This window comes from Bos indicus x Bos taurus, chromosome X, assembly GCF_003369695.1.
Source record: "Bos indicus x Bos taurus breed Angus x Brahman F1 hybrid chromosome X, Bos_hybrid_MaternalHap_v2.0, whole genome shotgun sequence".
Lineage (NCBI taxonomy): Eukaryota > Metazoa > Chordata > Mammalia > Artiodactyla > Bovidae > Bos > Bos indicus x Bos taurus.
In genome coordinates this window covers 22,197,552-22,341,730 of record NC_040105.1, presented here as the reverse complement: position 1 = coordinate 22,341,730, position 144,179 = coordinate 22,197,552, and the positions used below count along the sequence as shown (strand labels likewise).

Genomic DNA, 144,179 nt, shown 5'->3' with positions numbered 1-144,179 from the left:
CATCCCCAAGAAAAAGAAATGCAAAAAGGCAGAATGGTTGTCTGAGGAGGCCTTACAAATAGCTGAGAAAAGAAGAGAAGTGAAAGGTAAAGGAGAAAAGGAACTATATACCCATCTGAATGCAGAGTTCCAAAGAATAGCAAGGAGAGATAAGAAAGCCTTCCTAAGTCATCAGTGCAAAGAAACAGAGGAAAACAATAGAATGGGAAAGACTAGAGATCTCTTCAAGAAAATTAGAGATACAAGGGAACATTTCATGCAAAGATAGGCTCAATAAAGGATGGAAATGGTATGGACCTAACAGAAGCAGAAGGTATTACGAATAGGTGGCAAGAATACACAGAAGAACTATACAAAAAAGATCTTAAAAAAAAAAAAAGATCTTCAGGACCCAGATAACCACGATGGTGTGATCACTCACCTAGAGCGAGATATCCTGGAGTCTGAAGTCAAGTGAGCCTTAGGAAGCATCACTATGAACAAAGCTAGTGGAGGTGATGCAATTCCAGCTGAGCTATTTCAAGTCCTAAAAGATGATGCTGTGAAAGTGCTGCACTCAATATGTCAGCAAATTTGGAAACCTCAGCAGTGGCCACAGGCCTGGAAAAGGTCAGTTTTCATTCCAATCCCAAATAAAGGCAATGCCAAAGAATGCTCAAACTACTGCACAATTGCACTCATCTAACATGCTAGCAAAGTAATGTTCAAAATTCTCCAAGTGAGGTTTCAACAATACATAAACTGGTAACTTGCAGATGTTCAAGCTGGATTTAGAAAAGGCAGAGGAACCAGAGATCAAATTGCCAACATCTGCTGGATCATCAAAAAAGCAAGAGAGTTCCAGAAAAACATATACCTCTGCTTTATTGACTACGCCAAAGCCTTTGACTGTGTGGATCACAGCAAAGTATGGAAAATTCTTCAAGAGATGGGAATACCAGATCACCTGACCTGCCTCCTGAGAAATCTGTATGCAGGTCAAGAAGCAACAGTTGAAACCAGACATGGAACAATGGACTGGTTCCAAATTGGGAAAGGAGTATGTCAAGGCTGTATATTATCACCTTGCTTATTTAACTTATATGCAGAGCACATCATGCAAAATGCTGGGCTGGATGAAGCACAAGCTGGAATCAAGATTGCTGGGAGAAATATCAATAACCTAAGATATGCACGTGATACCACCCTTATGGCAGAAAGCAAAGAGGAACTAAAGAGCCTCTTGGTGAAAGTGAAAGAGGAGAGTGAAAAAGCTGGCTTAAAACTCAACATTCAAAAAACGAAGATCATGGCATCCAGTCCCATCACTTCATGGCAAATAGATGGGGAAACAATGGAAACAGTGACAGACTTTATTTTCTTGGCCTCCAAAATCACTGCAGATGGTAACTGCAGCCATGAAATTAAAAGACACTTGCTCCTTGGCAGAAAAGCTATGACCAACCTAGACAGCATATTAAAAAGCAGAGACATTACTTTGCCGCCAAAAGTCTGTCTAGTCGAAGCTATGGTTTTTCCAGTGGTCATGTGTGGATGTGAGAGTTGGACCATAAAGAAAGCTGAGTGCTGAAGAATTGATGCTTTTGAACTGTGGTGTTGGAGAAGACTCCTAAGAATCCCTTGGACTACAAGGAGATCAAACCAGTCCATCCTAAAGGAGATCAGCCCTGAATATTCATTGGAAGGACTGATGCTGAAGCTGAAACTCCAATACTTTGGCCACCTGATGCAAAGAACTGACTCCTTGGAAAAGACCTTGATGTTGGGAAAAATTGAAGACAAGAGGAGGAGGAGATGACAGAGGATGAGATGGCTGGATGGCATCACCAACTCAATGGACATGAGTTGGTGATGGACAGGGAAGCCTGGCATGCTGTAGTCCATGGATTCACAGAGAGTCGGACATGACTGAGCAACTGAACTGAACTGAAGGAGAGCTAGGGAGACTTCCTTATCAGGACCTATACTGTTCTAAGAGCTAAGGAGAGGTAAAGGGACCAGATATAGGCAAGTTGGTTTCCAGTACTTTTTATTTCACCTCCAATCTCCAATTCAGTTGTACCCTCCAATAAATTAACTAATAGTTTATTTTCTTAACAACACTTTATCTGTAGTTTTTCAGGAACCTCCATGGTAAGTACATTCTTACCAACAGTACTCTTTGTACATTTTTTGATGGTGGCCATTCTTACCACTTTGGCATGATATCTCATTGTGGTTTTGATTTGCATTTCTTTTCCTGTGATGTAACATACTTTGCAGAATCAGAAATGAAAGTTAAAATCATAACTAGGAGCTGCCAGCTTCAAAATCAGGAACTAGAAACATCTGTACACACTGCAGATAACCAATACACCCTACCATATTTGATTTAATAGCCTGTATAAGAAATGAAGCCCAATCAAATCCTTAACATTTTTTAAGTAACAGATGAAACCACACTACTGTGGAAAACTTTGTAGTGGAAAGATTTTAGAAATACAGGATAGCATTCAACTCATTTTACTGTACCTTTTGGAATATAAGAGTAGCAAAGTTATAAACATTTGGAAGCTCCTGCTGCTGCTGCTGCTAAGTCACTTTAGCCGTGTCCCACTCTGTGCGACCCCACAGATGGCAAGCCATCAGGCTCCCCCGTCCCTGGGTTTCTCCAGGCAAGAACACTGGAGTGGGTTGCCATTTCCTTCTCCAATGCGTGAAAGTGAAGTCGCTCAGTCGTATCCGACTCTTTGCGACCCCATGGACTGCAGCCCACCAGGCTCCTCCGTCCCTGGGATTCTCCAGGCAAGAACACTGGAGTGGGTTGCCATTTCCTTCTCCAATGCGTGAAAGTGAAGTCGCTCAGTCGTATCCGACTCTTTGCGACCCCATGAACTGCAGCCTACCAGGCTCCTCCGTCCATGGGATTTTCCAGGCAAGAGTACTGGAGTGGGGTGCCATTGCCTTCTCCGTTGGAAGCTCCATCAGAGTGCAAAAAGAATTTCAACTTCCCTGATTTCCAAGGCAAGTCAACTCTGTATTCTTTGAAAGATCTAAGGAAAATACTTGGCCTAAAATTAATATCTCACATCCCCAAATTTCTTGGAATTTATAGATTGGGATGCTGATGGTTGGCGATATTAGCTCTCTCAAAATATATTTAGCTCAACAAAGTAGATTTAAGTTCACTTCTTTCGTAAAACAAACCTTTTCATCATAAATACTAAACAGCAATAATTTGGATTAAATTGAACCCCATGTTATGATGGCAACTGAGAAAATTTTCCTACCATAGAGTAACCCAAATTGCAATGATTTTGAGAGTGAAATACATCCCAAACTGTATCATAGTCTCATAACAAAACAGCTTAATCCTCAAACCATACATAGTGTGCTGTCAGTAAATGTTTGCTGAAGCAACGCATCATTGGTCAGCCTTCCAATCCTCCATGCCAGGAAAACCTTCCATAATATTTTGTAACAGACAAAATGTTTCTTTTCAACACCATCAGAGCCATACTTTACCCCATAATAGCTAAAAAAAAAAATCCATCATAAGTATGTGCATACACATATATACGGACATATACATTTATTTATACACACCTCATTTTGTTTATCCATTTATCCATCAATGGAGATTTAAATTGTTTCTGCTTTATGGCTGTGAACATTAGCTATACAAATATCTGTTTCAGTCTCTACTTTCAAGTCTTTTGCGTGCACACCCAGGAGCAGAATTGCTGAAGCATATGAAGATTCTTTTAATTGTTTTGAGGAACTGCCATACTGTTTTCCACAGTGTCTGCACCATTTTACATTCCCTCCACAATGTACAAGGGTTCTGATTTCTCCACATCTTCTTCAGCGCTTGTTGTTTTCTGTTTCTTATAATAGCCATTCTTATGCATTGCTAAGTATTAAGACGTTTGATTTTGAGAAATATAAAAGTCAGTTTGTGGATCTGAATTAAATTTCCCACTCGTCTTTTAGACAGTTTGAAACCTTTGTCTGCCAACAAATACTCAAGTAAAACACAAGTAAACAGGAAAAGCTTCTAAGCATGAAAGTTACGGAGAGCTAGTCACGAGCAGGGCTTCAATTCATAGCCGGAGAGCTGTGGGCAAATTCACTTACCTCTCAGCCACTTCCTTGGGTTGGTGGGAGGATTAAATTGTCACATACTTTAAAGTCCGTTTTAACAGTGCCTGGCACCAGGGATGTGCCAGGCACTGTTTCAGGGCGAGTTGTTGTTTGTTGATTGGAACTCAGGATTCGAACTCTTCTTGAGTTCCATCTTGATTACCAGAGGTCCAAACCATATGTAGCTAGAATATTTTTATTTCCTTTTTGGTGGATTTGCTAGAATATATCTGAAACCCTGAAACCTATAAAGGCACTTGTCAAGTCATTTACTGCCTCACCAGATATTAAGAACTTCTTAAAAGGGAAAACATTGTAGGAGAGGAAACAGAAAATTACCGTCATGTGGACAGGACTAGAAATGGGATTATTTTCTTGGGAGAAAACTTTATAAATGAAAACCTCTTAATACAGCAAAAAACTGAATATAAATACCATTTCTCTTTGAAAATGCTATGCCATGGTCTTCATTGTTTGTTATAGTTCTAAGTGCTTTTCTTCCCAGGAAGCTTCTTACAAACTGTCTCCTGACCAGATTCAATTCAGCTCCTTTGCAGGGGAACCACCCTTCAAAATGCACCAGAAACAACAGATCAGAGAGTTTGCAAATCAAGATCCAGACTTGCTTTGCATGGATATTGCCTTGTATGAAGTGTGACTCCACAGTTTATCATTAAGGATTCAAATCATTTCATCCCCTTAGGCAGAATATTCAGTTAGGAGCTAGAGTCAAACTATAGTGACAAGGTGTAGATTCTTTGAAAGTGGGCTTCTAATGGAAATGCTGACAATCCATTAACAGCAGGAGGGCTAATGGCTGCCTCTAAAAATATACCTAAAGATTACAGTAATAAAAACACATATTTTAAAGTGCCTGCTCGAATTTCAAGGATTTTTTTTTTTTTTTATGTCACTCTTAATAATAGGCCACCCTGTCCTTTTGGCATTTGATTTTGTCTCATAAATGGGCTTAATCTAAGTTAATGCTGTTGTACTACAGCATTTTTTTCTGTCTGATTTTGAGGGGTTTGGATGTCATTTGACAGAATTATCGGTGCCTTTAATGGAAGGTGAATACTTGGTATATTTGTAGCATTATGGAATTTTAAATCTGCAAAGAATCTCCGTGATTAGCAAGGCATCTCTGTTGTGTCTGCTGGAGGATATCTGAGCTCCTAAAAAGTTTATGGGCTAGAACTTAAAAAGGGAAAATAAGGGGAATTGTTGTGCCTGAGGTCTTTCTCACGAGACCCACTCTGGTCTTACCCCAGGAGGATTGCAGAAGAATCTAAAGGGCTTGATTACTGAGAATCTCATCATGATAGAGATGTGGGGAGAGGCCAGCGCTGTGATCTTGGCAGACCAGGTTCCTACTTGCAGAGCCCAAGCAGTAGCCCCAGCCAGCCACCATGCTTCATCTGCAGGGGCAAGTCGTTGGTGTGGCCTGACCTGGGAACTCAGTGGGGCCCAAGTCAGTCCTATGTGGGTCCTCAAACCAAAACTTTGGGCCCTGAAGCCTCTGTCCCCACTCATGATGAGGAGCTGAGTTATAGCCCCCAGTCATTGCTGGGTGAAGCTCCCAGCCCCACCCAACGAGAAAGCCTGGCCAGAACACCTGGGAAGCTGCCTGGTCCAGCAATGCTTGAGCAGAGCCCAGAAGACAGCTGACGGACTGCACAGCAGAGCCAGAGGCACTGCTGAGCCAGGGAACTGAGGGTGCAGATCAGCTTGAATAAGGGCCACAAAAACAAAGCGCCTCTCCAGCCTTCAGGTTGATTCTCCCGCCATGCCTGGGAAAGTGAAAGTTAAGTCGCTCAGTCGTGTCCGACTCTTTGCGACCCCGTGGACTGTAGCCTATCAGGCTCCTCCGTCCATGGGATTTTCCAGGCAAGAGTGCTGGAGTGGGGTGCCATTTGAAGGGAAGCTAATTCACAGCCCCACTCATTGCTGAATACAGTGTGCAGCCCACCTGACCACGGAACTGAAGCACACAGGAAGCTGCCTAGCCCATCCAACAGCACTTGAGCAGAAAGCAAAATTGGTGGCCCTGTCTGGCCAGGGAATTTAGTACACAGTCTTGCCTTACTCAGGTCTCCAAAAACAAACTGTACAAGCCCTGGGGCCTATTCTGCTGCCCTGCCAAGAAAGAGAAGCTAATTCATAGCCCCACCAACTGCTGAGTGTACTACCAGTCCTGAGCATCTAGTAATCCTGACCAGAAAACCCAGCAAACTGTGGAGCCCAACCTATAGCCTCACTTGGGGAGGAGGTAAAATATCTGTGCACTGAAAACAAGACACTGATGAAAGAAATCCAAGAAGACACCAATAAATGGAAAGATAACTCACGTTAATAGATTGAAAGAACTGTTAACATGTCTGTACTACCCAAAGCCATCTATAGATTCAATGCAATTCCTATCAAGATTCCAATGGCATTTTTTTCACAGAAATATAAAAAAAAGTCCTAAAATGTATATGAAACCACAAAAGACACCACCCAGCCAAAGCAATCTTGAGAAAGAAAAACTGGGAAGGCATCATACTTCTTGCTTTCAAGCTGTACTGTAAAGCTATATTAATCAAAATAGTATGGTAGCGGCATAGAAACAGACACATAGGCCAATAAAACAGAATTGAGAGCCCAGAAGTAAACCCATGCAAGGGAGCCAAAAATACAATAGGGAAAAGACAATTATCTTCAATAAACAGTGCTAGAAAATTGGATAGTCACAGGTAAAAGAATGAAAGTAGACTTCTATCTTACAGCTCCACAAGAATTAACTTGAAATAGATTATAAAGATTTTAATGTAAGATCATAATCCATAAAATTCCCTGTAGAAAATATCAGAGAAAAACTCCTTGACATGAGTCTTAGCAATGATTTTTTGGTTGGACACCTAAAGCACAAGCAACAAAATAAATGAGACTACATCAAACTAAAAAGCTTCTGCATGGCCAAAGAAACTGTCTACAAATTTAAAAGACAGCCTACAGAAAGGGAAAAAAGTTTGCAAACCATATATCCGATAAGGTGTTAACATATAAAATATATAAAGAACTCATACAACTGAGTAGCAAAAAACCAAGTAATCCAGTTTAAAAATGGGCAAAGGACCCGAATAGACATTTTTCCAAAAAAAGATATACAAACCGTGAACAAGTACATGAAAACATGTTCAACATCACTAAATAAATCAATAGGGAAATGCAAATTGAAACCACAATGAGATATTACCTCATGCCTGTTAGAGTTGTTGTTCAGTTCCTAAGTTGTGTCCGACTCTTTGCAACCCCCTGGACTGCAGCACACCAGGCTTCCTTGTCCTTCAACATCTCCCAGAGTTTGCAAACTCATGTCCATTGAGTCGGTGATGCTGCTGCTGCTGCTAAGTCGCTTCAGTCGTGTCTGACTCTGTGTGACCCCATAGACGGCAGCCCATCAGGCTCCACCATCCCTGGGATTCTCCAGGCAAGAACACTGGAGTGGGTTGCCATTTCCTTCTCCAATGCATGAAAGTGAAAAGTGAAAGTGAAGTCACTCAGTCGTCTGACCCTCAGTGACCCCATGGACTGCAGCCTACCGGGCTCCTCCGTCCATGGGATTCTCCAGGCAAGAGGACTGGAGTGGGGTGCCATTGCCTTCTCCGAGGTAATGCTAGTGGTTGGCATTAAAAAGACAAAAGGTAACAAATGCTCTGAAGTATGTATAGAAAAGGGATCCCTTGTGCACTGTTGGTGGGACTGTCAACTGGTACAGCCACTATGGAAACATTATGAAGGTTTCTCAAAAAATTCAAAATATGATCCAGAAATTCCACTTGTGGGAATACAGTTGGGGTCCACTTACACTTGGATTTCTTTTTCAGTATTAAATGCTAAAGTACTACATGATCCACAGTTGGTTGAATCCACAAATGTAGAACCACAAATACAGAGGGCCAACTATAATGTTATACGTGGATTTTTTTTTTTTTACTTCACAGAGGTTCAGCACCCCTAACCCCTCATATTGTTCAAGAGTCAGCTGTTTTATCTGAAGGAAATGAAAACTCAGGTTCATAGCAGCAATATTTACAATAGCCAAGACATGGAAACAGCCTCAGTGTCCATTGATGGATGGATGGATGAAGTTGTGGTGTGTGTCTGTATGTAGTATAATGGATTATTACTCATCTATAGAAAAGAAATCCTGCCATTTGTGATAACATGGATGGACCCTGAGGGCATTATGCCAAGTGAAATAAGTCAGAGAATGACGAATACTGTATGATCTCATTGACTGATTTGTGTTTACCAGAGGTAGGGAGTATGGGGAGGGGAAATTGCAGAAAAGGGGTCAAAAGGTACAAAGTTCCAATTACGAGGTAAGGAAGTACTGGGGATGTAATGTATAATGATCACTATGGTTAACAGTGCTGTGTGCTGTATATGCAGGTTTTGAGAGGACATCCTAAGAGTTCATCACATGGGAAAAAAATTTGTATCCATGAGATGATGGATGTTAACTAAGCTTACTGTAGCAATCACTTCACAATTTAAGTGAAATTATTATGTTGTACACCTCAAATGTATATAGTGCTGTATGTCAATTATATTTCAAAACTGGAAAAAGTTTTAAAAGGTTGGGAAGGTGAAAAATGTTTTTAGCAATCCAGTATAGAAAAAAAGGTTTCTCACATCAGTCACTTTGCGTTTGTTTATTAGTAATGCCAAACATTTTTTATAGTTCATTTATAAGTCTTTTGTGAATTACCTATATGTGCCAAATGCTCATTATTTTCTTTTGGATTTGTAAACTCTGTTATATACTAAGCTGCTTAGTTTGTATTTAAATATTGCAAAAATTTTTCCCTTTTCTTCATTTGCCTTTTAGCCTTTTACCTTATTTCATAATGATAGTGGTTTTTTTTTTTTTTTTTTTTTTGAGGTATCAGTTCAGTTCAGTTCAGTCACTCAATCGTGTCCGACTCTTTGAGACCCCATGGACTGCAGTACACCAGGCCTCCATGTCCATCACCAACTCCCGGAGTTTACCCAAACTCATGTCCATTGAGTCAGTAATGTCATCCAACCATCTCATCCTCTGTCGTCCCCTTTTCCTTCTACCTTCAATCTTTCCCAGCATCAGGGTCTTTTCCAATGAGTCAGTTCTTCACATCAGGTGGCCACAGCATTGGAGTTTCAGCTTCAACATCAGTCCTTCCAATGAATATTCAGGACTGATTTCCTTTAGGATGGACTGGTTGGATCTCCTTGCTGTCCGAGGGACTCTCAAGAGTCTTCTCCAACACCACAGTTCAAAAGCATCAATTCTTCGGTGCTCAGCTTTCTTTACAGTCTAACTCTTACATCCATACATGACCACTGGAAAAAACCATAGCCTTGATGAGACGGACCTTTGTTGACAAAGTAATGTCTCTGCTTTTTAATATGCTGTCTAGGTTGGTCATAACTTTCCTTCCAAGGAGTAAGCATCTTTTAATTTCATGGCTGCAATCACCATTTGCAGTGATTTTGGAGCCCAGAAAAATAAAGTCAGCCACTGTTTCCACTTTTTCCTCATCTATTTGCCATGAAGTGATGGGACTGGATGCCATGATCTTCGTTTTCTGAATGTTGAGCTTTAAAGCCAACCTTTCACTCTCCTCTTTCACTTTCATCAAGAGGCTCTTTAGTTCTTCACTTTCTGCCATAAGGGTGGTGTCGTCTGCATATCTGAGGTTATTGATATTTCCCCTGGCAATCTTGATTCCAGCTTGTGCTTCCTCCAGCCCAGCATTGCTCATGATGTATTCTGCATATAAGTTAAATAAGCAGGGTGATAATAATAACTTGACGTACTCCTTTTCCTATTTGGAACCAGTCTGTTGTTCGATGTCCAGTTCTAGCTGTTGCTTCCTGACCTGCATACAGATTTCTCAGGAGGCAGGTCAGGTGGTCTGTTATTCCCATCTCTTTCAGAATTTTCCACAGTTTGTTTTGATCCACAGAGTCAAAGGCTTTGGCATAGTCAATAAAGCAGAAATAGATATATAGAAGTTTTCAATTTTTATATAGCCAAACACTAATCTTTTTTTTAATGGTTTCTTTCTTTGCTTTTATGCTCCCACACCCAAAGGTATTTCTACATCATGAATCTTACCATACCCCTCTATTGATTACAATCTTCCAGGGGCTCTTCCGGAGAAATCCATCCTCCTCCTGGTGCTCTAGCTTCAACTACTGTACCCTATAGGCACTGGGAGGTCCAGTCGAGCCAAGCAGTTATGCTTAGCACTGCCTGCTTAGCACTGCCTTCTTAGCACCCTCTGCTTGGAAAGCCAGTCCCACAGGCTCAATGCCCCTTTCCACCCCTTCTTCCCCATGTCACTGAAGCCCCAGTTTGGATATGACCACCAAATTACCCTTTTCTTCCCCTTCTTGTAACAGCACCAAGTTCCCAGGGTCTCAGTAGTAGTGTGTAAAATTAAAAGCTCAAACGATAATAAGCAAAGTCTAAGAGGGCTAACAGGAGAATTGGCTGTCAGGGCCAGTTTAGAGCAGAGGCTTGGAGCAAGCAGTGGGGGGCTGAGGCTCTACAAGGAGCGGTGATGACAAACTAGAGCACAGAGCCCAGGCAGCCTGGGGAGGACGCTCAGGCATGGGGAACAGAGTGCTCGAGGGCTGAGGCAGGAGGGCAGATGGGCAGGGGCTCGGTGCCAGGACTAGGTTCCCCAGAGGCTAGTGGACAGTGTTGCCGAAGAGCTTGGCTCTGAAGACACTAGGCGGCAGTCACCAGAGGTCCCAAACTGGGAAAGCCATCTTAACTGCCCAGCCTCCTCCAGCCCCATGGTTTCCTACACTGGGAAAGCCATCTTAACTCCCCAGCCTCCTCCAGCCCCATGGTTTCCTACACCAGCCAGTGGCATCAGCTTTCTTGTTTCACGGGCCAGAAACTAGTCACTTGATTCTGCTTCCTCTCACACCCCTCATCCCATCTGTCACGAGTCCTGTTGGCTCCACTTTCAAAATGGAGCCAGACCATATACCCGGCTTCCCTGGTGGCTCAGTCGGTAAAGAATCTGCCTGAAATGCAGAAGACCACCTGCTAATGCAGGAGACTGGGTTCAATCCCTGGGTCGGGAAGATTCCCTGGAGAAGGGAATGGCAACCCACTCCAGTTTTCTTGCTGGGAAATCCCATGGACAGAGGAGTTTGGCAGGCTACAGTCCATGGGATTGCAAAGAATCAGACATGAACGAGCGACTAAACCACCACCACCAAATACTGCTTGATTTCATTTAGATGACATTCTGCAAAAGGCAAAACTCTAGGGACAGAAAACACTTCTGCGGCCCAAGGCTGGGAAGTGGGGGGGTAACTACAAATGATCTCAGTAACTCGAGGGTAGTGGTAGTCACAAAACTGAAGGTGTTTATCAAAACTCTCAGAACTGTACATTATTAAGTAACTGAAAATTGTTAAGTAAACCTTAATAAAACAACAGGAAAAAAAACATACCATAATTCTAGCCATTTCTCACCATGCTCACAGCCGTCATCTCAGTCCAGGGCGCCATCATCCTCTTGGGTTCTTACTGAGGGCTCTTCACTGTCCCCTGCTCCTGCCTTCGCTTCACTATCATCTGTTCCCAGCACAGCAGCCACAGGGGTCTCCTTTAAACCATAAGTCCATGTTTTTCTTTTGCTCAGAACTCCAGAGCTAAAGGAACTCTCCAGAGCTTTCTCTACTCTCAAAGGCTAAGTTTACAGCGGGCCACCAAGACCCACAGGCCACAGCCCTCTGTTACTCTGTAGAGACCTCCTCCTAGCCGCATGCATGCCCCCATTCACCCCCCTGGCTTGTCCCGCGACATGTACCGTGTGCTCCCTTCTAAGGGTTCTGTCTGGAATGTGCTTCTCCCTGATTTCCATCCCCCTGGTCCCCTCCCCATCACCTCTTTCAGGCCTCTGCTCGACTCACAGTTGCCGCCCATCCACCTCCCCAGGCCCCACCCCAATCTGCTAACCTCTCTTGCTTTTTCTCCCAGACCATAGTTTCGTCTGACATACTCATATTTTGTTTACTGTGCGATTCCTCTCTCCTCCCCATGAGGAGAGGGGTTTTTGCTGTGTTTCCCTTGGCCCTTCCACCGGGCACATCACAGACAGCAGTCAGATTGGGAGAGGGGGAACAGGCGGTGAGATGGGGTGACTTCCAAGAACCAGCCATGATAATAATCGGATGTGGCAGCATCCTCCTGCCCCGGAACCTCACTCAGCACCGCCCGCCCCCACCCTGGCCCCGAGACAGTCTGGGGGACACTGGCTGTCACACTAGCCTGTGTCTGTGTGTGCTCCGCCCTTCCTGCCTTGTTTGTTTCCCTGCCCCGCACATGGCTCCTTTAACACATGCCTTCTCTCCCTTCTCTCTCTAGAAGCAGATGTTCCAGGAGAGGAGCAACCGGATGCTGCACGCCTTGTCCCCAAAGCAGAGCCCTGTGAGCAGCCCCACAAGGAGCCGGTCTCCTTCCCGCTCCCCGTCGCCCACCTTCTTGTGGCTCCCGCACAAACCCTCGCCCCCCTTCTCACCTAAAGCCGCCTCAGCCTCCATGAGCAGCATGAGTGAGGGGGATGAGGATGAGAAGTAAAGGCGGCTGGCTGACAACCAGAGCCCCCGCCACACGAGAGCCCCCACCACATGGGGTGGGCGGGCAGGGCGGGGGCACGGGGGACACCCTGGGGGGGGAGGGCAACAGTCGCTGGCGCTGCAGCTCAGCCCACGACATAGCTCCCCTCAGGACCAGCTCCCCACTCAGTCTCCACTCTGCCCCAAACCCAGGCTCTGCATGGAGGTTTCCAGGCGGGCAACCTATACAGACCTTCTTAGCATCATCTAGAAGCACCCTATTTTAACCTTGCTAAAGAAAGAGGCAGAGCACCCCTGGGAGACTCGCACTGAGTGGGGTGTCTTCTGCTTTGGCCCTTACTCCCACCCCCACCAGGTACACCACCCACGGAAGTGGCTGTACCCGAAGTCTGCTTCTTTCAGCTCCTAAGGGCCATGCACGTTGCCTCCCACCGCCCAAGCGCTGCCAGAATAAAGTTATTTCCAGTAGAGGTGGCACAGTGCTTCTGAAATAGTCGAGCTACAGACAAACGCCAGCCTTCTCAGTTTAGCCAGAGACCAGAGGTTGCCACGCATCAGTCCTTTGCAGTCTAGACCAAGCCTTGCTTTAGGCCAGATATATCCCAGGTCACCTAGTGTGAACCGCAACTTCTCATGCCAAGGACAGTTCTTTCCAGGAGAATGCCCCCTAAGGCCTAGTGTCTTCTCCTGGCTGTACTCTTTCATCATTGGTTTGACTTCCTTGTTTTCTAGAAATTACCTTAGTCTGTGGGAAATGCAAGAGAACATCCTATAGACATATACACACAAGGAGCCGCTCTGCTTTGGCTCCGAGTTTAGCAGATGGTTGCTGTTTCCTGAAGCTTCTCCTTCAAGGATGCTGTCATGGAATGGCTTTCCCCATTTCTGACCAGTGAACAGTTCTGCAGACCTCAAGCAGCAGTTTGACGTCCCAAGCCACAAAGTATACCAATAGGGGGTGCTACCTGCACATATCTGTTCTATGTATGCTCCCAAGACGCCATCCAGGGTGTGTACCATATGCAACAAGTCAGTGGTGGCGGCATTTTATACTGTCCCCCTCTCCAGCTCCCACCCTAATACCCCACTGAAATCCTCAGTCTTCAGAACTACCTGGTTTCCTTGGGACTTGGGCACCTTGTCAAAAGCTTATCCTGCATTCCTGCAGAAATGTCATCCCAGCCAAGAAATCGGCGGGTGGTGCTCATGGCCTCCCATCATCATTGCAGGTGGAGGCAGGCTCTGAGAGTTTCACTGAGCACGGTGGGAGCCTCAGCCTCTGAACGGGCCAGGCAGTCCTGTAATTACTTCCCGCCTTAGGCTTCAAGTGGGTTGAAGACGCTAAGCTTTCCCACTGAGGTGTCTGATGTTGCTATCTGCTAAGCACGGGTAGACGCGAGCAGGTAGAGGCGAGGGGTGGGAGCACACGCCTGGGTAGAAGTGGCATTGTCTGGCTGTGCCTTTGGAGCCAGGGGCCCAGAACAGTGACATGGGCAGAGCCCAGCATCCCTCGGGACAGAAACACTCCCTTTCAGAGGCCTTGTGAACCAGCCTTCTGGGAGACACATGGGGCAACCAAGGAAGGAAGGTGGCATGTCTTTCCCCTCGCATTGGGGTTGAACTACCTCCCTGCCCACCTGGAGAGAGTAGGCTTTGTTGGGAAGCAGAACCATGAGGCTCAGCTGGCTTGGGCACTCCCCTGTTCCTGGCAGTTTTTCCAGAGCTCTGTCGAGCATTCATGTGGGACAGAGAGCTGGTGGGAAGATGGCACATGAGAAGGAAATTTCTTGCTGCCATCAAGGCCCAGAGCATTGCCCCGTGTTTCCACTGTGCCCCCCGGGCACACTGGCGTGTATGCCCCCATCTCCAAGCACTGACAGGAGGCAGCAGCCAGCTGCACCAGGCAGTGGGAACGAGGGAAGAGAAAAGGAGAACGAGGTACCTGGAGGGAGGAGAGAAGCTTCAAGAAAATCTGCATGCTTGACTCATGTGAGGGCCTCCCTCTGCAGGAGAAAACTCTCTTGGGAATGCCTTTTCTGGTTCTAGGCTCCAGCCCAGAGCAGATAAACCCATGTTTACCTGATTCCTGCTCCGGAGCAAACAGCTTGGCATTGACATACCAGGCGGCCTCTAACTTTGCAGGCCTTACACACCACACTGACATGTGCCGCCACTACGACTCAACATTCAGTGCCAGGGACAGGCCATCACAACCCACAAGCAGGTTCTAAGTCTCACCCCAGGCCCCTCTTCTGACCGTTAACAATACCTCCCCTCCCAAGGCTGCAAGATTAATGAGAAGGAATGGAGGAGTCTGCAACCCAGTCTTTGATGCATCCTGGCCACCAGCTTCTCCCTGCCTCTCCTCCCCTGCTTGGGAGGAGATGCGGTGGCTGGCTGTCCACAGTCATGGCCCTGAGGGAGTTAAGGCTGGAATGGGAGTGGTACCAAGTGTTACTCAAGCTCGGAGAGGTAAGCAGAAATGCCAGAAAGCAAGGAAATGTTCTTTTGCCCTAGACAGGGAAGGAAGCTTCAGACTGAGGGCTGAAGGACAGCAATTTAGGTTGTGGAAGAAGGCAGGATACGTGAAGAAGGGCAAGCGTGGGAGCGCAGTGCCTATCCACTCCCTTACAGGGGTTGCTCACTCCCTAACAGGTGAAGAAGGCAGGCCTCCTTTCACTGACAGCCAAGGTTAGTGGGTACCCATGCAGGTTGTGGGTTCCCCCTGCCCAGCTTTCCCATTTCAGCCCTTCTCCATCAGCTGTCTCATCTTCCTCCTGGGGACCCCAAAATCCAATGTTCACCAGCTAAAAACCCAGGGCAATTGTAATGTCAGAGTCACACTGAATGGCCCGTTTCTGGCAAGCCAGCTCCCATGGGCCAGGACTTGGCAAAGGCAAAGGAAACCAACCTTAAGACGAGTGATCCTGAGACCCAAGTCTGCCTTCTGACCTGCTCTGTGGGAAAGACACACAGCTGCAGGACGGCCTGAGGTTGGAGTTACTGACCATCCTTGACGGAAGGGACGGGAAGAGCGTGGATTCCTCCTCTCCATCTTGGGACTTATCAGCCAGGCACGCCCCGGGGAGAGAGATGCAAGATGGCGATATAGACTCAGCTGAATCTGATGAGCCCGAAGGGAACAGAGATGTCCCTGTTCCCCAGGCATCCGGTCAGCACTAGTCTTGGCCATCAGATTTTTCTTCTTTTAACAAAAGAGCTCATGAGGCATTCTGCAACTTCTACTTCTCTCTAGACTTGAGTTTTTTTTCTGTGTGTCACTGCGATGTGTCCCGGGACAAAGCCATAAGAAAAGCATACATACTTCAGACTGTGCTATACATATAAGACAAGACGACGACAACTCTTCTGGGTTAAAGCACGACCTTACGCCCAAGCGTTTGCTCTGGTGCTGAATCATGCGAACTTCCGGAATCAGCCCCTGCCCCCTGGCACCCCTGCACCTCCCTCTCCGCGCTCCAAACCCACTCTTGCTTCCCAACAGGACATGGCATTCTCAACTTGTTTATAAATAAAGGGATGCAGAATTGCACTTTTCACCTATTGTGTTTCTTAAAAGCGTGCTGCTGTGTGTTCCTACTTACGAGCTCTGGTGCAACGTGGAAAAGCAGAGGCGTAGCCACGGTCCTGCCTCCGCCCAGCTGGGCCCAGCCCTGAATGATGGGTCTGTTGTCAGGCAGCACGGGCCAAGCCTGGAGCTGCCAGCCAGTTCATGCCTGACAAGGGAACAACCTAAAGGTCCATTAACAGATGAGCAGATAAAGAAGATGTGGCATATATACACAGTGGAATAGTACTCAGCTGTAAAAAGAACAAAATAATGCCATTTGCAGCAACATGGATGCAACTAGACTGTCATACGAAGTAAATAAGAAAGACAAATAGCATGTGCTATCACTTGTATAAGGAATCTAAAATATGGCACAAGTAAACCTATCCACGAAACAGACAGACTCATGGACATAGAGAACAGGCTTGTGGTTGCCAAAGATGGGGGGTATGGGAGGGATGGATTGGGATTTGGGGGTTAGTATATGGATAAACAAGGTCCTACTTTACAGCACAGGGAACTATATCCAATCTCCTGGGATAAACCTTAATGGAAAAGAATATAAAAAAATGTATGTGTGTAACTGTGTCACTTTTTGTACAGCTGAGATTAGCACAATATTGTAAACCAATGATAATTCAATAAGAAAATAGCTGGCTAGGATCACTTACCTGGAGGGGAGGTCATGCCTGGGACCCAGCCAGGACCCTGAGTTGTAGGCTCCGCTGCCAACTTGCTTTCTGACCTCTGTCAAAGCCCTTCACTTTTCTGACCTCAGTGTCTGCTTTTGTAAAATGAGGGGATTAGAGGAAATGGTTTCTGAGGTCTCCTTTGCCCATAGAAGTCTCTGAATTCAGGAGCCAGGCTCCATGGTCCCCAAACTTCTCCAACTATGATGCTGTCACTGAAGCACCATGACAAAGGGCTCACTCCTCGCTAGGAGACTGGGGAGCTGGGCTGGGGCCTCCACACCCAGCCGCACAGGGGGCCACTTTCACACTGCAGCCTCTGTAGGTTCTTGGGTTCTACCCGCCATCCTTACCTTGCCACCTACAGCTTTTCACCTGGGCCTGAACACTGGAGTGTGGCCATTTTGGCCTCTTCTCCATCTTTGGGGCAAAGCTGCTTTCATGGGCTGCTAGCAGAGATCGGAGAAGGCAATGGCACCCCACTCCAGTACTCTCGCCTGGAAAATCCCATGGACGGAAGAGCCTGGTAGGCTGCAATCCATGGGGTCTCGAAGAGTCGGACACGACTGACCGACTTCACTTTCACTTTTCACTTCCATGCATTGGAGAAGGAAATGGCAACCCACTCCAGTGTTCTTGCCTGGAGAATCCCAGGGATGGGGGAGCCTGGTGGGTTGCCGTCTATGGGTCGCACAGAGTTGGACACGACTGAAGTGAATTAGCAGCAGCAGAGAGATGGGAGTAGTACTAAATCAGGATTCGAAAGGCCAGCAAATTAAGGCAGACTTGCTCTCAGCATTGTGGTGGTGCCCTCCACTAGTGAAATCCCAGAGCTTCTATTACCTTCAGTGGGCTTCCCTGATGGTTCAGTGGTAAAGAATCCACCTACCAATGCAGGAGATGCGGGTTCAATCCCTGGGTCAGGAAGATCCCCTGGAGATGGAAATGGCACCCCACTCCAGGATTCTTACCTGGAGAATCCCATGGACAGAGAAGCCTGGTGGGCTACAGTCCATAGGGTCACAAAAGAGTCAGACACTACTGAGTGACTAAACAACAATTAACTCCACTGGCATGGTCTAGCTCTTTGAAACAACAACAGTTCAAACATTAGCCTAGACTCTAGAAGAAATAGAACCGAGCCTGCAGGCAGCAAGGGAACTCATTTAAAGACAGAATACCTATCCTTCACACAGTACCTGGCTTTTCCCACATAGAACAACTATGTCCTTGGCAGGCTGGATTTAGAGTAACTCGACTCTGACATTGCTGTCCCTCTCCGCCCCACACACATGGAACCACCAAAGATCTTTCTCTTTTTGTCCTTTGGACAAAGTGCTGAGGAAGCTGATCTTCAGTTCTTAGTCCTCAGCCAGTCCTTATCCTCCAGTGTCTGGCTATCCTCCCAGTCTGGCCCCCAGCCCTCCAGGACCTCACCTCCCACCCTCCTCACACACCTGCCTCTTCCCTTCCTTTCTTCCCTCCCACCCACAGATACACACATCTTTTTCCAACTAGCTGATTTTATTGTATTCAACATCCATATACCATGACGGTCTCAGATGTGTTCCTTCATCTTTGACCATTTCTTCATTGCTGCTTCCAAAGACACAGCTCGTTCTAGTGCTCTGGCCCAGGCTCTGCATTTACTGTCTGCACAGGAAGTTACTTTGAATGGTTGCATTTTCCATTGCTTCTTATTCCTGCTCAGCGTGTGCTTATATGATTTTTCAGTTTGTGGTAACAGATGAATGTCATAGGCCTTATGCTTCTGTTAGATATTCTTGGATAAGAGGGGGATGATTGAGATTTTTTTCTTGACTTCTTTTGAGGGGTCCTTTTTACTCTGTTTTCCTGCACCTGAAAAGGCATCAGGCTGAGTCAGCAGGACTTGGGTTTGGGAGAGGAAGATGGGAATGTTACAAGAAAGGGGGCCTCATGGGTAGAGATGGGACTTGAGGCAGGCATTTGTGCCTGGCAAGGGTAGGATAGGAGTCTTGGGGAGATCTGTGGGGAGAAGAGGAACATGGGCAGGGTCATCTGACCTTGGAACAGTCTCTGGTCTTCAACTGACGAGAAGTCCGTTGTTCCCTCTTCTTTTTGATTCCTGGAGCTAGCTGTTCTGTTTGTGTTTTCTCCATTTATGTTAACCTCCTCAGGTATACAGATCTCATCAGCCATAGTTACGCCTCTCACAGTGCATCCCAGGGCTCCTGACCTCTCTCTATATACACCCTCCCGCAGGCAAAGGGGAGCCACACCCTTCAACTTTGTTCGCTCATCAAGGAGCTCCCCTAGCCAATAGTAGCCTTGCACCTTACAAAGCCCCACTCCTGACACCTCTGGCGGGGGGGGGGGGGGGGCGGTGGGCTGGGGGGAGGACAAGATCCTGTGGTTGGGGAAAAAAAAAAAAAGGGTTATTTCCTCAGTACCCCTAAAGATCCATGCCTGTGTGCCCTCCTCATTTCCCCATCTTCAATTATGGTGGGTCTCACAGCAGGGAGAGAATGTTTTCTACAAGACATTCTCCACAGCCACTCCCATTCACTGGTTCATTCTGTTCTCTGCCATCCTTCACTATAACCTGCCATTGTGGATGTCTTATCTAAAATCCCTCCAACATAATGTGGCCTTATTTAATTATCTGGGGATATGGGAATCATTCCACTTTCCTCCAGCAAAGTTCCCTCTTGTGCCCGTTTTTGTATGGCCCATGAACGAAGAAAGTTTTTGTTGTTCTTGTTTGATTCTACATCTTTATTTATAAATACTGATTTGGCTGCACTGGGTCTTAGTTGCAGCACACGGGATCTTTAGTTGTGGCATGTGGGCAAACGGCATAACAAAACTCATGCTTAAAAGTAATTAGCCTCCAATTAAAATAAATAATATAAAAAAAGAACTCAAGTAAAAACTTGAAAATAAAGAACCAATAAAATCTGAATATATCATTAAGAGCATAAACATCAGCAGGTGCTAATGGATCTTTATGTTAGGCCCTTTACTGCCATAACTTATCCTTTCAGTTCAGTCGCTCAGTTGTGTCCGACTCTTTGAGACCCCAGAGACTACAGCACACCAGGCCTCCCTGTCTATCACCAACTCCCGGAGCTTGCTCAAACTCATGTCCATCGAGTTGGTGATGCCATCCAACCACCTCATCCTCTGTCATCACCTTCTCCTTCTGCCTTCAATCTTTCCCAGCATCAGGGTCTTTTCCAAGGAGTCAGTTCTTTGCATCAGGTGGCCAAAGTATTGGAGTTTCAGCTTCAACATCAGTCCTTCCAATGAATATTCAGGACTGATTTCCTTTAGGATTGACTGGTTTGATCTCCTTGTAGTCCAAGGGATTCTTAAGAGTCTTATCCAACACCACAATTCAAAAGCATCAATTCTTTGGCGCTCAGCTTTCTTTATGGTCCAACTCTCACATCCACACAGGACTACTGGAAAAACCATAGCTTTGACTAGATGGACCTTTGTTAGCAAAGTAATATCTCTGCTTTTTTAATATGCTGTCTAGGTTGGTCATAGCTTTTCTTCCAAGGAGCAAGTGCCTTTTAATTTCATGGCTGCAGTCACTGTCTGCAGTGATTTTGGAGCCCAAGAAAATAAAGTCTGTCACTGCTTCCATTGTTTCCCCATCTATTTGCTACGAAGTGATGGGACCGGATGCCATGATCTGCGTTTTCTGAATGTTGAGTTTTAAGCCAGCTTTTTCACTCTCTTCACTTTCACCAAGAGGTTCTTTAGCTCCTCTTCACTTTCTGCCATAAGGGTGGTGTCATCTGCGTATCTGAGGTTATTGATATTTGTCCCGGCAATCTTGATTCCAGCTTGTGCTTCATCCAGCCCAGCATTTCACATGATATACTCTGCATATAAGTTAAATAAGCAGGGTGACAATATACAGCCTTGACATACTCCTTTCCCAATTTGGAAGCAGTCTGTTGTTTCATGTCCAGTTCTAACTGTTGCTTCTTGACCTGCATACAGATTTCTTAGGAGACAGGTAAGCTGGTCTGGTATTCCCATCTCCTGAAGAATTTTCCAGTTTGTTTTTATCTACATAGTCAAAGGCTTTGGCATAATCAATATAGCAGAAGTAGATGTTTTTCTGGAATTCTCTTGCTTTTTCAATGATCCAACAGATGCTGGCAATTTGATCTCTGGTTCCTCTGCCTTTTCTAAATCCAGCTTGAACATCTGGAAGTTCACAGTTCATGTACTGTTGAAGCCTGGCTTGGAGAATTTTGAGCATTACTTTGCCAGTGTGTGAGATGAGTGCAACTGTGTGGTAGTTTGAACATTCTTTGGCATTGCCTTTCTTTGGGATTGGAATGAAAACTGACCTTTTCCAGGCCTGTGGCCACTGCTGAGGTTTCCAAATTTGCTGGCCTATTGAGTGCAGCACTTTCACAGCACTTAACAGAGTGCCTGAAGAACTATGGATGGAGGTGCCATAACTTATATTCTAGAACAAAAACACCATATTGGTTGAATGTCAGCTGCAGTTGACCAGATGTGGGAAATTTAAGAAATGTTCAAAGTAGGGTTGACTTGTTTCCTGTGAGCAATTTTTATTCTCCTCACCTTCATAGTCTTTCTTGCGAGGCAGCGAAAGGCATTAATTTGGAAGGTTACTGTACTCTCTTCACAGAAGCAGAGTTCTGATGGAAGGAATAGACAGAGCTAAGATACTTGATATGTAACCTTCTATTTTAAAAGAATGAATCCATACCTGAAAGAGGGGATACTTTACCTTTTCCACAGGGACCTTTTCAACTTCTTAGACTTGCAAATAACCTTGTCACTCTAGAATTTCCAAGTTCAAAGAAAACCTGTCATCGTCTGCTATACACATACATGGATGTGACTCATTAGCAGGACATGACTCATTACATAGCTTGAGGTGATAACCAGACTTTGTCTGATAATCCTGTTCCACTGGACAGATGTTGACAAGATGCCATTCACTGGCCTGACCATATCAGTACATTGACACAACTGAGTCATCTTTTCCCCATATCTGGTACCCAGGGATTAAGGATGGAGGAAAGAAGTTGAAGAGGAGTGTGTGTTAGTTTCTTATTGCTGTAACAACTTCAATGACCTAAAACAACACAGGGGTATTATTTTACAGTTCTGGAGGTCAGAGGTCAAAAGTGTCTCTTCCTAGACTAAAATGAAGGTGTTTGCAGGGCTGCATTCCTATCTAGAAGCTCTAGGGGAGAATTCATTGTCCTTGCCTTTTCTAGCCTGCATTCCTTGGCTTGTGGCCCCCTTCCATCCTCAAAGCCAGCAATGACCAGGCCAGTCCTTCTCACATCGTATCACTTTGACACTCCTTCTGTCTCTCCCGTCTACAAAGAGCCCTTATGATTATACAGGCCCACTTGGATTATCCAGGACACTCCCCCTATTTTAAGGTCACCAACAACTTTAATTCCTTCTTGCTAGAAAACAGAATACACTCCCAGGTTCTGAGAATTGGGATGTGAACTACTGCATCCATCACTGTTGTTGAAATTATTAACATGTTTATTTTGTTTGAGCACTAGCAAATTCTGTTTGGACAAGAATGCCAGGAAAACAATAAGAGTAGCATTAGCTTAGAGTTTCTTGCACAGCAAAGCTGCTCAGTTGCCCCAAATCCAAACTGACTTTTCTTTTTAAGTATTTTCCAATTACCTGTTAAATAGAACATCCATGACCCTAGGCCTGCTCTGTGCCAGGGAAACAGGATTTGCTGCTGCCAGAATTTGAGCTATTCTCAGAGGCTGGTCTGTGGTTGGCACCTGATCAGTGGTTTTCAATCCTGTCACACCTTAGAATCTCTTAGGGAATTCAAAAGACTTCTCAGACACCCTCTGATGAATTCAAGATGGTGCACAGGACTTGGAGATTCTGATGTGGTCAGGTTGAGACCCTCTGGCCTCTGGTTAATACTTCACCTCAAGGAACAAAGTGAGTCTCGGAGATAACTGGATTCAAAGAGGTTTAAGACCAATGCCTTTTGTAGCAAAGATGAGAAGTGATGCACTGAGCAGCTGTAACAGGAAAAAGTCTAAGATATCCTTCTGTTATTTTTTTTTAATCCAAAGAGAGACAATTATGTTGATGAAAGTATCATCAGTAGGCAGGGGGCAAAGGATTCATTTTAAGACCTACATTTAAAAAGGACAAGGGCACCACCAAGCACCCAGCCCAATGACTGGTGAAAAAGGGTACTCGATGTTAATTTTAAAAACTCAACAGCGAGTAATGGCTGCATATAGCTACACTGTCCAATATGGTCACCACAAACCCCAAGTGGCTACTAAAATTTAAACAAATACCAATTAAAAATTCAGTTCAACTACCCACATTTCAAGCGTACAGGTGGCTGCTGCTGCTAAGTCGCTTTGGTTGTGTCCGACTCTGTGTGACCCCGTAGATGGCAGCCCACCAGGCTCCCCCGTCCCTGGGATTCTCCAGGCAAGAACACTGGAGTGGGTTGCCATTTCCTTCTCCAATGCATGAAAGTGAAATGTGAAAGTGAAGTCACTCAGTCGAGTCTGACTCTTCAGGACCCCATGGACTGCAGCCCACCAGGCTCCTCCATCCATGGGATTTGCCAGGCAAGAGTACTGGAGTGGGGAGCCATTGCGGCCATATTGGACAGCAAAGATAGAGAACACTCTCAATCTCACAGAGTTCTAGTGGTGGGCAGGGGTCTACAGCAACCCTTCCCAGAGGCAACCCCTCCTACGCGATGCCTTATGATTTATTCATGTCATCAAAGAGTACATCTCTGTGTTAATATGACGTGAACATCCGAAAATACCAGCAGATAATCATTTGTTAACATTCACTGTTGGAAAGAATTTTGAAATGAAGGACAGGTAAGTAGAAATGGACACTACAGTACAATGCTCTGCAGCAGTTTCATGAACCACAGACTCTTGAGTGGGGGGTCTCTTTGTAAGTTTTAAACCATACTTACCTCCTGAATTCAAAACAGGGCAGGAGTGGCTGCTACAAAAATGCTCTTCCCCAGTTGTGAATGATGTCTTAGCACAGTGACTGACTGTTGGTAAAATACAGATGGACAATTTAAAAATTCTGACTAAACTGTCACTTCCAAGAGGCATTGGTTTGGGCAAGATACAGCACAACATGAAGCATGTGAGCAGGAAGTGCTTCCCATTTTAGGTTTTAAAGAGAGCCCTATAACATCAGACCCAGCAAGAATCTTAGAAGCAGGCAGTCCAACTCCCTAACAGATAAGAAACTAAAGCACAGTTAACAGCTGGCTGGTAGTGGAACCAAGGCAAACACACTGATTTCCTGACGTTAACGCTCCCCAAGAATCATTCATACCCAAGTTTCTCACCTTAAACTTTCCAGAAGTTTTGGTTTTTAGTGATGAATGCACAGGACAGCAGTTATACGGCTCTCAAATTTTAAAAAGACACCCGTTCACCAGTGAATGCATAATAAAATAGTGACACATTGGTAAAGCCCACGGAGACTGTCTCTTAGTCATTCAGTAAGGACCTAATTTCAGCCAAGTGCCCTTGGAGGCTCTGGGTTCTCTGGTGTCAATGCTGCACCAGCTGCTCAGAAGAGACCATGGAACCCACAGCTCTTTCATTGAAAATCTCAAGTTTTCTATCTTCTGCATGTTCTGTATGGCAAAAGTTTCCAACTTACCTTTTAAAAAGAATTCCCCTGGGGGATCTGTTAAAACCAAGATTTCAAGGCCTCCACCCCAGAGAATCTGGATCAGTAGAGCTGACCCAGAGCCCAGGAATCTGCATTTAACCAGCATCTCAGGTAATTCTAGCATAGGTGGTCCATGGCCAGTCAAGCCCAATTTCCCCAGGACAGCCCTGGTTTACACCTGTTGACATGGCTTTTATAGCATAATTAGTAACCGTGCTTTCTCAGTCAAAAGTGTCCTGGGTTGTGAAGGAGTCCTTGGGCCTAGAAAACAACGGTCTCAAATGCCCTTTTGCTGAATCATCTAACTTCGGGGAAAACAAAACCGAACTTTAAGTCCCGCCCTGATGTTCCAGGCCGGTTGCATCTACCTGGGACTTATCACCCTCTGCTCAGAAACCTCCCACCCACTACATCTGCCTGGGACTTATCGCCCCCTGCCCAAAACCCCCCACCCCCTGTTCAACTACAAATGCCATCTCAACTAAAGATTAGCCAAAACCTCCGGCCTGACTAACATTTCCCTTATCCCTTCCACAAACCTCCCTTTAAATATGAAGCCTCCCTGATTTCTCGCACTCAGCCTGGTCGTTAGACAGTCTCCCCTCCTTGCCTGAATAAAGGTAACCTACCTCGGTTGAGGTCATCTCTCCTTTTCTGCCTCAGCCCAAACTATACCTTACAGCTTGGCCAGTATCTTACATTGGTCCCTTTCCTCCAATCCTTGGATAGTATGAAAAATACCACTATAACATATGGTATCTTTCATAATAACATAAGATTTACTGTTAAAACTGTTAAGCAGTTTCTTTGCCAACAGGATGCCCCCGCACCCCCCCCCCACCCACCACCACAAAGGTCAGTTCCATGATCCCTGCCACAGAGAATCCGAAGGACCTGTTTTCCCTTTGAGTGATGGTAAGAATTTTAAGAAGGCCTCTTGTCCATTCCAGCAACTTGCCAAGCTGCTTGGTGCTGTTCACGTACTGAGTTTCTGACACTTGAAAGAGCAGAAAGTGGCGCTTACCGAGGGGAGTGATGAGACTTCAGACAAGAGCTCAGGAAAGGACCACACTGACACTCAGGGAGACACAACCACCACTTTATTGTTCAATGACTGTGTACAGGACTGCCCACATGCTCCAGGACTCGTCTGGCTATGACACACACCACAGATGGCTCCCCGACTGATGGGGGCCATTATCTGAGCCACACACTTCCCCAGTCATGTTTTTCCAACCATCACAAAAACAAAACCTCAAACCAAAGTCATTCTTCACTCGTGACAGTGTGTACCAGCCAGGCCACAGAACAGCACAGAACACAGGGGGCCGGGCTTCCCTCTACAAACCACGAGGCAGCTTGTGAACCCTAGAAACACACGTACATTTCTCTGCAACTAAACTGACCGCTGCTCAAAGCCAAGCAGGTCAGATTTGGACTTAGGGGCACAAACATGGTAATGAACTTTCATTTTATATATACATTATTCTTCTCTTGTTAAATCAGCTCACGTTCTCAGTTTAGACATTGTTCATGAGTTAAGCAGTGATGATTAAAAAAAAAATCAGCCAAGTGACTTTACATTTCAATGCAACATTAAATTTGTTCACAATAGTATATTCTACTTCACATTGACTTTTCTTTTTCGGTTCAAGCACTTCGTGAGTATTCATAACTTGTATTCTAAATCTGGGAAATATTGACATTACAAGCACTCATCTACTTTTGTAAGGATGTGAACTTAGAGCAACAGATGGCATGATGAGTATATAAACCCGAAGCAGGAATCACAACCTCAGATGACTTTAACACCAAGGAACCCTGCAGAGATTGGGGTCAGCCAGGATGCTAATGGGGTAGGGTTCACTCTCCTAAAACGTGTGTCATGCTGTCCGGTACTGACTTGAGCAGCCTAGGCGTTTCAGCAGAGTGGGGCCTTTGATTCCAGTGCCACGCGGGGAGGACAGAGTAACAACAGTGACAACAGAAACAGAGGCCACCGAACTGGATTCCTCCGACCCTGAATACAGCCAACTTGCATTTTTAAAGTGCTTAAACCTTTACACCTTCTAGGTAAACCTTGCCTTGGCTGTTTACTCAGAGCCAAGTACTTAGTTTGGTCTAGTTTAAAAAAGAATCTTAAAAAAATAAAAAAAAGAATCTTAAGCACATGCACAACTTATTGGTCAAATTCACATGCCAGCACGAACAGGAATTTAAAAGAGCAAGGCATCAAAGGACTTGACATACATTTTCCCCAAGAGTTACAAAGGCAGGTAGAGAAGAAGGGAGCAGATACGGGATCGTGGCTAGCATCTATTTTAGGTTTTATACTGGTTGTGACAGCCGTCGGCACACACCAGGCTGCAAAGCCTGCCACCCAGCCTGGTTCCTTGGCAGTGGCAGGTGGTCCCGTGTTTTCAGATCCCTACAGGCTTCAGTTGTAATGACTCTAAAACATTTGTCCTAATTAAACATGGCAGACAGTGACCTCAGCAGTGTTTTAGGTAAAAGTGAAAGTGAAGTCACTCAGTTGTGTCCAACTCTTTGGGACCCCACGGACTGTAGCCTACCACGTTCCTCTGTCCATGGACTGTAGCCTACCAGGTTCCTCTGTCCATGGGATTTTCCAGGCAAGAATACTGGAGTGGGTTGCCACTTCCTTCTCCAGATCATCTTCCTGACCCAGGGATTGAACCCGGGTTTCCTGCATTGTAGGCAGACACTTTACCGTCTGAGCCACCAGGGAAGTCCTAGGTAAAGGAAGTTTTAGGTAAAGGCACAGGCCAATTCTTAATGTAAATATAATGTCTTTAAAAATACTGACTGAGGTTTCTCATGGATATAAAAGTTCAAAGGGCAAAAGAAAATGGAATTTAGAAGAAAGCGGTGCCATGATGCATTCTCAGCAGCAATGTAACATTTTATACCCATTCTGCCTGTTTTTGCCAACTCTTCATCACTGTCCTTGTACATTAAGCATGGCTAAACGGCAAATGTCTGTGACTTCCGATCATGGCATGTATGAAGAGCCAAAACAGAACTGAATGTTAAGAGTCATTTTTTTCTCAAAAAGAATCTCAAGGTAAGACTATTTTAAAACATTAAGTAGTTCTGTTATTAATAAGCATTCCATTCTGAATGTGCCATTTTCAACCAATTTGGAATGCAGAGATAAACCGAAAGCCATTAAGCCACTTCTAAGTGCTAGGATTAGACATTTCTTTACTTGGCTAACTACAAGGCAAACACAGAGCTTATATCTTTGACATTTGTGCTGCTTTGGCCCATTTGCAAAAATTAGCAGGCCACTTGGAGGTTGTCAAAAGTTAGAATTATCTAATAGAATGTGCTTTTAAGTGAAATTTTGTTATCCCAAAAGGATTCAATTCCAGTGGGAAACAGAATCTTCAGTGAAAAGTCAAGAAGCAAAATGATCAAACAAAATCAAAATGCAGGGTTCTTCTATGAAAATCTCAGAGAAGAGTGATAAGGAGGTCTTTATACCTATTACACAAAGGACTTTTAGGTGTCCTTTTATTATGAAAAAGCACATCGAATCTGAGTGCCGATAAGGATGGAGTTCAAGTTTCTTGGGTAACCTTGTGTTCCTGAGATGACAACACGTTTCAAACTTTAGAAGTTTAGACGAGAATGATCAAATCTGAGCACACCAGGATAGACTTCCAGAGATATCCATGAGGAATCTTATCAAAGGCTATTCCCTGAGACAGGCAAGGGTAGTGAAAATGTAATTCTGAGCACACACACACACACAAAAAAACCTTCTAAAATCAATTGGATCTCTCTCTCTCCCCCTTTAAAGCAATTGTTAAAATTAGTTGGCATATTAAAGAATGCAACTATAATTCATCACTTTTGGAAACTATAACATGAAAAAGTTAAGCAGACTTAATGGAATCCTCAAATGATGAGAACTTTTAAAGAATGCAATCGCAATTTTGTACTTTTGAAAAATGTGATGTGAAAAACAAATCCAAAATACTTCTCTATGTAAATTAAAGCTTCAGCCATGGTATTCAAAATTAAAATGATTTATATAATCTACTATACTTTTTTTTTTGGTAATTAACCTTCCTGAGGCTGATTTTGTTCTTAGTGTTTGCTTAACTAAAGTGCCTAATAAAATTTCTACAGAATATATTACCCTCTTCATAGATGAATATTATTTTGAACTACAATCTGACAAAAATCTAACTACATTTAATTATGCTTGATTAATCCAAATGTCACTGAGAGATTTATAGAATAGAGAAATATTTTACAGGTTAAACTCATCCTCTTTTTCACTGCAAGCTTCCTGGATCCACTATTACCACAAACCTGCGACTCAGTTCTCTAACATTTTTTTAAAAATCCCACCCCAAAAAAAAAAAAAAAAATCCCACCAAAAATAACTAGACCACAGGACTCCAGACATCAAACTCTACTGCTTATCCTTTTCCAGAGATGTGCAGACTCCACCAAAGACTTAAGGCACCACTTCAAATTGGGAAGCGAGCCACCCCTGTGGAGACAGCAGTGCTGGAGGGAAAAGAATAGAGACGAGGAGTTGTCAAACACTAATATGCGTTTATTAAATGCTGCAGAGTCTTAATGTGAGATAAGAGCTGGGCTTTCTTTTAATACAGGCACTTAACTGTATCCCACTTTCGAAGGCTTTCAGTAGTGATGCCCTAAGGTGCTTTCATTTATATGCAAACGCACGCCTAGCTACCCTCCCTAGAAACCAGCCGGGTAGGTTGTCAGAAGACCTCCTGAGTGTCCTCCTCAGCTCTGAGGGAGCAGGATCTCTACCGAGAGCCCCCACTCCCGCCCCAAGTAGCTACTTGCGCCCCAGCTCCACTGACCCATCACCGGCATCCTGGGCAATTCAAGTCCAGGTTTTAGAGATACATGAAAAGGCATAAACAAAGGTTTCTCAAGGATTCCAGGACCTCGATATTGCTGTCCTTTTATTTTCTTCATTTGGGGGGTGGGTGGGGGGCACGGGTTGAACACCACGGAGGCCAATTTGCAGACTTGAGAGGAAAGCCTCCTCGGCTAACCCTCTCCCCCACCTCTCAGACCAGTTTGCCAGTGTTCTAGACAGTCTTTCCTCTTGACAAGCGGCATCACCCTCCAGAGGCTTAGAAGTGGGAGGATCTGGTTTCGGTCATGAGTTCTGAAGTTCTGCAAAAACCCATATGGGGTGTGGCTTGGCCTGCATTTCCGTTGTGAGAAGACAGCGGCCCACACCATCAGTGCAATGTGATGATCGAACCTGGCTCATGCGCCCACCATTCCCCAATGGCCAGCGAGACAAGGAAACGCCAACGGGCTCAGCCTGGACGCAAGGCAGCAGAGCCAGGCTGGGAACACGGCCTCTCCAGATGCAGAGGAACACACACAGGAGACAGGGTGTCAGGGCCCACCGATGCCACCTCGTTGAACAAACACAACCATACCATCCGTGAGGATGGAAATGCTTGCAGGGTTTTGTGTCCTCCCCCCTCACCTGGCCCTTGCCGGCCCCTTCCCGCCCTTTTCTCCCAACTCTACTAGAAACTCTCCCTGGTGAGGGTCTCGTCTGACTCGCCCACCTGAATGTGGACTTGAGAGGCTGGGACTCAGCCTGCTGTCGCCACAGTGTGTGCCCAGCACTGGGCATTTCAAGTGCATGGGAGACACTAGCTATTTAAAGGGAGGAAGGAACACAGCTTTCCTTTCCATGAATCCTCTTTCCACTCCCTTCACTTCCTTCGTCCCTCACATGTGGACACATGATCCATGCCGCGCTTCACACCAAGAGGGAACCAGAGCTGAGTCCCTGAATTGAGGGGAAGGCGGTGGCCAGGGCAGAGTCAGACACACTGAGCAAGACTGTTAACCCCTGCTTGTGGATCGTCTGCTTGGCTGAAGGAGGAAAGTGTGCCTAGTGGGATACGCAGTCCGCTGAGGGAAGGCGGCTTCAATTCTACAAACAGGCCAAATAAAACACTCCACCTGTGATCACCCTGTAAATGCACTTTCGAAACACCAATTTGTGTGACAGTAGGTCCCAGGCCTACGAACCATCTCACTGTACACTTGTGAATATCAGCAACCATCCTGATGAGGACTTAATGCCTTTCTATTTCTTAATGAATCACATTTTGAGATGGGTTGCTGAAAAGACAAGACAACCTGTGTCACAGTAAAAGCTCTCATAGGAACACCTCTCTCAGTCACGCAGTTTGACTAGCAACCTGTTAGTAAAAAAAACAAAAACAGTTTAAACTTCTCTTGATAACAACTGATTATCTGCTAGTTTGAAATATTCTATCATATTTAATGAACTAATACATCTGTCAATGGCTAGTCACTTTTGAAGTTCATTAAAACGTCATCTGCCCTCTTGTTTTCAAGCCAGAAGGTACTGATCTCTCTAAATGATGGACCAGGAACTCAAGGTAAAAGCTATCTTTTTACAAAGAATAAACAAACATCCGGTATTGATGAAGTTATTAATGGTCCCTTCCTAGCTAGCAGCATGGCTTCCATCTGCTGACTAACATATAGCTTATGGTTGGGAAGGACATTATCGTCAAAGTCAATGTTTAAGCACCTGGACTGCTGGGAAGATGGCAGAGTAAGTCCATGTTTATATACGTGCTCCTGCCCTTCAACACACACATCCAAAAGCTGAAAAGGAAGCTGTCTACGGGGAAACTAATAAAAGCCACCACGCCATACCAAGGACTCCAGGGAAGCATCTGATAACTAAGCTAGGACTCATCAGAGAAGGCTTCTTCAATCTGTCAAGCAGTCCACAGTTGCTGGGCAGTCGCTGAGAGGGTTTCAAGGGACTTGACCAATTATCCCTCAACTTGGAGAAACAAAGCCTGGTGGTGGTCAGGACAAGCTGAGGGCGCATTTCCCCCAAGCAAACCTAGGAGGGGAGGTTGACATCTCATGTGCCCCATCTGTGTGAAGAGCAGACCAACAGTAACGCAGGAGCTAAACACACAAACGCTGACTACAGGCGCAGACCCTCTGAACTCGAGGGGGCGACCTCTAGTGGAGACAGGGAGACTCGAGGGGAATGTTGAATGCTCAGCCCAAGGGCAGAGCATTCAACAGTGTCCATGAAGGCACTCCGGGAGGCTTTGCTTCCCCGCTCCTTCCCCCGCGTCCAGAGAGCAGAATGGAAAACAAAGACCGCCTCTGCCCCCACACACCATCAGCATCCAGCCTGCCAATTTCAGGGCTCAGGTGATCAAACGTGTTTCACTTGAAAAAGGAGGAGTTCAAGGACAACTTACTCATACTCTTTTTGGCAGACAGAATTGGTCCCATGCAAAGACCAAAATAATAAGCAGAAAAAGCTATTGCGATACTTGTGCAACAATAAAAAAGCAAAACGACACAGAAGAAAAGGAATGAAAGAAGCAAAAGATAGATACACACACTCTGGAAAAAAGAATGATCTCAGAAACCACAAAAATGGTAGACCACATAGGTCAGCTTTCCAAGAAATGAAATTAAGGGTCAAAGAGGACAACACAATGAGAGAAAAAGCTGGCAGAGCTAAGCAAAAGACACAGAGAAAAAAGATAAAACTGTAGCCAAAGTGAAAGCCACACGGAGGCCAAATCGAGGCCTAGAATCAACATCACAGGAAATGGAGTCAGTGAAATGGGAGGTTAAGATTGGAGGAAAAACATCACACAGCAGGAAGAAAAGACAAGGAGACCAAAATGATCAAAGGCAAGATAAACGTGGAGGACAGAGAACAGAGAGCCAATATAGGGGCAAACTGCTGAACAAAGAGAACCAACAAAGGGTAAGAAGTGAGGGAAGGCACGAGTGTCAATGTCTGATGCTCACTGCATACCAGAAAAAGCCAACAGATAACTTGGCTCCAAGATACACTCGACTGAAGTTACTGCATGTCAAGGACAAACATGAAATCACAAGTACTAGGGCCAATGAGCAGATCATCTACAAAAAAGGAACAAAAATCCGTTTGGACTCAGCTCTCTCTGAACCACCAGACACTAGAAGACAATAGAGTGATGTCTCTAAAGAACCGAGGGAAAAAAAGACGTGATCCAAGAATCTGATAGCCAGCCAAGTTACTGTTCATAAAAGACGCCATCTGAAATGATGTGAGAACACTCAACGGAAGCTGTAATCCCGTCCACTGAAAGATAAAAGCAACGACTCTCAAGTGTGGAGTCTTTGTATGAGAGGGCTGGCAATAAGCACTGACTTCATTCAAACACAGAATTAAGCCTAAATAACTCCAGTAATTACCTACAGTTAGACACTTTCAAGTTGCCTATCTTTCTAGGTAAAAGCTGCCAAATCCATTCGATGATCTCTAACTCTGCAAAATGACAATGCACCAAAGAGAACCTCTCCCAAATGAAATTCTCTGACACTAAAGAAAATTTTTGGTTTCTGTCTTACCCTTGAGGGTTAATATACTCAGGAAATTTCTCAAAAGAGATCATGCTAATTACCTGGGGCAGTGCTGAGAGCACAGGCCGAGGGCCAAGAAGACCCAGCTGCTAGCTTTTGTTCTTCCCTGCCACTGTGACGATCCACTGAACTGCTTTGGAACTTATATGAAAAACTGAGATAATACCTGCATGGTTCAGCACACAGCAGCGAAAGGATCAAACGGGATGATGTACGTGAAAGTTCTTTGGAATGTGTAAGCAAGGGTATAAAACCATGTTACCTGATTGGATGGAAAGTGAAGTCGCTCAGTCGTGTCCGACTCTTTGCGACCCAATGGACTGTAGCCTACCAGGTTCCTCTGTCCATGGGATTTTCCAGGTAATAGTACTGGAGTGGATTGCCATTTCCTTCTCCAGGGGGTCTTCCCGACCCAGGGATCAAACCCAGGTCTCCCGCATTGTAGACAGACGCTTAACCATCTGAGCCACCAGGGAAGTCCGACTGGATGGAAAGAACTTACTATATTAAGGAGTCAAAATCAGTCATTCAGAGACAAAGAAAGGATCAGATGGCTCCCGTGAATCCATCCCTAAGTCCATCCTTTCATGTCTCTCCATTTTCAAGTCATCTCTTAACACTTTTATAAAAAGGAAGTTCTGTACTTTCACAGCTCCTGAACAGAATTATTTTTAATTTGAAAACAAAGATAGTTTAAGAAGAAAGATGCTGCCCACCATCCGAGGTAAATGTCTGTCCACTTCCATTCACTGACTCAGCTAATATTCATTAAGCACCTACTATGTGCCAGGCCCTGCTTCAAAAAGTAGATGCTTGAAATTGAGGAAATGACAGGGAAGTACAGGGGAATTGGGAGAACTAAACAAATTTAGCTGAAAAACGGTTAATGTCTATGTATATTATAACATGTAGAAAGATGATAAGATACCTAGAGACAAAGCACAGCAAACAGAAAGGAGAAATGAATACTTGGGGTGGCCGAACTGTGTGAATGAAAGATGTTCCTGAAACTCTTCTTATGATTGCTTTGGAAGCAAAGTTAATTTCTTAATTCAGAAAACAAAGACACAATTTAAAAAAGAAAAAGAAAACAAAGACAGGAGAGGCAAGACTGTCCTGGAGTCAGACAGTTAAGCCAGAACGTACATCAGCAAAGGACTATCAATGAAGTCATTAAAACACTGAAAGACATCTTCAGTTTCAAGAAAGACCTAAAAAGAGAGGAATGTGATCCCCTCCAGTGTATCATGCATAGACGTGTAAAGGGCTGTGGCTGGAAAGGGAGGCCAAGGAAGAGGCTGAGAGACGAGCTGACATTTATAGGAAAGCTGGGGTCTTTAAACTCGAAGGCCATTTTTTTTACGTCTTTATATCACATGGAAATAATCACATGGAACAGCCCCATTCCCAAGACACTGACTCGACCTTCAAAAAACAGGCCTTTATGCAGACCATCTCATTACTTGTATCTTGGAAGTAATGTTGGTCTTTTTCTTACCAGACTAGATTATGAGTTCCCTGATGAGAGTCTTCTAAGGATGGAAGAGATGAGGTCTTCCGAAAGACAAAGGAATCACCATGAGCTCAGGTAATGTAATGAAAGAGTATTAGCTTTGGTGGAACAAAGAGAAACAGAGTCGTCCTCCATGCGAGTGCAGTGGGTCAGAATACGGCTCCATCCAGGGAAAAGCCCATTGAGATGGCAGCGGCGAAAAGAGGGTTAGTACTGTCATATGTCTAGAGGAGGAGGAATACTTTACCAGTGACAGCTTTTAAATCAGTGGACTCAACACTTCAACACTAGATGGAGAAACATTTATATGGATGTTAAAAGAGGGCAGAAGTCAAAGTAGATGATAAATATATGAAAAATATTAGTGAAGAGAAACACACCCTGCAGAGCTGTTTAAGTTGAGGGTTTTAAATCCAGACTCTCAGATGGCTTGTGTTTCTAAGGGTAAACATGACACGACGATTCTAAAGCAGGCTGAATGTTATGAAAATATAAACGATGACGACCTGGGGCATGTTCCAAATAAACCAGAAAGAACTCTTCCCTTTGATGGCCTATTTCACACCTAGTAGAGTGCATCACCACAGGGACTTAGAAAACTGCAAAGGAATATGACGTGACAAAAGGACCATATTCACTGGTAAATTGTTACATGAGCATAAAAACTTCACTTCCCACTCTTCACAAACTTGATAATGACTTGAAGGTAGTTTTTCACTTAAGATTTTTGAAACCAAGCAGCTAAGTGAAAAATCCCAAGACAACTTTTGGAACACTTTAATCAACAGAATGGAAGTATACAAATGAATTTCAAAATGAAATCAATGCACCCAAGAGGGAGATCTAACATGAGAGTATCTACAGCTCACAATGAGAATCTGGTCAGATGGAAGAAGGCCAGAGTCCAAAGCAGAGAGTGAAGAGGGATGCATAAGAGAGAGGAAGGGCTCTGGGACCGAAATATCAAGACGTGCTCATCTGATGTCTTCAAATTCCAGACTCCCCAAGGCCACAGTTGGTGGTTTGGGACAAACATGGTATTTGGTCACAAAGAGCAGCAGTAGAGATCAGCTGTATCTGGAATGGGGAGGGAGGCAAGACATCTGGGGAGACTGTAGATAGTCTATGATAAAGAAGACGGAGGTATGAGGGCACGGGCACTAATAAGGCTCTGTGTCCCCTTACGACAGGCGCCAACCAAACCACAGCAATGTACTATGAAAAATGACTCAAGTTACTGCTTTAGTGGAAGATATGAAGTAGCTACAGGAAACTTCTGTGGAAAAGGTCCAGCTTATATGGAGAAAAATACACATTCAAGCACTGGATTATCTATAGCGCCACATTCAGAGTTGGTGGAGGAAAGGAGCTCTTTCTGGGTGACTTGCAGAAGGCCATCTTTTCTTCACGGAGAGGACTGAAGCATTCAGTTCTTTACAAAGTTCTGTTAGTCTTCATCTTGTCCCTACAAAGAAAATAATGGGGACAGCTCCAGTGAGTTTATGAGGACAACCTTCTCTATTGTAACTGAAATGTATTCAGAGCATTTAGTTACAGTGACAATTCAAAAACCCACGTCTTATCTCAGAATTATTCTCTATAGTTACTACAGAAAAAGAATTAGCATTTAATGACATATATACTCTAAAGCTGTTCTTTCCTCTCAGTGAAAAACCTGCTTAGAAATGAGGAACCACTGCCAATGGGCATGGGGTTTCTTTGGGGGCTGGTGAATATGGTCTAAAATCAGACAGTGGTGAGGAGCACACCACCCTGGGAATTTACTAAAAACCACTGAGTTGTATGCTTTCAAAGGGTGACTTTTATGATATGTGAATTATATCTCAATAAAGTTGTAATTCAAAATCTGCTTAGACCTCAACATAATAAAAGCTATATATGACAAACCCACAGCAAACATTATCCTCAATGGTGAAAAATTGAAAGCATTTCCTCTAAAGTCAGGAACAAGACAAGGGTGCCCACTTTCACCATTACTATTCAACATAGTTTTGGAAGTTTTGGCCACAGCAATCAGAGCAGAAAAAGAAATAAAAGGAATCCAAATTGGAAAAGAAGAAGTAAAACTCTCACTATTTGCAGATGACATGATCCTCTACATAGAAAACCCTAAAGATTCCACCAGAAAATTACTAGAAATAATCAATGACTATAGTAAAGTTGCAGGATATAAAATCAACACACAGAAATCCCTTGCATTCCTATACACTAATAATGAGAAAACAGAAAGAGAAATTAAGGAAACAATTCCATTCACCATTGCAACGGAAAGAATAAAATACTTAGGAATATATCTACCTAAAGAAACTAAAGACCCATATATATAAAACTATAAAACACTGGTGAAAGAAATCAAAGAGGACACTAATAGATGGAGAAATATACCATGTTCATGGATTGGAAGAATCAATATAGTGAAAATGAGTATACTACCCAAAGCAATTTATAGATTCAATGCAATCCCTATCAAGCTACCAACAGTATTCTTCACAGAGCTAGAACAAATAATTTCACAATTTGTATGGAAATAAAAAAACCTCAAATAGCCAAAGCGATCTTGAGAAAGAAGAATGGAACTGGAGGAATCAACCTACCTGACTTCAGGCTCTACTACAAAGCCACAGTTATCAAGACAGTATGGTACTGGCACAAAGACAGAAATATAGATCAATGGAATAAAATAGAAAGCCCAGAGATAAATCCACGCACATATGGACACTTTATCTTTGACAAAGGAGGCAAGAATATACAATGGATTAAAGACAATCTCTTTAACAAGTGGTGCTGGGAAATCTGGTCAACCACTTGTAAAAGAATGAAACTAGACCACTTTCTAACACCATACACAAAAATAAACTCAAAATGGATTAAAGATCTAAACGTAAGACCAGAAACTATAAAACTCCTAGAGAAGAACATAGGCAAAACACTCTCTGACATACTTCACAGCAGGATCCTCTATGACCCACCTCCCAGAATATTGGAAATAAAAGCAAAAATAAACAAATGGGACCTAATTAACCTTAAAAGCTTCTGCACATCAAAGGAAACTATTAGCAAGGTGAAAAGACAGCCTTCAGAATGGGAGAAAATAATAGCAAATGAAGCAACCGACAAACAACTAATCTCAAAAATATACAAGCAACTCCTACAGCTCAACTCCAGAAAAATAAACGACCCAATCAAAAAATGGGCCAAAGAACTAAACAGACATTTCTCCAAAGAAGACATACAGATGGCTAACAAACACATGAAAAGATGCTCAACATCACTCATTATCAGAGAAATGCAAATCAAAACCACTATGAGGTACCATTTCACACCAGTCAGAATGGCTGCGATCCAAAAGTCTACAAATAATAAATGCTGGAGAGGGTGTGGAGAAAAGGGAACCCTCTTACACTGTTGGTGGGAATGCAAACTAGTACAGCCACTATGGAGAACAGTGTGGAGATTCCTTAAAAAACTGGAAATAGAACTGCCTTATGATCCAGCAATCCCACTGCTGGGCATACACACTGAGGAAACCAGAAGGGAAAGAGACACGTGTACCCCAATGTTCATCGCAGCACTGTTTATAATAGCCAGGACATGGAAACAACCTAGATGTCCATCAGCAGATGAATGGATAAGAAAGCTATGGTACATATACACAATGGAGTATTACTCAGCCATTACAAAGAATACATTTGAATCAGTTCTAATGAGGTGGATGAAACTGGAGCCTATTATACAGAGTGAAGTAAGCCAGAAGGAAAAACATAAATACAGTATACTAACGCATATATATGGAATTTAGAAAGATGGTAACAATAACCCGGTGTACGAGACAGCAAAAGAGACACTGATGTATAGAACAGTCTTATGGACTCTGTGGGAGAGGGAGAGGGTGGGAAGATTTGGGAGAATGACATTGAAACATGTAAAATATCATGTAAGAAACGAGTTGCCAGTCCAGGTTTGATACACGATACTGGATGCTTGGGGCTAGTGCACTGGGACGACCCAGAGGGATGGTATGGGGAGGGAGGAGGGAGGAGGGTTCAGGATGGGGAACACATGTATACCTGTGGCAGATTCATTTTGATATTTGGCAAAACTAATACAATTATGTAAAGTTTAAAAATAAAATAAAATTTAAAAAAAAGAAATTAAATTTTCTTAGCATTTCTCGTTCACCTAATGAATTTAATATAACTACTAAATACTTCCCCAGGTTGCCACCAATTATCCTATTTCTGTTAAGTGAAAAACTTTCAGCGTCAGGGTAGCCATTTTAGAATCTTAAAAACTGCTTTCTGATAACATTTGTTTGCCTAATAAGATATCAGAAATGAAGACTCAGGGACTTCCTTGATGGTCTCAATGCAGGGGGCATGGGTTTGATCCCTAGTCAGGGAACTAAGATGATGCATGCTGCCCAGCATGATCAATAAATAAATAAATAAAATTTCCCCTAAATAATAATGTATCATCCTTTAGAAAAAAGAAATTAAGACTCATACTTAATTACAGTATACAACCCGCTAAACTATTTAAATAGGCTTTAAAACAATATTCAACTAAAACCATCTTTTTACAATCCAAATGGACCTTAATGTTCATAAAGACCATTTTCTGTGCTACCCAAATAATTCCCCCTACCAGAGCCATCACTGGAATTAACTGCTCATACTGATAACCCAATATACTACCTGACTTCTACGAACTGAAAATGGAATCAAGGGAAATTGAGCCAGGTGTTTCAAGCTCATTTAGCTTGACCTTGGCCAGGGATGGTGTGTATATGTGTATACACACACCTGTGTGCACGCTCACACTTACGTGCATAAAACAAACTCCTCTAAATTTCATCATTTGAGGTGAGTGACCAATGCAACAACACTGCACAGAGGCCCATCACAATACTTCCAGAGGAAAAAAAGTAGCAATATAAATAACCTTTTACATCCTTCATCGGAAAAGATCAATGCTACTATAATGGTACAAAGTCACAAAGCTATATAAACTCTGCTGCTGCTAAGTTGCTTCAGTCGTATCCGACTCTGTGCGACCCCATAGACGGCAGCCCACCAGGCTCCCCCGTCCCTGGGATTCTCCAGGCAAGAACACTGGAGTGGGTTGCCATTTCCTTCTCCAATGCATGAAAGTGAAAGGTGAAAGTGAAGTCACTCAGTCGTGTATGACTCTTAGCGACCCCATGGACTGCAGCCTACCAGGCTCCTCCGTCCATGGGATTTTCCAAGCAAGAGTACTGGAGTGGGGTGCCATTGCCTACAAATACCTGTCTGTTGCACTGTGTTAGGAATCAAGGTTTTCAGGGTAAGAGGAAATATATACAATTAAAATAGATTAGGGAGAAATATTACAATGTTAAAAGAGAATTAAAAATCAACGTGAACTTATATATCTTAAACCATGTTTTATAGGTCTGTCCAGAAAACAAGACTAGAAAAGATGTCATGTACACCTCCAGCTCCCAGATTAGGGTCTCTAATACCCATTAAAAGTAAACAGGAGTCTTAGTATGAGATGAACTTAGGACATCCTCTTGGGCCAGAAAGTAAGGAAGCTTTCAAAGACCAACAGGATTTCACCAATGGAACATAAAGGATATGGCTAGAAATAGCTTCCAATGGCCAAAGGTGTGCCAATTTTAGCATCAAAAAGATGGCCACTACATGCAGTGACAGGGTAACCTCACAGAGAAGAGAGCCAGACACAAAAACAGCATGCACTGTATATTCCATTTATTTTAAATTCAAGAAGAGAAGAGAGTCAGATATAGTGATAGGTGATAGAGTTGGAGTAATGGTTACATGGTGGGGAGGGAAAAAGGAGAAAACTGTGACTAGGAAGTGGCCTTTTCGGGTCCTGGAGATACAGATGTAAAAATTCATCATGTTTCAAACTTTGTATCTGTACACTTTATATATATATATATGTTAAATACTGACCAAAATACACCAACAAAGCAATAAAAATCTACCACATCCATAATACTACTTAAAAAAAAAGGAAGCCTGAAACCCACCCGTCACCATTTAAAGTGGTTTCTAACTCAGCATCCGCCTGGAAAATTTGCAATTGAAAAGAAAGATTTAAATGCCTATCCTGCCTTGCCAGGAGGAACTGTACTTCAGAAGGTACCTAAATGACCTTAGTTGATGAGGAAAAACTTGATAGGAGAATGTCAGCTAATTGTCAAAGGAAGGACACTAACAAAAAACTCATCATTTTATACACATTAACAAAATTACTGATTCAGGCCAAGTTTTTCAACTGGTCTTAATAACCCCTAAGTGATGGTTGTATGGTGGCAAAGTAACACTACGCAGATCATTTTCTGATTAAGAAGGGAAAATTAACCACACTGTGGAGGGACCAGGCAGTCACCATCTGAATTATGGGCAGTCTTAACATTACTAACACTGGATCAACCGAACTGCATGGGTCTCAGAGTGTAATTCTGCATCCATATTTATGAAATATTCTAGAAAAAAAAAAATGCTCCACTGAGCCTTTAGATGAACTTCCAGTTTACGGGACAGCCAGGGTTTCAAAGGAAAAAAATCAAACAAATCAAGGTGGGACATTTTGCAGGACAACTGGTATGGTCTTTCAATAACAAAAAATTGTTCTACATTAAAATCTAGAGACCTATTCAGATGTGTTATGTGGTCCTGGAATCGATTTGTCTTTGGGACAAATCAGGGGAATTTTCATGATGAAAATATAATGACACAGAAAGATGGAGACGGTTAAATGAAATAAAACTAGGCTGCGTGACAGTATGAAAAGTCTGATCTCATTTGGGAAAAGATACATATACAAATAGAAAACACCTGGAAGGACACAGATACAGCTCTAAGAATGGTAATCTCTGGATTATCAGAATACAATAGTTTCTATTTTTTTGCTTATTTATATCTTTTAACAGTGTACATATACTGCTTTTTGATTATTAAAAGATTACTTTAAATTAAACAAATAATCAGAACCCTTACTGTTGCCAGTAGAGTTGGAGCTTAAAGGTTGTCAGAAGAAAGAAAACTGGAAACCAAAGACTGGATTATTTATTGTCGTTATTACCACCAAGTAGTAAAACTCGTTATTCTGTGATTGATCATTTTCTTCATTTCTTTTATTGTGGTAAACTATATGTAAAGTTTACCCTTTGGTTAAGATGGAAAAAAATGTTTTATTAAGTGTACAGCTCAGCAGCGTTCAGTACATTCACAGTGTTGTACCACCATCCATCTCCAGAACTTTTTCATCTTTCTCCAATGAAACTTGTCCTCATTAAACGCTAAATTTGCTTTTCCCCTACTCCCCAGCCATGGCAACCACCATTCTACTTTCTTCAGGTGCCTTACATAAGTTGAAGCATACAGTATCTGTCCTTCAGGGTCTGGATTATTTCACTTACCATAAGGACTTCAAGGTTTATCTATACTGTAGCATGTCACAACTTTATTCCCTTTAAGGGCTGAATAATAATAATTGGATATGGATAAACCCACTGTTTACCTTGATTGATAATTTTAACTTTTTTATTTTTCTGGTTTCAATCCATCTACAGACTTTCTCTAAACATTCTTCTGTCAATTCTATGGATGATGACAAACGGAATTACTTCTTAAATAAGATTCGTGGCAGGATACACACCCGGCTTACTGCTTTTAATACCTCCATAGGGCAAGGACTCCCAGAATATCAGGTCCTCTACTGAAATGGCTACTCTGGTGACCCAGTTCTTGCTATACTTCCTGTCTGGGGTGAAAAAATACTCCCATCTTTCTTTAGGGATCACTTTGCCTTTCCAGTGGCAAAACCACAAAGATGTGGCTGAAAATATCAATCATCTGAGGAAAAATCAGATATTTTGTAATAGAAAGAAAAGTAGTCAATTACTGTTTTGCCTTGTATTTGGAAGCGTCCCTGGGCTCACTGCTGGGATTGCTCCAATCGTCAGCTTCAGCTGTGCTCTTGTAATGGCGCCATGCGGACTTGTTAAAAACCGGAAGTCTCTCAAATGATTCACTTGAAAGGGCCTAAGGAGAGAAACAAAAATGTATACTAAAGGTCTACAGTGTCATCTTGCTCATGTGAAATACTAATTCAAATTTTACTATTCAAAGCATCAGAAACCTTAATGTGGAGGTACACTAAAATTACATTTTAGCATTTTACTTAGACTGGACAGGATGAAATTAAAGCATTTTTTAAAGGAATAAAAACATTCACTCATGAAAAACCAGTAAACATGACGAGAACAAAAACCATTTTCGTTCAGTTAATACTAATAAAGATATCCAATCGTCTTAAACCAAACACTATTGTCCACTGGGTAAATGCTCTCCCAGAGGGCCCAGAAGAAATAAAGTTTCACAGTAGATTTATAAATATAAACTCATAAAGTGATATCAAATAGCATATCATTTCTGTGTACTGGCATCTAAGATAAACACCCCAAATAAAGGGTTATTTTATGATACAGCATATAAAACACTACACAGCTGTTAAAAGGATGAGCCAGTTCTATGTGAATTGATATGGAAGTATCTCCAAGAGATATTGGAAAGTAAAAAAGAGCAAAGTGCTAAAATAATCACTGGTGTGAAAACAATTAGATTCTCTCTCCATATGTTTATCAATACAGAATCAACTTCTAAGAGGATTCACATGAAACTGGTACCCATGGTCACCCCAGAAAAGAGAACCCAGTGGCTCTGGGCCAGTAATGGAAGACAGTTTTCCCTTTCACAGCTTTAAAATTTCATACCATGTGCCCCTATTAGATAATGAAAAAGTACTCCAAATATTCTAGAGTTTCAGTTCAGTTCAGTTGCTCAGTCATGTCCAACTCTTTGCGACCCCATGAACCGCAGCACGCCAGGCCTCCCTGTCCATCACCAACTCCCAAAGCTTGCTCAAACTCATGCCCATTGAGTCGGTGATGCTATCCAACCATCTCATCCTCTGTCATCCCCTTCTCCTCCTGCCTTTAATCTTTCCCAGCATCAGGGTCTTTTCAAATGAGTCAGTTCTTCACATCAGGTGGCCAAAGTATTGGAGTTTCAGCTTCAGCATCAGTCCTTCCACTGAATATTCAGGACTGGTCTCCTTTAGGATGGACTGGTTGGATCTCCTTGCAGTCCAAGGGACTCTCAAGAGTCTTCTCCAACACCACAGTTCAAAAGCATCACTTCTTTGGCACTCAGCTTTCTTTACAGTCCAACTCTCACATCCATACATGACTAATGGAAAAACCATAGCCTTGACTAGACGGACCTTTGTTGGTAAAGTAACGTCTCTGCTTTTTAATATGCTGTCTAGGTTGGTCATAACTTTCCTTCCAAGGAGTAAGCATCTTTTAATTTCATGGCTGCAATCATAATCTGCAGTGATTTTGGAGCCCCAAAAAATAAAGTCTGACACTGTTTCCATTGTTTCCCCATCTATTTGCCATGAAGTGATGAGACTGGATGCCACGATCTTCATTTTCTGAATGTTGAGCTTTAAGCCAACTTTTTCACTCTCCTCTTTCATTTTCATCAAGAGGCTCTTTACTTCTTCTTCACCTTCTGCCATAATGGTGGTATCATCTGCATATCTGAGGTTATTGATATTTCTCCCAGCAATCTTGATTCCAGCTTGTGCTTCCTCCAGCTCGGCATTTCTCATGATATACTCTGCATATAAGTTAAATAAGCAGGGTGACAATATACAGCCTTGATGTACTCCTTTCCCTATTTGGAACCAGTCTGTTATTCCATGTCCAATTCTAACTGTCGCTTCCTGACCTGCATACAGATTTCTCAAGAAATTTCTCAAACAGATCAGGTGGTCTGGTACTCCCATCTCTTTCAGAATTTTCCACAGTTTGTTGTGATATTCTAGAGTTTAGAAGTAAATAAAAGTTTGGTATCACCACTGAATGAGAAAACTTGTATTACAGAGAACTTTGTTATCTGATCAGACTTTTAGGTAAACATATTATAAGCACTGAAATCTTGCAACTTTAAGTCAGCAAGTCTCTAAAATAAAAGACTTCAGTTTATGAAAATCTGTCTTTTAAATGAGTCCTTTTAATGGATATGCAAATTTTTAAAAAATCACAACTTAGAATTAAGGTTTTTAAAAATCAGTATTAAATTTTCATATCTCCATATTTCCTATTTGCTCTGAGCATAAAATCAAGGGTCATAACTTGGTTTTCACATAAAAGTGAAGTAAATCCTAGTTGAATATAAGAATTCATATATATATATTAAATCATATATATGATTATTCATATATTCATATATAATATGAGATGATGATACAGTGCTAATCTGCTTTAGTTATTAGAACTTACAGCTTTAAAAAGTAAAGATGCTTTCCTGTAACAGAAATGAAATGCAGTACCTTTAAATAAATGACAGCATCAGTACCCACGCCTTCCATAGAATAGAGCTTTAGATCTCCTTGAAAATATCTAGCATACAGACGAGAAATTGGCAAGCCATAACCAAATCCAGCCTATTGAGAAAAGAAAATTAATATACTGAGAAAGGCACAAAATGCTAACACGTTGAGTCTGAGAACCATCTGAAAGATTAGAATTAATTCTTGATTCATATTTAAAGCAAATACATTGACCCAACCCATACTATGATGTACATACATGGCATCTATGGCAAATAATCTATTTTCATCCTCCAAAAATATTTCTCAAGTGTTTGGAAAAGAATAGAAACACTCCTATTTTGACTAATGCTTTTTTTAAATATCACAAATAATGCTTTTAATTATTTAGCTTCTTATAGTACTCACATAACAGAAACTGACAAACCCATGTTGTTGTTATTTAGTCACTAAGTCACATGTAACTCTCTTGCAATCCCATGGACTATAGCCCATCAGGCTCCTCTGTCCATGGGATTTCCCAGGTAAGAATACTGGAGTGAATGGGTTGCAATTCCTTCTCCCAGGAGACTAATGCTTTTTGAATGTTTTAAGGCAACTGTTTTGCATTGTTTAAAAACAAATCCCAAATCATGTGGAATTTGAACTGGAAACTCAACTAAACGACATCATTCCAGAGTTCTATTAACTGATTTCTTTGCTCTTTATAGTGAACATTCAATTGAGTAGCACAGGAATTGAAACCTACCAGTACCAAGGCTAACACAATGAAAAGAAAGTGATCTCCTAAGGGCTACTTCCTAAAGCTGTGGGAACACTACAGTATTTTGACATGTGGTCATCCATGTATTTTTAGAGACAAGAAAGCAAAGCCAGTACCCTCCTGTACCTCTGTGTCATAGAACCCTGACTGTAACAGGTTGTTGGTGGGGGGGCGGAGATCTCCAATACTGACAAGAATAAGAACAATTGAGACTAATTTCAAAACCTCTGGGTTGGAGAGGAAAGGGCTGTTCCTCAAGCTTCGGCCCCTCTGATTAAGTCCACCGACAGGTTAGTGAAGGAGGCAGTGGGCAAACACACAGCAGTGGCTGGTGGGCTTTAGGCTCAGACAGGTGAAGCCCACTTTTTGTGCAACGAGCAGTTTGCTCAACCTAAGACTGTTTTCTTATCTGAAAAATGTAATAAAAAGCTTACATAAGAGCTGCTGTAAGAATGAAATGATATAAGGAGTGTAAAGTCTTGGGACAGTGTCTAAGACACAGCAGAATGAAAGAAATGGAAGCTGCTATGATGGCTACCACCCAGCAGTAATTTTACTAAGTTCTGCAGCTTTCAACTGTTTTCTAACAGCTTTCCTAGATTCCCTCCGTGGGGTTAGGGCCTAAACAAGGGTTGGGTGTGATAAGAGTCCACCATCATGGAAGGGCTGCAGGACAGGCAAAACACGGCCAGGAGCAAAGACGAGACAGCCGAAATGGTGACTGAGGTCACCACAGCAAAGAAATCAGTGGACTCTGGAGGAGGCTGAGGAAACCTGCCTCCTCCAGTCAAGCAAGGCCCGGAGCCGGCTCCCAGGGAACAGCTGAGACCATCTGAGCCCGATGCAGTCACGAGTGTGAGGAGACAGGTGACCCCAGGGTCCCACGGAATGCAAAGGAGGGGCCTCTACCTCAGATTTGGACAGGTTCTGGAAAGTCTTCCCAGGGTGTCAAAGGATCAATAGGAGTTGGCTGGGATGACATTTCCAAAAAAGAAATGCATGTGTCACAGCACAGGGCTGTAACACAGTAAGGTGCTTGATGATGAAATTACATTTCCTAGTAGTACATACCCACATGCCTGCTTACAGGCTGAGGAGAGCTAACGGGGAGACATGCTAGTGGAAGCATTTCTTCAAAAGTAGAGCCACACAGCACACTGGGAAGAATGTAGACAGACATGGCCAGCGCTGGCTTGACCATCACGAGCTCAAGGACCTTAGGCGAGCAGGTAACCCCTCATCTATAACGTGTGAGGTTGGATGCACACTTTTTACAACTCTTACTTCAACTGCTCAGTTTCATTCAAAAAAAATGACATCACAGCTGTCCTCAAGATGCTATTTTGAGACCTGGAAGAGATGATCCATATCCCTTTTAAACAACTGGTGAAGGCTCTAGATTTGCTTGTGGCATTTTGTTTTCCTTTTGACATGTGTTTAAGTAGGTACCAGAAACTAGTCAAGGTGATCAGTTTCAAAACTGATCTCTCAAATATTTTCTTGAATCCTATATAAACGACTTCCTCTCTGCTTTCAATATGCTGTGTTAACAAACTCTGTCTTGAATAAATGATGTTAAGTGTTGGATTTTATTCATACAAGTAAAACATAATCTCATGTGCTTATCAGGCAGGTAAGACTTGAAAATGAAAATGTACACCCTGAACTATTTCGCAGAATCATAGCTATGTTGCTGTGTTTAATGACAAAGGGTTCAACTGTTGTTTGTCAATTAGAAACACTCAGCGGGGGAAGAAAGTGTGGCCCTACCAGGATCTAAATGCTGCCATGGTAACCAGAGGCTTTCCTCACTGCCTTAATAGAGCTGAAGATTTTTTCCACATTGAGACAGAAAAGGCTCTGAAAATGCATACACAACCTATATGTTTCCTGCTTATGTTATTTCATGTAAAAAATGTAATGTGTTCATAATTTAACATTTAATTATATAAACAAATTTAGCAGGGGAAGTTCTAAGGCCCTGGCTGATCCAAGCCATGGAGGTGTGCAGCGCCCAGGGCCTGCTGCAGCCAGACACACGGTGCTGTTCCCCGTTCACCTGCTATTAAACTCCCACCCCCGCCAAGGGGAACGCCAGGTGGTAAATGGTGCTCTGGCAGCCGCCTTAACCATGACGTTTTTCTCTCTATTGGGAAGGTAGGCACTCAGCTCTGAGTGTTGTTTACACACAAATTAGAGAAGAAATCTGAGGCCAAAGAGTCATAAAGAAAGTGGCAGTAGCATAAAGCTCCCCCTCCTTCAAACCAGGTGGAAAACATGCAAATTCAACAAGGCTAATGCAACACCCTGGGGAGACAGCCTGCCCTGCCCGTCTCCTGTTAATGGTCCTTCCTCCAACAAAAGCTTGAGAGGCTTACCAATGGGGCAGCTCGGGTAGGCTCCAGGCTAGGTCTCGGAGCAGTTGAATACATGTAGTTAAAAAGGCGATCTATTTTTCGGAGTGGAACCCCACCACCTAGGTCACTTATCTGTAACATACAAAAACATTAAAAGCAGAAAAAGTCATCATCAATATACTTAGCAGGTGGCAAGGAGTTCATTACATAAAGTATATGACAGATTACTCTAAACTGTGCAAGGGCTTCAACTCCCAAAGAAATGTGGTCCCTTTGTGAATGGTATAAAACAAAGGAGGTGGGCAACTGGGGTCAGCATCCAATAGGCTTGGGTTTCAGATCTTGATCAGCTCCCTAAAAATGGGGTTCTAATGAAGTTTAAACAAGGAAACTTAAGCCAAGGATCTAATGTAGTACTTAGAAATAAAAACTCCCAAACTCATTCTATGAGGCGACCATCATCCTGATACCAAAACCACAGGCCAATATCAATGATGAACATAGATGCAAAAATTCTCAACTAAATTCTGGCAAACAGAATCCAATAACACATTAAAAGGATCATATATCATGATCACATGGGCTTTATCCCAGGGATGCAACGATTCTTCAACATTCGTGAATCAATCAGTGTGATATACAATATTAATAAACTGAAATATAAAAACCATATGATCATCTCAATAAATGCAGAGAAAGTCTTTGATAAAATTCAATACTCATTTATGATAAAAACTCTCCAGAAAGGAGGCATAGAAGGAACCTATCTCAACATAATGGGCTTCCATGGTAGCTCAGATGGTGAAGAATCTGCCTGTAATGCAGGAAACCTAGGTTCAATCCCTGGGTTGAGAAGATTACTAGAGCTAATCAATTAATATAGTAAACTCACAGGATATAAAATATACAGAGATCATTTGCATTCCTATCAGCTAACAATGAAAAATTGGAAAGAGAAATTAAGGAAACAATTCCATTCACCAATGCAGCAAAAAGAATAAAGTACTTAGGAGTAAACCTAAAGAGATAAAAGACCTGTATGCAGAAAACCATAAGACACAGATGAAAGAAATCAAAGAAGACACAAACAGATGGAGAGATATACCATGTTCTTAGATTGGAAGAAACAATATTGTGAAAATGACTATACTACCCAAAGCAATCTACAGATTCAATGCAACTCCTATGAAACTACCAATGGTATTTTTCAAAGAACTAGAACAAAAATATTTCACAATTCATATGGAAACACAAAAGACCCTGAATAGCCAAAGCAATCTTGAACAAAGAAAAATGGTGCTGAAGGAATCAACTTTCCAGACTATACCACAAAGATAGTCATCAAGACAGTATGGTACTGGCACAGAAACAGAAATATAAAGCAATGGAACAAGACAGTCTAGAGATAAACCCACACACCTATGGGCACCTTATCTTTGACAAAGGAGGCAAGAATACACAGTGGAGAAAAGACAGTCTCTTCAATAACTGCTGCTGGGAAAACTGGACCCCTACATGTAAAAGAATGAAACTAGAACACTTCCTAACACCATACAAAAAATGAACTCGAAATGGATTAAAGACTTAAATATAAGGCTAGAAACTATAAAGCTCTTAGAGGAAAACACAGGCAGTACACTTTTGACATAAATCACAGCAGGATCCTCTTTGACCCAGATCCAAGAATAAAAATAAACAAATGGGACTTAATGAAACTTAGAACCTTTTGCCCAACAAAGAAAACAATAAACAAGATTAAAAGACAACTCTCAGAGTGGGAGAAAATAATTTCAAACAAAACAACCAACAAAGGATTAATCTCCAAAATATATAAGCAGCTCGTATAGCTCAATACCTGAAAAATAAAGAGCTTAATCAAAAAATTGGCAGAAACAGCAAAGGAAACTACAAATAAGGTGAAAGGACAACACTCAGAATGGGAGAAAATAATAGCAAATGAAACAACTGACAAAGAATTAATTCCAAAATATACAAGCAGCTCATATAACTCAATACCAGAAAAACAGCCCAATCAAAAAGTGGGGAAAAGACCTAAAAAGACATTTCTCCAAAGAAGACATACAGATGGCTAGCAAACACATGAAAAGATGCTCAATATCACTTATTATTCAGTTCAGTTACTCAGTCATGTCCAACTCTTTGCGACCCCATGAATCGCAGCACGCCAGGCCTCCCTGTCCATCACCAACTCCCGGAGTTCACTCAGACTCACGTCCATCGAGTCAGTGATGCCATCCAGCCATCTCATCCTCTGTCGTCTCCTTCTCCTCTTGCCCCCAATCCCTCCCAGCATGAGAATTCTTTTCCAATGAGTCAACTCTTCGCATGAGGTGGCCAAAGTACAGTCAGAATAGCCATCATCAAAAAGTCTACGATGAATGCTGGAGAGGGTGTGGAGAAAAGGGAACCCTCTTGCATTGCTGGTGGGAATGTAAACTGATACAGTCACTATGGAAGACAGTATAGAGCTTCCTTAAAAAGCTAGGAATAAATTTAAAGAGGAGAATGAAAAAGCTGGCTTAAAACTCAACATTCAGAAAACCAAGATCATGGTGGCAAACAGACGGAGAAACAACGGAAGCAGTCAGAGACTTTAATTTTGGGGGCTCCAAAATCACTGCAGATGGTGACTGTAGCCATGAAGTCAAAAGATGCTTGCTCCTTAGAAGAAAAGCTATGACCAACCTAGACGGCATATTAAAAAGCAAAGACATTACTTTGCCGACAAAGGTCCATCTAGTCAAAGCTATGGTTTTTCCAGTAGGCATGTATGGACATGAGAGTTGGACTATAAAGAAAGCTGAGTGCTGAATAACTGACGCTTTTGAACTGTGGTGTTGGAGAAGACTCTTGCGAGTCCCTTGGACTGCAAGGAGATCCAACCAGTCCATTCTAAAGGAAATCAGTCCTGAATATTCATTGGAAGGACTGATGCTGAAGCTGAAACCCCAATACTTTGGCCACCTGATGCCAAAACCTAGAGCCTACTATACAGAGTGAAGTAAGTCAGAAAAAGAAATATAAATATCAAATACTGACACACATATATGGAATCTAAAAAAAATGGTACTGATGAATTTATTTTCAGGGCAGCAATGGAGAAACAGACATAGAGAACAGACCTATGGACATGGGGGAGGGGAGGAGGGAGAGGATGAGATGTATGCACAGAGGAACAAGAAAACTTACAATACCATATGTAAAATAGATAGCCAATGGGAATTTGCTGTATGACTCGGGGAACTCAAACAGGAGCTCTGTGACAATTTAGAAGGGTAGGATGTGGAGGCAGATGGGAGGGAACTTCAGGAGGAAGGGGACATTGGTGTACCTATGGCTGATTCTTGATGATGTATGACAGAAAACCACAAAATTCTGTAAAGCAATTATCCTTCAATTAAAAAAAACAGGCAGAAGACCTAAACAGATTTCTCCAAAGAGGACATATAAAAGGCCAACAGACACATGAAAAGATGCTCAATATCACTAATTATTAGAGAAATGCAAATCAAAACTACAATGAGGGAGGTGGTCCTAAGATGGTGGAGGAACAGGACGGGGAGACCACTTTCTCCCCCACAAATTCATCGAAAGAACATTTGAACGTTGAGCAAACTCCACAAAACAACTTCTGAATGCTGGCAGAGGACATCAGGCACCCAGAAAAGCAGCCCATTGTCTTCAAAAGGAGGTAGGACAAAAATATAAAAGACAAAAAGAGAGACAAAAGAGTTAGGTACAGAGATCCATCCCAGGAAGGGAGTCTAGAGGAGAAGTTTCCAAACACCAGGAAACCCTCTCACTGGTGGGTCTGGGGGAATTTTTCAAATCTCAGAGGGCAACATAACTGGGAGGAAAAATAAATAAATAAAACCCATAGATTACATGCATAAAGGCAACTCCCAGCAGAGAAGTACCCCAGATGCTCGCATCCGCCACCAGCAAGTGGGGGCTGAACGGACAGGAGGAAGAAATAGAAAATATTAACAGATCCATCACAAGCACGGAAATCAAAACTATAATCAGAAATCTTCCAGCAAACAAAAGCCCAGGACCAGATGGCTTCACAGGTGAATTCTACCAAAAATTTAGAGAGGAGCTAACACCTATCTTACTTAAACTCTTCCAGAAAATTGCAGAAGGTAAACTTCCAAACTCATTCTATGAGGCCACCATCACCCTAATCCCAAAACCAGACAAAGATGCCACAAAAAAAGAAAACTACAGGCCAATATCACTGATGAACACAGATGCAAAAATCCTTAACAAAATTCTAGCAAACAGAATCCAACAACACATCAAAAAGACCATACATCATGACCAAGTGGGCTTTATCCTAGGAATGCAAGGATTCTTTAATATCCACAAATCATTCAATGTAATACACATTAACAAATTGAAAGATAAAAACCATATGATTATCTCAATAGATGCAGAGAAAGCCTCTGACAAAATTCAACATCCATTTATGATAAAAACTCTCCAGAAAGCAGGAATAGAAGGAACATACCCTCAACATAATAAAAGCTATATATGACAAACCCACAGCAAACATTATCCTCAATGGTGAAAAATCGAAAGCATTTCCTCTAAAGTCAGGAATAAGACAAGGGTGCCCACTCTCACCACTACTATTCAACATAGTTTTAGAAGTTTTAGCCACAGCCATCAGAGCAGAAAAAGAAATAAAAGGAATCCAGATTGGAAAAGAAGAAGTAAAGTTCCCACTGTTTGCAGATGACATGATCCTCTACATAGAAAACCCTAAAGAGTCTACCAGAAAATTACTAAAGCTAATCAATGAATATAGTAAAGTTGCAGGATATAAAATTAGCACACAGAAATCCCTTGCATTCCTATACACTAACAATGAGAAAACAAAAAGAGAAATTAAGGAAACAATTACCATTCACCATTGCAATGAAAAGAATAAAATACTTAGGAATATATCTACCTAAAGAAACAAAAGAGCTATATATAGAAAACTATAAAACACTGATGAAAGACATCAAAGAGGACACAAATAGATGGAGAAATATACCATCTTCATGGATTGGAAGAATCAATATAGTGAAAATGAGTATACTACCCAAAGCAATCTATAGATTCAATGCAATCCCTATCAAACTACCAACAGTATTTTTCACAGAACTAGAACAAATAATTCCACAATTTGTATGGAAATACAAAAAACATCGAATAGCCAAAGCAATCTTGAGAAAGAAGAATGGAACTAGAGGAATCAACCTGCCTGACTTCAGGCTCTACTACAAAGCCACAGTCATCAAGACAGTATGGTACTGGCACAAAGACAGAAATATAGATCAATGGAACAAAATACAAAGCCCAGAGATAAATCCACGCACCTATGGACACCTTATCTTTGACAAAGGAGGCAAGAATATACAATGGAGAAAAGACAATCTCTTTAAGTGGTGCTGGGAAAACTGGTCAATCACTTGTAAAAGAATGAAACTAGAACACTTTCTAACACCATACACAAAAATAAACTCAAAATGGATTACAGTTCTAAATGTAAGACCAGAAACTATAAAACTCCTAGAAGAGAACATAGGCAAAACACTCTCTGACATAAATCACAGCAGGATCCTCTATGACCCACCTCCCAGAATATTAGAAATAAAAGCAAAAATAAACAAATGGGACCTAATTAAACTTAAAAGCTTTTGCACAACAAAGGAAACTATAAGCAAGGTGAAAAGACAGACTTCAGAATGGGAGAAAATAATAGCAAACGAAGCAACTGACAAAGAATTAATCTCAAAAATATACAAGCAACTCCTACAGCTCAATTCCAGAAAAATAAATGACCCAATCAAAAAATGGGCCAAAGAACTAAACAGACATTTCTCCCAAGAAGACATACAGATGGCTAACAAACACATGAAAAGATGCTCACCATCACTCATTATCAGAGAAATGCAAATCAAAACCACTATGAGGTACCATTTCATGCCAGTCAGAATGGCTGCTATCCAAAAGTCTACAAGCAATAAATGCTGGAGAGGGTGTGGAGAAAAGGGAACCCTCTTACACTGTTGGTGGGAATGCAAACTAGTACAGCCACTATGGAGAACAGTGTGGAGATTCCTTAAAAAACTGGAAATAGAACTGCCATACAACCAAGCAATCCACTGCTGGGCATACACACCGAGGAAACCACAATGGAAAGAGACACGTGTACCCCAATGTTCATCGCAGCACTGTTTATAATAGCCAGGACATGGACGCAACCTAGATGTCCATCAGCAGACCAATGGATAAGAAAGCTGTGGTACATATACACAACGGAATATTACTCAGCCATTAAAAATACATCTGAATCAGTTCTAATGAGGTAGATGCAACTGGAGCCTATTATACAGAGTGAAGTAAGCCAGAAAGAAAAACACCAATACAGTATACTAATGCATATATAAGCAATTTAGAAAGATGGTAATGATGACCCTATATGTGAGAATGCAAAAGAGACACAGATGTATATAACAGTCTTTTGGACTCTGTGGGAGAGGGAGAGGGTGGGATGATTTGGGAGAATGGCATTGAAACATGTATAATATCATATAAGAAACAAATCGCCAGTCCAGATTTGATGCAGGATACAGGATGCTTGGTGCACTGGGACAACCCAGAGAGATGGGATGGAGAAGGGAGGTGGGAGGGGGGTTCAGGATGGAGAACACATGTAAACTCACATGTAAACACATGTAAATATGTATTGATTCATATCAATGTATGGGAAAAACCACAATACTATAAAGTAATTAGCCTCCAACTAAAATAAATAAATTAAAAAAAAACTACAATGAGGTTATTATCTCACACTAGTCAGAATGGCCATCATCAAACAATAAAAGTCCTATTGCACTGATGGTGAGAATGTAAATTGATACAGCCAGTATGGAGAACAGTATGAAGACTCCTTTAAAAAACTAGAAAATAAAACTACCATATGAACCAAAAATCCCACTGCTGGGCATATACCCTCAGAAAACCATAACAGAAAAAGACACATGTACCCTAATGTTGATAACGGCACTATTTACAATAGCCAGGACAGGGAAGCAACCTAGATGTCCATCGACAAAGAATGGATAAAGATGTGGTACATATATACAATGGAATATTACTCAGCCATAAAAAAGACACTCAAAGCCAGTTCTCTTTCCTTCCCTTTGATTCTTCAATGTCTACACACTATGAAACTAACTGATAATTCAAGAGTATGTACAAATAAAGCAGTTACCTTAATGGATAAGTCTTCTTTACCCAGAGTAACCAGGGTTTTAACAGCTGGGTAGCCCTCTTTTCTATCTTCATATAGTTCAACTGTTGCTCTCATTGAGTTCTGAAATCACAGAACCTTTTTTTTAGCATGACACCAATTCACAAACCACTACTTTAAAGAAACTAGCAAAAATTTACCAATAAACAACAATTCTTTTGTGGGGCAAATATTAGTTGGATTTCTATGGCACTTTTTTCTCCCTCTAAAGAACTTAACATGTGTTAAGATCTAGGAAAAATTTTCTGATGCTTTGTTTTTTCATCTCATTTCAGTCTCATCCACCATACTAAACGCTTATTTTTCTTTCCTTCCTTTTTTTCTTTTTGTTTTTGCTTTAGGGTATTTAAATTATTCAACTTTTAACCAAGAGGGATGTTTTTATCATGTGTAATGAGGCTGATTACACTGATACACTTTAAATTCGATTATCAGTCTGCATTTACAGAGCACTCTTCCTCTAAGGAAGGTGGAAAACCAGAGATGATTTTGGCTTCCCACAAAATAAATCATTTGGCTGGGGAAAAAAAAATCAAAGAAATGTCAAGTGAAAAGAAATTCTGAAAAAGCCACAGCTTTTGAAGAATAAGTTCACAATTGAATCCCCATCTCAACCTTAAGTGTCACATCAGTAACATTATAATTGGGGAGCAAATCAGCATAACTGATTTTTCTGGTGTTCAGTTTACGGTTTTACACATTGGAAGAAATGGAATTTTACTCAAATGCCTTGTGCTTGTAATACTGCTACTTATATGCCATTAGCTACCAGTTAATAAAAGCAACAGTTTAAGTTGTAGAGAGTCTATTTTTTTTTTCCCTATTGTTTACGTGTGTGTGGGGGGGGTCCTTTTTGGTCCAGCCCGTCCACATCTTTCCCCTCTGCCTCTGCCAGAGCTTCTGAATTTTCTAAAATGACTCAACTGTGTAAGGGTGTTAACATATCTTTCAGGACTGGAACAATTGCTAATGCATCAACATGGTTAACACTCAGGAGCATAAAAGAGGCATAAACGTGTTTTTATTTTGATCTGGCTACCACTAATCAAGCTTTTGCCAGGTTTGGAAATTAAAAAGCATCTCTAAGCTCATATCTAAAGAAAAAACAGTACGGATTTTACATAAAGTCATAATGGTACAACTAAGCTTCAAAATCAATATTCACGAAAACTACAGTGTACACAGCAATTTTTCATCTCAGTGTACAAATTATAAAACCCACAGGATATCAGAAATAGAATTTTTTAAATGGCTATGCAAAACCTTTTTCTTATGCTAATCTAATGAATCCATTATGCCCTGAATCAAAGTAATTTAAAATGAAGACTTCTTTCCATATTTTCAAATTCCACTTACCTTGAACAACTCAAAGAGCATGTGAAAGAGGTGTGAGGGCACATAAACTACCTGAATAGGTTTGTTTGGAGCTTTGGCTGAAAACAGAGACAAAACCGTCAATTAGTAAGGACCAAGACTAGAAGAAAGTCAAGAATGTTGTTGCATCCTTACTTCCAAGTACATAAAAAAGAATGCTACAAAAAGCTAATGGAGGATTCCAACTCTAAAAGCAGGATGAAATTCCACTCCTTCACTTACCAGCTGTATGATCTCAGGCAAATTTTTCTCTTTGGAACTTAAGTTGAGCAAAACTGGAATATCATTACCTATGTCTTAATGTTGAGCATTACATAAGGGCACCCAAACATCCCCTGCATGGTGCATGCTTAGTCACTCAGTTGTGTTTGACTCTTTGCAACCCTATGGGGTGTAGCTGGCCAGGTTCCTCTGTCCATGGGATTTCCCAAGCAAGAATACTGGAGTGGGTTGCCATGTCCTCCTCCAGGGTATCTTCCCAACCCAAGGATTGAACCTGCAGTTCCTGTGTCTCCTGCATTGGCAGGCAGATTCTTTATCACTGAGCCGCCATGGAAGCCCTCAAGTATCTCTTGGTATTTCTCAAAATGGGGGCTACCCTCCACCACCACCAGTGACCCTGGTGGTCAACCAGGGGGAGGTGAAACCACAGAGCAAAGGGGGCACATCCTCTTGGAGAAACGGACGAAATAGGAACATTAAGTTCTGTTAAAACTATGACAAACAAGGCATGCTGCCAGCAGCTAGCAGACCAAGCACCAGAGACCTACAGTCCTTTCGCCTTGTATCAGAGACGTTCTGAGGAAAATCTGTGAAACCCCGAGTCCCAGCATAGGCTTGAGAGTAGATACTGGACAACTTGGGCTTTCCTCCTCCTCACGATCCGGAATCATTAAGAGATGGACACTGCGTAAACTTTCTCAAGTAGAAATGTTATGATTTCAACTTAACTACTTCCTCTACTAAAGCAAGTAATTAACAGTAATATAAAGGAGAGTGAGCATTTGTTTCCATGTGCAGTTTACAAAGAGCTTGAAAATACATTACTCAACTGAACCCTCTTGACAAGAGAGAAGTTGAGAAGTGCTTCCTTTATATGAAAAGGTGAAAGTTCTCTACTTAATAAGGAAAGGGGAAAAAGAAATCTGTGCTATAATAGTTTTGCTGTCACACCTCAAATTGCAAAAGCATCACATGGCTGTAGAGTATGTATATACTTAGTTAAATGTACTCTGTACATTTCTACATTTTGAGAAAGAGCAACCACATTCACATAACTTACATTGTAGTATATTGATATAACTTTTATTATCAGTTACTGTTGTTAATCTCTTTCTGTGCCTAATTTTAAGTTAAATTTTATTATAGGTATGGATGTCTAGAAAAAAACAAAGTATATAAACAGGGTTTGGTACCATCTGTGGCTTCAGGCATCCACTGAGGGTCTTGGAATGTATCCCCTGTGGAAAAGGTAGGACTACTAATGATTTTTTTAATTTTTAAAAGAAGAAAAGTAAAAGTTGCTGTACCCTCTTCCCATCAGTCTGCACACACAGGCAGCTTTAATACTACGTATGCTTCAGTCTTTCAGTTCCTGTTTTTTCCATTCTATTCTGTAACCCTAATGAACTCTTAGGTACTTTGTCTACAGGCTCTTTTTAAAAAGCTGTAATTAGAAAAGATGCAAGCACCCCTATGTTCACAGCAGCCAAGAAATGGAAATAACCTAAATGTCCATGAACAGATAATGAAGATGTAGTACATATATCCAATGGAATGCTATTCAGCCATAAAAAAGAAGGCAACAATGCCATTTGCCATAACATGGACGCAACTAGATATTATCATGCTAAGTGAAGTCAGAGAAAGACAAGTATCATGATATCACTGATTTGTGGACTCTCAAAAATGATATCAATGAACTTACTTACAAAACAGAAATAGACTCACAGACATAAAAAAGAAACTTATGATATATGCAATATGGAAAATAAAAAAGCAAATTTATGATTACCAAAGGGGAAAGTGGGTAAGGAGGGATAAATCAGGAGTTTGGGATTAACATATACACACTACTATATATAAAGCAGATAACCAACAAGTATACTCTACAGCACAGGGAGGTGCACTCAATATTTTGTAATAAGCTATAATGGAAAATAATCTGAAAAAGAATATACACACATATATAATAGAATCACTTGAAACTCATACAACATCAACTGTTTCAATAAAAATTAAAAAATAAAATAAAGTGGGTTTCCTGTAAAAAGTATATATGTTGGTAACATAACCAGGTAAATATTGCTCACTTCAGCATGGCCACAGGAACGTACCAGAATGACGGTTCCTTCCTTGTAAGTCTAATGTGTTGAGTTATGCATCACTGGAAGGAGAATGTTCTCAGGCTTAAGATGAAATGGATTCACTTTATCCACCTCCAACAGCTCAAAATCATGATACCTTTTTAGGCTGCCAAATGTTTGGACCATGTATTTCTGATACAGTTTGATCTATTTCCTCGAGTTTCAAACTCCTCCTCCTCTTGGGTAACTGGACAAGAGATGTAATAGAGTGCTATCCAAACATGCTGCACAGCCATCACTTCAACTGTTTTTGACTTAAGTTCTAGAATGTTGTCTGCATTTGAAATCACCTTCTTTTGGCATTTAGAAAAGCAAGAGGGTCTTCTGATCAGGACAATGCAGCTGAGAAGTTCAATGCCGGTCAGGTTTTCATTCATGCTGCTGGTATTTTGCCCAAAGTCTGATCTACATTGGTTGTAATAGTCTTGTTGAAGAATGAGGAACTGGATTATTCATTTGAGGGAGCTGGTGTTGACTTCCCCTGGCAGCTCTCCCCTAAGCGGGAAGGCTGACGTGAAGCTCTGAGTGCCTGGTCAAGACTTTTCCACTGGCTTTAGGATGAGCAGGACAGCCAGCCAGCCTCTGACTGGAGGGACCCCCAAATGTTTGAAAGGAGAGGGCTTTACTTTAGGAAAAGTTACACGAACAGCCCTAGTTTTTCCCAGGTTGTTCTGGAAGAAACTATTTTGTTTGCCCCAGGGAAAATGCTAGTGGCTGTCAGCAGGAGAGCAGAGCCAGAGTCAAGCTGCTCCCAGTACCCATCCTCACCCCACCTTAGACGGTTCTCCATTTATCCCATCTTCTGATGTCCCAATCTAGTCCTTGGCCCCTCCCAGCTCTGCCCCCAGCACCCCTCCAGGATCATCCGGTGCCATTTATGCCGCAGCCTTCTCCTTTGTGGCTTCTTCTGTTCTGTCCCGTCAATCAGCCAGTGTGCTTCCGCCTGGTTACTCTTTGGCTGGAGGTGGGATCAAGGACCGACTGATGAGTCCCCCTGGGTTCTCAGCTGTTTCTGTTTGTATTCCCTGTGGTCTTTTTAATGGAGCCCCAGGAACACGCTGAATGCTTGGTCCCTCTTGTACCAGAAGGCATGATTAGTTATATAAACAGTCTTCTGAGATCAACCTCTTCAGTTCAAATCTCAGGGAAATTAAGGTACCTTTGATAGCTTTTTTTCCAACCATCATTCTGTAGGAGCCATCTGAGGGCTTGCTCAATTACTTGTACTTTTCTTCAAGAACATCATAGTTTAGATATCTTTCCTTTTTTTTAAACCATGTCAAGTGTTTTGGTCCATAGCTCTTCCCTAATACTGGGCCTAGCCAGGGGCTTGACAGAGTGGACCCTTAATAGATGTTTGCTGGCTTTCTAAAATAAGGCATAAATGGAATATGAATTTTCATCTAAGGGTGCATTTCTAAAAGTCAATAGAAAAAGTGGCCCAGATTTTTCATGCTCAGGACTCAAGAAATAATGAAGTCTCTATTTGTATAGTCACTGCTCCAAACATCATTAGTTGAAAAGACATTTAATAAATGCCAACAGAACTCTATTTTGGATATAAAGAATTTAATTTTCAGATAGTTCTCCTATAAGAATGAAAAAAAAAAAGGAGACCAAGCAGAAAAAATAAGAGAAACTTGATCTGTGATTGGTTGAACTCATGGATGCAGAAGCATTGGATATAGAGGGCTGACTGTACTATGCCAATTCATATAAAAGACTTGAGCATCCATCGATTTAGGAATTTACAGGCAGTTGGGGAGAGGTCCTCGAACCAATCCTCTGCAGACACCAAGGGAGGGGTATATAATAATAGGAATTCAATGCATTTGGGTCTCCAGCATTCCATTTCTATAATGGGCACAATACAAGGATGGGAATGGGGGGAAGGGATAGTGAGGGATGCACATGTACACACAGCTATACTTAAAATGGATAACCAACAAGGACTTACTCTCTACCACAGGGAACTTTGCTCAACATTATGTGGAAGCCTTGATGAGAGGGGAGTTTGGGAGAGAACAGATGCATGTATATGTATGGCTGAGTCCCTTTGCTGTTCACCTAAAACTATCACAACATTGTTAATCAGCTATATTCCAACATAAAATTTAAAAGTTTTAAAGAAAACAAATAAAATTATTTCTCATATCTCACTGGGTTAATGTAAGGATTAAACGAAATAACAGTGATAAACTAGTTTACCCAGAGCCTGCCACACAGTAAGCCATCAATTAATAAATGTTGGCTATTACCATTACTAAAAAATTAACCTCAACAGTGTCAACACAGCTACAGTAAGGGCTTTTTCAATTCTCGAGCAGAAGCACCTAACTAAAAATATCCACAGAAGTATCCAATATGAGGAAACTAGGCATAGGTCACAGATCCCAGGATAGATGCATACTTTTGCTATGAACCCTCTTATAACAAAATACACATAGTATGAACAGAAATTTTTACTTTTCCAACAAAACCTAAAGCTATGAATCAACCTCTTGACAAGAAAGACTAATCTAGAAAAGGTGAAAAAAATGCCAGTGTGGTAACCAGAAGTTTTATCTTTCCCAAGTCAGCCTTGACTTCCAGTAGCCAGCCTTTATTACATTTCTAGCACATGCTTATGCTCTATTTGAGGACTTAGAAAAATTTATCCTTCCATCACCTCACAAGGAGAGCTCACAGCTGAGGGTCAGAGGTGAAGTGACTTGTCTCCTAAGTGTCAGGATACAGATTTCCACCCCCTGAGCTGGCTACAAACTTCATGTTTTTCAGCCATGTTGCTTTACCATGGGAATGCAAAAAAAGGTAAGTAAAAAGGTTTACTTACTTCATGTTTTGGCAGTTGCCAAAAGAGAAAGAGAACATGGAAATGAGAAAAAGCACAGTGGGATAGCCACCTGTCTTTGGAGCAACCACATGGGTTGCTGTGGGTAACTAACCAGTAATATTTGAAACCTGATGTAAGGTAAGTAAAATTCTGTTATTTTTAATGTTTCTTGAAATGTATTACTAAAAGAAAAAAAAAAGGAAGATTACTACAGCTAGCCCCCCATATATAAAATGCTAGTGATGACTGTAAATACTGATGGTGTTCACACACTATGTTCTGCATAAGCCTATTTACTCCTTTCTCAGGGGGCTGCCGTGGGCAAGGAAAAAAATCAAACAGTCAGAAAATGAGATGAGGGGTCAATCTAACAGAACTTAACATTCTCAGGTAGCAACAAATTGTTCTTTGAGCGTTAATGGCCGCCTTACTCCTCTGAAGTGCAGAGCAGAGGGCAGTGAGTGCCATCACTGACGGCTGGTTGTTCGAGGGACCCGGTGGACCCAGCAGGGCTGGAAAATGGGAGTGTCCTGAAGAAGGTGCTATGCTAGTTCACACGGGCTCTGAAAATGAATCCACAGACTCTGGATCTGATTCATAGCTGGGAAAGAGTCTGCTACAAAGCCCCAGTGTCTGCTTAAGGTATTCATGACTGACCTCTGACCTGCTGTCTCTATGATGAAGCTTGTGAGAGCTCCAATGCAGTCCTGAACTGCACTCGCAAAGAGCTTTGGCATTCAAGAAATAACAAGTAGAAATCCTAACTACACCACCCAAAGCCACAGGAAACTAGAGGCTACCTGTAACCACCAGCATTCATTTCTCTTAGTGATGGCAGAAGGGGCTTCAAAAATCACGCATAAGATGGTGCCAAAAACGCTTGGAAAGCTTCTCTTTTGCTGGGGTGGACTGCCCAGAGAGACAGGGAAGGAATGCGCTGACCTGGTTGGCACCAGGTATCAGCAAGACCAAGCGAGTGAGGCTGCCACTCATGCCAAAGAGCAATTAATTACTACCAGTGAGTGCGAGTTCCACGTCTGACGAACAGAAATCTGGACGGTGAGGTCAGGTTCCCCCTAGCCAGTAGGGAGAAATAAAGCTGCTTCTCAGAAATACTCGAGCAAAATCTACTTGGTCCTAGAGGTATATTTCGGTAAAATAGGGGTGCAACTCTTTTCAGAGAACCCAACAGACTTTTCAAGCAGCTTTGATTCTCTGTCTCCCAGTAGAATATTGGGGCAGGAGTCCTGTCATGGCAGCCTGAAGTCTTCACATTCTGAACTCATTTTAAGAGAAATAGATTTTTGGAATATTTTTGAGGGAATGTGGTTTATCTTTAATGCATAGCCTAAGAACCCATACCCTAAGACTCAGTCACTCTGCTTCTAAGAATGTAACCAACAGAAATACCTCCATACATTCATATGTTTTCCCACCCTCCAAATACACACCCACCCACCCACACACATACCCCTTCATACCCCATCAGATGGAACATGGGAAAATTAGAAATCCTAGATGCGCATCCAATGGAAAAATGATTACATAAATTAAGATAATCTACACCATGGACAATCTCTAAAAGACAGAAATACATGCCAAGATCTTTAAGGTGAAGTGAAATACATAAGTTAAAGAACATGTATGGTTTTAGACTCATTTATGTAAAAAACAAAACTGTATGGGAGACAGTAGTGGGGACTTTTACTTATTCTACATTTACGCTTGTATTTTTATGATAAGCATGTCTCTTTCATAACTTACAATAAAAAAGTAACATGTAAATATAGTTTCATACAACTAATAGAAAAATCAGCTAAAATGCCACTATTCAGGGAGCTGCTATTTGTATTATGGTGGTAATAAATCCTTTGACATATTATCCAATGAACCTGCACAATAGCAAACTTTTATAGCCTATGTTTACAACTTTTCTCAAATATTAAATATTCTGTAAAGCATTATTCTGAATGGCTGCATAGTATTCTATCTTATGGGTATGCCTGGCACCCCACTCCAGTACTCTTGCCTGGAAAATCCCATGGATGGAGGAGCCTGGTAGGCTGCAGTCCATGGGGTCGTGAAGAGTCGGACACGACTGAGCGACTTCACTTTCACTTTTCACTTTCATGCATTGGAGAAGGAAATGGCAACCCACTCCAGTGTTCTTGCCTGGAGAATCCCAGGGACGGGGGAGCCTGGTGGGCTGCTGTCTATGGGGTCACACAGAGTCGGACACGACTGAAGTGACTTAGCAGTAGCACGGTGGAAAACTTGGGTTGTTTTCTAATTTTTCTGTATAAGAAAACCACTGTGGGGTTTCCCTGGTGGCTCAGTGGTAAAGAATCCACCTGTCAGTGCAGGAGACACGGGTTCGATCCCTGGTGCAGGAAGCTCCCACATGCCACGGAGCAACTAAGCCCATGCACCGCAACTACTGAGCCTGCCCTCTAGAGTCCGAGAGCTGTAACCACCAAAGCCCCCGTGCCCCAGAAGCCACTGCAGTAGAAGCCCATACATCACAACTAGAGACTAGCCTCCACTCACAACTAGAGAAACCCGGGCAGCAAAGAAGACCCAGTGCAACCATAAATAAATAAATAAAATTATTTTTTTAAACCCACTGAGATCATCATTCTTATACACAGATCTGTGCAATCTCTATGTTCTTATAATAAATTTTCTGAAGTTTATTTACTGGATCAAAGAATATAACCATTATTAATTTAATGTACTAGGCAAAGAGACAGAACACTGTTAGCCTTTTGTTAAAGAAAGGCTGTAGCAATTTAAACTTACACCAGGAATATGTAAGTGTTGGGGAAAGGTATTTTTCTGGGCATCAATTCAAAGCATTAAAATGTTTTAATCACTGCCATTTTGAAAGGCAAAAATAGCATTTGTTTTCCTTTGTTCCTTTTTGATTATTAAAGTTAAACACCCTCCCATTGTTTAATGACTGTTGGCATCTGTTGTTTTGAGAACTGTCTGTTTATGTCTTTGTGCATCTTCTACCTTGATTACTTCTGTTCCAAAACCTGGGGGTTCTCATAGATTACTGTATAAAAACTCGTTGACCAAAGACACAGAAAGGGTTTTAAGAACACATAAAAGATGAAAAAACAACACAATTTGAGGATCTCAGTGAAATATAGCTCAGGTAGAGTCAGTTTTTTAGTCAGCTCATTTGTATCTAAGGTTAAAATTATTTTTCTTTTACCATTGAATTCTTCAACTTCCAGCTCTGGAGCTACCAGATAATACTGTTCACAAAGCATCTTGGCGGTTTCATACGCATCTGCAAAGAGAGAAAAAAAAGTCTAGCTGATGCACTAATACCATGGACTCAGACAGACAGGCTTAATAAACAAGGACAATGTGTAACCTGACACATTTAGAGTTAATCACCTACTGCCTTTAAAAAATAACCTGACACATTTAGAGTTAATCACCTACTGCCTTTAAAAAATAGCCTTTTTTGGCTATAAAAAAGAATTACAGTAACTGAACCAAAATTCCTCTTTTAATGACCACAAGAATATAAAAATGCTATATTAATGACCACAATGTGCTATGCTGTGCTTAGCTGTGTCCAAGTCTGCAACCCCATGGACTATAGCCCATCAGGCTCCTCTGTCCATGGTGATTCTCCAGGCAAGAATACTGGAGTGGATTGCCATGCCTTCCTCCAGGGGAATCTTCCCAATCCAGGGATTCAACCCAGGTCTCCCAATGACAACATAAGCCAGCTCTATACAAAACAAACTTTTAAATATTCCTGCAAGGCATTTTTCATGATAATCTATAAATTCAAGACTGCATTTCTGACCAGTCTGCAACCTGACTAAACTGTACCAAAAAGATATTTGTTGCAATTTCAAAAATAGTAAGGCCAATTCTCTTAAGATCTTCCAATTCTTTGTAAGTGAAACACCAATATGTATTTTCTAAATGAACGGATTTCCATGAGCCACACAATTTAAGCTACTGGAGATACTACTCTTGCTTTAAAATGTCCTTTAAATCACCTACACTTCAATAAAATATTTTTTTTATGTCCTTTAGGTAGTTAAAGGTAACAGGTTGTGCTATGCTTAGTCACTCAGTTATGTCCAACTGTTCGTGACCCCATGGACTGTAGCCCTCCAGACTAGAATCCATGGGGATTCACCAGGCAAGAATACTGGAGTGGGTTGTCATGACCTCCTCCAAGGGATCTTCCCAACCCAGGGATCGAATCCAGGTCTCTCACATTGCAGGCGGATTCTTTACCAGCTGAGCTACCAGGGAAGCCCAGGCAACAGATTGGGGCTGTTATTTTTTCAAAATCTGAGGATTAATAGTTTGCTTTTGAAAGAAAAAACAGACAAAGGGTTAGAAAATCAGAGCCATGAAGGTCGAATGGAAGAGAGAAATCAAGAAGTTACAACCCAAAGATGGGAACAAATTCAGAAAGCTACAGTGAATTGTTTTACACTGCATGTGTGCCTTTTCTCTTCAACTGTAAGCAATCTGAGGTCAGGGTTTGTACTGGTTTTGTAACTCACACAGAACTCATGCCATGACTGTTAGATAGTCAACAAATATTCCTTGACTTGATCAATTGTGGGCTTCCCTGATAGCTCAGTTGGTAAAGAATCCGCCTGCAACGCAGGAGACCTCGGTTTGATTCCTGGGTTGGGAAGATCCCCTGGAGAAGGGAAAGGCTACCCACTCAAGTATTCTGGCCTAGAGAATTCCATGGACTGTATAGTCCATGGGATCATAAAGAGTTGGACATGACTGAGTGACTTTCACTTTCACTTAATCAACTGTAAGCCTTTTGATAATTTATTTTTTTTAACAAACAGGCTTACTGAGATATAATTCTCATACAAGTTACCCATTGCAAATGCACATACACTTTAATGATTTTTAGTTTACTTGCAAAGTTGTGCATCCATGACCGCAATTAATTTTACGCTTCCAATTCCTCCAAAGGAAACTCCATAACCATGAACAGTCATTACCCCACTCCCATCCAGCCCCAGGTAATCACTAACCTACTTTTTGTCTCTACAGATTTTCCTATTCTGGACATTTCATATAAATGAAATCATAGAGTATATGGCCTTTTGTGACTGTTTTCTTTCACTTAGCATAAAGTTTTCAAGAGTCACCGATGTTGGAGCATGCATCGGTAGTTAGCTTCTTTTTATCACTGAACTACTATTGCATTGTGCAGATATATCACATTCTGTCTATTCATTTATCCATTGACAGACATTTGGATTGTTTCCACTGTTAGGGTATTACATGTGGACATTCACACGTGCATTCACACTGCTATGAACATTCATGTGCAAGTTATTTTGGTGAAGATTTATTTTCATTTCCCTTGGGTATATACCTAGGAGAGAAAAACTGCTTGATCATCCAGCAGCTTTATGTTTAAATGTCTGAAGAACAGTCAGAGTGTCTTCCAAAGTAAGGAGATTTTTTTTAAAGTTCCATCTTTATCATTTCTAAAGATCAGATATTCAAATTGCTTTAAAATGCTTCGTGGTCACATTTGCAATGTCCTCCACCGGCTATCAGCTCTTTGGAGACAGGCTCACATTTCTTTTCAACTCTTCACATCAGTACTGTGCATAGAGGAGCCACATTCAAGATTCAAGAAGGAAGAGGAAAAGATGGAAGGAAGAAAGGGGGGGGAAATATGCCTGACAGAAATTAAGCATATAAAAAATTGACAATGTCAACCTAAAATAATACAAAAGATAAAATTAGGGTATGTTCAGACTGTAAGTTTTGGTTCATTTACCTCCTATTACTACTAAACTTCAATTTTGCCTAATATTTGACTTTAGAGTAAAAATTCTTACTTTATTAAACTTTTAGAATTAAACCACTATAAAGAACCACAGAAAGAGACATCAGAATCTCTTTGACAAGATGAAATAACGAGGGCTAGCCAAAAGAAACATTAGCCAGAGGAGAAAGAAATTTAAAAAGAGTTCATCAGTGTAAAAACAGACATTAAAGTAGGACTGGATTTAAACCTTAATGAAGAAGAGGATAATTTAGAATTATATTAAGTTCCCAAGTTTTTTCGTAGGGTATAATAAAACTCATCAAATATCTCTAAAGTTCTTTTGAAATAAGAAAAGAAATCCAGACATACTCTTTGGGCTGTGGCTATACCACCAAACAAGGCTACATCTCCACCTAGTGACACGACAGCACAAAGCTGACCAAGAGCTTCCAACACTTAACCAATAAGTACCAAAATCATAAAGTGATGCTTTGTGATCCATATGCAACGCCAATACATCTCCACAAAACCACTCCAAGTATATAACACCATAACTGCTCTTCCATTCACTACAAAACAGGAAATGAGTCCAACTCCGCTAAAATGTGCTAGCTCTTCATGACATTAGCTTGCCCAGTAGCATGAGATTATAACAGCATTTTTTTTTTAAATTTGATACAAACATAACATGTGGAAGATGGTACAGTCCAGATAGACGCAGCCAACTTCTGAAACTCAAAGACCCACCATGATTCCTAAAACCACATGTGAACAAGGATTTTTCAAGCATTTCCACAAATCACAGTGCATCAGTGCTGTAATCAGGAACTGCATCATGATCCTTGAGAAACTCAAGAAGACTCACATGTACCATCAGCCAACCAGAAGTATTTTGGGGGCAGTAATGGCAAAATCTGTATTTGCATGCATCCTTACAAATTCCCATGGCTCTCTTAAATAGAACAACCCCGCCCATATGAAAATTCTCCAGGTTCAATCAGTTATAATGATCAGAGACGTTCTTTCTGGTCAGATGGGGAACTAGTGCCCTAGAGGGGTCCCCAAAACTGCATGTGCAGAATTCATTAGCAAGTTCACAGGTAAAATGAACCCCTGGAGATTCTGATGCAGCAGCTCTGTGTAGCCTAGGAATCTGTGGTTTAAAACAATAAAAAAAAACTTATTTAGCAAGTAATTCTGAAAAGAGAAGCTAGATTTGGGGACTACTGGCCGAGAAAGTCAATGCTGGGTCATGCTAATCCTGTCACTGTCACTCGTAGGATATGAGTGATCATGGGCGCTGGCAAGTATGACAGCATATATATACTCAAATAGGACACTTCTGTTCAGGTAAAATAACATAAAAATGAAAAAGTTTTTAAAAATCACCAACATTACAACCAAACTTCAACTACTGGCTTAAAAATTCATTTCCTTTATATCTAGAGTAAAACGCAAATTCTACTAATAAGCTTTCTAATAAAACTTTCATATTTCTTAAGTAGAAACCAAAACTCTCAAACACAATAATTTATCAAATTACTTTTATACACTGAGTTGGCTAAAAAGTTCTTCTGAGCTTTTCGTACCATCTTGCAATAATACCCAAATAAACATTTTGGCCAACCCAATATTTGAGCCACCAATCTTTTTTTTCCTTTACTTTTTATTTTATTATTTAAAAAAAATTCAATCTTTTTAAGACGTTTTTTCTTTACCATCAATCTTTAAAAGGAAGTATTAGGAAATGATTATTACTGCCACTGAACACGTCATTTTCATTAAGAACCTGTTTTCAAGAGAAATAGAGTACTGATGATAAAGTAACTAACAAAACTGCACGTGTAGCACATTTCTACTTCCCCAAGGAAGAGTACCCTAAATGTTAACACACAGATTAAAATTAAAAAAGACTGAGTCATTAAGAGTACAGGGAAGGTTCACATAGCAACAAGCACAACAGATCTACTATAGCCAGGAATCCTGCATTAGATGTTAAGAAAAGCACAAAGGAATATTTAACACTGTATGGATGTTATGTTATTCAGTTCAGTCGCTCAGTCATGTCCGACTCTCTGTGAACCCATGAACCGCAGCACGCCAGGCCTCCCTGTCCATTACCAACTCCCGGAGTCCACCCAAACCCATGTCCATTGAGTCCGTGATGCCATCCAACCAACTCATCCTCTGTCATCCCCTTCTCCTCCTGCCCTCAATCTTTCCCAGCATCAAGGTCTTTTCAGATGAGTCAGTACTTTGCATCAGGTGGCCACAGTATTGGAGTTTCAGCTTCAACATCAGTCCTTCCAATGAACACCCAGGACTGACCTCCTTTAGAATGGACTGGTTGGATCTCCTTGCAGTCCAAGGGACTCTCAAGAGTCTCCTCCAACACCACAGTTCAAAAGCATCAGTTCTTTGGCACTCAGCTCTCTTCACAGTCCAACTCTCACATCCATACATGACCACTGGAAAAACCATAGCCTCGACTAGATGGACCTTTGTTGACAAAGTAATATTTCTGCTTTTTAATATGCTGTCTAGGTTGGTCATAACTTTCCAAAGAGTAAGCGTCTTTTAATTTCATGGCTGCAATCACCATCTGCAGTGATTTTGGAGCCCCAAAAAATAAAGTCTGACACTGTTTCCACTGTTTCCCCATCTATTTGCCATAAAATGATGGGACTGGATGCCATGATCTTAGTTTTCTAAATGTTGAGCTTTAAGCCAACTTTTTCACTCTCCTCTCACTTTCATCAAGAGGCTCTTTAGTTCTTGTTCACTTTCTGCCATAAGGGTGGTGTCATCTGCATATCTGAGGTTATTGATATTTCTCCAGGCAATCTTGATTCCAGCTTGTGCTTCCTCCAGTCCAGTGTTTCTCATGACGTACTCTGCATATAAGTTAAATAAGCAGGGTGACAATATACAGCCTTGACATACTCCTTTTCCTATTTGGAACCAGTCTGTTGCTCCATGTCCAGTTCTAACTGTTGCTTCCTGACCTGCATATAGGTTTCTCAAGAGGCAGGTCAGGTGGTCTGGTATGCCCATCTCTTTCAGAATTTTACACAGTTTATTGTGATCTATATAGTCAAAGGTTTTGGCGTAATAAATAAAGCAGAAATAGATGTTTTTCTGGAACTCTCTTGCTTTTTTGATGATCCAGTGGATGTTCGCAATTTGATCTCTGGTTCCTCTGCCTTTTCTAAATCCAGCTCGAACATCTGGAAGTTCTTGACTGACATATTGTTGAAGCCTGGCTTGGATAATTTTGAGCATTACTTTACTAGTGTGTGAGATGAGTGCAACTGTGTGGTAGTTTGAACATTCTTTGGCATTGCCTTTCTTAGGGACTGGAATGAAACCTGACCTTTTCCAGTTTTGTGGCTACTGCTAAGTTTTCCAAACTTGCTGTCATACTGAGTGCACCACCTTTACAGCATCATCTTTTAGGATTTGAAATAACTCAACTGGAATTCCATCACCTCCACTAGCTTTGTTCATAGTGATGCTTCCTAAGGCCCACCTGACTTCATATTCCAGGATGTCTGGCTCTAGGTGAGTGTGAGTGATCACACCATCATGATTATCTGGGTCGTAAAGATCTTTTTGGTAATGTTATGTTATTAGATGTTATCATTAGAAGACTTTCCTATTCAAAATTCACCAGAGAACCCTGTTATCCATATTAGTCTCTATCCCAAACACGTGCCATTGTCTGTTTACAAATATCAGAGTCTGGACAAGGATGAATCTGAGTGAACGCTGAAAAAACAAACGAAAAGGATACCAAAAATCATAAAGCTCATGCTTAAGAAGCACTACCCAAACAAGGTAAATTCATATGACCACAAAGCATTACAGTCACAGGTATGCTTCTTTTAAGACGAGCTGAAGTCAATTCTCACAAGGTTTATCTATCATCATCTACCCAAAACTCATCCTGAGAGGAGAGAATCAGGGTTTTGTTTTTTTTAAGTGCCAGAACCTCTGCCACTGCCCAAAACACAGCCAACTGGAGAAGTGAGGAAAGAACATCTAACACAAGAGCAACCAATCCACAGGCTGATCAGACGCATAAGCGTCCCGGGCAAAGAGATAGGCTGAGTTGATGAAATTCATCTTCTGCGCATTCAGGATGGAGACAGTCAGGCAGAGCAGAAGACAAAAGGATACATGGAGAGTTATGATGAGTAGAAAGAAGGCCTGGAGTGCCTGTTCTCACCCTTAACAAGCTGCCTTAAACGGTTTGCCTGTCTATAGACAAGACAGTGGGGCGGGCGGCCATGACTTGACCAGTTCAGTCACTCAGTTGTGTCTGCAGCATGCCAGGCTTCCCAGTCTATCGCCAACTCCTGGAGCCTGCTCAAACTCATGTCCATTGAGTTGGTGATGCCATCCGACCATCTCATCTTCTGTCGTCCCTTCCTCCCCTTCTCCTCCTGCCTCTTTCCCAGCATCAGGATCTTTTCCAATGAGTCAGTTCTTCACATCAGGTGGCCAAAGTATTGGAGTTTCAGCTTCAGCATCAGTCCTTCCAACGAATATTCAGGACTGACTTTCTTTAGGACTGACTGGTTTGATCTCCCAGTCCAAGGGACTCTCAAGAGTCTTGAGAGCGACTTGACCAACCCACTTACTAAGATACATAGGAAAAAACCCTGCTTTCTGCTGCCCAGTTCCAATCTCTAGAGCTCCGACTGGAATGTGTTTCTTGCCCTAGGATTACCATGGGACCTACTAGGTTCTCTGAATGCGTCTGTCTCCTGAGTTGGCGGGAGTAGGTCTCTCTTACTCATCACCTGAAGAGCCCGAAGTGAGAGCACAAGACATTATTTCTGACCAGAATAATGACATACTCTTCAGATTCCATCTGTGTGCTATTAGGCTAAGCTGAGCAATAACAGCATTTAGGAACAACACAGGTGAGCTAATGTTGCTGTGAGAGCTGACTTTTGTACCAAGTACTTCAGTCTGTACCTTTAAAATGATCTTACCATAGGATTCTCCATTTTGTTTTGCAGTTTCTTACAAAGAAAGGAGGGGAAACAGTCACAATGGAAGGCACCTCCTAGAGGATAATGGGAACTGCTCTACAACGCTAATTCTAGCATTCACTGCCAGGAGGCTGTAATTTGCAGATGTGTAAAGGTAGATATTAATGTGCTGAATAAGCAGCAAGGAGGCATGCTTCAGTGTGCTGCACATTCAATTACTGTGATGCAGGATGCACCCCACTCTAACACATTTATACAACTGTCTAGTCAAAAATAAAAATATTGTCCCTACCTTTCTACATAAAAGTTTCCTAGAGTCTCAAGATATCTAAGTATGGGATCACTGTTAGTTCCTTCAGGCTTCCCTAAGGCTATAAAACACACATGTGCATGTGCATACCCATGTACAGGCACATATGTGTACATGCACACGCGCCTGCACGCACACACACACAGGTCATCTGGTGCTGACATCTGACTATGCTTACACCATGCAGGACCTTCACCGCTGAGAAAATCAACAGCAGAGCTGTCATTAGAACTTAGAACCCCTATACCCTCTACCTCAAGCTTCCTAAAACAAAAGGAAAGGAAAACAAATATGAGAGACAGAGATGCTGAGTTAGAAGATTAACTGAGAAATCTCAGAAGCTAAGAGGAGAAGGGGAAAAACCAGTGAAAACAATACTGTCTTCAAAAAAGGAAGGCAGTGGGAAGACATCACTAAGAGTTGTGGGTGCTGACACACATCTCTTCCTCTTCTGGCGGTACTGGGGCGGATTGGGAAGAAGAGCTGGAGAGGCCTGGAGCCTTGAGGACTCTGCCTGCTGCCCCTGGGGCACCTGGCAATGGAGGCTCCAGTGTCTTTTTACTAGAAGACATGGAAGAACTTCTAGGCCTGCTGAGAGCCAGTGCTCTCTGCCTTGTTGACTCTTTCTCAGACTTATTTTGAACCAGAAAGAGCTTCTGCTTGGGTATCCAGACACTCCGAGAATTAAGAATGGGGTCCACAGGCATGAAACAGAAAGCTGCCTATTAAAATGTGCTTTGTCCACAAGGAGGAAAGAGACTTTCATGTTTCCTGCTAGGCTGTCAAGCCAATTCTGCCATGGCAGGAAAGGCAACTGATTTAAGACTAGTGCCTCACTGAGGAATAAGGATTATATGTACCTGGCTGGGAAAACCAACTAATATAGAGGTTATGAGTCGAGAAGATCAGATACTGAATTCATCCAGGAAGGTGGTGTGTGGTGGGCACTGGAGATGGGGAAATACACACGTACTATGGATTTCATAGAGAGATGCATGTTATTCACAGTTATATACCAATCTGTAAAGTGGGTATGAATTCAAATGTAGAAAACAATGTTCTCACTGGGTTATGAAGACAGGTGATTTTTAGTCTCTTCCATCTTTTCCCACATTTTCTCAGTTTTCTTCAGTGAGCACTTTTTATGGTTAGATAGCATCACCAACTTAATAGACATGAATCTGAGCAAACTCCAGGAGGTAATAAAGGACAGAGGAGCCTGGTGTGCTGCAGTTCATGGGGTCACAAAGAGTCAGACATGACTTAGTGACTCAACAACAATATGGTATTAGTCCTCTTAACTGACCAAACTGGGAACAGGAGTTGGATGACTGACAAAAAAGTTGCATAGTAAGAAACCATAAAATATGACTACAACTGTAAATATTAACCTAAAACACACATATGAATACACAGTTTATTCCTCTACCAATCTTCTCATGTAAGGCCAAAGCCCCTCCTTTGAATAGGGGTTCCAGGTCATATTTCTTAGATAAACAATACTGCACACAGCTATGAATTCCAATTTCTTTAAAGTGCACTAGAGATACTTGTCAAGCAATCTGAGTGCAGATTCCTACTCATATTTTTACTCACCGCTGCCCTGTCACCTAATAGTTACCTTGTTCCCAGTTACTTCATTACATTTTTAAGAAACTTTTTTTATCAAGCCTTTCCAGAGCATTCAACCTGATTTTTATGGAAATCAGTTTCTTTTCTGTACTCACATTTCTTCAGTTTACATAACGTATAAATAAATTGTGTATGTTTATACATATTGATGTGGTATAATTTACACCAACAGTTTGAAGACAAGTGACCCTTAGTTAACACAGGCCTCCCCAAGCGGAAGAAGCACCACTGCATTCTAGAAAGTATGTCCAAGCCAAGCATCCTCAGTGTGCTGTGGTGCAATTTATGATTTACGAAGGTGGAAGAAGAGCTGATGGTGTGGAAGTTGCTTCAAAGGTTCGTGCACTTTCAGAATCTAAAACCAGCCCCCACTGTTGTCTTCCTCAAGGAAAGAGGTTATTAAGAAATAAAAAACAAGGTTTGAAGGAAGTGGTGGGGAGTGGGAAGCAGGGCAGTCCTTGCCCCACCCTTCCTGAGTGTGAGGTGTAGCTGTGCGTTGGGGGAGGCGGCAGAGGGGCGTGGGGTTAAGCTTTGCCTTTTAGTTGTACCAGACAAGTAGTAGGAATGATTCCATGAGAGGATGGATGGAATAAACTGTGTTCACCCTAACAGGTGGGTTTGCTGAGTACAAAGTCAAAAAGGGCAGGAGAAGGAGTGAAGATAAAGCTGTGAGTGAGCCCAGAATGAGGGAGGGAGCCATCTGGCCCAGGTCAAAGCCTTGACTGAAAAGGCCCAAGAAAGCAGGAGACACAAACTTCTAGGTTTTTTCTTTCAAATACTGATCCAGCTGTCTTGCACATAATCCTCGGCTAGTGTTTGGTACAAAACTTCTGTCCCCGAGAAAAGTGATGCAAGCATGAATGAGAGTTAATTCCAGCCTTTTAGGAATTTACACCCCCGTTAGAGCTTCCCTTGTGGCTCAGCTGGTAAAGAATCCACCTGCAATGCAGAAGACCTAGGTTCAATCCCCGGGTTGGGAAGATCTGGAGAAGGGAAAGGCTACCCACTCCAGTGTTCTGGCCTGGAGAATTCCATGGACTGTATAGGCCACGGGGTCACAGATAGTCGGACACGATTGAGCAACTTTAACTTTCACTTTAGAGAGACCAACAGGAGCATCGCTACAAATGACGCCAAGTCCAGGCAGGATTCAGGAAGAGCCACACAGACAATAAGGGCTGCAAACACCGGCCCTTGCTCTCCACCAGCGTGCAGCCGCCTCCTCTGACTCACTGGACAGCAGCACTAACGACTGCCAAGAATGCCCATTAGTTCTCTACTTACACTGACTCATGGCTACGACCTCTCTAAAAATGAGCGAGACGCTTTTTGTAGAGAAACACTGAGATGATAAAAAAGGAGTGTATTTTTACAGCTTTATCATGAAGAACTGCAAACACAGACAGAAGCACAGAGCACAGTGTCAAGAATCCTTGTGTGCTCATCACAAGACTCAATGCTTCCCAACACAGCCCAGTCTTTCTCACTGCCCACTCTCTGGAGTCAATCCCACATGGCATTTTGTATCAAGTGTGGTATCTCAAAGAATCTCTCTTGAAGCTAAGGATGCCTTTAAAACGAACATAACCACAATGCAAATATCACACCTACAAAATTAACAATGTTTCTTGGACATCTGGGCTTCCCTAATGGCTCAGCTGGTAAAGAATCTGCCTGCAATGCAGGAGACCTGGGTTCGATCCCTGGGTTGGGAAGATACCAACTGGGTTGGAGAAGGGAATTGCTACCCACTCCAGTGGGTATCATCAAATATTCAATTGTTTTATCAATGTCCTAAATGATTTTAAATATTTTATAATTTACGCCTGAATATTCATTAGAAGGACTGATGCTGAAGCTGAAGCTGAAGCTCCAATAACTTTGGCCACCTGATGTGAAGAGCTGATTTGCTGGGAAAGATTGAAGGCAGGAGAAGGGGATGACAGAGGATGAGATGGTTGGATGCCATCACTGACTCAATGGACATGAGTTTGAGCAAACTCCAAGAGATGGTGGGACAGGGAAGCCTGGCATGCTGCGGTCCATGGGGTCGCAAAGAATCAGACAAGACTTAGTGACTCAACAACAACAATTTATGCCAGAAACAAACCAAAGGCACCAACTTATTACACAATCAATGGTATAAGTGAGAAGGCACATGACTCATGGGATTGCCCCAGGATGCTCATGAACTTGTCTACCTCCAGCCCTTGTTGGGTGCTTGTCCTGCTTCAGGAGCTCTACTTATGTCAACTCATTGAACCCTAGGATACAGGTGAATTGCCAAGAGTACTATTTTATTGATGAAGAAACGGAGGCCCAAAGATGTTATATAACATGTCCAAGGTCACCTAGCTCATCTAAATGTCTATCAGCTGATGAACAGATAAAACAAAATGCAGTCTATTCACACAATGGAATAGTATTGGACCATAAAAAGAAATAAAGTGCCGATTTATGTTACAACATGGGTGACACTTGAAAACATTACACTAAGTGAAAGAAACCAACCACAAAAGACCACACACTGTATCACTTCATTTACATGAAATGTCCAGAACTGGAATATCTGTAGAGACAGAAAGTAAACTAGTGGTTGCCTAGGGCTGGGGAGAGGGGTAGTGGGGAGTGACTGCTAATGAGCATGGGGTTTTCTTTGTGGGGTGATGAAACACTTCTAAAACTGGATTATGGTGACAGCTGCACAACTCTGTGAACATACTAGAAATCCCTGAATTGTACATTTTAAATGAGTGAATTGGATGGTATGTGAATTGTACTGCAATAAAGCCTTTCCTTTTTTAAAGTAAATTACCAGAGGTTGGAAGCCAAGGAGTATTTATTGACCATGTACACAGGCATATACTAAGTTCTAGGTGAGGTGCAATGTAAGTATAAGACAAAAACCCTGACTTCAAATTGCTGGCAGTTCAAGAGAAAAGGCATCTATGCAATGTATCAATATTATAATGCCCTTTTGCTTTATGGATATGTGTCTTGTCCATAAGACACATGTGGCAGTCAACTATGTGAACCAGGTTTTCTAGATCATAAAAGCTACTGGGCCAGGGCCAAGTGAACATACAGGCCCTGGTCAGATGGATCCTGCTTCCCTCCGCTGCCGGGGGCCTGCAGAGGGTTATCTTGTGAGAGAGAAACTTACAGGTATCTTCGGGAGCTGAAGCCGAGCCTATTCACTTATAACTGGAGTAATGTGAGTACATGTTTTCTAACTAAACAGAAGCCAAGGCAGTCTGACAAGCCTTGGCTGAGCTAAGGCCACCAGGGGGATACCCAGGGTAACCAAATATTAGTAACACAGGTTTTCCTTAGCTTCAGCGGCTGAAGATCTGGTCTGTTCCCCCACCAGGGAGGCTGCCGACACTGGGTCCCCTCCCTTGGCCCTCTAAGCTTCGATGGCAAGGGTCACTCCACTTTAGGCGGGCTTGAGAGCTTTGCCAAAGAGACCAAGCCCTGCTCTACCTGTTCTCACCTAGCTACACAATCCAGACAAAGGACAGCAAGAGAGATCCTGATGACGATCTGGGAGAGCGATGGTCATGACAGGGTAAGATGTGGGTTTAGAGGAAGGCTGCAGGAGACACGATCCAGGAAAGGGGACAGTCTCAGAATGTGAGGCTGCGCAGGGTAACCATAACACCAAAAAAAAAAAACTGGAGAGGGCCAGGAACCCGCTCAATGATTTACAACCAGGAAGGCTTTTTGGAGCTAGCATTTACCTTAAGTGAAAATTGAGGAAAATGCTGTTCTAATGCACTCTGTTGTACCCTGAGGCTAATGGAACAGAGCCCAGCTCAATGTCCAGTGAACCCGTGAGCACAAATGCCTCATAGAACCTACAACCTGGAGGGCATGTCGGCAAGATGTCTACTTTTTAACCAATGTGTGAATTCAGCTGAATTTTACAACAAGGGTTTATATTCTCAAATTTTCAGACAGTGGTGGCAATCAAAACTTAGACTCTTACCTAAACTCATAAATATTTACTATTTAGCTAGAACTATAAGAAAAACCCTGGTCCATGAAGTAGAAAATCCCATTTTGAGCATCACAAACTATGCATCATTGCCTGAGCTGCCAAGAAAGAACAGATCATATTTGGATCATGTGGCTTGGGCCCACAGTGGTCTGATGAACCAGCAAACAGTTCAATGCCATAACCCTACAGCCAAGCTGCCTCAACAAAACTGCATCCCTAACGCATCCCAACGAAACAAAATCTCTAACATGACACTGGCCTCCTTACCTTTCACAACATCAGCAACGTTGCAGGTGGGATCAATACTTCCGATGTGTTTCGGATGCACAGGATTGGTGTCACCGCCAAACAGAAGTGCTAAACACACCCAAGAGAAAAGGGAGAGGATTAAAAACACTTGGCTAGGATGGTCAGGCAGAGGAATTCAGGGCTTTTAAGTTTTGAAACGATCCTCTCATTGTGAAAGCTGTTTTAGCAGCCACAGTGACTTAGAGTAACAGAATCCACTCAACTGGTTGGTGATCAGTTATCGTACAGTGGAGGACCTGCCATGCCGTGAGACCTGCCACGTGCAGTTAGCCAGTCCTAAAGCAGCAACATGAAGCACGTATCCAACCTGCTCTCCCCGACCCAATGTGATCTGGTTGAAAAACTGCTTCCTTTCATCCTGAATCAAGTTAACCCACCTTCTCAGCAATATCCTAGACAGTTATTCCAACATTCACTAAATATTTACAAAATAGTCTACAGCATTAGGCTAGGCTTACAAAGGGTCTTTTACCATGAACACTTCAAATGCCTCGATCATAGAAGTTACTTTCACCATACTACACTATTTGTGCAAGCATTTTTAAGAGAACACTCAACTACTTTCATAATATACAAGGTTGGCAAAATTTTACTTCTGAAAAAAACCTAAGTTGTGGTACATATATACAATGGAATGGAATATTACTCAGCCATAAAAATGAATGAATTTGAGTCAGTTCTAGTAAGGTGGATGAGCCTAGAGTCTCTTATACAGAGTGAAATAAGTCAGAAAGAGAAAAAAAAAGTATCAGATATTAAAGCATATATATGGATTCTACAAAAATGGTACTGATGAACCTATCTGAAGGTCAGGAATAGAAATGGAGATGCGAGAACAGACTTATGAACACAGCAGGGAAGGAAAGGGTGGGACAATTAAAGACAGTAGCACTGACACATACACACAAAGTGAAGTCGCTCAGTCGTATACAACTCTTTGCGACCCCATGGACTGTAGCCTACCAGGCTTCTCCATCCATGGGATTTCCCAGGCGAGAGTACTGGAGTGGGTTGCCTTTCCTTCTCCAGGAAATCTTCCCGACCCAGGGATTGAACCCTGGTCTCCTGCATTGTAAGCAGACGCTTACCGTCTGAGCCACCAGGGAAGTCCTACAACCACGTGTAAAACAGACAGCTAGTGGGGAGTTGCTATATGACACAGGGAGCTCAACCTGGTGCTCTGTGACAACCTAGAAGGCTGGGATGGGGTGGGAGGGAGGTTCAAGAGGGAGGACAATTTATACAATTGTATACTTTATAATTATAAAATATGCATAATTTTGGATGATTCATGTTGTTGTATGGCAGAAACCAACACAACATTGTAAATCAATTATCCTCCAATTAAAAATAATTTTTTTAAAAAGCCAAAAGGAGACCCCTTCAAAGAAAAAAGCAATCTGAATGCAAATGTTTATATGTGTGACTATTTTTAAGTCAAACAAGAAATGGGAAATAACTTAGACTCCACGAAAGGAAAATGCTTAAATAAAATAGGTGAAGGTTTTAATTATGAAAGAGGACAAACATGGGCATTAGGCCAATATGTAAAGTGCCAATTGATTAAGTGGAAGAAAAACAAGAGATGCGCAAGTTTAATGATCGAAAAACATGTACATGGTTTAATGATCAAAAACCATGTGGACATACATATTCAGGTCAGAAAGAAAATGCAGTTATCTAAGTAGTTTAATTCAATAGTATTGGGGTTCTTTATTTTTTTCTTTTAAATTTCCTGTAAATTGCCAAACATTTACATTTTCAACAGACATACATTTAGAACAAACCCACATTTAACAGCTGCATAACATTTGTTTATCCAAATAAAGTAATATTACTAAAATAAAGATGCTCTGTCCATTTTCTGACTCAACAAAGAGGATGAATTCGACTCTAGACACTAGATGCTTTTTCATAAAAATTATGAAATTGGACACAGAGACACGCTGAAAATGAGTTTAAAAGTTTTTGTGGAGAGAATTTTAGTTATTCTTTTCTTATCTGCTTATCAGCCTAGAGAGGAGAGTAAAACTCTCAATACAAGATTAGTGTTTGACAATTCCACGTAATCTGATTTCACTGATCACTGTGAAATGTAAGATCAATTGCTCATATTGCCAACATGCCAATTCAATATTCTCAGTATCATTATGTCAGGTTTGTTTTTAAAACCAAAAAAGGAAACCATGTGCCATCCTGGATAAAGATTAGAACTGACTCTAGAGACACTGAAAGTATTCGGAGATGAACACCAGGCTGCCAGGTGCCTGTCAGATACTATGCCCCACCAGGAACATAACAGCAGAGGCTTAAAAGGCAGGCAGTGGTCCTGTCTGTAATATGAGTATCCAAAAAGCCTTTCAAGGATTTCCTTTAACTGAGAGTTCTAAAGATTAGCTTTTTCATAGATAGAACTCACTTAGGAAAAACTGACCTAGAAGTAAAATTTCTAGACAAAAATGCAGATCAGTAATTGAAAGTGAAGCAATAGGAAAACATTTGGGTGAAATAACTCTGATTATCTTTTCAAAACTGGACCAGGAAAACCCAACTTACTGTGCTGGTTAATAAGCATGCGGAAAGAGATGCGGTTGGTATAAAATCGGTCCAGAAAATACTGGATGTTACTGCTAATGAATGGATCAAACCCAAACTTCTCCTTGTACTCGATCACTCCTTGGGCCATTGTAGGAACCACATCATTGTGTCTATTTCTGACTTTAATTAGGACTTGGAGAAAGCTGCATGGGAAGGAAACAAAAAAAGTGGTCAGTCTTTATGTTTCATGGACTAATGCACAAATTTCCCAGCTTTATTTCAGAACTATTTACCTGCTGGTATTTTTATAGGCAGAACCATCATTATCATCATAGGCTACAAGGAAGTACTCACAAGAAACTAAAGGATTACCCAGTTTTTGCTTGAAACTTTCTATAGAAAGTCTTCCTTCGGAAATACTTCTTAAATAAAGAAACAGAATGCTCAAATACCTTTTTAGGAATCCACTGACTTTCTAGATAAATAATTACATATGAAACAGACCCTATAAATGTTTGCTGAATACACAACTGCAGAATTTATTGATGTTTCTTCTGACAACATGAAGACAATACCAAAAATCTCCAAGGATTTATGATGGACTCTTAAAAAGATAGCTTCCATGAAGAAATAAATGGTGCCAAACTGTTTAAAAGCAAAAATTTGAAGCAAATTTCTCACAGCAGTACAACAGTGATGGAACACAGATAGAACAAAGGTGATTAAGACAAACCTATTCAAATATTTGGGTACATTATTGTAAAGGTGTAGAGGGAAAACTATATTGAGAATGGTAACTAAGAACAGAAAGGCAAGTCAATGGAACCAAATAAAAACCTTGGAACCAGAATCAAGGATGAATGAGAAGGTGTGTGTAAAAATTCAGCAATATTGATGATGAAGTGACAATGTAAGTCAGTAGGGAAACAAATTAGTTGGGATAGCTGACTAACAATATAAGTCATGCTCCAATTTTAAACCTTATGCCCAAAAATGGATTAAAAAACTTAAATGTAAAAGGGTGAAATTGTAGAAAAGAAAGAAGAAAATCAGGTGAGTAAGTATATAACCTTGGGAGTAAGGAAGACTGTTCTAAGCCTAATACCAAAGGCAGAAACCATGAAGAAACAAATCATAGGCCTGTCTAGGATCTCGGCAATCTTATAAGGACACAAGAAAAGTTAAATCTGAGAAATATACATTCACAAGAGTTACTATTCTTAGTAAAGGAAAAGATGACCACACTCTAACAGAAAACTAGGCAAGGGGCCTGGTATCAATAGAAAATGTACCAGAGGGCATGCAAATGCCAATAACTTTACCTTTGAAATAATAAAAGGAAAGCAAATTAAAACAATGCAACACTATGCTTACCGGACTGGCAAAGAATAACCACTGCTGGCTAGAGAGTGGGCACGTAGCTGATGAATTTCTAGGGGCGACTGAGCAGCCTGTATCAAAAGCCCAAACAAAGTTATTCCACTCCCAGGAACTGACTCTAGGAAAAGAACTGGATAAGGTCAACAACCGTATTTCAGAGCTGTTCTTTAGAGCACTACTTAGGGTAGCAAGAAGACCACAAACTATTCTAAACCCAGTAACAGGAGATCAAGTCATCTGACTTATCTACAGGCGGACCACTATGTAGACCTATAATACTGACACTGTTATTTTTGTAAAAACCAAAACAAAACATTCTGTACATATAGAAACACGTACGCCAAGTTAAAAGTATGGATGGAAGGAAAATGTTAACAGTTTAATTTCCAGTAATGGAAATTTGGAGTGACTATCTGCATAGTCTTATGTTTCTCAATGATGAAACTCTTCTGTAATAAATACATATGTACAGAGACAGCAAAAATGAATAAGTCAACTCAGAAATTAGAAGGTCAAAATTATTCATGAGAAATTTTCTAATGGACCATTTATCCTTTACATAATGCTCTTCCCAATGTAATCATAATGAAATATTACTAAAGTGTAACAATTCATTACAGTAGGAAAGTGACTCAACTTATCTGTAGGGAGGAGACTTGCCTCAATGGTTCAATTCTCAGACTACTTACCCAATCTTCTGGGGCTCCTTTTCTTTTTTGCAACAAGTCTTATTTAATTTTACATTTTTGGCCACACCCAGGGCTTCCCTGGTGGCTCAGACAGTGAAGAATCTGCCTGCAATGCAGGAGACCTGGGTTTGATCCCTGGGTTTGGAAGATCCCCTAGAGGAGGGCAAGGCAACCCACTCCAGTATTCTTGCCTGGAGAATTTCCACGGACAGAGGAGCCTGGTGGGCTACAGTGCATGGGGTCACAAAGAGTCGGACACAACTGAGTGATTAAGCACAGCACTGTGGCACATGGGAGCTTAGTTCCCTGATCAGAGATCGAACCGGCACCCCCTGCATAAGAAGACAAAGACTCAACCACTGGACCACTGTGGAAGTCCCGGGCTCTTCTAAACTTTGTCACTATGATCAACATCCTCATCTTCCTTGCTACTTTCACTTTACTTATGATTTCCCTGCTCACGACTCCTATATAACCTCTCACTGAGCAGAAAAGGCTGCTATGATGAACAGGACTCCCCATTCCTTCCTTTACCACAAGCATCTGGCTTCTACAACCTCAAGTCTCCCAACTAGCTTCATGGCAACCTGGGCAGGTTACTGAAACTCACTGAGAGCTGTTATCATTACGATCTTGTACACACTGGATCCAGAAGTTGGCAGCTTCTAAAGGCTTGTGTCCACAAATTACAGGACTGCAGGAAGTACACAGCAGAAATGTAATATCACAGATGCTCACAAACCTACATCCCCAAATCTGAAGCTAGAGAGGTCAGTCCTTATTTGCAGGATACCAGCCAAACAAACTGTCACTAGCTAAGGACTTTGGTGAAAACAAAGCTTCTGGATTCGATTCATTTAACTTCGATAACTTAAATGACAGCAAAGGCCTGTAACAAGGAAAGCGTTACAGCCGGGGCCCTAATCCAACGCCTCTTCTTCCACATTTCATAGACCCATTAAGAAAACATCTCACGAAGTAAAAACAGGTCAGGACTTTTTTTCCTTTGCATTTTAATTTACAAGTACATCTGACCTAGCGACTCAGACTCAGACCAGCAGTTCTGGCAATATGGTGCATTGCAAAGAGCAACTGTACTGAGGGAGAGTGAATATGATTTAGAGACTCAGCTCTGCTCCAAACTGACGTTACGATCTGGGGGAAGTCACTTCCCATCTTGGACCTCATTTTCCTTATCTGTGAATTGAGACAGCTGGGTTAAATGCCTGGAGCTAAGGTCACTTATGTAATGTGATATTTCTTAGTTCTTTTTATGGAACACCTACATGTAAGGCATTTGGCCACAATGATGTGGGCCAGGTTTCTACTTGGAAATTCCTCAGCACAACAGGCCTGCTGTATGCATTCAATGATGGGTACATGAAAGAGGAGAAAATTAATGGGAAGAGGACACAATTTCTCCTGGCTGGGGAAAAAACACACTCAGAGCTGGGTGTTTTCTGGTTAAATGAAAAAGAAAAACTGGAAATATTTTCCATCAGCATGCAAATTTAGCAGTCTCCATGCCTAATAGCAGCAATGGAATTCAGAATAGTTATGTTAATAGCATACTTTTATGCTTCTCCATAATAAAAGCATTATCTTTTCTCTGAGCTCAAATGTAATTACTGCATTGAAACTTTAAAAACAAATTATAAGGGACTAAGTACATAAACTCATGTATACACAGAGGTCAGTGCATTCTTAAAACTACCACTAGGTGGAACATTTACTGCAATATTTACGGTGGGTGCCCAGCACCAGTTCACCAGAAAGAAGCACAAGTATTAAGAATTAGATCATGAGGTGTAATTTGAAGGGTCTTCTGGTACTAGTTAAATTCTTAGCTCAAATTTAGAGTGGGGAGGGAGGTGGGAAGGGGGTTCAGGATGGGTAGGGGAAGAGACACACATGTATACCTGTGGCCGATTCATGTTGATATATGGCAAAAACCATCACAATAAGTAATTATCCTCCAATGAAAAATTAATTAATTAAAAAACTGCAATGTTGAGCTGTTACCCATTAAGAAACCTAATGCTTCCATCCCACTTGTACTTCTTGGCTCTCAGTGATGTGAGTTCCATTTACCAAAACATTTTTTTGACTTTCAGGTAAGTTTAGTATCCTACTTACTTATCCAAGACCTGCGGATCTTCAGGGCTCTTATTTTCATATTCTAGAAGTTCAAGAAAACTCTGCATATACCTGAAAAAGAGATACTGTGTTAGTTGCCTACCCAACATCCAGCCTCCTTCCCCTCTTCCTTTGTCACCAGCCAGTTCAGTCGTGTCCAACTCTTTGTGACCCCATGGACTATACAGTCCATGGAATTCTCTAGGCCAGAATACTGGAGTAGGTAGCCATTCCCTTCTCCAGGGAATCTTCCCAACCCAGGAATCAAACCCAGGTCTCCCGCATTGCAGGCAGATTCTTTACCGTCTGAGCCACCAGTGAAGCCTTGGAATACCTTAAATTTCCACCCAGGTATCCATCCAATCCCCTCGCTCTCCCATGGAACTCAAGTGCTTCAGGGGAAGCTCATACTATGCAGAGCTCCTGAGTGGCCAGTTTTCCTCTGGGTAATCCTATTCCTCTTGTCACTAATTCCTAATTGGTCTGATAGTCCTGGTCTAAGCCTGTCACTGCACTGCATTCCCCCGAACTCAGGGGTTGGCTCAAGAATGGAGCCTCAATTCAGGCCACTAAAATGAGAGCAGATTTGCTGGTGGTCTTTGGGAGAGAGGTGCATGTAAAGCCTGCAACTGCTGCAGCTATTCTGTCACCAGGAGAAAATCCAGTCAGGACAGAGGACAAGATGGTTGGATGGCATCACCAACTCGATGGACGTGAGTTTGAACAAGCTCCAGGAGTTGGTGACGGACAGGGAAACCTGGCCTGCTACAGTCCACGGGGTCGCAAAGAGTCGGACACGACTGAGTGACTGAGCTGAACTGAATGAAGTCAATCCCATGGAAAGTAGGACCTTGAAAATCTCGTGACTCTCTGAATTACACCAACTCCAAAAGCTCATCCTATGGGAGGATCTTAGTCACCATTTATTGCTTCAGTCAGGCTTAGTTGGATTTTCTGCTAACTTGCTAATACACATATCCTAACTGGGACATCAAGTCTATAGTTTGATTACCAAAAAAAGTGCATAGAATATTTAATAAGCAAGTGTGTGACCCTGAAAAGGATGCTAAGAAGTTAGAATCAGAAATAAAGAGGATTCCTTCTTAGAGTTAACCTAAATTCATCAACATGTAAATGGAAGAGAAAGAATGCCTCTTCTCAGTTCAGTTCAGTTGCTCAGTCGCATCCAACTCTTTGCGAACCCATGGACTGCAGCACACCAGGCCTCCCTGTCCATCACCAACTCCAGGAGTCCACCCAAACTCATGTCCATTGAGTTGGTGATGCCATCCAACCATCTCATCTTCTGTTATCCCCTTCTCCTCCCATCTTCAACCATTCCCAGAATCAGAGTCTTTTCAAATGAGTCAGTTCTTTGCATCAGGTGGCCAAAGAATTGGAGTTTCAGCTTCAGCATCAGTCCTTCCAATGAATATTAGGACTGATTTCCTTTAGGATGGACTGGTTGGATCTCCTTGCAGTCCAAGGGACTCTCAAGAGTCTTCTCCAACACCACAGTTCAAAAGCATCAATTCTTCGGCGCTCAGCTTACCTTATAGTCCAACTCTCACATCCATACATGACTACTGGAAAAACCATAGCCTTGACAAGACGGACCTTTGTTGGCAAAGTAATGTCTCTGCTTTTTAATATGCTGTCTAGGTTGGTCATAACTTTCCTTCCAAGGAGTAAGCGTCTTTTAATTTCATGGCTGCAATCACCATCTGCAGTGATTTTGGAGCCCCCCCAAAATAAAGTCTGTCACTGTTTTCACTGTTTCCCCATCTATGCCTCTTTTAGGCCCTTTGAAACAGGTCCTGTTGCTGATTACCAACATATCTCAGTCAGGGCCAGCGTAAGCAATAATGTGTCCAGTAAAGATCTGGAGAATGGAGGAAATAATGCGATTCAGGATTCCAATTACTTAGAGGTGTGTGAGCTCTGCTTTGGGTCTGAACACGTCTGAACAAATTATCCCTTATCCCAATTATTTTTAGTAACTAATTACAACTAATCCTACTCTTCTGCGTTGGATAGAGGATGAGGGCATGCCAACAACTAACCATGACCGTTTAGCTTATAAACACATAAACAGGAATGATGTCTTATTAATCAGCCTCACCTGAACTTTGTGACAATGCATGATACTAAAGCATGTTCATCTCGGGATAATTTTTTAATATGGTTTCTGAGCATTTAAGGCTATGAATCAGACACTGTTAAAATCATTAGGTCAAGCCATCCTAAGAGGCCACAGGCAGCCATCCACAGTGATGCCCTCAGGCCTGCCACATGTCAGCAGATTTTCAGGCTGGCACACCATCCTTACGGAAGGGGATGTCATTTAAAAAAATGTTATAAGTGGAAAGAGGTCGAAGATTATGCTGAGCTTCTCATCCTGCAAGTCAAGAAGGCACAGAGAACACACTGACTCAGGTGAGCTTCATGGCCCAGTATACTTAAGATTCGCTTTCGAGAAGAAAAGGAAACGACAGGTCAAGATGACACATGCTCCTGAACTGGATTCCGAGATTGGGGCGATACAGTAATACTGAAAGATAGCTAGCCTATCCAGAATTTCCGGCCCAGTAGCAGGCCCCTAATAGTGCTTATATACTTCGTGGTGGAAAATCTCTTATCATGGTCTCAGAGCAATAAGAAAGTCTCATGCAAGCAAGAATAATACTTGCTGCTTCTAAAACAAGCTATGAGTTCAGGGCAAAATCCAACTGACTCTGAGATGGAAGCCAAGGTCGCTGCCTCTCTGAGCTATCCTGGGTCCTGGGTCTGCTGCGCCAGCCACGGCTGCCTGTCTGGGAGAGGAACTGAATACTGTACCTCTAAGACCACCCATAGACTGCTTCTCAGATGACTCATTCTCAACCCTAAGAATGTACTATAACCAGCATTACTGAGGAATGACTGGTGAATGGCTATCCTCCAGTAGCCCGGTCTAGCCACCAACTAATGAATGGTTCCACTCTCCTTGCATCCGGCCTCACGCACTCCTCCAGCTCTCTCCATGGGGACTTGCTCTCTGCTTGGAGAATACAGAGGAGACATGGAAGCATTTCCATGTAAATCCCTTTCTAAAAATACACCACCTGGTCTTCCCTCCTACCACTCAGCCACTGCCTCACACTCTGCCTACCGAGTGGGCAGTTCAGTCACAAACTCAACTTCCTCAATTAGACAGCACATGCTTTAAGCATCACATTAAGTTATCCTGTTAAGATTTTTCAGACTTTTCATGGGGCAGATGAAGCACAGCAGGTAGCTGATCTTTTTCACTTGGGATGCTCCCCTTCAAATGACTTAATTTGTCCTAAAATAAGTATGATCTTCCAAAAACTTTTTTAAAAGGAAAAACAGAAAAAACCATGACAGAGACTGGATCAAAGTAGCAACATTCCCCTAGTCAAAGAAAGAATTGGGAGACCTGCCCACAGGGGCCACTGCATTGGTATTCTTTCCATAATTTTCTTCACTTCCCTATTTTTTTTTCCAATAAAAATCACATTTATAACCGAAAAAATTTTAAGTCAAGAAAGTATCTGGTACAGTTGAGAAGTTATTTCCCTTAGGACAATTATACACTATGTTGAGACTTCTCCACTACCACCCCTCCCCCTCAGAAAAACTTGGGACTTCACTGGTGGTCCAGCGGTTAAGACTTTGCCTTCCAATGTAGGGAGTGTGGGTTCAGTCCCTGTTCAGGGAGCTAAGATTCCACATGACTCAGAGCCAAAAACCTAAAACATGCAACAGAAGCAATGCTGTAACAAATTCAACCGACTTTAAAAATGGTCTGCGTCCAAACCAAAAAAAAAAAAAAAAACTTAAAACTCTCAATTACCTGAAAATTCAGATTTATAACCAGAAAAAAACTGAAAAGTCAAACAAGTGTCTCATACAGTTGAAAAGCATTTTCCTTAGGATAATTACACATTGTTGTATTAGTTTAGAAAAAAAAAACCCTTTAATTACCTAAGAAACCCAGCTATCCTGAATGAGTAATACCCACAGGAAGCAGTACGTGTACTTTTAGGGAGAATGGTCCCAATGCCAAATGTCCTGAGCATTCTGGGTAGACCCATCTGCCACATACTATGTACTTACCAGCTCTGAACCAATCCCACCGAAGGGCGGTTAAGCAAGTTCTCCGGCAGAAGATTAACTTCTCTCATTGTGTTAGCCAGGCGCACAGGAAGCTCCTTTCGTAGGAACATATACGAAGTTTTCTCACACGCATTATCTCTCCCTATTAACAGATGAAAAATGTTCCGTGATTTTATACCCTAACAGATGGAATAATAAGGGTTCTCGTGGTAGCCCTGGAGAAGGCGATGGCACCCCACTCCAGCACTCTTGCCTGGAAAATCCCATGGACGGAGGAGCCTGGTAGGCGGCACTCCATGGGGTCGCAAAGAGTCACTTTCACTTTTCACTTTCATGCACTGGAGAAGGAAATGGCAACCCACTCCAGTGTTCTTGCCTGGAGAATCCCAGGGACGGGGGAGCCTGTTGGGCTGCCGTCTATGGGGTCACACAGAGTCGGACACAACTGAAGCAACTTAGCAGCAGAAGCAGCAGCATGATAGCCCAGTGACTGGCTGGGAAGAAAACATTAAGTAACCCTGCAATCTCTAGTTAAATCTTTATCCTCTGAAATAGCAAGCTTAAGAAAATAATTTAATTAGAATAGAAAAGGAGCGTTTATTCCAAGAGGCAACCTCGAAAGCTGTGTTTTTTTCCTCCGCACAAATACATCCCTAGTGTTCCCAGTGGCGGTATAAAAGTGACCTGGGATATAATCGGAATTTGTTTTCAAATAAACGCTGTGGGAAAACTGCCATGTAGAAAACTAGGAGAACGTGTAAATTCACTCCTGTTCACAGGGGTTTCCAGAAGGCAACAAACCCATTCATTCCACAAACATTCACCTACTGTGGGTCGACTGCTTCCTAAGACTTTCTTCAAACATGTTTCTCTCAGGACCAGGAAGCAGCCACAGACCCTGGGTCTGACCAAGACACAGGACTCGGGAGGTGCCCAAGAAGCCAGCTCACAGGTGCCCTCAGCACTGGAGTGGTGGCACAGTGAGAGAAAAGATACCAGACCACGTGAAAGAGGAGACCCCGGGCCCCTTCCCTGGCTGCCACGTGACCCCAGCAGTTCCATGATTGGTCTTGCTCCCAAGCCCCACCCTGCTGTAAATCCAGCAAGGATGTGACAGCAAGGACAGGAGCTCTGGGGACAGAAATGTGCTTCAGCCTCAACTCTGCCCTTGTGTGGGGTAGGAAACCCTTCTTAAGCTTCTTAACTTCTGAGTCTCAGCTGCCTTAATCTGTAAAATAGGGATGAAACATCCATTTTTGTAAAGACGACACGTGACAAGTACAGAGCCTGATACAGAGCCAAGTGTTCAGTGAATGTTAGTTCTTCTTCTGTCCTGATACTTACAGGTCCGGCCCAACTCCCTCACGATCGGATAGGCCTTCCCGATGCCCCATGTCCCCTGCAGGCTGCTGGGAAATGGGCCACCTCAGGGCCAGGCCTGGAGAGAAGGAAGCAGGGCTCACCTCCAAACTCTCCACTTTCTTCTGCCTATGATGAGGCAGCAAATTAGAGGTTCAGAAGTAAATCCATTCTAACACTTCCAGCCCAGTTCTGGTTTCTTCCTTTCCTGTCCTTACCAAGTGAGACTGGAAATAAAAGAATCCACTTTTGAGGCTCATCTGCAGAACCTCTTCTGCCCAATGCCCCCTGCCCCCTTCTCTATTTCCAGAAAAGTCAGAATAAAAGATTAAAGTCTTAACCCATCCCTCACTTTCCCCATTCTAATTGAGTAGTATATTGAAGGCCTCTGATAAATCTGTAATTAATCAATAATTCTGCTTTTCCCTTTTCTCCTAAGGAAAATACTGCAAAAAGGAAGAGAAGTGTAGCATCTCAGCAATGACCTTCCAACACTTACTCGATACACATTTATCTGACTTAGATGATTAACACAATGATTCAGGCTGCTTTGCTTCAGATTATATATATATATATATATACATAAAATCATTCCTGAAATGTTCTGCATAAATATAATTTTTATGGATGAACCATTGTTCATCCAAGTGCATTAAAAATGCTGATATTTCAAAACAACTTGTGGTGAACCTCATTATAAAATGAAGGACCTATTATCGAAATTAAAATGGGCATGTACATCTGCATGTACCAGGAGAAATAGTTTGTATCCTGATTATATAGAAAGGACATTTTCTTTTTTAAAAAAAAAAAGCACAAAAGAAATGATGACGTTCTCCTTGCAAAGGAAGTTAGGGAATGGGAAAGAGCGAGAACCCTGTGGTGTTGAATTGGAACTGGAAGTTATCAGCATGACCTCGGTCTTCTGAGTTTTGGGGGTAACAAAAGTTGACGTGCTTAAGTCGCCATGTCCACAGCATGAGGAGCCGCAGATGAACAGCACAGTGGTGGTGGGGTGGCGGGAAGCAGGATGAGAGGGAGGGCCAGGAGAAGTGACAGTGGGCTGGCAGCTGCCAGGTGACAAGGGGTGATCAGGTTCCCATCTGTTCTGGGAACCCACAGGGCTAGATGGCTTCTGAGTTGAAAGGTTTTCAGATTTTAGGAAGTTAAAAAAAAATACATCCACTGCAAGAAAGAGTCCAGTCTACACAGATACAAGTGTGGTACAACCTGTGAACACCCACACCGAGCAGGGAGGATCATGCCCCAAGCCACTTCAGGCCAGGTTTTGCCACAGACTGAGTTTGAGCACCAAGGGTATGAAAAAAGAACTTCCATTTGTCAAGTTTTGTGGATTTCAGAATTGAGATCAAAGGTGACAGAGCCTGCAGAAGAGTAATGCCAAGATCGGATGCCAGAGATAGACTTGGGTTTAAATCCTGAGCGCCCACTGGCTTCACGAATGCCACCAAGCGTCAGGACACGTCTAAGAACCGGACAGAGCTCACAGAGGTTGCGGCCAGGGTTAAAAAGCGCTTAACATTTCACATGAACAGGTTCTTTAAATTGAGAAGAGGGGACTCATTAAAGCACAATCACTAATAACACCGGATGGTAGAAAGCACAACAGCCCGAGGCCCCGGGGTACCAGATCAAACAGACTGATGCTAAGCCCTGCGAGCGTGACTGCATTCCCGTTCAGCGAGGTCGCCTGTGCTCATTTGATGATTCTACGTAATTAAAAAAGGATTAAAAAGGATTAAAGTATGTTCTGTGTCCCTGCCACTCACTTTTCTTTTCTTCCTAAACAAAAGCCTTGAGGTTTGCATTGGTCAACCCTGCACTAACTAGAGGGCAACTAACTACTGGGTGTGGCCTGAATTAACCAAATTTCAGGAAGCTTTGATTCTAGCCTTCCTGGATGATCAGCCTTTCATAAACTAGTGTTGAAAGAAATCTTATTTGTCTGTATACCCATCCCCCACCCCCATGGCACTCACTGGAGTGCCTCACCTATGGAAGCTTTTCAATGATTTACTCCAAGTATAGAGAATACTTTCAGAAGTTTTTTTTTTTTTTTTAAGAGTACCTGCAAAAATCTCAGGTTTTGCCTCCTACATTCTAATTTAGCTTCAGAGATGAATTCTTTGTACTTGGATACCTTAATTATACATCAGCTTAAACAGGGGGGTGTCTTTTATCGTTAGTTAATTAGTGAGCCTAAAAATATATATGGAATGCCCGATTTTTTTTAACCTTTCCGTGGTTTTCCTCTTCAAAGTTTTTTGTCCTATGTGTTAATATGAAATACTCACTTTAAATCAAAGGGTTTCAACCATTTTTTTTTTCAGTTAACTTACCAAAAAGACACTTTGGGTTTTAATTGAATGTCCTCTCAAAAGGGTTGTGTTTTTCTAAGGCTTCTGGCATACTGAGTATTTTCCACTTATTCTTCCCAGTCATTTGACTTCATTTTTTCCCTGCTTACTTGGCTTCTCCACATTCCTTAATTTTGATTTTCTATTTTTATTCTGCATTCCTCCATGGACTTCATCTTATTCAAATTTACCAATCAAATCTTTCCCTAGTATTAGTTCAGAAAATGAAAAAGAAGCATTGGGTGAGAGGCATGGAAAATTGTCATTTTATGAATTTAAATACACTCGTGTATTTCTTCAATTTTTCCTTCTTTTTTGATGAACCTTTAATTCTCTTTTGTTTTCTGTTTGGTTTTCATACTTCATCCTTTCATTGAGAAGTTGGAGACCGTTACTACATTTGCAAAAAAATGTGATTGCTCTGTCTAGAAAGGTTCCAAAGAGCTTTCCAATTCACCAAGACACAGGATAAATAGACACAGAAACACAAATGACTTTTTCCCATAAATGACTTCTGATTTAACATGGTCACCAATAAGTGATGGTCACCAATCAGAAAGCAGCATTTGACCAGCCTTCTGAGAGCAAGAGTTCTAACTGGTTATTCTCTTTATCCAGTTTCCACTATGGCCTATATTTCTGGTGAATCTCTAATCCTCTATTCGACCAGTTTACAGCAAGTAGGAAAAAATTATTATTTCTTCAAGTAATGGAGTGATCTGATAAATAAAGCATAGGGCTGAGCACATGCCTCCCAAAACTGTAGTCTCCTGTCTGGATTACTTAAAGGCTATCTTTATCCACATCTTTCAGCTTTAATACTTGGTGGGAAATGTTTTGGGAACCAAAGCAAGGGAATCAGAGAATAGAAAAGCAACGCAAAAATAGAAAAATTAGCGGCAAGGCACGAAAATCCAACAGAATGATCAGCTCATTCTGATAATGCTGCTTTTTCTAAATATCAATTAAATGTTTGTGTTTACAATGCATTTTTACCACTAACCATGTTAGAACCGTACACGGAACAGACTGGTTCAAAATTGGGAAAGGAGTGCGTCCAGGCTGTACACTGTCACCCTGCTTATTTAACTTACATGCAGAGTACATCAAGTGAAATGCTGGGCTGGATGAATCACAAGCTGGAATCAATACTGCTGAGAGAAATATCAACAATCTTAGATATGCATATGATACCACATTAATGGCAGAAAGCAAAGAGGAACTAAAGAGCCTCTTCAGTTCATATCCGACTCTGCGACCCCATGAACCGCAGCACACCAGGCCTCCCTGTACATCACAAACTCCCGGAGTTCACCCAAACTCATGTCCATTGAGTCGGTGATGCCAGCCAACCATCTCATGTCGTCCCCTTCTCCTCCTGCCTTCAATCTTTCCCAGCATCAGGGTCTTTTCAAATGAGTCAGCTCTTTGCATCAGGTGGCCAAAGTATTGGAGTTTCAGCTTCAACATCAGTCCTTCCAATGAATATACAGAACTGGTCTCCTTTAGGATGGACTGGTTGGATCTCTTTGCAGTCCAAGGGACTCTCAAGAGTCTTCTCCAACACCACAGTTCAAAAGCATCACTTCTTTGGCACTCAGCTTTCTTTACAGTCCAACTCTCACATCCATGGATTTCCTTCCAAGGAGTAAGCGTCTTTTAATTTCATGGCTGCAGTCACCATCTGCAGTGATTTTGGAGCCCCAAAAAATAAAGTCTGACACTGTTTCCACTGTTTCCCCATCTATTTCCCATGAAGTGATGGGACCAGATGCCATGATCTTCGTTTTCTGAAAGTTGAGCTTTAAGCCAAGTTTTTCACTCTCCTCTTTCACTTTCATCAAGAGGCTCTTTACTTCTTCTTCACCTTCTGCCATAATGGTGGTGTCATCTGCATATCTGAGGTGACTGATATTTCTCCTGGCAATCTTGATTCCAGCTTGTGCTTCTTCCAGCCCAGCGTTTCTCATGATGTACTCTGCATAGAAGTTGAATAAGCAGGGTGACAATATACAGCCCTGACGTACTCCTTTTCCTATTTGGAACCAGTTTGTTGTTCCATGTCCAGTTCTAACTGTTGTTTCCTGACCTGAATACAGGTTTCTCAAGAGGCAGGTCAGGTGGTCTGGTATTCCCATCTCTTTCAGAATTTTCCACAGTTTATTGTGATCCACACAGTCAAAGGCTTTGGCATAGTCAATAAAGCAGAAATAGATGTTTTTCTGGAACTCTCTTGCTTTTTTGATGATCCAGCGGATGTTGGCAATTTGATCTCTGGTTCCTCTGCCTTTTCTAAAACCAGCTTGAACATCTGGAAGTTCACGATTCATGTATTGCTGAAGCCTGGTTTGGAGAATTTTGAGCATTACTTTACTAGCGTGTGAGATGAGTGCAATTGTGCGGTAGTTTGAGCATTGTTTGGCATCACCTTTCTTTAGGATTGGAATGAAAACTGACCTTTTCCAGTCCTGTGGCCACTGCTGAGTTTTCCAAATTTGCTGGCACATTGAGTGCAGCCCTTTCACAGCATCATCTTTTAGGATTTGAAATAGCTCAACTGGAATTCCATCACCTCCACTAGCTTTGTTCGTAGTGATGCTTCCTAAGGCCCACTTGACTTCACACTCAACATGAAAGAGGAGAGTGAAAAAGCTGGCTTAAAACTCAACATTCAAAAAACTAAGATCATAGCATCCAGTCCCATCACTTCATGGCAAATAGGAAAGTGGAAACACTAACAGATTTCATTTTCTCGGGCTCCAAAATGACTGCCCATGGTGACTGGAACTATGAAATTAAAAGACGCTTGCTCCCTAGAAGAAAAGCTATGACAAACCTGACAACATATTAAGAATGAGAGATATCACTTTGCCGACAAAGGTCCGTCTAGTCAAAGCTATGGTTTTTCCAGTAGTCATATATGGATGTGAGAGTTGGACCATAAAGAAGGCTGAGCACCAAAGAACTGCCTTTGAACTGTGGTGCTGGAGAAGACTCTTGAGAGTCCCTTGGACAGCAAGGAGATCAAACCAGTCAATCCTAAAGGAAATCAACCCTGAATATATTCATTAGAAGGACTGATGCTGAAGTTCCAATCCTTTGGCCACCTGATGCGAAGAGCTGACTCACTGGAAAAGACCCTGATGCTGGGAAAGACTGAGGACAGGAGAAGGGAGAAACAGAGGATGAGATGGTTGGATGGCATCACTGACTTGATGGACATGAGCTTGAGCAAGCTCAGGGAGATGGTAGCAAAGGACAGGGAAGCCTGGCATGCTAAAGTTCATGGGGTTGCAAAGATTCAGACTTAGTGACAGAACAACAACAACATTAAAATGGGTAAAATATAAGTGACAAAATAATATTTCAGGGGAATCTTTTTTGTTTTTCTTCAGTTGTATTTATAAGATTTCAATCTTCTGAAGACACTGAATTTTAGGATAGATAATTTATTTTAGAACTTACCAGAGCTATAAGCAATGATTAACTGAATAGTCCTTCCAAAGAAACAGTGGAGAGCTACCAAATGATTGTAAATTCAAAAGAATCCCTCCCCGCTCCTTCTAGCTTCATTTATACTTCATTTATACATTTATTCCCAGGCGGCACTAGTGGTAAAGAATCTGCCTGAAAATGCAGGAAACACAAGAGACACAGGTTCGATCCCTGGATCGGGAAGATATCCTGCAGTAGGAAATTCTTGCCTGAAACATTCCATGGACAGAGGAGCCTGGCGGGCTACAGTCCATGGGGTCACAAAGAGTCCGACCACCTGACTGAGCGCACACACACATACTTTGAAAATGTCTGTTTTACTCCATGTCCAAAAGTATTATTTCACTGCCTGGGAAGTTTTAAGTTTTCCTTTGGGAAAACATACTCCTGAATTTCAGGAGATCAAGATAGGTAGTAGGTTTGGGATCTAGCAAACTTGAGGCTGAGTCCACTCTAGGCCAGACCATTTGGGTTATTATTACTAACAGCAAGCCAGAAACTTCAGAGCCAAAGAGTGAAAGATCAGGTATCTCACACACGCCTCATTCCCTACCAAACTCAATGCCCCAACAACAGTCAAGTCAAAGTGAAAGTCGCTCAGTAATGTCCGACTCTTTGCAACCCCATGGACTAGACAGTCTATGAACTTCTCCAGGCCAGAATACTAGAGTGGGCAGCCTTTCCCTATTCCAGGGGATCTTCCCAACCCAGGAATCGAACCCTGGTCTCCCGCATTGCAGGCGGATTCTTTACCATCTGAGCCACACAACAGCCAGCTATCATACTATTTCTCTCAGCCCAATGTCTATTTTATTATGCTCACAGATGCTGTGGGTCAGGAATTCAGAAAGGACACAGGAGGTAAGGCTTCTCTGGAACCTCAGCTGGGAAAACTTAAACATTGGGGGAGTGACTGGACTGTCGGGAGCTGAAAGCATCCGAAAGCTTCCCACTCACAAGGCTTCAGCCGACTACTTGCAGACTGAGACTGCCCACTGCAGCATCTTCTGGTGGCCTCTCCAAGGGCCTCCTCACAGTATGGTGGCCTTGGGCTAGCTGGATTCTGGGATGGCTTCCATAAAAAAGGCAGAGGCTGCATGGCCTTTTATGACCCAGCCACAGAAGTCACACTGCTAGTCCCCTTCTGTCATACTCAAATGGTCTAAGCAGCCACAGCTTGCCCAGGCTTCAGGGGTAGGAGACCAGACCTCCTCTCCCGACTGCCCCCCACTTGGTGGAAGGCTGGCAAGGGCACATCATAGAATAGCATCACATGGCCATCTTTGTACAATGCCATCTGTCCTCTAAGATGTTCATAAACAGGTGTAGAAGATGATTTATTTCTCAAATTGCACTTCAAAGCACTCTTCTACTACCTGAATTTGTTTTCTTTGGAGTCATTTTTTGGCCATTTATTTTAGTTTCTCTCACTGTGGGCTCTCCTCAGATGGCAGGTAGCCCTTGCTTGCTCAGTGAGGCAGCCTCATGACTAAGGGAGCACCCCAAATGCCTCATGGATTACATAGGTCTTTTTGGTGGGGTCCTAACACCATACCGTGTCAGACTTTATTTTTGGGGGCTCCAAAATCATTGCAGATGGTGACTGCAGCCATGAACTTAAAAGACGCTTACTCCTTGGAAGAAAAGTTATGACCAACCTAGATAGCATATTCAAAAGCAGAGGCATTACTTTGCCAACAAAGGTCCGTCTAGTCAAGGCTATAGTTTTTCCAGTGGTCATGTATGGATGTGAGAGTTGGACTATAAAGAAAGCTGAGCGCCGAAGAATTGATGCTTTTGAACTGTGGTGTTGGAGAAGACTCTTAAGAGTCCCTTGAACTGCAAGGAGATCCAACCAGTCCATCCTAAAGGAGATCAGTCCTGGGTGTTCATTGGAAAGACTGATGTTGAAGCTGAAACTCCAATACTTTGGCCACCTCATGAGAAGAGTTGACTCGTTGGAAAAGACCCTGATGCTGGGAGGGATTGGGGCAGGAGGAGAAGGGGACGACAGAGGATGAGATGGCTGGATGGCATCACTCAGACTCGATGGACATGAGTTTGAGTGAACTCCGGGAGCTGGTGATGGACAGGGAGGCCTGGTATGCTGCGATTCATGGGGTCACAAAGAGCTGGACACGACTGAGCGACTGAACTGAACTGAACACCATACTGTAAGCTTCCCTTATTCACCTTAAACAGTTCATTCAGCGTCTTTAGAGAAGAATCCTCTTTTTGCCCTTCACTTTGCCTAAGGGTAGCTGCCTGCCTACTAACGTTCTCATGGTCAGGTTGGAAGGTAACCCTTCATTTTCATACTTCTGGTTCATTCTCCAGTTTTCATTCAGCCAGCTCTACCTGTTACTCCCGCCCTGTATCCCTGGTGCTGCCTTACTAAGGTAGGAGACCCTCTGGAGGTCACAGTGCCTCCTGAGTAGGCTCTAGACCCCAGCTATCCAATATAGGAGCCATGAGCCATTAGGGAAAATGTGAATTTTCAATTACGTTATAATATCAATGATACATTCCCCAAGTGTGATCACTGTGTCATGGATATTAGGAGAACACTTTTTATACTTATATTAGGTTGATGCAAACGTAATTGCGTTTCAGATTGTGAATTTAAATCATTATAATTAGGCTCAAACATACCTTTATTCATCAAAATAGGAACCGTTACAATCAACACATTTTTGCCAATGAGAAATAAGTTCATTTATTCCTGTAGCATAAAAATCCGTGCATTTTCTGCCTCCTGCTGGTTGTGGAAGCACTTTCCCTGCAAAAAGTTGTCAAGATGCTTGAAGAAGTGGTAGTCGGTTGGTGAGTGGTCACGTGAATATGGCAGATGAGGCAAAACTTCACAGCCCAATTTGTTCAACCTCTGACGTGTTGATTGTGCGACATGGGCATTATTGTGGAGAACCAGGCCCCTTCATCTTATTGATTTGTTGAGCATGCTTCTCAGATACAACGGTTTCGCTGGGATTCAAAAAGCTCTAGTGGATCAGACTGGCAGCAGACCACGAAACAGTGACCCATGACCTTTTCTGGGAGCAAGTTTGGCTTTGGGAAGTGCTTTGGTGCTTATTCTAGGTACAACCACTGAGTTGGTCATGGCCAGTTGTAGTATAAAACCCACTTTTCATCACACGTCACAATCTGATTGAGAAATAGTTCACTGTTGCATAGAGTAAGTTAAGATAAGACAATAGTTCAAAACGACAGTATTTTTATTTGTGGTCAGCTCACGAGGCACCCACTGATCAAGCTTTTCCACTTTTCCAATTTGCTTTAAATGTCAAACGACCACAGAATGGTTGATGTTGAGTTCTTTGGCAACTTCTCACATAGGTGTAAGAGGATAAGCTTCAATGATGGATCTCAATTGGTCGTTGTCAACTTCCAATGGCCAGTCACTACGCTCCTCATCTTCAAGGCTCTCATCTCCTTTGCAAAACTTCTTGAACCACCATCGCACTGTATGTTCATTAGCAGTTCCTGGGCCAAATGCATTGTTGATGTTGCAAGCTATCTCTGTTGCTTTACGACCCATTTTGAACTCAAATAAGAAAATTGCTTGAACAAGCAATAAAGGTTTACTGTATAGCACAGGGAACTACAGTCAATGTCTTTTAATAACCTATAATGGAAAATAATTTCAAAAATAATAAATGTGTATATGTATAACTGAATCACCTTGCTGTGCACCTGAAACACTGTAAGTCAACGATACCTCAATAAAATGTTAAAAAAAAAAAGTGGTCGAATTTGCTTTTTGTCTAACATCAATCACTTCCATAGTCTAAAATACATATAAAATACACAGCAAGTAATGTCATTAGCAAAAAAACAAATCGAGAAATGAACATTAAAATGATGTATAACATAACCACATTTATTTAAGAATGCATTCCAATATCAAATGGCAAAGTTCAACAATGCAAAACCACAATTACTTTGGCACCAACCTAATATGTAAGTATCTAGAGGTAGTCATTACACCTGCAACTTACTATCAAAGTGGTTTGGCCAAAAAGGTGTTTATGGAGAGGAAAGAAACATAGGAGTAGGATGGATAGAAGGGTAAAGAGATTGAAAAGCAAATATGTAAAGTGGCTGATAAATCTAGGTGCTAGACACAGGTGTTAACTGTATTGTTATCATTTTTTCTAAGGTCTGAAATTTTCGAAATAAAAATTTTGGTTTGGGAGAGACACTGTGAATAACCTAATTATCCAATAATAAGGGAACAGTCAAGTAAATTACAATATTGCATATTTACATGGGGAAATACACAGTCATTAAAAGGAGTTTTTAAAACTCAACAACAAAAAAAACCAAACAACCCTATCCAAGAATGGGCAGAAGACTGAAACAGACATTTCTCCAAAGAAGACATACAGATGGCCAACAGACACATGAAAAGATGCTCAGTATCGTTAATTATTAGAAAAACGCAAATCAAAACTACAATAAGGTACCACCTCACATGGGTCAGAATGGCTATTATTAAAAAGTCTACAAATAACAAACGCTGGGCAGAATGTGGAGAAAAGGGAACCCTCCTACACTGTTGGTGGGCATATAAGCTGGTGCAGCCACAATGGAAAATAGTGCAGAGATTCCTCAGAAAACTAAAAATAAAATTAGCATATGATCTAGCAATCCAAACAAAACTATAAATCAAAAAGATACATGCATCCCTATGTTCATAGTAGCACTATTCACAATAGCCAAGACATGGAAACATCCTAAATGTCCACTGAAATATGAAAGGATAACTAAGATGTAATACACATATACAATGGAATGCTACTCAGCCATAAAAGAATGAAATAATGCCATTTGCAGCAACATGAATGCAACTAGAGATTATCATACCAAGTGAATTAAATCAGAAAGATAAATATCATCTGATATGACTTATATGTGGAATCTGAAATATGACACAAATTAACCCATCTATGAAGTAGAAACAGACTCACATAGACAACAGATTGGTGTTTACCAAGGGGGAGGGGGTTGGGGAAGGGATGAAGTGAGAGGTTGGGGTTAGCAGATACAACCTTTTATACATAGAATGGAGGCTTTCCAGGTGGCACAGTGGTGAAGAATCCGCCTGGCAATGCAGGACACGTGGGTTTGATCCCTGGGTCGGGAAAATCCCCTGGAAGAAGGAAATGGCAACCCACTCCAGTATTCTTGCCTGGAAAATTCCATGGACAGACTACAGTCTGTCCTCTATGGAGGAGCCTGGCAGACTACAGTCCATGGGGTAGCAAAGAGTCGGACATGACTGAGCACTCATGCAAACAATAAGATCCTACTGTGTAGCTTAGGGAACTACATTCAATGTCCTGTGATAAACCGTAATGGAAAAGAATATGAAAAATGTGTGTGTATATATGTGTGTATACATACATATATAATTGAATCACTTTTCTGTACAGCAGGAATTAACACAACATTATAAATCAACTATACTTCAATTTAAAAATGAAAAAAAGTTTTTAAGGAAAAAAGCAGTCGTCTGAAAAAGGTCTTTCTATAATTAGAGCCATTCTACTTAAAAAAAAAACAAAAACCCTACCAGAGTAGTGTATTCTAAAAAAAAAATCTCAAACAGAACATGCTACTGTATGCGGATCTTCCTAATGGGGTCTGAGGCCCATACTACCTTCATGAAATGTTTTTGATGCTCTTGTAAGACAAGAGGGTGCAGGGTGATTGTGACGAGGTTCTCAATTAAGGTAGGTGAGGGTTACTGGATCCTTCCCTGAAGGAGATCTGTGTTTGGCTGAGGGAAAGTGAGTGACATCAACTAGCACCTTGATCCTCTCTCTCTAGAGATCTTGTTTGTTGGCTCTTAAAATACATGTGTCCTTGAACTTCCCAGGTGGCTCAGTGGTAAAGAATCTGCCTGCCAATGCAGAAGATGCAGGTTTGATCCCAGGGTCGGGAAGATTCCCCTGGAGAAGGGAATGGCAACCCACTCTTGCCTGGAGAATTCCATGGACAGAGGAGCCTGATGGGCTACAGTCTATAGGGTCGCAAAGAGTTGGACACGACTGAGACTGAGTGCACACACACAAACACACGAACAGATTAGTGAGAAACCTGCCCCTCTCTATGCCATAAGGTCAAACCAAATTATAAGTACATTTCACCACAGGGCCACAATTTCTGCCCTTGGCTTGGGCAATCCCTCTCCCATCAGCCCTCGTCACTCAGTTCTATGTCCCGTGGATCTCAGGATTCCTCAGCATAATACCTGGCACATTGCAGGTGTTTACTATTTCCTGATGAGCACTGAAAATTAAAATACCTAGTAAGTTTCAGTATTAACTTACAATAGCAAATAAAATTCAGGGGTTCAAGATAACATTTGCTGGTAATGGTAAATTCCTTTAATAGATGATCACTTCATTCTCTATATCTGCCTGGGAGTATTCCAATCTTTATAGTTAGGGGAGGAAGAGCCAGAAGGTAGACAGGAAGGTGATAATAAAGTGGCAGTATGGTGTGTCGGGCCAGAGGGACATTTTGAGAATGACTTCCCAAATAGAGTGGCTGGAGTATGTGAGCAACAATCACAGCCAAAGTCACCACCCAGATTCACGTCATTTTAATTCCAGAAGCGGGAGGGGGGGGGGGTGTGGTTAGGATCTAGTCCTAACAGTGGATGGTGAGTTAAGGAATGTCTTGTTGTCATGGAAGCAGGAACAGTTAAGTCAAGGTCACAATGTACTCATCATCGAGGTTAACTGAGGCAAAACCTTAAGTTAACCATTTCAGTGAATGAAGAAGCTTCAAAGCCAGTCACGCTAAAAGCACTATGTTTCTTGGAAAATGATTAGTTTACAGAGCTGGGACCTTCAGCCAACAAACTTGAAGATAATTAACATTCGAGGTCAAGAGCTCCCTTTGCAGGAAGCTGGTTTCATCCAGGAAACACTGTGTCACTAACTTCCCACAACAAAACCACGAGCCATGAGCTGTGGGGCATTTTTTCAAGTTCGCGGGTGCCACAGGCCTATGGTTCAATGCTATCATTTCCATTTTGTAGAAAAGGACACTGAAGTGTATGTAGTGGGATTAAATGATTTGTCCAAGCCCACACACATGGTAGGCAATGGAAATCAAGCTTTGAGTACAAGTCCACACAGACCAGTTATGGTATTTCCAGAGAGAGACAACAGGCACACTAACAAGGGTGGGTCCTTCGAATAAGTAAATAAAGTGAATGAAGTGTAAGTAAGTGAAGGAGGTAGCAATCTGATGGCTCCAAAGTGATAACACTAGACAAACATGAGATTATGCAATTTCCTGATTGTTTAACAGAACAAATTTAGACAAAACCCCAGCATTACTAATAGAGACTGTTTGCTAGAAAGAACTGCACTGGGGTTTAACAGTACATTAGGTAGGAAAAAATGGTATGTTATATTGAAAGAAAAAAAGTGTACGTTTAAAAGCTCAATCTACCTGAATTTTAACTGTGGTTTTGCTCCTAATTTTGCTTAGGTAAGATACTTAAATCATCTACGCTCCAGTGTCCTCCTTCAAGAGAGGGAAACATCTATTTCACCTGGATGGAATTGAGCTCCATCTGTCTACTACTGTGTCTGGTCAAAAGTGGTATGCAAAGGGAAGTTCCCTTCGCCTCCTAGAAAGAATAATTTCTGGCTCCCTCTGGAAGAGGTAGCCAAGATGTTAGGTCAAGGAGCTGGCGCTGTGGGCAGCCTCTTCATTACCTGGTACACTGCCTTTCTTGTGTGTAAAACTGGGGAGGTTGGACAGGGGATCTCTAAGCTCAAGCGCCCACTGAATCAATCTATGGGGATAAGATTTTCATTTAGACACCTTGCAATTATTTATCCTGCACCAACCTTGCCTAATGTACAATCTGGGACAACTCTGGAGAGAGCATTGCTAGGAGTGAGTAGCCAAGAAAAAGAGCTAGAAATCAAGAAAAAGAGTACATACATATATTTACATTTGTTTTCCACAAACACACACACACACACACACAAAGAAACAAAGCCTCCAACGATGCTTTGGATAAAGGACAATTGGGTTAGGGGCTTCCCTAGCGGTCCAGTGGTTAAGAATCCACCTTGCAATGCAAGGGATACTGGTTCAATCCCTGGTCTGGAAAGATCCCACATACCACAGAGGAACTAAGACCATTGCCACATCTACTGAGCCTGCACTCTAGAGCCCAGGAGCCACAACTACTGAAGCCCATGCACCTAGAGCCTGTGCTCCACAACAAGAGAAGCCACTGCAATGAGAAGCCACACACACAACAGAGAGTTGCCCCCACAACTAGAGAAAAGCCTACGCAAAGCAACAAAGACCCGCCGAAGTCAAAAAATAAAATAATCTTTAAAAAAAAAAAAAGGACACCTGGGTTAACACTTCACGTATACCCAGAAACCACCTCTATTACACAAACCTCCAAGGGAGAGGTAGAGAAAGCATGCCACAAACTCATGGGATGCAAACATTCTGGCTAGCTGATATATACTGACGTATTTGTCCCAACTTCTCATTCATTTAGAAGCCCTTCAAAGGCAGCAACAATGCCTCAACGATTCCGCAACGCTTCTCAGTTTCCACTTCATTCTGAATTCAGAAAGCTTGACAAATGCTGACGGACTCCTGGGAATTCCCTGGTGGTTCGATGGCTAGGACTCGGTGCTTTCACTGCCAGGGCCCAGGTTCAATGTCCGGGAACTAAGATCCCACAAGTCGCATGGCACAGTCAAAAAAAAAACAAAAGTTGATGGACTCCTAAACATCTTAAGTGTTAACCTTCAGCACTCAAAGACTTTATCGCTTAGTGTTTCAGAGCTCTTGGGCAAAAATTTTAACAGATCTAACACAGTTCTTAACACTGGAAGCACATTATAGTCACCAGTAAGTAAAAAATACCAGCACCTAGATCCTACTCTCAGAGACTAATTTATTGGCGTCTACAGGGTTTTTTTTGGTGGTGGGGAGGGGGGCAGGCAGAGGGCACTGGTTTTAGGAGTTCCCCAGATAATTCTCAGGAGTGCTCAGGGCTGAGATTCACTGACCAGTATCTAATCACAGAAAATTCAACAGCAGGATAAACCAAAGACCTCCTCAGGCTAAGACAGTGGCTGAGCATCCCCAACTTTTTCACTGACCCATCTATTTTTAGTCTCTATTTTCCTGTTTGAGTTTTGTTTCAGCCTCCTAGGAAACTGAGCACACTGGAGCACATGACAGGACCGATACAGGAATGTTAATACAGCAAAACTTTCTGCTTAATGCTTTTTACTTCACCTCAGAAGCAAGAGGAAAAATTAACCAAATCTATACAAAGTGCACAGTCACGTATTAAGGAATATCTGCTACCAAGCTTGAGGAAACCAAACACTGTACTCTTCTAGGACAGATCCAAGGTAGGGTCGGGTAAACCCTGAGTCTGCTCTGGTCAACGAAAATGTAGTAATTCGCTGGGAAAAGATGTGCATGTTACATAGCTCTTGGGATACTTAACTTCACGCCTTGAGAAAATGTTAAAAGAGATACATAGTGATTTATTCCCAAGAGTGACAACTGTTCTACACTGACCTCCATGCCCTAGTAAGAAAGAAACAGTGACACGACCCAAATGATGGAGTGGAATCAGAGGTCAAGTCTAAAAACGAAAAAGTCCCAACTACTTGGGTGATGCTTAGGGAAATAATCTACCAAGTTAGAACCCCAAATATTCAATCACAAGGAATATAAACATCAACCTGTGTAACATATGACAAATAGCTTACTGTAGTTTTTGTGGTATTTATTATAGCAGAAAGAATCATCTCCGACAGGATGAGACACTGACTGGGAAAGGAGGTATCCTCAAGGGATATGAAGGAAATCAAATCCAGCTCTGCCACAAATATGGTGAAACGGGCTCCCTGAAGATGCTTTCAGGCGAGCTTCAATGAAGCCAGATACCCATTCATAGTTCCCAGGTACCCATTATAGTTCCCTTAACACATTTTCTCTAAGTTAGCTAATTTACCAAAAAGAATTAAGTGGGCAAGAACAGCAAGAATCTCAAGTAATAGACAAGGAGCTGCCATCACCAAATTTTACCAGAAATTACAAGGCAAAAGTTAGCATATGATATTTAGCTGAAATCAGCAAGTTCTCCTTTTGGAGAGAATTTATAAATATTCTACTCTGTGACAAAACAGCAACGAGAGAGAAAGATACAGGGTCTTGATCATTGCTGCTGTGCAAATGAACAGCAGAACTGAGTAAGAGTTGACTGCAAACATCCCAGCAGAGAGGGCAATGAATTCCAGAGGGATTTAGTAACAATTTACATACTGCTCTAGGTGATAAATCTGACCATGATAAAAGCATTGTAAATGATTGAGTATATTAAAACTCAGACTGTGCACTAAATAAAAAGGAAACATATTCATTGTCAACATATGTAAATAGATGGGCAAAAGCTGTAAGCCTACGGCACAAAAAATGAATAAAGAATTAGAGATGATATTCTTCTCACAAGCCTTTAATTGTATACTTTGATAGTTATTTTATTAAAGAAGAGAGCACAATAGGAAACAATAGTTACACAGAACAATAGCTTACTGTGCAAAGTAGACACAGGGAGTTCACACAAATGATTAAAACTCCAGAGCCCGGACAGACTTTTTTTTTTCTGGGCTCCAAAATCACTGCAGATGGTGACTGCAGCCATCAAGTTAAAAGATGCTTGCTCCTTGGAAGAAAAGTTATGACTAACCTAGACAGCATATTAACAAGCAGAAACATTACTTTGCCAACAAAGGTCCGTCTAGTCAAAGCTATGGTTTCTCCAGGAGTCATATATGGATGTGAGAGTTGGACTATAAAGAAAGCTGAGTGCCAAAGAACTGATGCTTTTGAATTGTGGTGTTGGAGAAGACTCTTGAGAGTCCCTTGGACTGCAAGGAGATCCAACCAGTCCATCCTAAAGGAAATCAGTCCTAATATTCATTGGAAGGACTGATGCTGAAGCTGAAACTCCAATACTTTGGCCACCTGATGTGAAGAACTGACTCATTTGAAAAGACCGGGACGCTGGGAAAGATTGATGGCAAGAGAAGGGGATGACAGAGGATGTGATGGTTGGATGGCATCACCAATTCAATGAACATGAGTTTGAGTAAAATCCGGGAGTTGGTGATGGACAGGGAGGCCTGGCATGCTGCAGTCCATGGGGTTGCAAAGAGTTGGCCACAGCTGAGCGACTGAATTGAACCAGAGCCCGGTGAATAAATGGTCAAGGGCACTTTACACACATCAAAATGAACAAAATAAACCCACAAGGGAAAAAAAACAAAACTTTTAGCTTCTACGTTACCTATTACACAAAGTCATAAAACCTCATTTTGGGAGGGCTGCAGAGAAACCAGTACACTTCAACTCTGGGGACAACCCTATAGATTAAAGCTATACAATCCCTCGAAGTCTTTCACGTGGTAATTCCACACAGGGGCACAGATCCTAGAGCTAAGCCACCGATCACCTGGATGAACCTTAGCTATCCCAAAGTCACCCTCCAGATAGCCAAGACTGAAGCGACTTAGCAGCAGCAGCAGCAGCAAGCAGGGCAAACAGAGCTTAAACAAGAACAACAAAAATAAATAAATAAATAAAAATAAATGCAAAATAAGAGCAATCACAGCACACTTCTTTAACAGGGAGCCAAACTTAGAGGTTGCAAACTTTCTGTAAAGGGCCAGAAGGTAAACAGTTTGGCTTTGTGGGCCAGTCTCCATGGCAACTACTCAACTGTGCTGCTGCAGAGGTTCAGAAGCCACATATGATATGTAATGAATGGACATGGCTGTGGTCCAATAAAGCTTTATTTACAAAAATAGGTGTTGCCAAAACCTAGAGCATGCACAACATAAAGACCAAACCCTAATGGGAACTATGGACTTTGGGGGATAATGATGGATCAGTGTTGGTTCATCAGTTGTAAAAAACGGCCCACACTGATGCCGGATGTTGATGGTGAGGACGTTTTATTTTTGGAGGTGGGTATGGGAGTTCCCTCTACTTTCTGCCCATTTTGCTGTGAACCTAAAACTACTCTTAAAAATGAAGTCTATTAACTGTAAGACAAAAACAGGTAGCTGGCCCTTAAGACTATAGCATTCCAAGGGGAAAAAAAAAAAAAGGATTTGCCCAATTCTGGAATCAGATAATCATGGAAGCAAAATATCAGTTAACAGAACGCACACAAAATGAAAAGGAAAAATGGTGGTATTTTCTGCCTCCATCCAGTAATAAGACCAAGGTTTCCCAAATCTTGCCAACAACCCGATCAATTTCCCGAGGTTTAATGGGAGGAAACCACTCAGTCATCCGTAGGTCGGTATTGTGACCTGTCCCCCCCTTCGGAAGCATACCTAACTGCCAAGACAACAATCAGAGCCGGAACTACACCTGAAGTGCTCAGAGTCTCATAAACCATGTTGAAATCCAGTCATATCAGATCTTTAGGGCCCAAAAGGTCAATTTGTCCTTTAAATTTAAATACTGACCCCATGACGTCTATGGGGTCGCACAGAGTCGGACACGACTGAAGTGACTTAGCAGTAGCAGCAACATGCATTAAGCCACATTAGATATCTGTCCCCGAAATGGAATTGTTCTTGTCCCCTTTCAATTCTGAATCACTGGCTTTCGTCTCTAACAGGTGAGTCGAATTCTTGGCAGCGCCTTAGAGCAGAATAGCCTGACTGCTGACAGAAAACCAGAGACAAATCCATTCTCCTCCCCAGTAGTAATCAGGCTTTAAGAAGTATGACTTTACAAACCCAAGGCTTTTCAAAGAGCAGTCATTTGGAAGCAAAGTCAACTTTTCAGTGGGCACTGGAACCTTAAAATACCTTCTCAAGGAAAAGAGAAGGTAGCTGGGCTTTTGAACCTCAAAAAGAGTCCAACAGGGAAACTGGCTGCTGCCTCCTAATAGCTGAAGGCTCCAAAGTTCGCAGAACCAGTGTTAATTATGGTAGAAATCTTTTCTGTGAAAAGGCAGAGTTGTCAGACAACCTCTTTTCTGGCGGATTTCAGAGATGCTATATTTAAACATGGGGACCTTAGAAGTTTGCACTTATATAACCACTGACTAAATTAAAGCGACATGATGTTTAATAACCTTTAGATGGAGTCAATAATCACCACTTACTGAGCGCCCACTCAGGGTAGAAAACAAACAGCTGAGGTTGAGAGAGGTTATGGAGAAGAGGTGAGTGCCCACCCTCCACAGAGAGACAGTTTAGAGTAAAATCAAGTAACAGAAGCAAATATCTTTAACACAAGTGTGGCTGTGCAAAAGACAAGGGCAAAGGAACTGGAAAATAAAACAGATGGTCTGTAGAGAGAGGATCAGAGTGATTAATGAAGGAACCAGAAGAGGACAGGGTAAAGCTGAAAGATGAAAAGCATGTCCAGGTGAAAATGTGAATCATTTCCTAGGAACACATTTGAGATCCAGAAGGTTCTACCTTTAAGTTATGTTGCACAGTCCAAGTTCTCCTTTTCTTACACCACTAAGAGAACTTTTAACTCATAACAACCACTTAATAGGAAGACCTCGGGCTTTTGCAAATATCACAAAGAACCACCATAACATGAACTGCCATTTAAAGACAGTTAATTGGTCCAAAATTCCTGAGAGTACCAGATTTATAGGGGGAAAAGAGAGTAAAAGTTGTACTGAGATATAAAATCAATAAATGTTTATTCTGAACATTAAAATGTAATATGTCTATTACTCTTAATAAGGAATACATACAGTCTGAAGCCTTATTGTCCAATAGAAATACGTGAGCCACACGTCATTTTAAACTTCACATAAAAAGAAACAGGTGAGATTTTTGATGCTTTGTTTAATGCAAATGCTCCCAAAATTACCATTTCAACATGGAATCAATACAAAAGTATATTGAGATATTTCACTATTTTTATATTGTCTTTGAAATCCAATACCTTATACTTCCCTGGTGGCTCAGATGGTAAAGCGTCTGCCTACAACGCGGGAGACCCGGGTTTGATCCCCGGGTCAGGAAGATCTCCTGGAGAATGAAATGGCAACCCACTCCAGTATTCTCGCCTGGAAAATCCCATGGACAGAGGAGCCTCTTAGGCTGCAATCCATGGGGTCGCAAAGAGTCGGACACGACTGAGCGACTTCACCTTATACTTAGATCTCAATTCACAGGCTAAATTTCTATCAGAAATAATTGGCCTACAATTAGATTTCATCAAATTTACAGTTCAGGTAGATTCACATATTTAAACTGTTCTAAACATACTTAAAAGTTTTCCAATTAACTGAATCAAGTTTAAACTTAAATTAAATCAACTCAGTTTCCCAGTTTTAATCACATCAGCCACATTTCAAGAGCTCAATAGGTTCAAGTGGCTAGTGGTGATAAAACTGGACAAAAAAGGTCGAAATACAAAGAAAGATAATCCCTGGAATCAAAAATTCAAACCTAATTACTAAAAGAAACATAAAAAAACCAAAGCAAAATGTATAACACAGTATAAAATTAAAGGATTAAAGACAGAAAATGCAAGGAAATTATAGACGTTTATCATTACAGATAATAGATCCGTCATATCAACTAATACAAACTGGTTGAACTTAGCCACATAAAGAAATGGTCTGGCTCACAAAGCAAAACCCAACTTTAAGTTTTCAAGACAATATTTAAAACAAAGTAATTCAGAAAGTTTCGGGAAAATTAAAACAAGGAAAAAAGGGCTCCAGATCTCAATGTCAAATAAAGTTGCATATTTAAGACCAAAAAGCACTGAACTAGTAAAAGCATAGCACTCTGTATCCTAAAGGGTGTATCTCGCAATGACAGTTAAGGCTATCTATGTGGCAAATGTAACATTAACAGGCACAAAGCAAAAATCATAGGCAATGTGTGGAGAAACAGAATCGTATTACTAGGAGACTCGAACCTCTCTTAGCCCATGACAGGCCCAGTAAATTAAAAAAAAAACAAAGGTTATAGAAAATTCAAATAACATAATACAGCAGATTTGATATATCAGACCCTGTAACCCAAGAAGAGAACACAACCTTATTTTTGCTTCCCAAGGAACAATGACAAGAAATGAGCCCTGACTGGACTACAAAACAAAAATCAAGAAATTAAAGAAATAATGATTCAGATAGCATTCTCTGATCACAACGCAACAAAACTACACATCAACAAAATGAGAATACAGGGTACATTTACACTGGAAATTTAATAACTCTTAGTTAACTTAAGAAAATGAAGATGAAGAAGAGCTGCGGGGAAACAGGATCAAATACTATACATATCAGCTGCTAAAGCAGTGTTCAGAGGAATGCTTGTCACCTTAAATACTGAAATAAATAACAAAGAAATGAATTTTCCCATTCAAAAAGAAAAAAATAACAACACTGAGCAGATCAGGGGGGATTAATAAACCCAAAGTAGACATTAATGAACTAGGAAACAAAAGTCATAAAGCTAAGAACTGAATCCAATCATATAAATCAACAACTAATCTCATCAAGAAAGAGGGGAGGGGGGGGAATATAGAAGGAATAAAAGGGGAACAGCCACAGAGAAAATTAAGACTAAGAGACTACTATCTCAGCTATGCAAACTGACTTTAAAACCTTGATGACTAGGATAATTTTCTAGAGAAATAAATCAAAATGGACTCTAGCAGAGACATAAAATCTATACAGATCAATACCACAGGCTAGAGAAACCTGTCAAAGAGCAATAGTTCCCAAGACACACTAGGTTTAAAAGGTTCTGTAGGTAGATTCTACCAAATCTTTAAAAAACAGATAGTTCAAAGGATAAACTATGATCTTAGGGCAGAAAAACAATTTCTCCTGAAACAAGCATGACACTGACAAGAAAATCTAACAGACTGCACATACACACAACACCCAGAGCCAAACAGCACATGGAGATCAATATAATGAACCCAGGAATTCATCATACTATTCTCTCTAGTTCTGTGTATGCTTAAAATTTTCCGTAATAAAAAGCTAATGTTTGACTCAATAAAAAATACTGAATCATTATGCTGTACACCTGAAACTAATCTTATAAATCAACTACTCTTCAATTTAAAAGTTTTCTTTACTCAAACAGAAAATAATTCTATCGAGATACCCTTCTTCACTTATCAAAAGTTTGACAACCATGTGGTAGAACTGTAGGAAGACAGGTACTCGCAGAAACTTCCAGTGAGAGGATAAAGAGACAACCTTGATATGGAAGGCAATTTAACAATATTTATCCAAATTTCAAGGCTTCCCTGGTGGCTCAGACGGTAAAGAGTCTGCCTGCAAGGCGGGAGACCCAGTGATCCAAATTTCAAATGCACATAGCCTTTGATGTAGAAATCCCATTTTGAGGAATCTGCCCTATACAAATACTCACACGTGCATGAAATGACGGATGCAATAATTCACTGTAGCATGGGTTGTCACAGCAAAGACTGGAAACAACTTGCTAGCCATCAACGGGGAGCTGGCTAATGACTATAGTACATCATACAAACTCTCAGATGCCATAAAAAGAAAAAGGAAGTTCTGCAGTTATAGATATGGAAAGTCGTCTGAGGAATTAAGTAAAAAGCAAGGTAGAGACAAAAGTATTACGAGTTGCCAGTTATGTTAAAATGGGGAGGCAAGTGGACGAATGTTGGAAGCTGACTTTTCTATGTCGTTTTGTACCTTCTGAATCTGGAACCATGTAACTATAATCTCAGACCAAAAAGAACCTTTTTTTTTTTTTTAATCACACCCTTTGGAATTGCATTATTGCAATTATAAACTCATAATCCATTTATAACACCTGCTATTCTTGTGACAGTTGCTAAGTGTGTGAAAGGCCATGTTTTAAGTAAAGACTGAGCTCAAAAGGCATAGAGAAATAAGACCCACAGATCAAAGGGGGACAACTCCAGATCCAGAAGATCATCTTAACTGGTGGTTCTCAACCCTGGTGATGCTGAAGAACCACCCAAAATACCAATGCTCTATACCCCCCCCCATAACATTTATAGTAAAGTTTGGGGGATGGGGCCCAGGCATGAAAACCATGCCTCTAAATGCTTTATATAGCAGTGGTCTTCAACAGAGACTGATTTATTTTGCTCCCCTGCAGGACATGGTGCTGTCTGGAAACATGTTGGCTGTCACAACTCAAGGGTGAAGGGAGTGGTGGGTGCTACTGGATCTAGTGAGTAGAGGCCTGGGAGGCCCACAGCGCACAGGACAGAGCCCACACCTGCCCCACCCCTAAAAATGTCAAGAGCGCCGAGACTGAGGAATCCTCCTTTCAAATAAAATCAGTGCTTCTGCAGTAACATGCAGTTTTAGCCTTCCTTCTTAAACAAGGAAGATCATCTTATTTACTAGTGTGGATATATTCGCATAATAAAGCTATTTCTGTGCCCATAAAAACCACAATTTGTCAGTGTGGTTGTCACAAATACTCTAAACGTGAAATTCCGAGTATATCCTCTCTCCAGTCCAGGTATTCTAGTCAAAAACTCGGGTCCCATTTGTAAAGCAGCCAGGGGGAAAGTCACGAAGTTCACCAAGTGGCAGCCTGTGGATCGACATGGTCCAGCATCTGTTCTGAGCCCTGCGTCTTTTAAAATATATTGAATTGGTGCCAATCAGCTTCCCTTTCTGGAGCCAGCACATATGGGGTGGGGGCAGGTAGGTTGCCACAGTCCCCCCACCCCAAGCTGACTGCTCCCCACCCAGGGCCTTTAGCATTTGAGGTGGCCCTCCCCTGCCGTGTGCTCCAATCACTCTGGGCCATAAAAGCCTCCTAACTCTTGTGCCTTCTCTCCTTAAAAATACCCCCACACCCCTTCTAAATTCTCAAACTCCCACATCACTTGCCAATATCAGACTGCTATCCAGGGCTGGAAGAACCAAGAGAATGGTAGAAGCTGAAATGGCCTCTTTGTGTGATAACTGTCTACTGTTGTCATTAAAGATAGGTTGCCTGCCACCTGATTCACCTCTGGGCATTACAAAGGAGGCCTGAGTTTCTAGCAAATTCCACCACAATCTTATATATATATAGCACTTCTGTGAGCTTCCTTATAAGGAAGATTTCAGTTAGTAAGCTTCTTTCATTATCCGAGATTAGAGTACCCCTCCACTACTCCCCAAATAGGTCAGAAGCTTTATACGGGAAATACCTATCCAAAGATTTGGTAATTTCTTTGTAAAAAGCTCATCCCTCTTCCTTTGAAATTAGGATCACACAGTTTCGGAGCTGTGCTTTAGAGATGACCTTATACAACCCACATGTGTTCTTGAGGAGGACAATGAACTCCAGTGAATTCAGTCCCTCAGCCAAGGCCAGCAGGCTCTTGAGTCACTGGCACAGCAAGAATTAGAACATTTCTTTCCAGATAATGGTCCCATGGGTTTTCCACAATAACACTATCCCCCACTGTGGTTTTCCTCCTCAAATAACATCTTTGCTAGAACACCTATTAATGTGGTAGATAGGAGCTGCTACAGAAATAAATCAGTCAAAATGTCTCCAAGCTACCAGGGCTATCACTTCAACTTGGGAGAGTAGAAGGAGGGAACTAGGAGTCTCTAGATTCTTTTTATGTCTGTTATTGTGAATTAACCTGTCTCAGTTTACCCCACTGAAAAGTGGATACCTTCAGACTCTCTCTAAGCCACATACTAGGGATGGAAACGTGCTATTTATAGCAACAGAGACATTTTCTTTTTAAACTTTGAAGGGGGCGGGGGCTCTGCCTGAAACCTCTAAACTTCTCACAAGTGACAGAGATGGTAAAGTAAAACTAATGAAAAGCTTCTGGGAGAGAAGTTTAAGATGCAAAGGTTCACCTATCACCGAATTCTGATTTCCCTCATCATTTGCTGGCAAACTGGTTTCTTAACATTTAATTTGGTCTCAACTAACCAATTCCGCTCGTCCTATCCCAACTGTGAACATCACACGGTGCTCTGGCTCTCCACAAAAAGTGCTACCTACTCTGCACTTGGGTTTTTATGCCCACCTGACATCATCTCTTGACATTTACCTAAGATTCATTAAACGACAAGCTGCCCCGTTATTCTCCCTTGAGAGCTTAGAACATCTCTGCTGCTCCATGTTCTTTCCCTTCCAGGATGCCTTGCTCTGACTCGATACCTGGCTGCGCACTTCGGTTTTATCACTTTCACGTGTTTCACAACCAGCTGCCCCGCATTCAGCAATTGTGAGTATTCCCTACGTGCTTGCACCGGCACCACTCTGGGGAAACACGGTCCAGTTTTAACAGAACGTCGTGGACTATTCCCATCTCAGCTAGGCCTCAGGCAGGTTGGGGGCAGGGTCTTCTGTGCTCGCACCTCACGTCGTGGAAGCTACCCACCAGCCCACCGCACAGGGGAGAAGCGAGGGGACGCAGGAGAGGCACGACGAAAGGTGTGGCACCTGACCCTGCTCTGGCGCCAGGAGCCCACACGTCAGTTCTTCCCCAGCATCTAAGGCATTCGCAGCCCAGGCCTCCAACTGCTTTACCAGAACACCACCAAGACAGCAGTTCGAGTCCGGCCGCTCCGGCCGCCTTAGGTGGTGCCTCAGAGCACCTTAGAGCAGAAAAGGAACGAAATGTCATTGCATAATTTATTCGACCGCAAGGCGTTTCTAAACAGGTCTTACCCAACGCAAAAAAAAAAAAAACAAAAAAAAAAAAACACAAAAAACAAAAAACAAACCCAACGACCTAAACATAAAACCATTGAAAAGCCACCCACATTCCGCTCCGAAGTTTTAATGGCCCGGAGGTCTGTGTCAAGCAGATTGGAAGCTAACGACGGCAGGTTTGGGAAGTCCAGCCGCCCGGGTTGATGCTCCTCAGACACCGTTTCTGTGTGTCGGGGTGAGCCCCCGGCGGGTGTGCGGGTGCCAGGCCCTACCCCTCCGTGCCCCCAAATCCGAGCCTCTGGGAGAGGCCCCGGAGCCCCGCCCGTGGTTCCCACGGACTTTGCCCGGAGGCCGCGGACACCCGCAGCGGTGGGCCCGGAAGGTAGCGCCTCCGCACCCTGGGGTCGTGGGGACCGTGGCCCCGCACTTACCGAAGTCCAGGAACTGCTTGATGGAGAGCGGCGACGGCGAGAAGCGCGAGTAGCGCTCAATCTGCTTGGGCACCGGCTGCTTCAGCAGCAACCGGAACAGCCGCATCCTCGCCCCGGCAGCGCAGAGACCGGCCGAGACGCTCAGGCGGCCGCAAGGACCGGTGCAGCTGAGCCGCGCGGATTGGGCACGTTCGCCAAGCGCGCACCCCGGCCTCCGCCTCCGCCTCCGCGCCGCTGGTGCAGCCTCCGCAGCACCAGCAGCACAGCAGCTCCCTAGCCGCGGCCGGTTGCCCGCGGCTTTCCCAGGCCCCGCCCACGGGGGCGGAGCCGGCCGCCGCACGTACGCGGGGCGCGAGGGGCGCGCGGCCGCACGCGCTGGCTGCTGATTGGCCGCTGGCGCCTTGGCTTTCTTTCGCCCGGGCACAGCCCGGCGCCGGTGCGTCCCTCCTTTCTTCCTGGGACCCAAACAAGCCCGGCAAGTGCAACTGACCCGGGTCCCGTCCCGGGCTAGGTCCTCCGCGGCTGAAAGGTGGCGGAAGTGCAAGGAGACTGGGAAGAGACCCGAAGCCCTCGCCCGGAATCCGATCCTACGAGCTGCTCAAGGCCCCTCTCTACCGAAGGCATCTCTTCCGGGAAGCCCTCTCTGGATCAGCTGACTTTGACTTCAGGGTATTCGTTGCATCTTGATACGTTTTCATTTTCTGTTTACCACTTAATTATAGAGATTGCTTCATGCCCACCACCACCATCACCACCGTTGGGCAGAAATAAACTCACTGGTTCGGATTTCTGCCTGCCCATCACCATTGGACGGAATTCATTATAACGTCATTGATTCTGTTTCGTGGCCCCCCCCCCCGCCCCCACCCTTCACCTTCGGACGGGATTGTTAGGTCAGTGCCTCCCTATTTCGTGACTCACCGCCCCTGGTTCCCACCAACCCTCCCTTCCCACGCTCCTTCATGGGCCAACACCTTTGGGTAAGATTAATTGATAAGTCACAATTTCATGCAACCACCACCACCAGCAGTGGACAGGGTCAACTATAAGGTCACTGACACTTCATTTCGTCCCTACCCCTACCCCCCTCCCGTGAATGCCCCCTAACATCATTGGACAGGATTAATTGTAAGGTCACCGTCTGTTTCGTACCCCCCCCTGCCCACCCTGTTTTGAAAGGATCTACCTTTCAAAACACTACTCCTGCAAAGGACCAAATTTAAGGTCTTAGGCACTATCTTTCAGACCCCTTCATGACCACCACCACCATAGGACAGCCCCCTGACTCTTTTTCATGCCTCACCACCACCACACCACTTATTCTGGACAGGAGCCTGTGTTTACACTATGTTTACACACTGCGTTATTCTTTGTGTAAGAGTGAACTTGAACTCAGGGCTCAGTATGTGAAATCATTATTTCCCAAGTGAAGGTATAAAATACAGCTTGCTTTAACCGTTTCCACCAAACTTTGCTTTATTTTTAGCAATGTATCAACTAAATGACCGGTAGAATAGGACTTCCCTGATGGGAAATGACTAAGACTCCATGCTTTGATCCCTGGTCACAGAACTAGTTCCCACATGCTGCAAGAAAGACTGAAGATCCTGTGTGCCACAGCTAGGACCCTGGCATAGCCAAAGAAATAAATATATTTTTAAAATGAAAGAATATTCTCTAAGGAAAGATAAAAATTTAACTGGAAATCACTCCTTTGGTCTGGTTGGACTGGTTTTCTCAGTAGGATTATTGGTGTGTAGCTGTTTAGCTTCTGTGCCTTCGTTGGGTTTTTATGCACCCAATTCTCTACTCTGAACTTAAAAAGTCATACGTATACTCAAAAGACATCCACTGGTCTTCTCTCACTTCTAGATTTTTAAGTACACTTTGGTCATCTTCATGGTGGTATGTTATGTAGACTACCATGTCTTTCCCATTCAAAACAGAAGCCTAAAAGACATACTAACAATCTTGTTAACCAGGAGCTTTGCCAGAAGAGCTAAGCAATGCTAATGGTGTGCATGGGCAGACAAAAAGACCTATTGTCTGTGATTACCCCAGTGACTTTCTCGGGGGCTACCTGGAGGCACAGTGTACTTGGTGGCAATGTGGGAGTAGATGAACAGGAAGACTGAGTATCCATGGAGAGGGAGTTTTTCCCAACCTAAGTTGCAAATCGCTGCTGATCTTTCTGAGCTCAGAAAGACTTGTTTCACTCCTTTCTTTTTTTAACTGAACAAAATGCTACTTTACATCTATGTATTCTGATTTACTAAACTTTCATGTGCCTAGTTTTATTAATATTTCTCCAAAAGGTGGCAAAGTCTTAGAGGCTGGGAACAATATGAAAGAGCCTGGTATAATAGAAATTGTCCTAGTCCAGGGCTGAAATGAATCCTAAGCTTGGTTCTATCATTAACTAGCTGTGTGACCTTAGACTAGTGGGGGGAGATAAATTAGGAGCTTGGGATGAACACACCCACTACTCTTGCCTGGAGAATTTCATGGACAGAGGAGCCTGGCAGGCTACAGTCCATGGGATCGCAAAGAGTCAACACAACTGAGCAACTAACACTACTATATATAAGACAGATAACCAACCAGGACCTACTGTATAGAACAGGAAACTCTACTCAATATTCTCTGATAACCTATACAAGAAAGTTATCTAAAAAGAATATATGTTAATGTATAACTGAATCACTTTGCTGTACACCTGAAACTAACATGACATTGTGGCAAATCAACTACACTCCAATAAAATTTTTAAGTGTGAGAACCGGTGTGCTGCGGTATGCACTCTAACCCAGGGCCCTATTCCTTCTTATTAATGCCTCAGACCTGAGCGCACGCATCACTTAGATCTACATCAAGGGAGGCCTTCCCCCATCATAAATGCTACTCATTCCCCTTGCTATATACTTTCCTGGCTCTCGTGCCTCCCACTGTAACACGCAAAACACTTTGTTATGATTTTATTATTGCTGTCTATTGACTAGTGCTGCTTTTGTCGGCAATAGCATCACCCTGTAACTACTGGATCCAGGTCTGGCTTATTCACTGCTTCATCCTCAGCATCCAGCGTAAGTACCAGCCAGTATTTAGGTTCACAACAAATATTTTTTAAATAAATGAAAACCAGCAACAACAACAAAACCTACCCCAAATCGCATTCCTTTTGATCAGCTCTCAATGGAGAACAAAGGCAAGGGTAGTGTTCTGAGTAATTACAACGATAATGGACACTTCATTACATAATAATTAGATAAAGCCAAAATCCAAAGTGGACTCCAACAGATGATGGGAAAAAAATAACCCCTGATTATCTCACCATCAATCACTGGTGGGTGGATCTTATCATAAAATGCCTCCACCTTCATTTGACTCTATGAAATCCTGGTCTCCCTGTCTTTTCCTCTACTCTCTCTTCACTCTCAACAAATATTTTTTTGAGCACCTACTGTGTGCTCTGTGAAAGTACCTATGTTGTCTTTTCACAGTAAATCTGATGGGTGAATATTATCTTTATTTGATAGGTGAGTGAACTAAGACACACAAAGCTTAACCTAATTTAAGATTACACACCTTGTAAATGACAAGCCACATTCGAATCAATATCTCCTGACTCTCAATTCTATGTTCTTTCATAATACTGGCCTGAATTGTTCTTAATAGACATTTTTTAAAAAGTATTTTTAGGTTCATAGCAAAATTGGGTGAAAAGTGAATTACCACACATCAACAACCTCCCCCACCATCAACAAGCCTCCCCCACCATCAACAACCCACACCAGATGGTACCTTTGCTACAGTGAGCCTACATTGACACATCATTATCAATCCAAGTCCATAGTTTACACTACTATTTATTCCTGGTATTGTACAGTCTATGGCAATGGACAGAAGTATTCCCTGAAAAATCCGCTGTTCTCTGCCTACACATCCCACCTGCCACCAAACCCTGGCAACCACTGATCCTTTTACTGTTCCCATAGTTTTGCCTTTTTCAAAATGTCATATAGTTGGAATCATACAGTATACAGCCTTTGCAGAGTGGTTTCTTTCATTTCCCAATGCGCATTTAAGATTCCTCCTTGTCTTTTTGTGGTTTGATAGCTCATTTCTTTTTGCTGCTAAGTCGCATCAGTCGTATCCGACTCTGTGCGACCTCATAGACGGCAGCCCACCAGGCTCCCCTGTCCCTGGGATTCTCCAGGCAAAAACACTGGAGTAGGTTGCCATTTCCTTCTCCAATGCATGAAAGTGAAAAGTGAAAGTGAAGCCGCTCAGTCGTGTCTGACTCTTAGTGACCCCATGGACTGCAGCCAACCAGGCTCCTCTGCCCATGGGATTTTCCAGGCAAGAGTACTGGAGTGGGTTGCCATTGCCTTCTCTGCATTTCTTTTTAGGTCTGAGTAATATTCTATTGTCTGAATGTAGCAGAGTTTTATTTATCCATTTGCCTCTTGAAGGAAACTGGTTGCACCCAAGATTCACTAGCCCACCTTTTGATTTGAAAAGTGGAAAATAAGAGTGTGGAGATGAGTGAACTAGAGGAGCAACAACTATTTACGTGTTACTGAATGTATACTTTGAATCAAATATTGGTGTATTTGAAGCAGTAGCTCTATTTTCCCAAGGGTCAAGATTCTTGATTTTTTTTTTTTTACAATTTATTTTCAGTGGTTCAGATCCTCTTGAAGTCCATTTATCCTAGTCTTTTCAGTTCTAATTAAGTTTTTTTTGGTCTCAATGGTCTTTATCTTGCCCCAAAAGAGGTCAGAAAAGACTTTAACTACAGGGATAGTGTGGCAGATTAACTTACTGAGAAATGAAATCTGGGTTTTGTTTTTGCTGCTCTTTTAGGGAACAAAACAAAGGGAAAGCTGATCTTCGCCCACCGAAAAGACAATGGATACTTTGGATCTCGGCTTTGGGCTCCTGTGCCTTGGGAAATTTATTAGCTGTTCTGTAGAGAGGGTGCTTTGGTTTCTAGGGCTGAAAACAGGTTGCAAGATATTAAGAGACATTCTGGTAGTCTCTGTAATCCCACCTCGGATAAACCTCACTGGCTATAATACTGAGCAAAGCTGGTAGTCTCTGTAAATTCATTCCCTCTTCCGTTGGTAACTACCTCCCACTGCCTTTTGTTTACTTCCCAGTGCGGTGCAATTGTGCTTTGGGGGTGCTGGGGAGGTGTCCAATGGGGAATAGCCCACTTTGATGGTGTTAATAATAAATGAGATATATGGCTCAATCTAAAAACTCATGAGCTTAATTCTGAACACTGGCCATGGTTCATGGTTTTTGGCACATGACCCAGTTGAGGCCAATAAAAAGCAGAAGAATGGACTTCTCTTGTGATCCCGTGGTTAAGACTGTGCACTTCCACTGCAGGAGGGGGTGCGGGTTCCATCCCTGATGGGGGAACTAAGATCCCACAGGCCAACTGATGCAGGCAAAAAAAAATTTAAAAGGCAGGAAGCATTTCCTGGGAGCTTCTGTAAAAGAAACTTACTTGCCATTCAGAGAAAAACCTTCTAGACGGATTTCTCACTCTTTCTACCTCCTCCCCATCTCTAAGCACACACTCAGAAGAATCAGTGGACAACCATCTTGTGAGCAGGGTGAAGCTGACTGTGTAGAAAGCAGAGCACAAGTGGGAAGGTTAGGTCCCTGGTGATGTTGTCAGGCAACTAAACCAAAGCAATCCTGAAGTTTCCTCCGAGCTTCCAGTTACACAGGCTAGTACAAACTCCTTTATGGTTTAGGCCAGCTCTGGAAGATGCATATTACTTAGAGTCAGAAGTATCCAAACTGGCACACAAAGCATTTTCCAGATACCCTCCCTACACAATTAGGAACAAGACCCACATTGATGTCTGTTGATGGATGTCTCTCCAGCTTTGCAAGTGGGAACTCAAACTCAGATTTAATATGATTTTTTAAAAATAAAAGTAATATTTCATGTATCCAAGTGTTATAGAACAAAATCACGTCTTATAATATTCAGAAGAAAAGAAACAGTTCTGGAGGATGGTTAGTAAGTCATGGCAGATGCAGTCAATGGATCATTATACTGTCATTAAAAATTCATTGTGTGAAGTCTATATGAGAACATGGGAAATGCAAACATTTTAAGTAGGTTAAGCCAAGATACAAAACTTTATTTGAGCTCAGCTATGAAGAAATCACAAAGGCTTCATAGAAAAAAGTCTGGAAGTAAACAGAGTGAAATGCCCACAACAGCAACACCCTAAAGAGTGTTTTGAGTGATACTGTTTAGGAAATTCTCAGAGTTCTTGGGTGGGAAGTGATTCCAAAGCATGAACCAAACTAGGTAACATGAATGGCCTTATTCAGTCCTCCTTCACCCCAAAAGAAGAAGGCTTATTATACAGAGACATGTTGGAATCCACTGTTTTTATTCAAAGCATGATTTTATCAGTTCCGATTAATATTTACTTAGCACCCATAATTAACTGAGCATGAATCGTTATGTACAGTGGACTCTGATATGTAAGGTGCCACCTCTTATCTGGAAAACTTGGTGTTTCTTACATGAGTAAGTCTAGTACAGGCTTCACCCATCCAAGCTGTTTGCCAAGAAGCAGCCGCCACCCTTACCCCTGACTATCACCACCCCTAATAGTGAACTTGACAGCAAACCTGAGTCAGTTCTCAAGTTGCTAAGATTTCATCAGACAGCCTTGTTGTGTAGCTACCAGGAGGGCCTCTTCCTCAGGAATTCCAGAGTCGTCTTATCAGCCCCAGTTCTTTTCACCTTCCTTCTCCTTCCACTGATGCCAGTGTTCTAGAGGTGTGAAGCTTTGAGGACAATCCAGCCAGCCATTCCTCACAAGGAAATGGAGGATTCCTGCTCTCAGATAATCTGGTCCCATGTACCATCCCATGCCTGAATGTGAACGTGCGTGAATGTGAAAGTCACTCAGTCGTGTCTGACTTTTTGCGACCCCAGGGACTGTAGCCCACCAGGCTCCTCTGTTCATGGGATTTCCCAAGCAAGAATACTGGAGTGGGTTGCCATTCCCTTCTCCAGGGGAACTTCCTGACCCAGGGATTGAACCCGGGTCTCCCGCACTCCAGTTAGACCATCTGAGTCACCAGGGAAGCCTGATGCCTGAGATAACTCTAAATCAGTGATACTAAAGAAACGGGACTGGGGCCAATTGCCTACCACGATTTGAAATGTGCAATAGAATAGAATCGAAAAGGCCAGATCTCAAAATCTAAAGAGATTCAATCTCATCAGAAGTATGACTACTAAAGCCCATATGGGGCTATTGAGCACTTGAAATGTGCTGACCTGAATTGAGACATGTTGTAAGTGTAAAATTCACACCAGATTTTGAAGACTTGGGATGCAAAAAAAAAAAGGGGGGGGTGGGGGAGAAACAGGGAGGGAAGGAGGAAGGAAGGAAGGAAGGAAGTAAAGGAAAGCAAAAGAATATACAAAACTGTCTCATGAATAATTCTTATACTGATTACATACTGAAATAACAGCATTTTACATATACTGGTTAAATTATATACATTACTAAAATTAATTTCATCTCTCTCATTTACCCTTTTTAAAATGTGGCTTCCAGAAAATGTCAAGTTAAACCTGTGGCTCACATTTGGGGCTCCTGTTAGATTTCCATTGGACAGTGCTGCGCTTGATATATTGCAGGGTGCCCCTTCTACCTCTGTGTATAGACAAGGTAACTAACATCTGCTGCTGGGCTTCTCTGTGCCAGAGCTGTGCTGGGTACGGTTAGCTCTTTCAATCCTTGTATCAATCCTGCAAGGCACTCAAGTAGACCCACTTACAGATGAGAAAACTAAGGCTCAAAGAGCTTAAGTAACTTGCCTAAGGTCATCCACTGAAGTATGAAAGAGCCAGTAAATTCAACACTGGATACTTTTTCAGGGAATTATTCATTTGCCAAGGCTTTTCTCTCTGCCATGGCTCGGTGACCTATACAAGCAGAAGTGATGCCAAAAAAAATGGGAGGAGACGTGTTTTCTAAAACTGAAATTGCTTCACACGGACTAGCCTCATTAAAAAAATAAACTACACCTCCCTAGTCCTTGAGGCCAAGTTCCAAACACATGACTGGTGACAAGTGATACAGCCCTGCTTTTCTTTCCCTCAGATAGTAACCTGGAAAAAGGTTTTCAGTGGGTGCTATTGAAGAGCTAGACCTGCCCCATTCAAAAAAGATTGCTATACGTTTTTTGTCATTTTATGTTGTGTGTGTTGCCATAGGGGCATTTAGGTTATTTCTACACTGTCTTTCCTTCCTTCCTTCCTTCTTTTTACATATTTATTTATCCACTACAAATAGTAAACAGTACGGTTGTGAATGTTATCTTTGGACAGGTATATGGACTCCATGAGAAAGTCTAATACTACAAGATAATGCAAATCAATTAAACCAATTTATATCCTATGGATGAAAAAGAGATTTTGTTAATCCACATTCTCTTCTTCGAAACTTGGTGTTATCATTAATACAACATTGTAAATCAACTATACTTCAGTAAAATAAACATGGTATAGTCAGCTTCATCAAATGCTCTACTTTAGGGTTCGGGTGTTGGTTCCTGGGTGTTCATACTGCTTTATGTATTTCATTAAGAAGAGAGGCACGCATGGACCTGTGGATCTTGAGTCCAGGATTATTAACTCGGTTCTATGCAATTATGGAACCCCTCAAAAGCAGTTAGAGTCATAGCACACATATCTCTAAATGCACATGATCAGCTCCCCTAAACACCTCAGCCCAGTGAGGGGCACAAAGACCCAGCCTCAGTCTTGATGCTGTTCTGAGCTGGGCAGTGTCTGTCCTTTCTCCAGAGACCCCTTCCCTTCATTCAGCCTCCACCAGATCAGCATCACACTACTGGACCTGGAGTTTCCCTTCCAAGCAGGACACAACTTCAGTGTCCCATTTCCTCACCCGCTTTGCCCTTTCCTAGCACCACAGCCAAGGAGTTGGGTCGATAGTTTTGGCTGTGTGGGTCTTTGAGCGGTCCTCATGACACCAGGAAGGCCATCTTCTGTTCCTCACTGAGCTAAAGGATCACCCCAGGTACTAGTAACCCCCACTTGGTTATCCCGCAAGATGAGGCATGTTGCTATTTAGTGACAGTGTGGTTTTAGGCAAAAGTTATTTAACCTCTCTGAGCTTTGGTTTCCTCACTTGGAAAATGGGAGTGTTAAAGACTCCTACAAAGGTTTGTTCTGAGAACTGGAGATGGTATCCTCCTGGCCTCAGCAAGCTTTCCGTTATGGGGGTTAATGCCAAGTGGCTATACACTGTGCGTGACAGCACAGCCTACGAGATACCTGACCTCAAAGGTCCAGGCCTAGATCTGCCACTAACTAGCCCTGTGGGGTTTGGAAAATTGCTTCATCTTTCCATGGCCAGTTCCTCATATGTCAGGTGAGAGAGCTGGACTTCAGCTGATCTCTAAAAAGGAGCTCATGAGTCTATGAGAAGAACTCTGACTACAATACTCAATTATTTATTGCTGCCAACGTAGTCACCCACAGCTATCATTCCTCAGGTACTAACTTATTCAACAGATCCTGAGTGAAGAGTGAGGACAAGAACTTTCCCAGGAAAGGAGACAAAATAATTTTGTTTTACCCAAGGGAATAATTTCCAAGTCTGAAGGGCGAAGGAAATAGTAGAAGGGGGGGGGGGGAGGGATATCTACCCTAAAATTTATACATAAAACCTATGTTTGTATTCAAAACCAAGTTCGGAACTTTTTGACATTGTTCTCCAATTATTTTTTCACCACTCAAGATTATTAGATGAGTCAGAGCTATACCCTGTTTCTCCTTGTATAACCCTTTTCTTCTTTTATTCCTTTCCCTCAAAATGGCTTCCTTCTTTCACTGCATTTTTTTTTCTTCTCTGCATTCTTGCTGTTGCTTTGGTTTCAGTGAGAAAGTTACTTTGGTCTCGAGTTAGTTTTCTTTGGCAGCATGACCTAGGGAACACCTGTTCTCATTCTTCAGCTATGTTCCCTTGTAGCCACAATCAAAGAGTTCCATTTGAATTAGACTTAAGCTGAATTTCAGTAGACAACTGTAACAGAAGACCATTTTTTCTTTCCAATATTTTAACCTTCAACCTCAGGCAACTCTTTTGGCTTTTCCCTTAGCCTCCTTGGCTTCTCACAAGGTGGGAGCCTGAGCTGTATCCTCCCCTTAGACTACTCTGAACTCACCAACCTAAGAAATAACCCTGTGGGCCTTTGCCTGCCCACAGGGCTGGCCCTGTTCCTGATGGAGAACCACCGCGTACACACCAGATGAGAAGCGGTTGCAATGAAATGTTCATTTACTCAGACTCCTGGAGACACAAAATTTCTCCAACCACGTCAGGAGAAGGAAAGGAAGAAAGAGGAGGAGAGGGTGAGTTCACAGGTCGAGTCTCAGAATAACTAAGGCTCGAGACAGAGACAGCAGCTATCAAAGACTAGAGAGCTACGAGGAAGAGCAAGTGATGGAGTGCTTGTGGCTAAAGGTGAACAAGTGAACAAAGAGATGTGGTTAAGGCCCCAGGGCTACTGGTAGGGCAAAGCTCATGTGTTAAGTATTTCAGCCCTTCCCCAAGAGCAATTTCCCATTGGACTTCTCACCACCACAGCGCGTTCCCTGAAGGCTCTGTTCTCATGAACATCTGCTAGAAACACTCTGAGGAGATGAGAATCCCTAGGTTCTCTCCCCATCCACCCACCATGCCACATTTATAGTAAGGTCACCCATCATCTTCATGTCCAAAGGATATTTTTTAGTTCTTATTTTTCTTGACTACATGGTCACTTCCTCCTTGCTGAAAAACTCTTGTTTGAATTCAGTGGCTCCCCACCCTCGCTGTTTTTCTCCATGCTTTCTGGTCACTTCCGGGTCTCTTTTCCTGACATCTGCTCCTAGGCTTCATCGTAGAGTTCCCTGGAGCTCTTTCCTTGCTTCTCTCCTCCCAGACAATCTTTCACTATCTCCACAGCTTCATTTCCATTAAAACTCTGACTACCAATAAATCTTCTGCTTCTGTATATGCAAATGCCAATTTGCCGTTTCCACCTGGTGGGCTCAGTGACCTCAAGCTATACAGGTCCGAAATTATATTCAAGATCTTCCCACCAAATTTCTTCTCTTTCAGCATTATTCCTGTCTTTAGAAAATGGCAGTTTTGCTGACTGGACTGATTCAACTAAGAACCCTGGACATCATCTTTGGCATCTGCTCGGTGTCACCTCTCACACCCCCTCAATCATCAAGTCTTTTCGATTCTCTGTCCTATAAACCTCCTGAATCCTTCCTTTTGCATCTCTCCATCCTCCTGCCAGCATCCTGGCCTCGGTGACCATTACTTGTCACCTGGGCTGTGGCGGTGTCTTTACACATTGGTCTCCTGGCATCTTCTCTTGCCCCTCATTCCATTCTCTCATCTAATGCAGCCTAGTGAAGTGAAATTCGCTCAGTTGTGTCTGACTCTTTGTACATATACAGTTCATGGAATTCTCCAGGCCAGAATACTGGAGTGGGTAGCCTTTCCTTTCTCCAAGGAATCTTCCCAACCTAGGGATCGAATCCAGATCTCCCACATTGTGGGCGGATTCTTTACCAGCTGAGCCGCAAGCCTAAGGGATCTTTAAAAGTGTGAATGTGGTCACGCCACTGTCCTTAAGGGTCTAGGAGGCCCTGCCTAGTCCAGGCCCTCCCTACTCAGCTCGCCATCTCCTCTTGTACAACTCTCGCTCTCATTCTGTCTGCTCCAGCAATACTGGATTTATATGAATGCCTTAAAAGGTGATGTTTTACCTGCCTACAGCTATTGGACGTGCTCTTCCTTCTGTCTGAAAGGTTCTTTCCACCCCCAACTAACCTGAGAGCCGATTCTTGCTCATCTTTAGAGTCTGCCTTCAACATTACACCCTCGGGGGGAGGGAGGGAAGGACAGACTGGGAGTTTGGGGTCAGCAGATGCTAGTGTATATAGAATGGATACACAAAAAGGTCTACTGTATAGCACAGGGGACTATGTTCCATATCCTGTGATAAACCAGAATGGAAAAGAATAGGAAAAAGAATATATACGTGTTTAACCGAGTTGCTTTGCTGTATAGCAGAAATTAACACAACATTATAAATCAACTATGCTTCAACAAAATTCAAAAATAAAGAAATCTGATTCTCAGGAACACCTTCTCTGACCATTCAGATGGACTAGGTCTCCTCTGAATCACTCACATAGCGCCATGTGGTACTCCTTCATAGCACAGTGCACACTTGAAGTTAATTAACAGCAGTTTTGGCTTAATGCCAGTCTTCCTCCGGAGAAGGCGATGGCACCCCACTCCAGTACTCTTGCCTGGAAAATCCCATGGATGGAGGAGCCGGGTAGGCTGCAGTCCATGAGGTCGCTAAGAGTCTGACACGACTGAGCGACTTCACTTTCACTTTTCACTTTCATGCATTGGAGAAGGAAATGGCAACCCACTCCAGTGTTCTTGCCTGGAGAATCCCAGGGAGGGGGAGCCTGGTGGGCTGCCATCTATGGGGTCGCACAGAGTTGGACATGACTGAAGCATGAGTTTACTTCAAACACTCTGTGAAAGAAAAGCTTACTAAGCAATTAATGATGTAAAAAAGATCATTGAACATATTATTTGCCTATTTTCTGGGACAAACTCTTTAAAGGACACTTGCCTTTAACTGTATGCAGCTATACTTTTGATTTTAAAATAAATCATTCAGGCAGGTGTTGCAAAACTTTAAAGTCATTTTTCATTTTAATCCTCACTGTAACACTTGCAATTTAAAAAATGATTTTTTTTAAACAAAGAGCCTCAGAACTTCCATTGATCCCAGCTTGATTATCCCTTCTATTGATTCAGAATTAAATGGGTTTAACTGTAGGGTTTCAAAGGGAATCAGAAATTGTGTGGCAAGCCCTATCCTTCCAGAGCAATGGCTCTTGCTTACCTTGAGTGAATGTTGGCACCTTTGCTCTGATGAATAAGGGATTGTGGAATGTTTAGGAACTTGCTTTTCCCCACCAGAACGAATGTGGTACTTTTAATGGCATCCCTTATTTTTACACATCACGGACTTCTTCAGATGAAAACTGACAAGTCATTACCAGGTGCTAGGCCTTTCAGAAGTCCTCTGCCCTTCCTGCCTGCAGCCCACACACCATTATCATAGGTCATTTCTGCCACCCAGCTCTCTGGGAAACAGTGAATGTGATAGGACTTTTTTTATTTTATTGGAATATTTATTTATTGGAATATTTGTTTCTTTGTTGTTGAGTTGCTAAGTCATGTCCGACTTTTGCAACCCCATGGACTGTAGCCTGCCAGGCTCCTCTGTCCATTTGATTTCCCAGGGAAGAATACTGGAGTGGGTTGCCATGCCCCTCCTCCAGGGGAAGGAAATCCAAAACAGAGGGGACATATGTAGGCATATAGCTGATTCACTTTGCTGTACAGCAGAAACTAACCTGGCTTCTGTGGTGGCTCAGTGGTAAAGAATTCACCTGCCAATGCAGGAGACACAGGTTCGAACCTTTCCTTCCCATTTAGGCCACCACAGAGCACTGAGTTCCCTGTGCTATACAGAAGGTCCTTATTAGTTATCTGTTTTCTACACAGTAGTGTATATATGTCAATCCCAATCTCCCAATTCATGTGGCAGCATTTCATTTAAACACTGCACCCCTATCCATTCAAGAAAAGTCCTCTCATTTTTATTAATTGCAAAAATCAAACTGACTCCCAGTGCAAAGCCCATTCCTTCCTCTAGGACAAGGATGCTAACTACTATTAGGTACTTCCCAGACAATCTGATTTTGGGGTGGCTCCCTGTACTGTAGAGACATTTTTCATGTTTCCTAGGACTATATCTCCTTCCCTGGCATCTAAGGTTGCCATGTAAAATACAGGACATCCAGTGAACTTTGAATTTCAGATAAACAAGAAATAAATGTTTTGTACAAGTATATCTCATGTGCTATTGGGAACATACTTATACTTGAAAAACTTACTTGGTGATCATGTGAAATTCAAATCATACTGAATGCCCTGTATTGATTGACTGCTTCTGTTTGTTTTTTACTAGATCTGGCAACTCTACATGATTTTCTTCATCCAAATTTGTTTTGTTCTTTATCCTAAAATGGCATTTTTTGGGTCTTAAACAATAGTCTTTATTTTTACAGAGAGCAGTGCAAAATGAGGCTGTTCCTCAAAGGGTGACTTGGAGCTAGAAAATCCATCCTGAGCATGAAAGGGAAAGTGTTAGTAGCTAAGTCGGGTCCGACTCTTTGTGACCCCATGGACCATACCCCACCAGGCTCCTCTGCCCATGGGATTTCCCAGGCAAGAATACTGAAGTGGGTTGCCATTATTTTAATGGACTTCCTTCCCTATTTCATTCCCCTCTTTAAGAACAGTTATTTATTCACCTTCTACTCTTATTTGGGGAGATTAAGTTTTAGTGATCAGGGGTTGTGATAGGACGGACCCAGCTTTCTGTATAAAGAGCCTCAGAGCCACACACACGTCAGGTGAGATTAGAAGAGGGCCGATCTGGAGCCATTTCTTCTGATCTTCTACCATTAATTCTACTCCTTTGAATTCAGCAATGCTGCCTCTAAATTGGACTTCTAAAGCATCTCTGGGACACAGTAATACAAGTCACTAATACCTTAGGAGAAATGGTGGTGATGATTTTAAAATTTTATCTCCATCTACCTTTTAAAAATAAACTCCTCTTTGGAAGTATAACAGGTGTGTCCAATTAATAAGTGAACACATTTTCTCAAAATGAACATACTCAGGTAAGCAGCACTCAGATCAAGAAACAGAACATTGAGAAGGTAATCCTGTCACGCGCTACAATATGGGTAAGCCTTGAGGACGCTCTCCTATTGGAAATAAACTAGTCACCAAAGGATAAATACTGTATAATTCCACTCAGATGAGGTATCTAGGGTAGATACCTCTTTATTGATTTCAGATTGATAGAAATAAAAAGGAGGATGGAAGGGTAGTTACCAGGAGCTGAGGACAGAGGAGATGGGACGTTCCTGTGTAATGGGTATAGAGTTTCAGTTTTGCAAGATTCAAAAGCTGGAGATATTTGCTGTCCAATATGAATATACTTAACACTACTGAACTGTACCCTTAGAAGCAGTTAAGGTGCTAAACTTTATGATAGGTATTTTTTTACCACAATAAAAGCCCGAAAGTCCTCATGTCCCTCCCCAATAACTCCTCCTTGTCTAAGATGACAACTATCTTGATCTCTAAAAGGAGCCCTTCTGAAAAGATTCTAGAGTTAGTAAGGGGGGAAATCGTTTATTAGCATCCCTCCATTCAGACAGGGAGACTCCTTTGTATCAGAAAAGGATTTGATCATGGATATCAGAGTGCCTGGTGTACAGGAGTAGCAGCTCAAAACTTCGAATTCCCTGCTGAGAGCCCTAGGCACGCGGGTGTGGGAGGAGCTGAAGGGAAGTAAAGGGCACCGAGGAACGAAGATGAAAGTGCTGGAAACAAATGCCAGCCGCTTTGCAAACCTGCCAAAGGTTAGCCCTGCATATTCATTACAGGTTTATTCACCGATGATGCGTTTTTTCCTCTTTCACTGTGTTGACAATATGATCTGTAGGTTCATATTTGAATCCAGCCCAAAATATAGAGCTATTTTTTGTTACTGTGTGCATAGCTCTAACTGCTTGTTTTCTTACCAGGGTGTTTACTGCCAATGTATATGGCATGAGACAAAAGAGATGTGCTTGTTAATGCTTGCCTCTGAACTCCTCAAGGGAAAATTCTAAACTCTAAGCAAATTTAGGTTCACTTAATTTTACAACTGCCTTAAGATTTGATCCACTGGACTGTTTGATTATGTCCCTTTCCAAGAGGGCACCAAGTGTTTCAAAGAACAGATGACAAAACTGTAAACATTGATCAAGAAAATGGATAAAATTGCTATTTTAGACCACAAATGGTAGCAACTGGGGCAGAGTTGGACAATCTTTTACAGTCTTGCAGCCAAGGGAACATGATACACCACTCTTTGATATCAGATGGTAGGTAGATATGCTGGGAGCCTGGGAAAGAAATGATCTTGTCAGATTATGCTAAGGATTAGTTATTTAGACCAGTGATCTCAGACCCAATGATCCCTTTTATAACATAAATTTAGTAGTCCTCCTGTACTGACCTGAAAGGAAATTCAAAGGTGATACCACATACTTCTACAATCACTGTAAAAAAAAAAAATCAACATAATGACCTAGTAGAAAGGAGAAATAAAAGGAAAGTTATTTATAATAAAATAGCATGTACCTCAAAACATAAACCCTTCAGCATGGCAACACCAGACCACAAAATAAAATAGCCAGAAAAGTGAAAGTGAAAGTCACTCAGTCGTGTCCGACTCTTTGCAACCCCATGGACTATAGAGTTCATGGAATTCTCCAGGCCAGAATACTGGAGTGGGTAGCCTTTCCCTTCACCAGGGGGTCTTCCCAACCCAGGGATCGAACCCAGGTCTCCCACATTGCAGGAAGGTTCTTTACCAGCTGAGCCACAAGGAAAGCCCAAGAATACTGGAGTGGGTAGCCTTTCCCCTCTCCAGTAGATCTTCCCGACCCAGGAATCGAACCAGGGTCTTCTGCATTGCAGGTGGATTCCTTACCAACTGAGCCATCAAGGAACTTAGGATAATCACATCATCACTGAATGACAGCTCGAGACACAGACCGACCCAGGTGTGCTTTGGTGGCGACTCAAATTACAAAAGCAGACCTGCCCATGTGGCTATGACTTCCCAACATGGTGAACAACTCTTGAAAAATTCTAAGCAAAATTAATTTAATCCTTTAATTTCCACAGTGCTTGCATTCTGGGAAAATTAGGTGCTTATTTTCACCTACACGCAAGTTCAGCAGGACATCTGAAGGTCAGTTGGAGCATAAAACAATTTCCAATTCCAGCATCTCAGGATCTCACCCTTTGAATATTACCTCCCAATCATTGTGACAACCAAAAAATGCCACCATCAATCTCTCAAATCCACCTTCATCCCTGGACAATACCCCCTCCTATTTAGTACCTCTGATTTAGAGTAAAAAAAAATTTACTTGCATAACCATTTTTTAAATCTTCAAATACATCACTGTTAAAGAAAAAAAAAGGATCCATATCCTCAGAAACTCCTCCATTTATGACTCACATTCCTTCATGATTTTTGAACAATGTGATCTTCACTTTTACAATCCCACCAAAAAGGAATTTCCCAACATGTGAATCAAGAGTCAAGATCAAGAAACAAGATCATCAAGAGTCAATAAATAAAATTATATAGTATTTTTCTCTTGGGCATACTTAGTATTTTAGTCATTAAAACAAGAGGTTGACAAAGGAAAAAAAGCAAAACCCTGCAGGTTGTCTCATCAAGAAAAGCAATTTATTATTTTTTTTTAATTTTATTTTATTTTTAAACTTTACATAATTGTATTAGTTTTGCCAAATATCGAAATGAATCCGCCACAGGTATACCCGCGTTCCCCATCCTGAACCCTCCACCCTCCTCCCTCCCCTCCCCTCCCTCTGGGTCGTCCCAGTGCACCAGCCCCAAGCATCCAGTACCGTGCATCAAACCTGGACTGGCGGCTCGTTTCAAACATGATATTATACATGTTTCAATGCTATTTTCCCAAATCTCCCCACCCTCTCCCTCTCCCACAGAGTCCATAAGACTGATCTATACATCAGTGTCTCTTTTGCTGTCTCGTACACAGGGTTATTGTTTCCATCTTTCTAAATTCCATATATATGCGTTAGTATATTGTATTGGTGTTTTTCTTTCTGGCTTACTTCACTCTGTATAATAGGTTCCAGTTTCATCCATCTCATTAGAACTGATTCAAATGTATTCTTTTTAATGGCTGAGTAATACTCCATTGTGTATATGTACCACTGCTTTCTTATCCATTCATCTGCTGATGGGCATCTAGGTTGCTTCCATGTCCTGGCTATTATAAACAGTGTTGCGATGAACATTGGGGTACACGTGTCTCTTTCCCTTCTGGTTTCCTCAGTGTGTATGCCCAGCAGTGGGATTGCTGGATCATAAGGCAGTTCTATTTCCAGTTTTTTAAGGAATCTCCACACTGTTCTCCATAGTGGCTGTACTAGTTTGCATTCCCAACAACAGTGCAAGAGGGTTCCCTTTTCTCCACACCCTCTCCAGCATTTATTGCTTGTAGACTTTTGGATTGCAGCCATTCTGACTGGCGTGAAATGGTACCTCATAGTGGTTTTGATTTGCATTTCTCTGATAATGAGTGATGTTGAGCATCTTTTCATGTGTTTGTTAGCCATCTGTATGTCTTCTTTGGAGAAATGTCTATTTAGTTCTTTGGCCCATTTTTTGATTGGGTCATTTATTTAAGAAAAGCAATTTAATGAGAAGGTATGCAGAACTAGGACAGCAGTACCTATTGTAATTAGTTTTGTTCCATTTTTGCACTTATTCTGTTTGTGTTTTTCCAAAATGCTCAGTAATTGTAAAAAAATTTTCATTAGCAACATAAATCTAAATCAAATATCTTACAAACACTATCAGTTCCTGTCTATAGAGCACTGCCCTCAGATGGGGTTTCATGCATTTTGGGGCCAGTGGCATGCTGGAGCCAACTGGTTCTGGCTCAGGAGAGTTCACTGCACTCAGCTCTTCCTAAGTCTGCATTCGGTGATGCCTTGTGGGTAGGCTGAAATCAGCAGTGATGGAAATTGTCACGCCATGGAAATTGGAAAAAGCTACTAATCAGGTCCACCCTCTCCCACACATTTACCAGATACCACTGCATGGGGCTGGCTTGCAGGAAGGAACCTGACACAGAAGTATGAAAGATGAAATTTGTTATAAACTCTCTTCGAAACCCTCAGTCCAAACTGGGCTCTCTAGTGTTCCATCAAATTCTAGCAAAGTATAAAATGACAGCTCATAAATAACCAAAGAGCCAAAACAGAAACATTAATTCACTAGCATCTGAATATTTAGTACCAAGTATATGCAGAACAGCCTCCTCAGGATGGGGAACACATGTATACCTGTGGCAGATTGATTTTGATATATGGCAAAACCATAATATTGTAAAGTTAAATAAAATAAAAAAATTTTTTTAAAGTTAAAAAAAAAAGTTACAGAAAAAAAAAAATCTAAAAAAAAAAAAAAATTGTCCCTGGACCAAGGCAAGGTACAAATTAATTATTTGGTGTGCAATGGACCAGTGGATAAGCTGCCAATTTGAAAGAGATAATTAAACATCGATATTTAATATTTTTCATTTTTATCAAAGGGGATTCTAACATTTAATAGGCATTGTGCCAGGTATTAAGTAAATATTATCTTGTTTGATCTTCACAACCACCATGCAAGGTAATCATTAGGGGAACCATATGAGATTGCTGATGGTTGACCACTTTTGACCTCTACAAGTGGCAGTTTCATAAGGCTTCACCTAGTATTATGTTCTCTGTGTTACAGACAAGGAAGCCGAGACCCCAACATACCAATCTTTCAAATGTCAAACAGCTATTAAGCGACTAAGCCAGGATTCTGCACAGACCTGACTGGCTCTAGAGCCCCTGTGTATTCCACTACACACACTTACCAAATGAACAGACTGTTAAGCTTGTCTGATACACTGCCAACACTAAAAGAAATCTTAGAATTAAACTGCCTTGAAATAACTCACTGTAAAAAAAATAATAATAATAAGGACGTGTATTTTGCCAACATCACTAAACACTGGCTTCCTGGGTTTCTTAACCATAAATGATTAGAAATAATCATCACTATTGATACATTTTAGAGACTGAATAATGTTTTAATACAGGTCACAACCACAATTCTTAAGAAATCAAATTAATGTTTATTTGTACTTAATAAATTCCATTAACATTCAATTTATACTTTGAGAAGTTAAGGTTTATACTTAACAAATGACTTTTTAAAACGCTGGGCTATATTACTAGTACCAGCTAACAAAGGTCTTATGGTCACAGTCTGTGATTCTCAACCCACCACTAGAATGATCAATGCTTCAGAAGAGCATTACAATCACAAATGTTTGAACTAACGGGTATACTACAAAACAGTGAGAGTTGCTCAGTCATGTCCAACTCTTTGTGACCCGGTGGACTACACAGTCTGTGGAATTCTCTAGGCCAGAATACTGGAATGGGTAGCCATTCCCTTCTCCAGGGGATCTTCCTGACCTAGGGATTGAACCCACATCTCCCACATTGCAGGCGGATTCTTTACCAGCTGAGCCACCAGGGAGTACAGAAGCGTCTCTTAAATGTTTTAAATTAAAACTCACAGTAAAATCTTGACATAATACACATATGCCTCTATATGATATAAACGAAACAGAGTGTCATGGTGTGTAAAAAACACTGATATTTTCTATACTATTTCATTTTTTAAAAACATGGGTCACAACTTAGTATTTCCCTTTCACAAACTCACTAATGTGCTGTAACCCCCAGTTGAACAAACACTGTCTTGGAGAACTTTATTTTACAGACCTCATCTGCATCCTCCATTTTATTCCTTTCCCTCTAGGTTACTCTGTTCTGTTCATCTAGAACTTTGGCCCCTGACTTACCAACTTCCTTCTTTGGACACACATTTACAAACCATCAGCCCTGTGCCAGACACTGTGCTAGATACAGGAGAAGCAGGATTTGTACCCACACCCTGGGATCGCAACACTCATCCAAACAACAGGCAAATAAATGCAAACTTTCAACTGTGCTTGTTGCTACAAAAGGCTTCAAGACTGGGACTTGACCTACTAAGGGAAGACTTCCTAAGGAAATGGTACCTGAGCTGAGATGTTAAGATATGTTCTATTCTGTTCTATTTCATTAAGAAAAGGCTAGCCACTCCTCATTATCTTTAACCCCCAATCTACTACCAGCTACCACAAATCTAATTTCTGTGTCTATAGATTTGCCTATTTTGGACAGTTTATGTAAATAGAATCATATATCATATAACATGTGGTCTTTTGTGACTATCCACCCAGAGTCATGTTTTCCAGCGTCATCCATGTTAGAGTACTGTATGGATATACCACATTATGTGCATCCATTTGTCAGTTGATGTACATCTGTGTTGTTTCCACTTTGGGCTATTAAGGCATGCTACTATGAACATTTGTGTACAAGTTTTTGTATGGATTTACCCTTTCTTTTCCCTTGGGTATATATTTAGTAGTGCAATTGCTAGGTCAAATGGTTAACATTTTTAGGAACTGCCAAGCTATTTTCTGAAGCAGCTGCACAATTTCACATTCCCACCAGCAGTGTATGAGAGTTCCAATTTCCCCATATTTTACCAATACTTGTTTATGATCTGATTGTTTGATTATTACCATTCTAGTGGGTGTGAAGTAGTATCACACTGTGGTTTTGGTTTGCATTTCCTTGATGGCTAATGAGGTTGAACATATTTTCACGTGCTTACTGACCATTTGTGTATTATCCTTGGAGCAATACCTATTCAAATGCCTTGCCTATTTTTTAATTGGGCTTTTAATCTTTTTATTATTGAGTTGTAAGAGTTCTTCATATTTTTTAGATACAAGCCTCTTATCATATAATTTACAAATACTCTCTCCCATTCTGTGAGCTGTTTTTTCACCTTCTTGACAACGAACTTTGAAAAACAAGCTTTTAATTTGATGAAGTCCCAACGCCGTATCTTACACCACACTTCACACTACAACCATCAACTCCATTTTACCTCAACAATGGACTCTGATAGCACCCAAAGCAGTGAAAACTCTGCTTTCTTAAATTTCAGTGTCCTCTCTCTCAGAGTAAACCCTTTGTCCTTCTAGCTTTCTCTACCTGGTTTCTATCACATTTGCTCTGTAAACCCTCAAAGACCTCCAACCACCAGCCTTCTGCTTTCTCCCTGCTGGTCACACTTGCCTCTTGCCAACCTTACCATCTTCCACTCTCATCCAGCCTAACCCTTCGAAAATAACACTACAGACTCTCCACTCCCAGTATATTCCACTCCTTGCCCCACTATCTTTTTCTTACAGTTGTTCTGCAACTTCCAACCACATGTCCATCTGACCATCCACCCTCTCTACTTCTGCTATTAATAGTAAGCAGTGCTGAAAAAAGTCAGGGAACTAGGTAAGTAAACTATGGCTTATGTACTCATTGGAATGTCACCAAGATGATGTCTGATTTCTATGAAAGATAATCATATGGAATGAGTTTATGCTATGACACTTTTATGAAGAGAAAACCTGTACACAGAAAGACTAAAAGAAACTAAACTAATGCAATGCTGGGTTTTCTTTATGCGTGAAAAATAGAGATGTTTTTCTCCTTTCCTGAATTCTCATTTTCTCTGTATGTATAATGCTTTTACTCTGAAATAAGCCCTAATACTTTATTTCTAAAAAAGATATAGTCACATTCTTTCTTCAGTTCATGTAACTTCAAATATTTATTTATTTAATATTTAATTCAGTTTTTAAAACTGAAGCATGCAGAGTCAGAGGTTTACCAGCATCCCTCAAGAAACTAATGACAGAAAAAGAAATATAATAGTAATCCTAAAGTGATATTGAGGTACACAACTTATTTCCTGTAGGTTCTGTATCATCGATGCTGTATTTCAGATAGTCCTGTGTTAGTTGCTTGATTAGAGATTCAACAGCACTAGTATTGATATAAATAGCATAAAAAGAGGGAGGAGAATATAGGTGAAGTCCCATCTAAATCAAAGTGGGTATATGTATGGGTGAGTCTCTTTGCTTTTCACTTGAAACTACCACAACATTGTTAATTGGCTATACTCCAAAACAAAATAGAAAGTTTAAAGTTGAATTAGTTTGAGTTCTAAATTCCCCTAATATATTTAAAACATGGCCCCACTCACGTAAATTACCAGAGAAGACATTTACCAAGTAAAAACCCATCTATGATTCAGATATCTAATAGAACAAATTCCAATCTACCAAAAGAAGTGCCTTAGAGTCACAAAAGGATTTTTATAATCTGGGTATACCTTGTATGGAACACATCATTTGGAGGGAGGAGCCACCCCAACTTGGCATTGAGTTTGAGAATGAAGAGCTTAAAGGAAAGTGAAACCTGTTGAGACTAGTGAAGAGAGCCAATTTCAATGAAACAGATAGAAGGGGGAGGATGTCTTAGTGTGGGTTCGTCCAGAAGTAGGCCCTGATACATCTGAACAAGGAATCCGGTGCAAGTGGGCGATTTGGGAGGAGATCGCGGGGTGCTTGGGCAGGGCAGTGGGGACTCCACAACAGGAAGGGGCGGGAAGGAAGCCACTTCAGAGGGTGTTTTCAAGCTAGCTGCCACCATGGGCCGCTGGAACCTTATCCTGCTGGGGGACACAGGGTGACCAGCAAGAACACACACACCCGAGCCACCCCTCCTGAGAAGCCCGGGCCCTTTGGGGGCTGCCCTGGCATCCAGATTACGTCTCGGAGCAGAACAGCAGTGGCAGACTGTTGGAAGGTGGAAGGTGTGTGGGAACATGCAGAGAGCTGGCAGTGGAGAAACAAGCGTCTGCTACAGCTTTTGGTTTCCTGTTGTATTGTTTAGTCACTCAGGCATGTCCAACTCTTCTGCAACCCCCCTGGACTGTAGCCCACCAGGCTCCTCCGTCCCTGGGATTTTCCAGGCAAGAATACTGGAGTGGGTTGCCATGCCCTCCTCCAGGGGAATCTCCCCGACACAGGGATCAAACCCGGGTCTCCTGCATCGCAGGTGGATTCTTCACTGCTGAGCCACCTGAGAAGCCCCATTGTTCCTTTTGGTGCTTTTGAAAAAGTGCTCTGAGTGACTTAACAGTCATGGCCGACTTTCTGACATCCTCTTAGGCACACTTCCGTTGTTCCTACACCAGTGTGCACAGCGTTACACCCGTCCTGCTGGTGACACGCCGGCTTCTCCCACTTCATGGCAGGCTGAGGGCCTCAGTTTGCGCAAGTGGCTCATTCTGGTCAGACCTGTTGTCTGTTTTTGGTGGATGTGGTTCCGGGCGGTAGAAAACACGGCCTGCCCTGCTATTAGAGCAAAAGCTCTGGAACCTTCAAAGCTTTCCTGCCAACAACCTGCTCATTTTAGACTTGTTGAACATGTTCCCCAGGCAAGGAACAAAAGATTAAACGCGGTTAGTCACTCTAGAAGGGAAGCCAGCAGTTTGCATTCCAAGAGGACTAGGTCTCTCCTCTTTTCCTCCTTCCCAGCCTCTGCACCCTCTCTCAACAGGAAGCACTCAGCTTCTAAGCACTCTTCAAAGGCCCAAGAAAGATTGCAGAGTTACTAACGTGCAGTTTATGGCATGAAAACACTTGGCAGAGGAAACAATAACAAAGTCAACGCCACCTTGCCCTTCCTGTGTGGTTATGTAATCAGAGGGCAAGCTGCTCTCTCAGGCAGAGCTGGGAGAAGGCTGGGTGGACAGTGCTGCACCCTCCATGCCCTGAAGGGTCGGCGGTGGGGGAGCCCCCTTCCAGTTCTCAGGAGGCTTTGACCCGGGCAGTGTCTGGGCGCCGCTCTCTCCCCGATCATCTGGAACTAGGACGGCCCCTATGACACGTTCCTGAGGATTTCAAAAGGCGCCCATCCCTTCCTCTGGGAGCACAAAGCCCCATGCTGGGGACCGCAGTTTGGCAGGGCTTGGGCTAGATTTCAACTCCTGCTTGGCGCCCTCGGTCAGGCATGTGAGGGCAGAGCACACCCCACCCCACCCCCAACAGTGCACATGAGGACCTTGTCCAGAGTGGAAACTCTCCCAGGCACGGCAGAGATCACTCCATCCCAGGTCAGAGCTATTGCTTACTCTGTCTCACTTCTCTTGAAGTTCAAGACCCTGAAAGATTTTTTTCCCACTTCAAAGGCTAGCTCCTGGCTCCGGCTACAAACTGCTCTCTTTATAATTTACTTGGAAATCTCTGCCTTTTGGTGAGTTTGTTTACCTAGATCATTTGGCCTTCTGTATCAGCATTTCCCCCCAAGGCTATATATAATCACTTTCTGCCCCAAGTGGCATCACTTTGTGGCCAAATATTTAGGGAGGCAAGTGTCCCTTTTTTTTAAGATTAAATAAACAAAAAGCCTAAAGGCAGGGAATTGGTCAAATCTGGTTAAGTGGGAGGAGAGAAATTTGCATAAGAAGACCAGGTGCCTCATGGGAGGAAAGTAAGAGATGCCAGTGCAGGGTCATTTCCCAAAGCTGAAGTAGAGACCAGATGACTCCTAAGAAGTCATCAGCAAGGGAAAGGAGACAGGGGAAGCGGGGCTGATCCTTCACTGGATAAAGCAGGAAAGAAAGCAGGGTTTGGGACCCCTGACCAGTGCTAACTTTTTTCTCTTGACAGCAAGCCGCCATCTTCAGGAAGAGGTGGTGTGAGCAAACCGGCAGGCTGCCCTAGCAGCATCTGGCTCCGGGATCTTGACCCCAGATGTGATCTGGGGATTCAGGGAGCTGCTGCTGGAACCACTGGCTTCAGAGACACACCAGACCTGTAGTAAGCTGTACCCACAAAACAGAAGCTTCCCACCATGCCTCTTTCCCTACTTAAGAGAGGTCTGAGTTTGTCTCATGTGACTGTATCTGATTGGTGGAACTGAAATTACTCAGCTGCCAGGGAGTCTGGGAAATGTAGTTTTAGATGTGCAGACCCTGCTATATATAAAGGCACACTGAAAGGAGGTTGAAATAGATGCTAGCAATCATTTCCCCCATGATTCTTCCATTTGAAAACCTTCAATGGAAAGCAGGGCCTGGGCCCAGGAGACAGCAGACTCTGGCAACTATGTCCAAACTGTCGACCCTGGCGAAGGGACTAGGAGATGTTATAAGATGTTCCTGAAACTCCTTGCACCCTAATCATCCTGTAGACTGGCAGGGGAAAAGAAAAAACCACACTGTAACTCCCACATATGGGTTCACCTACCTTTCAAACATGGAGAGAAGGGAACTATGATTCCAAAAAATGCAATCACTTAAAAACCTTCCTTACAAACATGTTTCTCACCCACAGACCTTGCTGTTCTGCCTAGTATGAGAATTCCATCTCCATCCTTTCTTGCCAATTCCTATTCATCATCTGAGACTCAGCCCAGGTCACCATCTCCCCTGACCGGGGAGGTGACTCTCTGACCTCCTCAGGCTGGGGTAGATAAACCTCATCTGTTCTCTAGTAATATCCTGATAGTAATGAAAATTACAGTGAACTGTGATTGCCTTACTTTGTGCCAGGCTCCAAGAGGTATGTCCTCTCACTATCTCATTTTACAGATGAGGATGCTGGTGCACAGAGAGGTTGCATAACCTGCCCACAGTCACTTATTAGTCAGTGACAGCTGTGACTGTCCCAGGCAGCACTCTGTCTTCAGAATTTATGCCTGTGGCCAATACGCTGACTTCCTCTCTTTAATCTGTTGTTACATTGCCCCCCCTACCACAGTGATCTGCCGGTCAGTCCATCTACAGGTAAATCTATATCTCTGTCTTCTCTACAAATAAGCCATATTTTTGTAGATGTTAAAATGGGGGGTGGGGGTGGGAAAGGAATAAGCTTTTCCTCTCTACCTAACACACTGAAA

General features: G+C 42.2%; 2 protein-coding genes across 6 annotated transcripts in view; one reads left to right on the top strand and one right to left on the bottom strand.

The window, feature by feature from the left end:
* LOC113887136 (choline-phosphate cytidylyltransferase B) overlaps positions 1 to 16,313 on the top strand; it is a 147,098-nt gene extending 130,785 nt beyond the window's left edge. For all 4 annotated transcript variants that reach the window (XM_027534034.1, XM_027534036.1, XM_027534037.1 and 1 more), the window contains one exon: positions 12,542 to 16,313. In XM_027534034.1, coding sequence (XP_027389835.1) covers positions 12,542 to 12,754 — 213 coding nt within the window. In that variant the 3' untranslated portion in view covers positions 12,755 to 16,313. The remainder of the gene's footprint in view (positions 1 to 12,541) is intronic.
* Positions 16,314 to 35,460: 19,147 nt separating this feature from the next.
* On the bottom strand, positions 35,461 to 118,099 carry PDK3 (pyruvate dehydrogenase kinase 3). 2 transcript variants are annotated; one of them, XM_027533591.1, is made up of 12 exons: positions 117,460 to 118,099; positions 90,058 to 90,199; positions 85,939 to 86,010; positions 81,752 to 81,936; positions 79,154 to 79,243; positions 65,371 to 65,448; positions 56,934 to 57,010; positions 55,539 to 55,640; positions 48,272 to 48,382; positions 45,131 to 45,244; positions 42,635 to 42,774; positions 35,461 to 36,164 (listed from the first exon to the last, which is right to left on the bottom strand). In XM_027533591.1, exons 1-12 carry the CDS (start codon positions 117,563 to 117,565, stop codon positions 36,134 to 36,136), a joined length of 1,248 nt encoding a protein of 415 aa, XP_027389392.1. In that variant the 5' UTR covers positions 117,566 to 118,099; the 3' UTR covers positions 35,461 to 36,133. The 2 variants fall into 2 exon arrangements, with proteins under 2 accessions (XP_027389392.1, XP_027389393.1); XM_027533592.1 differs by having other exon boundaries at positions 42,643 to 42,774.
* Positions 118,100 to 144,179: the final 26,080 nt, after the last annotated feature.

Bases quoted from the DNA above. Each gene is read 5' to 3' on its own strand.
- PDK3 (XM_027533591.1), bottom strand. From the start codon at position 117,565: ATGCGGCTGTTCCGGTTGCTGCTGAAGCAGCCGGTGCCCAAGCAGATT. The intron at 90,200-117,459 runs GTAAGTGCGGGG...ATCTGTTAATAG, and splicing joins CAAGCAGTTCCTGGACTTCG to GGAGAGATAATGCGTGTGAG. The intron at 57,011-65,370 runs GTAAAAGAAAAA...CTCTGTTTTCAG, and splicing joins GGAAGTTGAAGAATTCAATG to CCAAAGCTCCAAACAAACCT.